The sequence below is a fragment of the Homarus americanus genome, unplaced genomic scaffold (genome assembly GCF_018991925.1).
Source record: "Homarus americanus isolate GMGI-L3 unplaced genomic scaffold, GMGI_Hamer_2.0 scaffold36188, whole genome shotgun sequence".
NCBI classification, from domain to species: domain Eukaryota; kingdom Metazoa; phylum Arthropoda; class Malacostraca; order Decapoda; family Nephropidae; genus Homarus; species Homarus americanus.
In genome coordinates this window covers 4,064,405-4,208,583 of record NW_024718183.1, presented here as the reverse complement: position 1 = coordinate 4,208,583, position 144,179 = coordinate 4,064,405, and the positions used below count along the sequence as shown (strand labels likewise).

At 40.5% G+C, this 144,179-nt stretch overlaps 2 protein-coding genes and 2 non-coding genes across 8 annotated transcripts in view; all 4 read left to right on the top strand.

Annotated features, from left to right (window-relative positions):
• The window catches only part of LOC121859267 (cactin-like), an 18,439-nt gene extending 8,603 nt beyond the window's left edge, over positions 1 to 9,836 (top strand). For all 5 annotated transcript variants that reach the window (XM_042356029.1, XM_042356027.1, XM_042356028.1 and 2 more), the window contains 5 exons: positions 1 to 163; positions 1,287 to 1,551; positions 2,896 to 3,163; positions 5,396 to 5,662; positions 9,120 to 9,836. The exon at positions 1 to 163 is cut by the window's left edge and continues 30 nt beyond it. In XM_042356029.1, coding sequence (XP_042211963.1) covers positions 1 to 163; positions 1,287 to 1,551; positions 2,896 to 3,163; positions 5,396 to 5,662; positions 9,120 to 9,549 — 1,393 coding nt within the window. In that variant the 3' untranslated portion in view covers positions 9,550 to 9,836. The remainder of the gene's footprint in view (positions 164 to 1,286; positions 1,552 to 2,895; positions 3,164 to 5,395; positions 5,663 to 9,119) is intronic.
• Positions 9,837 to 23,186: 13,350 nt separating this feature from the next.
• Trnan-guu lies at positions 23,187 to 23,260 on the top strand. The gene has a single exon. It is a non-coding gene; the product is annotated as a tRNA-Asn (tRNA).
• Positions 23,261 to 26,104: 2,844 nt separating this feature from the next.
• On the top strand, positions 26,105 to 26,178 carry Trnan-guu. Its single transcript has one exon. It is a non-coding gene; the product is annotated as a tRNA-Asn (tRNA).
• A 34,859-nt stretch (positions 26,179 to 61,037) lies between these two features.
• LOC121859266 (carbonic anhydrase 1-like) lies at positions 61,038 to 137,036 on the top strand. The gene is made up of 7 exons (XM_042356024.1): positions 61,038 to 61,157; positions 123,911 to 124,102; positions 128,075 to 128,196; positions 129,058 to 129,153; positions 129,793 to 129,907; positions 131,837 to 131,957; positions 135,392 to 137,036. Exons 1-7 carry the CDS (start codon positions 61,127 to 61,129, stop codon positions 135,528 to 135,530), a joined length of 816 nt encoding a protein of 271 aa, XP_042211958.1. The 5' UTR covers positions 61,038 to 61,126; the 3' UTR covers positions 135,531 to 137,036.
• The last annotated feature ends 7,143 nt before the right edge of the window (positions 137,037 to 144,179 follow it).

Genomic DNA, 144,179 nt, shown 5'->3' with positions numbered 1-144,179 from the left:
ACGAGCTAAGCCCATTGATCTTTTGGCTCAGTACGTGAGCTCAGAGGGTGACGTATCCGCTGTGGACATGCACGAGCCCTACACCCACCTGACGGGACTCACACTGATGGATCTAGAGGACCTACTGGAGGACATTAAAGTATACATGCAGCTGGAAAAAGAAGTGAGTTTATTGTCTGGTTGTGGAGACGTTGATCGTGTCTGAGGGGATGAGTCTGGGGCCAAGCCTTCAAAACTGATCAGTTGTCTAAGTGCAAAAAGTGACCAAATCAAGCCATCATGTATCAATTAATTTTAAAATATAAATTATAAAGTAAATTTATATAATTCAATGGCTTAGTAGTGCTGTTAATGTGTGTGCTGTGTAAGTGTCTTGGTGTGTCACCTCACCTACTGCCTCGTCACCTCACCCTTCACCTCGTTAGCGCAGCTCGGAGTTACATTGATTTATTATTTATTATTTCTCTTTTTTAGTTTTGTATAGTTCAGTATGGTCGGGATATATGGCGAGATAGTGTCGAAGGATGTTTGCCATGTACTAAATCTCAATATTTAATTAGGTACTGTACATGTAATCAATGGGGAAAATAGAGTTAGGTTCTGGAGGCCAATAAAGGTGACTAAACTTGACTTAACGAGTTTATTTTCTTACTAACTAAAGCACCAATGAACACTAGACTCGGGAACACCAGACTTTTTCAATATCAATATCAAGGAACACCAGACTTGGCAGCAGACGCACCATCCCGGGAACACCAGACTCGGCAGCAGACGCCACACTGTCACCCTCATTTGACAATCCCACACCTACATAACCAAACACCAAATATATTAGTTTCAGTATTAGATCTTTTCCATTAAGCTTTCCATTCTCTTCACTTCACTTTTCACGTCACTGGCAACCCATTTATGCTCACCTTAGAAGTCAGAATCTGCAGCAGAGTCGGCTGCTGACTCGTCACTGTATTTAAAAAAAAAATTTTTAAATATGTTTGATAAATTAAATCTTAAATTTAGTTTATAAAAAACATAATTTGTAAGACATTTGAATAGCAAAGAAAGTAATTCAGTGTGTACAAAATGTTTAATAATAGAAAAAGAGATATTTAATATTGGCAACTATTGGTTGCTGCACCAAATACACCCATTTTTTAGCACATTTATGTACTCAAGGACAATGGCCATCAGAAATGATGTGGGCCGTAGGTTGCCTACCACTGATCTATACACAAGACACACATTATATTGGCTCCAGTTGTCATTAACCAGACATATCCTCTCCTCAGGGTTTGAACCAAACATACTGGACTGACCTGACCATCATTGTACAAGATGAGTTACGGCGCCTGCGCCAGCGTGACACGATAGAAGACGCCACAACCCACCGTCAGGGCATTCACGCGGCCGTAGCAGCTGATGTCTCTTCTGTCTTCCAGAATAAATCTCTCTCTGAGCTCAATAAATTGCAATTAAATATTGAGTCCAAATTATCTGGACCTACGACTGGGCTTGACATTGGCTATTGGGAATCCTTACTGTCACAGTTGAAAGGTACGTAACAGACATCTTGCTGTAATGATGAATGCTCTCTAAGGATAAGCTTTCATAATTGTTTTTAGATTTGTTCATAATACATTAAGGTAGATAGTCTTTGCAACCCTGCCTTGCCACCTATTACCACCCTGTTGGTTGGTGGAAAGAAGGGCATCCAATCACAAAACTTTGCTTCAACATGCCTGATGGCAACTGGGTCACCAGAGTTGTGCCCATCCCCTGGTCTCTGCTGCATTATCTGGGCTCATGGTGGTGAGTGGTCAACAACGTAGTTATAGCTCACTGTCTCCGCACGTACACAGCCATGCTCTTCATTTTTCTTATTTTATAGTTTTTTTTTTTTTTTTTCTGAGCCTCACTTTAATACAGTATTTTATTTTATTTTTTCCTCAAACAATCATGGACAAGTGATAAACACGGTATTTGGGAACACTCATGAAACCATTGATTTTCAGAAGAAAAACTTAATAAATATAAAAAATTAGAAAAAATTGTGTAGTGAAAATAGACAGGAAAGATGTTTTGTGAGATAATATACAAACACTGCTTAAGAAAAGAAAATTTTAAAGGAATTTTATCACTGGTCTACATTCGAGCCGGTGCTGATCCATTATCGCACCATAACTGCAAATGAATCAGACCACGTAGCTCCCATTATAATTCAGTAAGTAGTTACAAGAGCTGTTAAAACAAAACCTCTGTATTGTAGTGCTTTACGTACGTATGATACCATATAAATTTCAGCAAAATTAAATAAAAAATATGGGAGTTATTAAAACCTTCGTTATTTGTCGGCCCGATTCACCCCAGGGGACGCTAAATTCGCTATACAGCAAGTCGCTGATTTACGTCATGATGCGTTCCCAAAAAAGCGACATTATCCTGAAAAACATTATTTAGACACTATATACCCTTGGCACATTTTGGTCACCCTTACCTTAATTTTTTCATTGAACTTCATGCAGTGGAGCCTCTCATTAACACAAACCAGAGCAAACTTCTAAGTTAACCCTCCTGGCCATGGACAGAAATCTCACCCCCTCGCAATCTTTCAATGCTAGTTGCATCAGTAACAGAAACAACACGACGGTATTGAGGTATTACTCACTGTCCACTGATTTACCTAGTGTGCAGTTTTCATGTAAGACAACTTTTAGCTGATCCATACAGGACAGTTACCCCAGTTCAATCCTGTTTCTTTCTTTGTTTTGTATTTGTTTTTGTTTATTTACTACTAGTTCTATATATTCTTGCTTGTGTATTTAGGTGAGTCATGAAAGCTTTTGTCTTTATTGTCAAAATATTTTCAACATGTGCCTCATAAGTTATGTGGTGTTGCAGCTCACCAAGCTCGGGCAAGACTCCGCGAGCGTCACCGAGACAACCTTAGAAAGAAGTTGGAGATGCTGAAGGCAGAACAGGGGGTGAAGGAGGAGGAAGAAAGACATGGAGAGAATGTTGAATTAAAAGTGGAGGTAGAAACAGAGTCAAGTGAGGAAAGCACAGACGAATCCAGGCCCGGCAAGGAGGAGGATGAGGATGGAGAGGAGAAACAAGAGGAGGTGGTGGAGGATGACAAGAAAGACAAAAGTGGTGATGAAGTAGAAGAGTAAGTATAGATGAGGCCATAGACCTTACATAGTGGAAGCAAGTTGTGTATGTGATAAGGGGTGGGGAGCTTCACTAACATCAACCTAATAAACAGATTCCTAGTGTTGAAGCATTCTGACAAGACAAATGTTTGATGATTATTTTTTACAAAATTACCACGAATTAATGATGATAAGGGTAACTGGTATTTATTTTCCCTCAAGACGGTTTTGGCCAATGGGATACTGTCATCACCCAAGCTGTTTTGTGTTGTTGCTGCTTTGGATCATTTGGAATTGATAATAATGCCTTTATTGAGGGTCATGGTTGGGGAACTCAACCTGTTCACTTTTAATCCTCTAATACTGTGACCACTTAACCATCATAGACTCTTGCCACACTCTCCCTCACTCACTGTCTTTTGTTAAGAAACAAGTATTCCTGAAACAATGTGCGAGTGAGTTCTCTCTTAACCAGATTTATTAACATGTGGTCACTTTGGCCAGTTGAGAATTTCCCTTATGCAAGAGAAATTGTCATTAAGCCAGTAATGGTAGTCCCTGCTGCCATATGGCATCACAAAAATTGTGACCAAGTCCCAGGTTGTTGATCTGACTTTCTGCCTCATTTACACAATTGCAGGGTCTCAATTGTTTCTCTTACTATTGACAACACAACATACATATATTGTATTATTATTATTTTATTTTTATTTTTGTTTTTTGTATTTTAAATTTTCCTTATCTGAATTATTATTATTATTATTATTATTATTATTATTATTATTACAGTAAGTCCAAAAATCTGGACTGCTTGGGGATTGGGTTGGTCCGGATTTTCGGATTTTCCGGATTCTCAGGCAGTACTTTTAAAATTCAAATTTAAGGAGGAATAAAGAAGAGATGAACAGGTACATTTTGAGAGTTTATTCATTAGCAAATATAGCATGCTTCATTTATCAAAACGAGCAGTTTTAAGGAAAAAGCTGTGAATTCTAGAATTTTATTCTTTGCCTCTTTTATATCATAAATTGTAGACTTTCCAATGTCGTATGTTTCCATTAGAACAGTATTGCTCACACCATGTTCTAGTTCCTTAATTATTTCAAGTTTGTCACTCAATTTCAACGTGTTCTTCTTTCTCTTCACACAACGAAGTTTATCTACTTTAGGAGCCATTATTATGGGTTTGTACAGTACAGTACTCTGTAAATGAAAAGAGTAGGACTCAAAATTACATACGTTGTCACAGTTTGATTGCTCGTTTTAAAGTGGCGACCGCGTGGTCACATGTTGTCGCTGTGCAGCTGTGGCACTCACGCATGCGCACATTCACACAAAAGCCCGCTAAAAAAAAAATCCTAAAAGTCCGGATTCTCGGGTGGTCCGGATTTCTGGCATCCGGATTTTTGGTCTTTTACTACTACTACTACTACTACTACATTTTTGCCCCCCAGGCCCCGATGTGGGTCAGTGCCCTGTGCCTGGGTGGGCTAAACCCCGTAAAAGCAATAAATAAATAAATAAAAATACTCATGCACTTTTCCATAATTATTTAAGCAACTGTCAAAATAAGTAAATGAAAAAAAATTATATATACTGAAATGATAAATAAAAATGAAATGAAGAATATATGAAGATAATTAAAGGAGAAATGTAAAGAAAGAAAGTGGAATGGAAGATATTACCTGTACAATACAGTTAATATTGTGCTGGTCAGTGGAGGCTCCTGTGATGGTTGATGGCAGACATCATCATGTGGGTCTGTAGGCACAGGATGGCACAGTCGTTGCCTGCTTGTTTTGTTTTTTATTTCTCAAAGTTTTCCACTATATTAAGCTTTTCCTTCAGGGTCACCTACTGTTTTGTCTTGCCTTTCTTCATCAAAGGATTGATTGGCACTCTAGGAATGGTTCACTGGTTATTTCATGCACAGGTTATGCCAAAAATTATTTGCCAAAGGTATGAGTATGAGACAAGAGACTAGGGTAGGGGAGAGTGGTCATGGGTTAAAGTGTGAGTAAGCCTCACCAGTCCACCCCAAATACCAGAATCAAAACTTTTCACAAATAACCGGAAATGAAAGAACATCTCAGAAAAAAAATGGATGGCTCTCCCAAATCCAGTTATTGGAGATTTATCATTAAGGGACCTCTGATTTGTGGAGAAATCTTTCTATTCATTTCCCAGTTAAAAATTTCTATTGTGTAAGTTTTCTAATGAACCCTTTTTCTTTTCTTTTTCTCCCACAGAAATGTAACAGAGAGATGGGACTTGGAATGTGAGGGTGATGCAGCTATTGCCACCTCAATATCAGCATATGTAGCAGGGCGATACTCTCCCCGCCTGGTGTCTGGGAATAAGTTAGAGCCTGGCACTGTCATAGTGGATGAAAGAGAAGATGAACAGAGACTAGCGTGGGCCCGGCAGCGAGTTGTTGGAGCAGGTCAGCCGGTAGAGAGTGTCTTATCTGCCGAGGAGAAGGTGATGCAGCGTGAAGCTCAACGGGCCATGGCCAAGTAAGTACTTCACTGATTAACTGTAAATAAGTGTACCTCTGGATATTGTGCTTTGCTGCTGTTTGTGCAGTACTGTATAATAATTTCAGATCTTTGGATTCTTCCTTCTTCAGAAATGAGACAATGAATGCCATTAGTATTTCACTGTAAAACCTCTACTTACACTCTGAACTCTGGCAACAAATATGGACATTTTACGGTTGTGGCAGTAATTTATACTGAACATAAATATGAATATGGAAGAGTAAATGGGAGTGAAATCTCTCTTTGACAGAAAGCAAAGACAATTTAATGTGAAGTGGTTGGGCAATATAGATATCCAGATTCACAGTTGTCTCACTTGTCAAATGTTTAGGATAAATGGAAGTACTTGATCATCCTCTGTTTCTTTTCTCATATACAGGGAGTATATACTTATTGTTTTTCATTAACTCATTTTGAAAAAACAAAATATTATGGCATGTGACTGTCCGTTAGTTTGTGTCTTGTCTGTATGTGTGGGTTCTGTGTTAGAAGAAATAACTTACCTATGACTAAAGACATAATGATGAAATTCAGCACAAATATGTGTCATCTCTAAACAAAGTGCAGAATAACAGAGTCAAGTCTGTTTATTAAAAGGTCAGCTTTTATTATCATTCATTTCATGAACATCCATACACAGAGTTGTAAAGTAACTAAATAAATTTACCTGATTACTGTTCTCAAGTAACATTTTTGGGTATTTACATTAGTGCTCTTACTTAAGTATGGTTTTCTAATACTTTTTCTCCAATACAATTGTAAAACAAAAATTGTTACTCGTTACATGCCCCAAGCAAAGAGTTTCAATGTCTGGCAAACTAATATATTTTTTTTTTAATTAATTAATTAATTATTAACCATAGTAAAAGAGTTGTGTGGGTGGAGGGTATGGTGTGGATTGAGCCATGAAGGGTACAGTGTGAGTGTGGGGAGACACCACGCTGTCTCATACCTAGAGGTCTCGTGAGGTGAGGTGACGTCAGGTAAGGTCAGTTGGCAGTGGCAATGACAGCGGACTTTCCCTTTGATCTTCTTGTTCCGTTAGCACCCTGAACACCCACCTCACCTAGCCTATACCCTCTTATCCTCCGTCCCCCATCGAATCCCCTCTCTTCTCCCCCACCTTTCCTTCAGGGACTTTGTCCTTCCGTTAAACGTCAGTTGCTCTTTGCATACAGGGGATCCCCGGGTTATGAACGAGTCTCGTTCCTGCAGACGGTTTTAAGTTGGAATGTACATAAGTTGGAACACATACCCTATGTGCACTATATCGTAGCCCAAGACCTCTTATACATCTTGAATCACTTAATTTAAGAGAAAAGAAGAAATTGAATGACAAAGTACAATACTGTAAAGGAAACTGGGGCTGGCTTGCATGTAGAGAGATGAGCTTTTGTAGGAGTGACAGAGGCTTTATTGGGATGAAACTGAAGATGGTGATGATAATGTAGATGTTAACAGGATTGGTTCTGGAGAATCTGGTGAGGTAGAAGGAACTGGTTCTGGAGTTGCTGGGAGTTGCTCTGTAGATGCTGCAGAGGTTGATGGAATTGGTTTTGGCTGCCTTTCGACTTTAAAAAAAAAAAACTTTTCAAGGGATGGTTGAACTGAAACTTTCTTTTCGTCATAAATCTCTCTGTAGCATCGTATACATTCAGTAATACCTCTGTGAATCTTGCTGTGTTGGGATCTGGCTGTTCAAATTTAAACAATCCTTCTTCAATAAGCCTGAAACCATCTGCCATGTCTTTTGTAATGAATTTCTTTGGTTCTGGAGTTTCAGATTCCTCAGCATCCTCTGACAAAATTTGCTTCTCCAGTTCAATCAGGTCCTCGGTGCATAATTCTTCAGTGTGAGACTCGAGAAACTGTGTGAAATCATCCTCATGAATATCAAGCTGGAGTTGGTTCCCAAGGTCTACCACTGTCTGTGTCACTTCCCCAACATCATTTTCAAAGCCCTTGAAATCATGGACAAACTGTGGGCAGAGTTTTTTTCCAAACACCATTCATATTGGTTTCTTTTACCTCAGCTCATGAATCTGCAACTTTTTCACAGCATCATAAATATTGTATGACTTTCAAAATTCTTTTAAAGTCTTACCCTCTTTTTGCTCTGTTGCCCTGATAGCTTTAGCAAGTGTCCCTCTCTGGTAATATGCTTTAAATGAAGCAATAACTCTCTGGGCCATCAGATGTAAAACAGGTGTTGTGTTTGGAGGGAAAAACACAACCTTAATGTTTGGATGAACATCATCTAAAAACGCAGGATGACCAGGTGCATTGTCAAGTACCAGTCAAATTTTAAAAGGTATTGACTTTGAAATACAATATCACTCCACTTCAGGCACAAAATGATTTGGATAACAGTCTTCAAAGAGGGGTAATGTCACCCAAACCTTCTTATTAGCTTTCCTGAAACTGGAAATGCCGCCTTGAAAACCCCCTTCAAAGCTCTAGGATTTTCTGACTGGTAGACAAGCAGAGGTTTTAGTTTTTAGTCCCCAGCAGTAAGGTCAGCCTCTCCTTGGCTGCTTTATGACCTGGTATTGTTTTTTCATGTTTTGAAAGGTACATGCATTTGGGCATCCTTTTCCAAAATAAACCAGTCTCATCAATATTAAAAACCTGCTCAGCACAATAGCCCCCTTCAATTATTTTAGCTAAAGCAGCAGGAAATTAACATGCTGCAGCCTCATCTACACTGTTGGCTGCTTCACCTTGTACTTTAATGTTATGTAAGTTTGCCCTTGACTTGAACTGGTTAAACCAGTCCCTCTTACCAACAAAATCTTCCCCATCACTTTCACCACCACATTTAGCCTTCAAGTCAGCTTGCAAGCTTTTTTATTTTTCCTGAATCAAGGCTAGACTAAGAGGCAAATGCCGTTGATTCTGATCTTCCACCCATATCATTATCAATCTTTACATTTCAATTAACAATCCACTTCTTTGTTTTGTTATCACAGTTGACTGCATTGGTGTAGATCCTTTGACATGTTCAAGAATTTTCTCTGTCTTTCAAAATTGTTCTGGCCATTGACTGACTGAAGCCCAACGCTTTACCAATAACTGAGGGTGTTTGGCCTTTTTCATAACGTTTAATTACATCAACTTTCACTTCCATTGTAATTGTTTTCCTTTTCTTGGACGCACTACTATTACTTGCATCAGGTTTTCATATGGGAGCCATGATGAGGGCAGGTAGCGATGTGTCCTCCTAATATTACGTATTTAAATAATTATTAAATATTTTAATTGCCTGTATGTTGGCCTGGCGATTTAATGCAAGGCATATACATACTTAGGTATAAAGCTAGACGTCGCATTCTGGACTTTATCACAAAAACTGGTTTTTAGAAGAAAAAATTATTTTTTGGGCTTAAATGTCCTTTAAATCCGTGGATAGACTCAATTTATTCTTCTTCCTCAGCGATGAAGCGCAGTTCAGTGTAGAAGCCAAGCTGGACACTCAACACTTCCTCTGGTCGGACAAGTATCGGCCTCGCAAACCCCGCTACTTCAACCGCGTCCACACAGGATTTGAATGGAACAAGTATAATCAGACTCACTACGACATGGACAATCCTCCTCCCAAGATAGTCCAGGGGTACAAGTTTAATATCTTCTACCCGGATCTTATTGACAAATCCAAGACGCCGCAGTATGAGCTCATTCCCTGTGATGACAACAAAGATTTTGCCATACTCAAGTTCACAGCAGGACCTCCGTATGAAGCTATCGCGTTTAAGATTGTGAATCGTGAGTGGGAGTATTCTTATAAGAGAGGTTTTAGGTGTCAGTTTCATAATAACATCTTCCAGCTGTGGTTCCACTTTAAGCGGTATCGGTACAGGAGATAAATTATTCCTGCATTATTATGTTTCTTCACATTCAGGTTTTTTAGTACCTGACAAATCTACTAATTTTATGATAATTATTGGAATTATGACTGTTGCTTCTTTCATAGTGAATTGTAACAACTTAATTATCTTGAGGGTGAAGAGAATAATTTTTAATTTAAAAGGGTGAATATACAGTATACAGGTGCTCCTCTAATTAAGAACGTTCAACTTACAAACATCATCACTGAGGGGGGTTACCTGCCAGAACAGGTGTTTAATGTGGATGAGACTGGATTATTTTGAAGAAAATTCCAGATAGAACAAACATTACCTAAGAGGAGAAGAGTGAGCCAGGTTTTAAGTCTGTATTAAAGGGTATAGCTGTACTAAATATCTATAATCTTTTCATTTTTTACAATATGTATGGTATCTTCAAGGGTATAGTTGGACTTACAAACAATTGGACTTACAAACAAGCATTAGGAACGTAACTCGTTCGTAAGTAGAGGAGCACCTGTGCAAGGAATACTTAACTAAAATTTTTTGTTATTGTTCACAATAGACTCAGAACATTATATCATGTTTACAATAACTTGATGACTGTACAAAAAGTTAGTTAAGTGTGTTTGCATAATGGATGCTTTGTGCAGGTTTAGAGTTCAATTTAGTAATGTGTACGGTATAATACATTTTGGCTAAGCAACAACTGCCAGGTAGTATTTACCAATGTACTGTAATAAGATTTTTATAGTTACTTTCATAGATTTTTTATTTTCCTCATGAACAGAGATTGTGCAGGTAATGTTTGTTCTTTCTGTATTTTACATGCTTCAGCTGCCAGGGTTATTGAGCATTGTGTTCATCATCATCATTTTACAGCCCGTGCCACACTTGCTTGGGTTAGCCATTGTTACCTGATGGCAGTTCTCCGTGCTTCATGGTGTCTTGCAGCCTCTTTTGTCAGGTTCTTAACTCTTAGTTTGGCAGTCAAGGAGTGGAACTGTGAAATCTTGGTAATATAAATATTTATGCGTGATCTGCACTTACCTGTATGATGACCTCAGGAATGGAAATCTGAGTCATGCCTTGCTGGATTCCTAGAGAATTTTTTACTACTGTATACAGAAATACCCTGGTTATTGCAAAGGGTGCATTCCTAAAAGTCATTGCAAATATCAGGACAATTTTCCCTAAGAATTAATGTAAATCGTGGGGATGCATTTCCAGCTGGCAACTTCCACCACATATTTTTCGATAAACAGGTAAACTTTTAATTGCGATGGGGTTAGGTTCCTGGAAACCCAATTACAAATCAAGATTTCATAAATCAGGTTCATTATATCATGGGGTTCAATGGGATTGGTTCCTGGCCAGTCTGACACCCATACTTTATGTATCACCAAGATAAAAAAGAATCCTAGAATACTACTAGCACAACAACACAATTAAACAACACTCACCACATCATCATTAAGAAGTCTAGTCGTCATCATCACCTGTCTCCTTTAAGGCTAAGGGGGCTCTTAAGGTGGAGTGGAGACATCAACTGAGTCCCACACAGACTCCGGGGAGTCTGAAGAGTGGAGACTGGTGGTGTAACCTTCGTCCTGCCCTTAAAGATAGTGAGGTTGCAATGAAGGTGTGGTACAGGATTAGTGGGTCATGTTACTGACCTGACCTGATCAGTGTCAGGTGGAGATGGGGTGGGGTGATCTCATGCAATATCAGGGTTGGGTATAAACTTTTATTCACAACATATGCACTAATTGTGTTAGAGAAGTGAGTGAGAGGCAGTAGTGGGTGAGAGAGGACAGACCCCTCAAGAATGTGGTCAGTTGGGGGAGTAAGGGTTGCTCTGTCCCTCCCTCATTACCAGGGCCGGATTTACCTACTTGTGGGCCCCAGGCCAAACTCATCAGTGGACCCCATACTCCGGTCCCTATACTTATTGTACAGGGGCCCTAATGGTTGTGAATATATTATATAATGAAATACTCGGTGTACACTTGAAACAAGGTTATACGCTGACATGCTGCGTGACAAATTAGTTTCAGTGGGCCCCCAGATACCGGTGGGCCCTAGGCCAATGGCCTACTTGGCCTATTGGTAAATCCGGCCCTGCTCATTACCACCTCCTAACCCTAATGAACAGTATCTGTACTAATCATGTTAGAGAGATGAATTTGATACCATAATGATCCTAAATAAATTCTCTACAAGACTCTCTGAATAAAAGATCTTTAGGCAAAATACTTCAAGACGATATAATGATGGGGACTCTTAATTCTTTTATGAAAAACTTACAAGAAATGTTGATACTGGAGTCTATGAAATCAGTTCTACAGTAATTAAGTTCGAAACACCAATTTTTTCTAAAGTAATCCTGAATAATTTATTTAAAAGTTTGGTTGAAAAAATATATTTAAGAAAACTAAAAACCTACATGATACGAGCGTGCGAGGCGCCTCATGAATGGAGCTGTGTGTCTGTCCTAGGCAGAATTTTCCACCTTGGGAAACTATTTCTGGAGAGTCTAAGCACACATCTTACATGGACAGACACAAGAACTGTCTGTACTGTATTTATTTACACAAACAAAATAATGTATATTACTACTGTTGTCTTGAGCCTACAGTAGGAGTATACTGTCTGATCTGCCGAATGTAATACGTAACTGTAATAACTTTACGTGTTTCAACACTTGTGATGGAGGTGTGGTAGGAGATTAGTGGGTCTCATGTTAGTGACCCATTGTATATAAACTCTTCTATCATTTGCAGTGGAGGAGGGTGAAGGGATTGGTGGTCTCATTACTGACCTGATGCAATGTCAAGTCACCCATTGTCGGGTTGGGGATCAGAGCAAAAGCACTTTATAGTTAGAGAGAGAACTTCACAGTCACTAATACAGAGTGCAATGTGAACTTTAGTGATGTCCTCGCACTGTAAGGTAAAAAAACAACACCTATGATGACCAATATACTTTACGCTCCATTTCTTAACCAAGAAGAAATAATGGCTGGACTGTAATTCACCAGATGGCAATTGGCATTTGGGTAGATGACACCTCAGCTGGCAAATGAATGTGAGTGATGTGTTCCATATGCCAGCCTGGCAAGGTGGCGGGAGGACGAATATCATTAACGCGAGTTTGTTTGCATCACATTTAGGGAAGTGGTCCTTATTTATCAGCATCTTTAACGCAAATTATCATAGTTTGGGACATCGTGAATAGAGGTTTACCTGTACATTCTCCATTATCCAAGGCTCTTAGGGACCAGGGTCACATGTAAACTGTAGTACAGTTCCAATAAATGTGAAGAATAAATAAAAATTATACTAATAAGTAAAATAAAAGAAAAAATACCACATTGCCAGTTGGCAATACCTTCTTTACACACAGGAGGCTGGAGCAGCAGAGATCTCTAACATTACTCTCCCCTCTTACAATCTGTGGGTTAACTACCATGCATGTAAGAAATGTTTATTCCCTTTATGTTTTTGACCTTATGAAAATCATTTATTTTTACAGTATTATTATTTTTTTTTTTTGCACATTCTGTATGGATGATTGTGTGTGTGCGTGTAACAGAGTAAAAGAAAATGAAGAAAATTACACATTTACCTAAATACAGTTAACCCTCACTTTACGCGGTCCCGCATTCCGCGTTTCCACGTTTACGCGGTGCCCTGCCGGAACCCAGGATGCTCACATTCCGCGGTGCGTGTACCCCTTTACGCGGAGAGCGGCTGGCGAGCCGCGCCATTTTTGGATCCAAACCTCCCGCCATCCGCCATGTTGTGTAAGCTGCGCGAACATGGTGCGCACAAGGTCACCCAGTCATCAAAACATTACCAGTTCTTCACCCGCCACCCACCACAGCCGGCCCAAGTCAGTGATAGTGATAATTATGGTGAGGATATGGACTTATATGGACTTTGGGGAGTTTGACAAAGAGGCCCTGCAAGCCTCTGTGGTGGATAGTGATACAATTGATACAAGTGACACAGGTGAGGGCCAATAATCTGCCCTCTGCCTCGGAACCAACCGCCCATCCCCGTGTGCCCAGCCATTTTTCTACTAATGTAAGTGTTAAAAAACCTAATATTATTGATATTTCTCTTAATTATTAATTGTGTGTGCATACCATCATAAAGTTAAGATAATATTTTTACTACAACATAGTTGTGTGTCGTCAAAAAGTGGAGTTTGGGCATCGGCCCGGACTCCATTTCAATTAATCCCATATGTTATGTTATTCACTTTACGCGTTTCTCACTTTACGCGGGACCCTCCGGGTTACATTAACCGCGTAAAGTGAGGGTTAACTGTATACGGTTTGAAAAATAACAATAACGCGGCTCACAGCTTGGCCTGGTAGGGGAAGGCTGAGATCCACAACACTGCACCCCTTCCCTCTCTTCCCTTCCTCTCCCATGATCTGTCCACCAACTCTCATGGACGTAAGAAATGTTTATTCTTTTATGATAATTTATTTATTTATTTTTTATTTTTTGCACATTCTGTATAAACGATTGTGTGTGCATGAAACAAAGTAAAAAAAATACAAATAAATAAAATGACGTATATTTACCCAAAAATACAAGTTGAACAGTAACAATAGCACAGATTGGCCTGGTAGGCTGATGTAGCTACAGGGACAATCTAATTTTGCAACATGCCAAGTCCACTCATATGTTCACTTAATACACCTTTGCTCTTCATATTTAATTTCTTATTTAATAGTAACATATTTTTATATATATATACAGGTAGCAGGGGCACACCCAAAAATATGGGTAGGGGGGTTTCCAAATATTTGAGCTGGGTGAGGAGCCAACATGGTAAACAACAGCTCACTAATGCTAGAGAAACAGTTCTAACTAGAGGGGTTCTGGGGCATATTTAATTTGCACAAACATAAAATACATGAATTTATTGAGCTGAATATATAAATAAATACTATGTACATATAACACATTTTTATTATTTTGCATCCTAATGGCTATAATATATAGATAAAGAGATCAAATCTGTTTTAAATATTGTATTTATTGTGCTAAATGTACATATAAATACTGTAGTGTAACACATTTTTATAATTTAGCATCATAATGTTTTTATAAACCGGAGTATAGACTAATATCAAAGAATAATAAAGGTCATATTTTTTAAATATAATTTTACACTGTTCTTCAAGTACCCTGTATTTTTATAATTTCATCTTCCTGGGATATCTATGTGTAAATGTGTCAATTTCTTCGTTTATGTCCACTGTTATATTTCGGTGCCTGTGCAGTAGTATCAGGCCCGTCAGTCTTTCATTCTTCATTGTTGATCCGAATAATGTTTTTATTCTTTTCAGTCCACTAAAAGATCTTTCAGTAGAGCATGTTGTTACTGGCAGGGTGCACAGGATAATGAACAGCGCCCTCACATTGAGGAACATAGAACCTGGTGTCTGAGAGAGGGTGGTGGTCAGTGTAGTTGGAAGGCTGGTGGGGCCCTGTTTTTTGGCTTTTTTCCAACCTGACACATCAGGTGTGTTCCTCACTCTTGATGTTGCAAGGGGATGGCAGGTTCTCCTGGTAGAGGTCAACCAGCTCTTGTAATCTTTTGCTGGTGTTAGGGTTACCAAGATGGGTGGGTTAATGCTGAGTCCCTGGAAGGTGCAAGTGGGTGAATCTCATCTCCAGGTCTGCCAGGAGATGGTCTAGGAGTGGAATGCCCACCGTTCTCCTGTAATAGTCAGCTGGTCCATCAGCTGACTTGTTATCTCAGTGTCGTTGGCATTTGCAGAGTCTGGGCATGGAAGGTGTGACACCTACAGCCTCACACAGCTGTTCTGCTTGACAAAACCATTCAGTGTAGTGATCATGCATTTTGTTTTGGACAGCTTGTAGAACGGCTCTCACACAATTAACTTCACTGTACCCTATGTGTACGGCTCAAGTTTTTCAGTTTGTGTTTTCTCAATTCAGGTTGTGTCCAGGACAGTTGCCTCAAAGGCACATGCATGTCTTATATGCCGTAAAATACGGTACATTTAGGGCTGCCATAATATTCTCACATCAAATTTCAAAAATACATGTTCCACATTTAATCTTGAGTGTTTCAAGAAGGAAGTACAGTAATTCTCTTTACAATATGATCATTATATAATATAATTTGACGTAAGTTAGAGGGCCGGCACTGTTTAGTAGACTCAACTGACACAATAATGACATGCAGTAACCAGCGCCCCATGGATCACCAAATATTACTGGGTATAATTGCGGGTTTGAGAGCCAGGGTGGGGTCGATGCTTCTTTGGTTGACTGTACTTGTGATGAGCAGTGCTGGTAGAGGGCCAAGGGGCTGGTTTCCTTAATGGTAGTTGTTGCCCCCTTGGAGCTGCCAGCCATGTTGCCAGCTCCATCATAGGCCTGACCTCTAAGATTTTTTATGTCAAATCCATACCCTGTGATGCTGGTTGCACTACAGTGGAGGATCCAGCCATTGCTGGGGAAGGCCTTTAGAAGCTGCAGCTGGAAGACCAAGACCTGCAACCAGTGGTCGAGTGGATGAGCCAGACCTCAGTGCGGCCAGCATGGGAAACGATTTCTGGAACAAGTCCGATGACTAAAAACTACTGGCTTTTTGTATATACGTAATGTTACCATCCTTGTTGTTTAATAATACGGGCGATACTCTCTCGAGATCACAACAGGAGACTCGAGCATTCCTGGTCCTTACTAGGAACATCCAGGTGAGCCCAGGTACACCCAGATAAACCCAGGTACATCAAGTTACATCCAGGTACATGCCAAGCAGGTACAACAAGGTATGTGGCCATGGAGAACCCTCATTAACACTCATTCCCTGTCCTGACACCACGCCAGATGGGAGACACAAACAAGGTTCAAAATGCCAGCCTCTCTCTTAAGTCACCTCCTGCATCTCAAATATAGCTAGAGGGCAGTGGCGTTATGTAAGTCACTTCCAAGATTTAATTAGGTACATACACACATACATACACAGGCAGATAGACAATAAAACAAGTTTACATTAAATCAGTTTGTATTCAGATGATGCCGGTATACAAATAATTTACAGTACATACAATTCAGGTATACAAACAATGTAAACATAGACAGTGCATAATACTAACAATGTTAAACAGTAAGTCACATAGATTCTACTCTGTCAGTGGAAACAATGTCCAACAAGAACGATCTCTCTCTCTCTCTCTCTCATGTCAACACACCAGGGCTCTTGGTAGTTGAGAGCTCACATGACACCCAGTAAAGCACCCCAACCAAATTTAATTCATCCACCGCTGCTTACATCACCGTCCTGGTCCTCATCAGTAGGCTAGGCCGGTGTCATCTGTCGCCGGGCAAGACACCGACGGTTATTATGTGTCCGTGCGTTGAGGGTAATTATGTGTTGTTGTTGTTGTGTTTGTAGTTCTCTTTTTGTCTTTCTTTTTGTTGCTAATTTTTTTCCGTTTTCTTTAATTTTTTATTTATATTTTTTTTTCATTTTCACCACCTTCAATACCTGCTATCATCACCACCAACACCTGCTGTCATTACCGCCAATACCTGCTATCATCACCACCAACACCTGCTGTCATCACCACCAATACCTGTTATCATCACCACCAACACCTGCTGTCATCACCTACACCCACCAACACCCACCATCCCCTACCTACACCTACCACACCCACCTACACCCACCAACACCCACCATCCCCTACCTACACCTACCACATCCGCCTACACCCACCAACACCCACCATCCCCCACCTCCACCTACCACATCCACCAACATCCACTTACACTAACCAATTGTTTCTCTTGCCATTAACAACACAACATACATATATTGTTTCTCACTCTTGATCTTTTTTTATTTTTTTATTTCTTTGTTTCTTTATTATTGTTATCATTATTATTATTACATTTTCTCCCCCGAGGCCCTGATGTGGGTCAGTGCCCTGTGCCCGGGTGGGTTAATCCCAGTAAAAAACAAAAAACAAACACCAACAACACCCACCAACCACCACCTACACCCACCTACACCCACCTACACCCATCGAAGAGCATAAGTAATTATCCCTCAATTCAGTCTACTATAACTCGTAAGTCAGCACATCAAGTTGACTTTCGTGACCTGATGAGGAAGGGTTTTCCCCCTAGACCCATGAAAGGAAGGAAAAAAATCCTACACAGAAAAGGTCATTCAAATTCCTATAAAAGGTCATGTGGCGGTGAAGCTGAACAAGGTCACTATCTCCTACTGTCACTTGGGCGTATTGACAGTACCTACCACACCTGTATTTGGCGTTGCTTATTCGATAAATCTTTCTTTCAACTGATTTATCATCTCTCTTTACTTTATCCTCTTCTCTACTTGCTAGTTTCCTTGAGTGGGTGGCCAGGTTGTGCACTGTTGGTAGGTTCTAGGTGCAGTGTGCGGGCCCTTGTATGTATTGTGCTGTACCTGAGTATATACTAGTGTTGGTCTAGACTAGATTTCAAGCACTTCCACATTACATTAATAATCTCCAACATTCCACAAGACCTCCAACACAACAACCCCCATCACTTCCTCCAACACAACAAAAAACCCCACCACTTCCTCCAACAGCGTCCAACACTAACTCCTACACGTCATCAACATTCTCCAACTTACCAGCAAATTCCTCCTTTCCCCCAACACTCTACATCTCCAAAACACCGAAACCCCCACCACACCGCTTCCTCCAACGACCTACGATAGCCTCCAACACTAATTTCCACATGTCACTACACCTTTTCTACTCTGCTCTTCTTTCAATCCTTATATGGCTGACAGGTAATTACTTATTGCAGTATTATTTCTGATGATCTGTTCAGGTTCTTTAATCTCATTTTTTATCAGTTCGCAACGCTCCTTAATAAAGAAAACGGGATTAATGATGGCGTAACTGATATAAATTATGCCTCCATTGACTGACTGGTAACCTCTCCACTGATTGGCTACGTACCCCTCTACTGACTGGTTGGTAACCCCTCCATTGACTGGCTGACCATGTACCCCATCACTGACTGACTGACGACCCCTACACTAACTGCCTACAATCCACTCATTGACTAACCAACCCTCCACTCACTGACCACCCCTCTACCCACTGACCACCCGCCCTTTCATTGAATGACCAAGGCAGTAAGACACTGTCAGAGCCCACAGACCATCACATTAATCGCAGCTAAACACAATGTTGTTCTCTTGATCGTATCTGAGATGCGCTGACAAACTCAACCTCTACGCTGACCCAACCAGGTGTGTAAAGGGAGATGCAGGTGTGTAGTGAGAGGTTCAGGTGTTCAGTGAGAGATTTAGGTGTTTAGTGAGAGGTTCAGGTGTTCAGTGAGAGATTCAGGTGTTTAGTGAGAGGTTCAGGTGTTCAGTGAGAGGTTCAGGTAAATAACGACACTCCATAGGTGTAAACTCTCGTCACAGGTGTATAGCAAAACTCACAGGTGTGCAACCAAACTCACAGAGAACACCCAATGTAGTCACCTTAGGAAGAGGATTCTAACAAGATCTCTTTATATAACATCTGCACACGACCCACCTAGAGAGAGAGAGAGAGAGAGAGAGGGAGGGGAGCATCTGCTTACTCAACAGGGGTATTATACAACACGTACTAGGGGATGCACCTTAGCCCAGCACATGGTTCTTCACTAAGTTTTGTTGTCTTTCTCTTGTTTCTCCTCTTGTTTATCGCTTTCTCTTGTTTTCTCTGTCTCTTGATTCTCTTTCTTGTTCCTTTGTATCTTGTTTCTTTCTCTTGTTTCATTGGATCTTGTTTCTCTTTTTATCTTGTTTCTTTCTCTTGCTTCTCTTCCTCTCGGTCTTCTTTTCACTCTCTTGTTTCACTCTATGCCTTGTTTTCTGTCTCTTGCTTCTCTCTGTCTTTTTTTTCATTCTCCCTCGTTTATTCTCTTTTTCTCTGTCTTGTTTTCTCTCTCTCTTGTTTCTCTCTCTCTCTTTTTCTCTTGTTTCTCTTTGTCTGCGTGTATATGTTTTATTTTTTGTGTGTTTTCTCTCTCTGTCTCTCACTCTCCAACCTTTCCTCACTCTTCCTTCCTCCCTCCCATCTTCCTTCCCATCTCCTCTCCCATCCTTCCTCCTTCATTCCCACTTCTCTCTCCCTACCTCCTTCCTATCCTCCCTCCCTTGCTTCCTCTCTCCCATCTACCCTCCCTCTCTCAGATAAAGTTAACAAGTAATTTTTTTTTTTACAAGAAACACGCGAAAAAAAAACTCTCATTTCAAAAAACTCATCAGTGACGATTTTCATTTACAGAGAACAGAGCGCATTAAAATATGTTATAACTGGAGATTAATATTGGTTTAAAATCAAATAATCTCTAATCACTTTCACCTGGCGAGTCAACAACAGGTGACCTTGTTTTTCTCAGCGTATGACCCCTGTTAGTTGACTGAGGTGGTCATGTGAGGTGAGGCGGGGCGCTAAATTGCTGTACCTTACCTAACGCCCCTACCAACACACCTTCCCTCCCTCTTCTCTCTCAACACACCTTCCCTCCCTCTTCTCTCTCAACACACCTTCCCTCCCTCTTCTCTCTCAACACACCTTCCCTCCCTCTTCTCTCTCAACACACCTTCCCTCCCTCTTCTCTCTCAACACACCTTCCCTCCCTCTCACTACTCAACAGACCTTCCTTCTCCCTCCTCCTCAATTTTGCTTCCTTTCCAACATTCTCCTATGCCTTAACACAGTCTAACATCATCTACCACTTCATAAACATCGCCAAACATCCCGACAACATCACCTAACACTCACGTGACATTATTCTGCATCGTTATTACATCTTTTTCTTCATATTCCTGTACATAAACCAACGTCCCTATTTACTTATGATTTTTATTGTTTATTCTGAAAGTTTGGGATGAATTTTATAACTGGTGAAGGTCGTACAAATGGGAGTGTTTTTGTCTGGAAATTCTGCTCAGCATACGAGAAGAAAAAAAACTCGTCTCTAATAATATACAAAACAAGGAAGAGGTATTGGGTTATTCTTATATATCTACATCTTCATCTTCTTATCTTCTTCCTCCTCTTCTCCTTCTTCACATATATCTCCACCATCGTCGGCCACATTCATAGTCTCGTCACGTAAAGGTTGAGGTCTTGCCAAGAATATAAACGCTATACAAAGCTAACATAAGTACTACCAACGTTAGCCCTGACCGCCATTAGTGGTAGTTGATGCCCCTTTGTCTTAGACGTGTCGTACAAGTCGCACATGTTAAACCGCCTTCCACATCAAGCAATACCGTCACATTTGGAGACATTGCGACACGTGAGACCCACTGAAGAAACTGAGATTCATATCATATTTGACAAGTATTTGGAATTCAGTGTAAAAAATCAACAGGAGGAAACGTGTTGATGTGCAAGGTGGATAGCGTACCACATCCAACCAGACGTTAAGCCTGCATTACCATGTCTAAAAAACAAAGAATAAAGTTGTATACTAAATTAATTTGGCAGTATACTGATAACTGCTGGTGTGATCTTCATAGTTATACAGAAATGACATAGCAAGTGGGTAATATTTGTCTTTGTCGCTATACTGGTGGCATAGAAGTCTTGAATACCAGGTTATGCCGTGATAGACTGTAGTTAGTGTGCTTCACGACCTTAGTTGTTGAAGTAGAGAAAGACATTATAACAACGGGAGCTCGAGTTATGATGATTGTTGAGGCTGTCATCGACGTGTACAATAACACCTTAAGATGATACAACACATCAGCAGCAGTACTACACGTCACAGGTTTACGTTGCTCAACCTGTGCACACTGTACACACTAAACAAAGACAAAATGTTTCACTCGAAGTATAAAACAGCTTATCTGCATGAACAGGTGCCGTCACTTTGCCAAATATGATGATTATCTGAAGAAGACTGGACAACTATTGGGCATATCAAGATGTCGTTTATGATTCACAGCTCTTAAAGTCTCTCGCCCGCTCATCTTAGTTATATGACACCTTACCCGGGTAGAATTTACGAATCCCAGAGCATCAGAAATTTTAGATGAAATTAACTTAGGCCGTTCTGCTGGTCACTTAACATACTTGATATTGCTATCTCTTGTTTACTTACAATCCCCGATTTAATTATTCACGTCTTTGCGCCCTGTTCCACCTGTCATGTGACCTGGCCCTGTAAAGGTCACTTGTGAGATAATGGCAGGTCATATTAGGTCAAGTCAGCAAAAATGGGCCCTGTGCTAAAAGCTGGTCACTTACCTAAAGGTCACAGATGAAGAAACCAAAAGGTCATGTTGAGTTCAGACAGGCATATAAGGTCAACTGGTAGAGGATCGAATAGAAAACGGTGTGTGAATGTTGATGATAAACTGACCCAGTACCCGGGTAACTGAACACAAATATAGTAAACAAGACTGTAAGTTTTGTACACAGAGGAGGTGATGCAAGGCGACCCTTAATACATGACCCCGTGATGGCTTAGTTGGCCTTCACTGTTAACTATGTTTGATCGACTCACTTGTACACCTGCACTGTTTATGTATGTACATTATTTATATATCTGCACTGTCTATGTACATTGTTTACCTGTTCTGTCTTTGTACATTGTTTGTATACCTACACTGTTTATGTACAGTACATGACCTTCCAGGTACTATACAGTGTGGCGTTTCGTCTTGGGAAGGCTGTCCCTCAGCGCATGACGCCCCAAGGGATGTAGCACAGAAAATATAGAAAGTAAGACTGCCTTCAAAATGTAAAGCTGATGGTCGTCCATCTGTGGATGAGCAGACAGAAACCTTCTCGAAGGTTGCACAATAACTAATGGACAATAAAAACGAGCAGAACACCAGATGATGATCTGATTGACAAAATATCTGATTTCCTTAAGAGCAATGCAGCAGACCCATACATTCACTCACATATGATATGAAGTTGAAAGAACATTCCAGTAAAGATGTTATAATAACAACTATTAACCGGAAATGTGGCAGCAATGAGATGCACAGCTGATAACATCTTGTGGGATTCCATGCTAATCATCAGGGGATGAGAGGAGATTATTGAAGCGCCTTCCAAACTAATACCAAGAGTTATGGAGACATCCAATATATCCTATGCAGCTACCACTGAAGTAGAGAGTGAGCAGAAAGCTCTACAATACCTACCTGACAGGTTAAAATTACTACTGCAGGGTATAATCAGTAATAAAGATGGAATGAAGATTGCATCAATTGGGCAGGCCATTATACTCGTACAAGCCAGTAGACAACGAGTTAAACTTGGTCCACTACAGTACAGCTGGCTCTGAGCACACAGCTCCACCACCAACTTTGTCTCACGTTTCCTTATTGACGTCCTTCACAAGCATGTATTATACACTTATTACGATGATGTGAAATGTTTGGAAACATATACAGTATATATATATATATATATATATATATATATATATATATATATATATATATATATATATATATATATATATATATATATATATATATATATATATATATATAAATTGAGATAGCAATCTACTGCAATAGCAGTGCAGAGCAAGGCAAATCAAAATACGCCACCTTTCCTTACTATCGCTGCCTCCGTGGCACAATTGGTTAGCGCGTTCGGCTGTTAACCGAAAGGTTGGTGGTTCGAGCCCACCCGGGGGCGTAGTTTTTGTTTCAAGTTTATCTTACATTAAAAATGTGTATGCAGCGCAGTGAAGACCTAAAACAGTGATGTCCCTGTGTCTCTGAAGCTGAGCTGGCAAAATGGATAACACTAATGAGGTGACGGTGTACGATGTTTGTTGCTGCTGTAATGGCGCTACTCTCACAGTCTTTTAATCCGCCAGCAGACGGGACAGGGTCACAGGCTACAGCCCACAGGAGTTAGTTCATACTTGTGGCCCGGACGCCATGTTACGTGGACCAAACGCCACGCTGTGTGGACATGGCTGTCTTGCCTTGTCACTTTCGCTAATAAACAGACTATGGACGCGGCCTTTAATTATCCCTCGGGTTGGCACCCTAACAAAGAGCTAAATAGAAGCCACTGTGTATGCATTATTACTATTATTGAGCACCCTGTTGAGTAAGGTGCCTGGTTGGGCGCGCTATACGCTCTGAGAAAATATTACACTTAGTTGTGTTGTTTATGCCTGATCTTTCCCGTCTCATAATTATAGTCATTGATAGAAGGCAGGAACACTGACGCCGAAACCTAAAAGGAATTGGTAAATATATATATTATAGAAAATTAGAGGGATAGCTAGATAGATATAGAAATATAAAGAGGTAGATAAAGATAAGTACATGGATAAACAGAGAAAGAGAAATGGTTATGAGTTGACGAGTGTGTGAACTTTACAATATTACCAGCCGGTCAATCTTCTTTATATATAATTCATCTAATGAAATACTATATCATATTATGTATTTACACTGTGACGACGACTCTGTCCCCTCCTCACTCTACCACCATAACCATCACTTGCTCCAACTTGACACCAGGAGAAGAAACTGCTTCACCTAGCTACTCGACCCCAGTGAGCACCGTTCAGAACCACTTTCCCATCTGACTATAAGACCGAGGTATCCCAGCAAGTGTGTCTGCCTGGTAAGCCGAGTCACTTTTCTGCGGCCTACGGTGTTCCTCCTTTCCCGGGGTGTGGACGACGAATTGTATTAAGGACTACTGCTGGTGGTGTTGTGGTGGTTTGATGGTAGTGGACTACGGCGTTGATCCCTGGTTCCTTGTGGTTGGCCATCGCAACCTACTGTAGACTTGCTACCTGAGCTGCCATTTCTATCAGGTTTTTGTGTTGCTGTATATAGTATGTGTATTTAAAGTAAGAATAATTGGGTAATATTCTGGTGTGTTTTATCAAATGCTTAGTTGTTACTTTTTTTATATAATTGCATTTTGTATTTTACTTGTGTTACTTAATGTACCTAATTAACTAACTTAATCAATACTGAAGATAAATGTTATTAAATTGCTTAGTTTAAATGATAATCTTCTTATCTCTTTCTCAACTTAAATACTGTAGGTCTCTCACGATAACAGTGATTCTTGTGTGTGTTCCTTACTTGGTCCATCCACGTATTTCAACCCCTAGATTATTCACTCTATATTTTTACTTGTCAACTTTGCCTTTCATCAACGTTGTGGTAGCAAGGAGGGACATCACAACACGTATTAAAGTACCATTTATATTCTACATAATTAAGATAACGTTACATATATAATACATAGGGACGAAGTAGATATGGAATTATCGTGAAATGCGATTATCGTAACGTAACTTCACAAGCACACATCGTAACTATCTGTAAACTTAATAAAATATAATCTATCTATCCATCTATATTTTTATTAATAATTATCTATCTGTCCTTCTGTTTGCTTTTATCTGTGTAACTGTATATCTCGTTTCGTTAGTCAGTGCTTCCCGGCTAGCTAGGGCGGATTTAGTGTTTAAGATTAATTTATGTGAGGCAACTATGAGATGGAGGGAAGAGTGAAGGGAGATGAGTATGGAAAAGGGAAGAGAGGGGGCAAAGGGGGGGAGAGGAGTTGAGGGAGTGAAGGAAGGTGAGAGAAGGAGAAGGAAGGTTGGAGGAGGGACAGACGCACACACACTTCTCTCCCTCCAGCATAATACATATGATATCAGCGTGTCACTCGTAATGATTAATGGTGCTACCTGACCTGCGTTGTCGGTGTGTGTGATAACCTCCTTGTGTTACTACCTGCTCGATGATAAACACACCTTTCTTTTTGTTTTCTAATTAACTAGGCAGTACACGTCCAAGAATAAGTAGGTCTCCCAACTTGTGCGTTGTTTTTGCTGAACCAGAAATTGTGCCGCGTATACAGAGAATTACAATATCTCAACCACAACCAATACGTATCCAAGCTTACCATATCCTCACTGAGGTTAAATTATTGTTCGATACTTAGCTTAGTTAGTTTTCGTTGTTGTTTAAGTTTTCGGTGTTTCAAATGACAGGACTGGGTTTTCTTTGTAAACCAGGTAAAATTGCCAATAAGAGACTCGGGGTGGGGTCGCTGGACCTTTGGCTGACTTATGTTGCGGTTTACTGTGCTTGTGTTGTGACCAATTTGGTCTCTTGTGTTAAGCTCGTAAATGTTGAGAGTCTTCAGCATACCGGCTCTTACATAAACGAACTAAGATGATCTGCACCCGACCTGAGACAGCGACCGTAATAGGATAGCTAGATAAAAATAGATATACACATACAGTAAAATCGTGTACAGTTTATAGACAGTGTAGTACAAGTACACAAACGATGTATATAAACAGTCAGATGTTTATTATACTCTTCTATTATTTTCTATAAAATGCCCCAAAAATATATCTATATATAATTTATTTGCATGCAAATAAATATCAATTTTCCGAAAATTAATGGATAAATGAATAAATATATATGAACTAATAATACAGAAATACCAATAAATATCGCTTAGTTCTTCACTGTTAAATAAGCCTCCGTGGCACAATTGGTTAGCGCGTTCGGCTGTTAACCGAAAGGTTGGTGGTTCGAGCCCACCCGGGGGCGTAGTTTTATCAAGCATGTTTGTATCAAGAGTGTGCAGTCAAGAAGTATCAGCGGTGTACCAGGGTGTTGTTCATGGGAGTGTGAACAAATGTGGCCGCTGTTGAAACACAACACTGGTGGGTGTACGATGTGTCCTTCATGTAACTTCTGTTGCTTTTGTTCATTATTTATAAACCTGCACTGTACAGTATGTGCTGTCTACATACACTGTATGCCTGCACTGTTTACCTGCACTGACTATGTGCACTGTATACCTGCACTGTATACCTGCACTGTCTATGTGCACTGTATACCTGCACTGTCTATGTGCACTGTATACCTGCACTGTCTATGTGCACTGTATACCTGCACTGTCTATGTGCACTGTATACCTGCACTGTCTATGTGCACTGTGTACCTGCACTATCTAAAAAAAAAATTACGAGGATTAGCCCACCCGGGCACAGGTTACTGACCCACAGCGGGGCCTGGGGGGGGGGGGGCGAATATGTAATAATAATAATAACAATAATAATAATAATTAGTTAATAGTAAATAGAATTTATAATACAAAATAGAAAAATTAAAAATTCAATAATAATAACAATAATAATAATAACAACAATAATAATAATAATAATAATAATAATAATAATAATAATAATAATAATAATAATAATAAATAACCATAAAGAAATACAAAAATTTGCAAAAGATCAATAGTGAGAAACGATATATGTATAACAATATATGTATGTTGTGTTGTCAAAGTAAGAGAAACAATTGAGACCCTGCAATTGTGTGTAAATGAGGCAGAAAGTCAGATCATCAACCTGGGACTTGGTCACAATTTTCGTGATGCCATATGGCAGCAGGGTCTACCATTAGACAATAACTTGTAATAAACCAGTGTATTCACTCCCAGTAAATACTACTTCTTGCACTGTCACTATGTTGAAATGCCCTGTAGTTTGAGCTTTTCCCCATCTAGTTATTATATATCTTATTTGTATCACTTATGTTACTTGTATATTATTTGTAATTCGAAACCCATTCCCCAAATATGTAACTGTATATTTTCAACCTTCTGGCTGCCAAGCTCTTTCAATAAACCGTTAATTATTATTATTATTACATTATGCTTCCAATATCTTCCCAGGCGGTAGTACCTCCCTGTTTGGTAGCTGCCTACTACCTGGTATTATGTATGTACGTACAGTACACGCTGCAACCTTTGTAAACTTGTACGACAGTTTTGCTTCATTAATGAATACCTATCTATTTATCTATCTATCTCTGTTTACCACTGACGTATTTTCTTAGCGTCTTTAATTAATATTAAATACTGTTATACCAAATATAAGATGATCAATTATAAAAAAAAATTACGACGACAACACTGCTACACTATTGAATGTTTAATTTTGAGGCGGGAGGTGGGACAAAGGAGAAGACGACCCGAGTCTAACCTAGCGTAACCACGTTGGGGAGAATGGGCCTTTTAATTGAATTAGGGTCGGCAGACCTTAGACGGTTCTTGCTGTCTGAAATATTAAATGAATCTTCTGCAGCCCATTGTCATGTCAACCTTTGAACATCGACCATATTGCTTGACTCTGGACCCCTTTTGACTCGTATGTTCTTGACTCGTACCATATTTTACTATAAACTTGTGATTACAATAAGAACAACTCTTAAATTCTCACTTTATCGGTTTTCTGTTGTCTTCTTGACGTCCACCAGTGACGTCGCGTTCGACCTTTTAACATCTTACTCCGCCCACCACCAAAATCCTGTACAGGCTTCAGCTTGGTATATTGGGTGTCCTGCTTCTGTTAAATTCTTTTCAATTAAAATATCAAGATCAGCTTATATGGTTTTGGTGCATATTCTAATATGTGTGGTTTTACTATTTAATTGATATTTATTTTCTGAAAAAATGACCATATCTTCCGTGTTAAAAATGAAACACTGATACTTACAGCTATCACATACTTCATTCATCTATGTATTTATGTATTAGCGTGATAAAAATCCTGATAGTTGTAGCACAGAAATACACACGAACAACGAGAAATAGAGTTGTTGAAACACAGAAAATACCTATTAACAAGAATGATAGTTGTTTTTGTACAGAGATACAAGCAAGCAACCACTATCCCTGATCATAGTACACCCACACCTGGTTAGTTACCTGGAAAGAGAAAGAATTTTTTTGTAAAATCCTCTTGGCTTTATGCATTGGTTCAGCGTGGAGAACATACACAGACAGTGCAGCCAAACTATAATATTTTTTCTTTGTGTATGAACAGTTAGATCCGATTATATTCGTTATAGTATATTTGGGTTAGGTTGGGTTAGATTCGAATAAGCTCAGTAAAATGAAAGTTAGCGTCAAGCAAATAATGGCATAAAAATACTGGCAAACAGGCTGTACGTAAACAGCTCAGTCATATAAACAATGGCAAACAAACAGTCGACTTACCCCAAGATAACAAACGAGAGTGTTTAAAATAAAACTATGATATAAACAACCATAAAACATGTACTATATATATATATACACTTGTGCGATCAAAATTTGGTTTACCAGGTAACTGCAGGCGTAAAGAAAACGGGAATAGGTCTCCCCCCACTCCCTTTCACGCGTTGACCTTGTTAATGTTGTGAAAACTAGTTTTGCTGAAATTCTGACGTGATTACATCTGATTGGTCGATTTATTAGACACTTGATTGGGCGATTTATTAGGCACCTGATAGGTCGAATTAGACACCTAATTGGTCGACTTATTAAGACACCTGATTGGTCGAGTTATTAAACAAGAACATAAGAATGGAGGAAACTGCAGCGGGCCTATTGGCCCATACTGGGCAATCCCATTTACACCCAACCCCTATCGCTCATATATCCATCCAACCTATGTTTGAAGCTGTCCAGCGTATTCGAGTTAATGATGATGTTTGGTAATTTGTTCCACTCATCCACTACTCTATTTCCAAACCAAAGTTTTTTTTTTTTTTTTTTGTTACGGGGATTAGCCCACCCGGGCACAGGTCACTGACCCACATCGGGGCCTGGGGGGCGAAAATGTAATAATAATAATAACAATAATAATAATAATAATAATAATAATAATAATAATAATAATAATAATAATAATAATAATAATAATAATAATAATAATAATAATAATAATAACGAAGAATCATAAAGAAATGCAAAAATGAAGAAAAAAAAGTGAGAAACAATATAGTATGATATGTTGTGTTGTTAGTAGTCAGAGACACAATTGAGACCCTGCAATTGTGTGTGAGGCAGGAAGATCAACAACCTGGGACTTGGTCACATATGGCAGCAGGGTCCACCATTAGACAACACAATATGCTTCCAATATCTTCCCAGGCGGTAGTACCTCCCTGTTTGGTAGCTGTACCTATCTTGCGCCTAAATCTAAATTTGCCTAATTTAAAACCATTGCTACGAGTTCGCTCCTGGTTGGATAGTTCCAGTACCTTTGTATGTCACCTTTGTTTAACCCTGACTTCCATTTATACACCTCGATCATATCGCCTCTCACTCTACGTCTCTCGACGGAGTGCAATTTAAGATGCTTTAACTTGTCTCTGTACTCAAGGTTCCTAATGCCCGGTATTAGTACAGCCTTTTTCCACTGAATACTTTCTAGGGAATCTATATCCATTCTGTAGTACGGTGACCAGAACTGAACTACGTTATCCAAGTGAGGTCTCACAAGCGCAAGATATAGTTTTTGGATAACCTCGCTAGTCTTGTTACAAGTGACTGGTCAAATTATTATACATCTCAATGGTTGATCTCTCTCTCTCTCTCTCTCTCTCCTGCACTTGTTGTTCACTCACACTACCGTAAGTCAAGGATAACATTAGCCTGGCTGGTGGTAGGATCTTGTATGCTTTAACTGTAATCAGACATATCTAAGTTGACTCAAAACAATGTTGTTCTCTCTCACATTCAGATTTACTTTATAGAGAGGTTGGTTTCATGAAGTCAGAGAAAATGGGAAAACGGAGGACTCAGGTGTCTTGAATCGATGAGAAAACGGATGCCTCAGATGGGAGAGCGAGACACAAGTGTAGAGAAGGTCATGCAAAAAGTAATAAAACGTAACACTTGGAGCAAACAAGGTGACGAGAGCAATGGCAACACTGAATTGCAATAACTACCTTATATGGAATCACTTCATTTTTATAACTACTTTAAAATTTATAACTTAATTCGATTAATTTCATAGCAACCTGGGTACAAGTTTTGGCTGGGTACAAGTTTTGGCTGGGTACAAGTTTTGGCTGGGTACAAGTTTTGGCTGGGTACAAGTTTTGGCTGGGTACAAGTTTTGGCTGGGTACAAGTTTAGTCTTTTTCCCTCAGTCCATGACCTCAGCTGGAGAACAATCGTCTACCACCAGCAGATATTAGTTAATGTGTTCTTGTGTTTACATTCGGTCAGCTGGTGTGATTTTGTGCTCACATTCGGTCAGCTGGTGTGATTTTGTGTTTACATTCGGTCAGATGGTATGATTATGTTTACATTCGGTCAGCTTGTTTGATTATGTGTTTACATTCGGTTAGCTGATGGGGTCTTTTGTTTACATTCGGTCAGCTGGTGGGATTTTGTGTTTACATTCGGTCAGCTGGTGTGATTTTGTTTACATTCGGTCAGCTGGTGTGATTTTGTGTTTACATTCGGTCAGATGGTATGATTATGTTTACATTCGGTCAGCTTGTTTGATTATGTGTTTACATTCGGTTAGCTGATGGGGTCTTTTGTTTACATTCGGTCAGCTGGTGGGATTTTAAAGCTCAACATTCAATAGCCAGTGATTTTGTGTTTAATATTGCTTCATTGTTTGATTATGTGTTTTACATTCGTTATTGATGGGTTTTTGTTTACATCATCAGGGCTGTGATTTTGTGGGTTACCATTCGGTCAGCTGGTGTGATTTTGTTTACACTGGTCAGCCAGTGATTTGTGGCTATATTCGGTCAGATGGTATGATTATGTTTACATTCGGTCGCTTGTTTGATTATGTGTTACATTCGGTCAGCTGCGTGATTTTCATAAGCTACATTCGGCTTCGGGGTTGTGTGATGAAGCTCACATTCTGTCAACAGGATTTAGGTTACATTCGGTCATTGTGATTTTGTTTACAGTATTCACGGCCAGGTGATTTGTGTTTACATTCGATCAGCTGGTGTGATTTTGTGTTTACATTCGGTCAGCTGGTGTGATTTTGTGTTTACATTCGGTCAGCTGGTGTGATTTTGTTTACATTCGGTCAGCTGGTGTGATTTTGTGTTTACATTCGGTCAGCTGGTGTGATTTTGTTTACATTCGGTCAGCTGGTGTGATTTTATGCTCACATTCGGTCAGCTGATGGGGTCTTTTGTTTACGTTCGGTCAGCTGAGAACACTCCCCCGTCCGGGTAGACTGTTATATTGGTAGGCAATGTTCTGTCGTATTCTGCCGCTGTGTCGCCGGTGAGGAGAGAGAGAGAGAGAGAGAGAGAGAGAGAGAGAGAGAGAGTACCTCAGCTATATACTATACATGTGGTGTCAATCTTAGCCAACAGAGTATAATCCCATCTCTGTGTGTCGTCGATTCTATAGCTTCGCCTACTGTGTAAATTCTAAGCATATGATTAAATCCTAACCTGATGTATATAGAGTTATCTGTTTATTCATTAGTATAAATCCCATAATCCTCTTTGTTATGTATTTACTGTACGCAATTGAGAATCCCGCTTATAGTGTTAATCCTAGATGTGAATATAACATTTAATCCTTATCTATTATCTGTAAATCCTACCTATATATATGTGGTATTAATCCTTGTTGTGTATGTATTATATAAATCCTAACTATGCACATAATTCTTAGCTATATATGTGCGATAAAACTTCGCTATATACATGTGTGCAATATATCCTACCTGTATAGATATATAATATAATCCACATAGCATAAATCCTACCCATATTAATCCTACAGTTTATGCAGTATATATTAATCGCCATTGGGATTACTTCTGGGGGGGGGGGCAACTTATCTGTCCTTGGGTGGTGCTGAGGAAAGTGGCTGATGACGTCACGCAGGGTCAGCCACTGTCGGAGAGAGTAACTCATCTGATAGAGAGGCTGGGGGAGGTAAGTAGTTAGATGGATGAAGTAGATCATAAATGGTATGTGTGTATGTGTGTGTATGTATGTATGTATGTATGTATGTATGTATGTATGTATGTATGTATGTATGTATGTATGTATGTATGTATGTATGTAAATTAGTCAACTCAAACCATCAGGGTAAATAGATCTCTCCCTCTTCTTCTTCTCCTTCTTCTTCTTCCTCCTCCCGTACACCAGAGGAAAAAATCAATACACAATAAGCAGTACAGTAAATGGAGTCAGGATACCTCCAGCACACACTGCATCTAGTGGTGAGCCAACCGACGTTCACTACCACTGTAACCATCGACTGTAACATTGTAGTCGGAGTTAATAATTAATTAAGCCATTGCTCTCTCTCTCTCTCCACTCTCTCTCTCTCTCTTCTCTTCTCTGTGTGCCTGTCTCTCTGTAGGGGTTGAGTTAAACCGATGTTCACAGTTAAGCCACAATCTTCAAAGGGTTAAACCATCTCGTCCTCAATGTCAGCTGAATCATCCTGGACATGAACTTTTTCGCCTGGCGCAGGAGAATGAACATGTCCACCCAGGCAGGCAGAGAGAATGATCGCTTTCTACACACGCACACACACACACACACGCACACACACTCACTCACACACACACTCACACACACACTCACACACACTCACTCACACACGCCCACTCACACTCTGTTGTGTGTCTTTCTTGACCTGTAATTATTTTTCCTCAGAATATAGAAGCAGTTACTTGTGATCTAATCAGATATAGACTATTTACTACCATTACTTTGCCTCCAGCCTCCACACATTTCATATTATTTGACTATCCTACTACAAAGGCATCAAGCGGGCGAACACACCCAAACTACTAAAAATTTCTTGGAAGTAATATTAATAGTGACAATAATAATAATAGTTCGTAATATTAATAATTGTAATAGTAGTGATAAAGAAAACATAATTCAGTATGATCAAAGCGACAATATTATGTTCCTGTTGTGAAGGGTCAGCTGGTTAGTTTCTGCCTCCCTCCAGCGTAATCCATTCATTTGTATACTTCTTACTCTATATCAACACCACCATACTATAGTAACGAGGCACTGGCAAACAGGATATTCTCTTATCTGTATTCTGTTGTTCTCGCCCTTATAATACGTCTCAGAAGTCCTTAATTTGATGCTGTTGTTCTCGTGTAAAATTATAAGCAGCATCAGGGCATAACTATATCGCTGGAGTGGTTCCTTTAGCTGAGTGAGCCTACGGTCTGTTCATCATATATTTTGTTTTGTTTTTTACAGTCAATAATTAAAGTATCTGCATATCAGAGACCCTTTTAAAATTATTTTTATTTAGGACAAATTTAAATAATAAATAATGGTTCTGTAAGGAGGACGGCGCCAACACAACAACCACACCCTAAGTTAACGTGTTGCATGACCCAATTGCAAGGAACAATCCGAGAAGACCGGACAACTCGCCAACTGCACTGGCTAACCATTACCCCTGTCATAAAGAAACTTGTCCATAGTTTCGCCCTGCACGGGGATAGAACCCGGGTCCACTTGCTTGCGAGGCGAGCATGCTGACCATTACACCATTGGTCTCCATTTAAAACAAGTACACTGTGAAAACTTACCTGTAATTTGGCCATATTGCTCTGGCTGTCAAGGTGTTCTTCCATCTCGTCCAGGAGTTAGATTAATATTTAGGACTTCTGAGTCTTGGGCAGCATCAGGGTAGGCTTAGGGAGTTCGCTGGCCTCCATACCGACGTGCACATCTTCTTGCAAGTCAATCCAACCGCTTAGGTATGTGTTTGCCCTCGAGCGCTGGAGACCATCTTCTGGCCAGTCGATCCTGGGGAGGAGGTAATCAACCCAGGACAGTCATAACCAAGGGTGCTGCTGACGGAGGAGTGGCTCTTCGCCCCTCCCCTCCCTCACACCGTTCTCCTCTACCATTACCATCTTCCTAAATATATCATCATACTTTATCACTCAATATAAGAGTGCATAAAACAATAAAATAATGCACATATCAAGTTACGAAATAATGGTGAAGAGGCTGTGTACTGGCAGGGGAGGACTTATGCAAGTTGCTTCCCTGTTCGCCATGAGGGCTAGCCAGCGGCGGTAACTGATATCCATAGGAAGCAAGCAGTGCTTGCACCTTGACACTAACATAATGCTGCCACATTAGACGCATTACACCACCCTGTGCACACATACCTTTGAACGGGAAAAAGAAACAACATGTATAGAAATCTAACTTGTCAAGGATAAAGTTTCCATAACCACAAGTTCACAACTTTTACTGTTGTTCTAACCATCACTTACTGCCGTAATGTGTGACCACTGAATGATGTCGTCACCAGGGGGAGGAGGAGGTCGCTGTTGTGGTTAGTTGTTGGCCTTGTGAGTGAGAGAGAGAGAGACAGACAGACAGACAGACAGACAGACAAAGAGAGAGAAAGAGAGAGAGATGATTAAATATTAAATGTAAGGCGCTGGTGTTGATGGATGATACATTATTCTTCTATATACTGTACCACCTGTGCGAAATTTACAGATGATATTGATGATAATAACAGTTCTGATGCTAATACTGACGACGATAATAATAATTCTAATGGTAGTAATAATTGTAGTAATCACAAGGAATGATTACGATATCGGTAAGAAAAATACATCATAGTGATTTCAATAGCGATGATAATCAAACCCGAAATTTTCACATGAATAAAAACACCAAGTCTTCAATAAACAAATTTTCACATTAAACGAAAACTTGTCTATTATATCGGGGTAACTGTGATAGAATTTCCAAGCGTCAAACTGTATACTGTATTACTCTCTGTGTCTCCAGACTCCCCTGTGTTTATGGTTCCTTTAGCTTATGGATAACTGATAGTTAGCCACTGTCTCCCACCAGACTATCCGAAGCTCCAGAGACAACGTCAGTTCGGAAAAAGCTATCATCCCCCTTCCCCCTCTTTCCAAGTTATCTGATGTATTTTGACTGAATAAAAATTAATACATATGATTGGTAGCAGGACAATTGCCCCCAGTGACCCCCAGGACAACTACCCCAGGATACCTGCCCCCAGGACAACTGTCCCCCACGGGGCAATTACCCTCTTCCCCTGGACAATTGCCCCCATTGCCAGTGATTCTTAGCAACCATCGTACCAGGCATAGAGCTGAAACCTGTTTCGGCTTCGGTTTCTGGAAGCCATGCCTTTTGGGGTTGGCTTTGGAAGCTTCTTGAAGTGTGGAATAGGGAGAGGACACTGATCAACATCACCATGAATCAGATGATTTTGTATCAGTTTTACGAGTTTTATTTTTCTTGTTGGTTTTTAGTGTTAATTGTATGTGTGTGTGTGTGTGTGTGTGTGTGTGTGTGTGTGTGTGTGTGTGTGTGTGTGTGTGTGTGTGTGTGTGTGTGTATTTGTGTATTTTGTGTATATAATTATTTTGACCATAACAAACAAACAAGGAAACAAAGCATTCATTCTTGGTGTCATTTTCTCCTTTGTTCAGTCAGTTTCACGTTTTATGCCAGTTATTGGCAATTTCATCATGATACCTATGAAAAGTACAGTACTGGTTCAACGGCAATTGGGGGCAATTAACGGGGAGGGGAGGGTGGGGTGGGTAGTTGTCCGGAGGAGTTATTTGTCCCAAGGGCTCAGTTGTCCAGGAGACAGTTGTCCTAGAGCCATATGATTGTTCACCAGGATAATACATAAACCCAATGGATTTCTGGGACATTGGGTTATGTGGGGATGACTAAGCATGAGTCAGTGTGGCTCCTCGCGCGCTGCTCAGAGGGGCTGGTGGTGGCCTAGATGGTATCTGTAGCAACTAAAATTTACTTCGTTGTGTATTTCTTGTTTATGTTTATGTCCAGATAGTTGAAAATTTATCCGGACACTGTCAATATTTTCTGAACGCTGCTATACAGTATATTCGGTGCAGAGAAACACAAGGAACTAAACAAAAAGAAAAGGGGAGAGAGAGAGAGAGATCAAAATAATGATAAAATCGAATCGCATTAATTGTTTACGAATTAATCTTAGCTACAAAGGCCATCCTGTGGTAAGTATATAACTCTCTCTCTCTCTCTCTCTCTCTCTCTCTCTCTCTCTCTGTGTATCTATTCTATCTAGTTCTTTATCTTTATTAATCTATCTTACTATCATACTATCTTTCTATCTATCATACTATACCTTACTATCTAACCGTCTGGCTGGTATCAGAGAAGGGCCCCTGTTATACTTGTTTAATACGTCTTATAATGGAGGTTGTATTCCTATTAAGTGGAAGAAAGTAGTAATTATACCAAAGAAGAATGGAGATTTTCGTCCAATATCTTTGATCTCTTGTTTTAGTAAAATGGTGAAAAGGATAATATTAAACATGTTGTATAAAGTGGAAAATAACTTGGCGCCCAATTTACATGGATTTATGAAAGGGAGAAGGACTGCAGACTGTGTTGTAAAGTGTTTGAATAACTCCAAGGCTGCAGGCAGGACTTTTGTAGACATAAAAGGGGCCTTTGATAGGGCAAATAAAGAAGTCATACTTGAGGAACTAATTAATTTAAGGGTTTCTGGGAAGTAACAGAATGGCTAGAGTAAGGTTTGAGGGTTGGTACTCAGAAGAGAGATGGAGTTGGGGACCCCACAGGGAGGGGTACTTAGCCCCACTCATTTTAACATATTGATGAACAAAATCGCTCGCTACGAATTTCCTGGAGACACACAGGTTATAATATATGCTGATGATATACTTGTACAGTGTAAAGGTATGAGAAACATGCAAGAGGATTTAGATGCATCGAGGACACTTTGTTGTGGAATGGGCCTTGTAATTAACAATGAAAAAACTAAATATCAGGGGATTTATTTTTGAATGGATTAAGGCTAGAAAAAGTTGATGTTTACAAATACTTTGGGATGTACATTGGGTATAAGTCCAACAGTAAGGTAAGTGAGATACAATACCTGGAGAATGCATGTAAAGGACGTTTGAGACCTTTAAGAGCTTTGGCATGGAGGGGAAATGGCGCAGGTACTCCTACTTTAAGGATGGTTTATATCTATACTATACGTTCAGTTATTGACTGTGCAGCTCCCATCCGTATGTACAGTAAAACAGTTATTCAGAAGCTTGAAGTGATACAAAACGTGGCCATGAGAATCGTTTTAGGGTGTCAACGGAACACTAGAATTAAAATAATGAGAATGGAGTTAGATTTACCAAGTATAGAACATAGAGTAAAGGAACTTGTTGCAGCCGCTACTCTTAGGACCATTAGGAGAGGGGAAGATAATAGGGTGTCCCGTACAATAATGAGCTGAAATGAAAGAACAGATCTTGTCAATGTGTCCAAGTATGCAAGGCTACTGTGTAATATTATGATGGAGTAAATAAATATTGCATTTCATTACAGACTTATTGAAGGTTTAGACCATGGCAGGAAGGATGTATTACAGTCGATTTTATTTTACAGCTTGAGGAGAAAAAAGACGATTGGCATCCCAGTTACTTAAGAAATTCTTTTTAGAGAAAATAAATAGTTTTACCAGCCAAAACACTGTACCTATATATTGTGATGGATCAGTATTAAGTAACGGTCAAGTGGGAGGCGGTGTTTTTATAAGGGAATATTTTATCAATGAGTGTTATGCAGATGAAACAGTTTGTGAAAGAATTAGTAACAACACCTCATCCACGCTGGATGAACTACACGCAATTTGTGAAGGACTTCAGGTTGCTTTAGAGAAATGTAAAGAAACATATTTTTGTTGATAGTATAGGTACATGGAAGCTTTGCAGAGTAAAAATCCATATAACTTCCATATTGTTATTATCTGTAAACGACTGGTCATAGTAATGCAAGAAATGGAATGCGCTGTGCAGTTTGTATGGCTTCCATCACATGTGGGGGAGTCATTTAAATGAACTGGCTGACAAATTGGCCAAAAAAACTGCAGAAAAGATGTATATAGATATTGTTACCAATGGAAGTATTAGAACGATAAAGAGGGAAATGAAATGAAAAGAGAGGAATGGGAAAAAGCAAGGAGAGAAGTGATTGCCATATGTAGCGAGAGTTTTCATCACTGTATGTTGTACAAAACACCAGTGTAACTTATGAGTTTAACTTACCATCTGTTGACACTGTTATAATGAGACTAAGATTGTGATACAAATATTACTGGAGGGGCGGGTCAACTGTGTCGTCTTAGGGATGCCCATACACCACAACATTATGTATTAGGATGTGAAAAAACCCAACCATACAGGAACAGTGAGATCACTACTTTAAAGAAACTAGTTTGTTGGATGATTAATAATGAAAAGATATAATTAATTCTTGCAATGTATAAAAATTTTGTTCCAAGGATATGACATTTATCTTTGTGCAGGATTATGTTATCTGTTCTCTTAATGTAGTACAGTGTTCATGTCAAAATGAACTGTTATAACATTTAGAACTTCTGTAAACCCCAGAAGTGGATGACAAAGGTGAGGGTGGGAGTAGCACACTACACTCTCCTTTTGATGTAATAGTTTTTTATTCTCATTAAAGTATTTCAATTTCAATCAAACGGATCACATTGATTCGCAACTCTGAATACACACTTTTTTTTCTTCCGCAAGTCAAATACAACCGCACAATAACTTCATGTAATCATAGACACAGGATTACAAGCAGTGGATAATACAGTAGGATACAGCTTAATAATACTGCTTCAGTACAGGTATACACTACACCCTCTCGTACTGTATCGGATGTGATAGAGATGACGTGTACAGGAGGAGGGAGGCGGGGTGAATATATTATGTGTACTTGTAATGATAGGAAATTATCTGTACTCATCTGCCACAAACATTTACATTTAACTTTGTATCCATGCGAGCTTAAACATACACACACACACCGAGATAGGTTAGCATAATCCAGCGCTATCCACTTTAACGTGACGTCATCAAAAACCCGAGCATCCGGCTGTGTGGTATTGGTTGATGAAGGTGTCCAGCCACTCTACCTGCCTCAGTACCTGTTTTATCTCACACACACACACACACACACTGACCTCTACTGAGTGACGACTACCACTTCCGTCTCTAACTAACTCTTTATCGATTTGTTTTCACTATTTAAAATTTGAACCTGAACTTCAACTCCTCAGCACCACAACAAAATATACTCCGTCAACACAACTCCCAATGTCTATTTGTACCTGAAGTGATCTACATTCCAATTACTATGTTTCAATATATTACTGTAAAAGTGAAGTCTCTCCTAGAACGGGTATGACACAGAGGAAAAATTAACCTTACTTCAATTAAATTAAATATGTTTCACTATTCTGCCTCAAAATGTTGATGTCAATACTACGTGAGCACGGTGTTTTAACCTTTATTAACTAACAGGAATAAGAATGAATTACAAAACATTGAATCACAACAGACATAATCACGTCTTTCTTTCACTACAAAGGTTAGACTTGTTTAACCTCTCCAATCTTTCATTTTTACTTGTTACTAATCCACATTTTAGAAAAGTACGACTTTCTCTTATAATAAATGACCTTTTAAGACCTCAGTTCCACAAGATCAAAATACGTTTTAATTATAAGAAACATATATTGGTCTAAAACTAATTAAGAATAGCCTTCAATTCATCACTTATACTCCAGGTTGCCAAATATAAAATCGTCACCTGCTTCTGCATTCAAGACCCACTCGGACCTTCCTGTGTACGAGAGAACCAATTAATTAATAAATGTAAAAAAGTCTCTCTCTCTCTTTCTCTCTCTCTCTCTCTCTCCAATCGTAAAGTTTACAGGTAACGTTTTATGGAAAGCTTTAAGAGGTGATACTTATGCAAAGCTTACAGTGGCATTGCGTTACCTGTCGCCTTTGTCTGTCTGTCTGTTGTTCTCGATGGGATGGCTGACGACTCCTCTGAATCCTTGATGACTGTGGTCGTGGTGTTGGGTGGTCGTGTTGTTAGGTGGTCGTGGCGTTACATGGTCGTGGTGTTGGGTGGTGGTGGCGTTGGGTGGTCGTGTTGTTGGGTGGTCGTGGTGTTGGGTGGTCGTGGTGTTGGTAGTCGTGTTGTTAGGTGGTCGTGGTGTTGGGTGGTCGTGGTGTTGGGTGGTCGTGTTGTTGGGTGGTCGTGGTGTTGGGTGGTCGTGATGTTAGGTGGTCGTGGTGTTACATGGTCGTGGTGTTGGGTGGTGGTGGTATTGGGTGGTGGTGGTGTTAAGTGGTCGTGGTTTTAAGTGGTCGTGGCGGTGGTGTTAGGCGGTGGTGGTGTTAAGTGGTGGTGTTAGGTAACGTGGTGATAGAATACGACAAACCGCATTATTACTCTCATGTTGACGCAATCATTGGTGGGGGCCGGCTGTTGTAACGCCCTGTCTGTGTGTGTGTTGCAAGCATTGCATGTTGGTTGATAACTTGGTTCTCAGAGCCTCGGGGGGATCTCCATTGCATGACCGCACCTCCCCCCCCACACACACGCACACTTATCATCCTATCACTATGTATGTAACTTGCTGACAAAACCCATGGCCCTTAAAGCACTTGCGACCTTGATACAGGAGTCAAGAAAGTAACCATGAACTCCGTGTGCTTCCCTGTTGGGCACTGTAAATGATATGCGCTTCACCTTGCGCAGGATGCTTGGGGTGCCCAATAAACTAGCTCCCTCGTAGGGCAAATCTGAAAATCTGAATCGTTATGTAACAGTAATCCCATACCTCTGGCATAATAATAATAATAATAATAATAATAATAATAATAATAATAATAATAATAATAATAATACCTTCACTTTACCTCACTTTTCTAAGCTTGTATATGCTACTTATCGGCATTTATTTATGAGACAGTGCGGGTTTTCAAAAAGTATTTGTGTAATCACACATCGAAACAGAAGGTACTGTTGATGAAAACAATGCTCAAATAGGATGAACTTTGACCTGACCTCCTGAGAAATTAACCCATTGTGGATGGTAATCTAAGCTACAACTCTTCAAGGTATAGTCTTCAAGAGGTTTAAAAATACACGAAATATCAGCTTGCTTACTTACTACCGTGTTGTGGGGGCTGTCACAAGGTATCGTTTTATGTTAAACTGGCCAATGAGCCAAGATAATTGTGTTTCTAAAGTCTACTTTTTAAACCATTTTAAACCGATTGTGACTTTGAGAGAATGTTTGGATGATGGACAGCGAGACGTGTACAGCGGGAGTAAAGGCGATCGACCCCGGGATTAGAGTAAAGGCGAAGGTTCGTTATCGTTGTGGCACAGCGGTAACCCGTGTATCTCACCACTGTGCAGGTTTCAGTTTCTGGCTCGGGAAAGATATAGGTGTGTGCCACTACCAAACATGGCGGGTTTCTTCCTGCACGAACACTGGACAAATTAATCATTACCTAAAATTATAAAAAGGGGCCCGCAGGTGTATGAGGATGCCTTTTTTGTCAGAAAAGGGGGGAGGGGTCCGGACCCCCTGGATCCCCTTTTGGACAATGCTTATAACAACTACTACTACTAGTACTTGGCTGTCAATCGGAATCGAGTATGACGATCATCGAGCTTTGATACAATGGTATGTGTAACCGCCATCCGGGTGGTTAAAGGATTTAATGAAACTTGTGACGTTGAACTCGAACATTATAATTCGGTCAAACCTGTTGAATACAATTCATTTTAGTATTTCAAATAAATCATACATAGGCAATCACATAAACGTCTATTCCAATATATATTTACATAAGTCATAGCTATGTAATCAGTCTAATCTTAACACTTACAATGAGTACTTAATTTTCCATATTTTTATGTCGTCACAATGATAAACGATGCAACGGACACAGTCTACCTGTGTACACAAAAAGTACCAGTTAAACTTACGTGTTGAAAGTCTCAAGAGAAACCAGGTGAGGTGCTGCCTCTGTGATCTGAATAACTACAGAGGAACCAGGTTAGGTGTTGCCTCTGTGGTCTGAATAGCTACAGTGCCGATACCCTGCTGTCGCCTCCCCAACCCTCTCTGGATGGGAGAAGGCTGAGTCAGGTGATTACAATTATACATAAACAAAACTCCCCTTACACACTCCAACCTCCTCTGGGCCTCTCATCTCCACCATGTCAACACTCTACACACTGTATACGGGCAGGCACACTCAACAAACCTGACATGACTTACAGCCTAACATAAAGTTTGTTTGTGTCATCCTACTCATTATTGCTTGCGGTAACAGTATGAGTTATTAAGGATGTCACCTAAGTTGGTGAGTTCTGAGGTGACTAAAGAGGCCGATACGGGACCGGCAGGGTCGTTCATAGATGTTTCACGTGTGGAGGGCTACATCTAGTGCGGGAGAGGTGGCGGCAGCCTCTCAAGTTAGTCAGTCAGTCAGTCAGATGTAACGTGAAAAACACCAAGAGAACTTTAGGAGTTTTGGAAAGATTCCCAATATCACGAGTCTGTAAAAATGCTTCTTCTTCTTTTAGATTACTGGCCGTCAACAGCGATAGTTTTTACGGCTGTAACTTTGTTGTTGATTGTCTGGTTTGCTGTAGTCTCTTCCTTTTTTCTTCTTCTTGTAGACTTTTTTCCACCCCTTTTCTTCCTCGTTTTCTTGATGTTCCTATTGTTGTTTACGGTCTTCTTCTTCATCTTCTATTTCTTGTTCTGAGTCTTCTTCTGGGTCTTGGTCAGTTCCTACTTGTTCTTTTAGTTCTCGTTTTTGGCGGTTTTCAGGTTCTGAGTGGTCTTTCTTGATGGTTTTCCTCACCTGGAGGAGCGCATCCTTGTACGAGAGGTTCTTGGTGTGCTTCAAAGTCACGATTCTACACTCTTCCCTCCATTTGGGACACTCCCGGTCTGAGGATGAGTGAGGACCACCACAGGCAGCGCATTTCTTGGTTTTGACCTTACAGTCGTCATGCTGATGTCCGGATGACGCACATCTGGAGCACACGTCCTCTGGGGTCTTGCATTTTTTGGCTGGGTGACCGTACCGCTGACACTTGAAGCATCTGGTCGCTCATGGTACGTAAGGTTTCACTGAGACGGTGTCCCAATATCCCATCCAAGTGTAAACTGTCTCTGGAAGTTTGTGGATAAATCTAGTTAGAGCTGAGGTGGATTTTCCGTCGAGTTTCCTCATTTGCCGTTGCCCGATTACTTCTTTGAGACCTGCTGGGTAGTCAGGACATCCACATCGGTGTTTCGGTTGACCAGTGAATGATAGTGCTCTTTCCAGTGCTGAAGGATGCCTTCATCATCTTTAATTAGGGAGTTACCGTCGGATGAGTGGAGGGGGGCTGCGCCACAAGTGATTGGCTCATAAAATGTTTTAGTGGAATTAAAAAAAATTTGCACATCTTGTGCTGATCTGCAAATTTTTGTGCTTCACATGCTTTATTTTTAAACCAGTCGTTCTTTAGATTGCAGTAACCCACTTCAGGCTGCCCGCTTTCTTCTTGCGGAAGGTATCGGCTTTGGTCGAGGGGGAGCTGCCTCCCTGAAGTGATTGGCTCATAAAATGTTTTAGTGGAATTAAAAAAAATTTGCACATCTTGTGCTGATCTGCAAATTTCAGCTTTGGTCCGGGGGGGCTGCGCCACAAGTGATTGGCTCATAAAATGTTTTAGTGGAATTAAAAAAAATTTGCACATCTTGTGCTGATCTGCAAATTTTTGTGCTTCACATGCTTTATTTTTAAACCAGTCGTTCTTTAGATTGCATGGTTCGTGCTGGGCCGCCGCTGAGGGTTGTTCTGTCAGTCAACTAAAGCAGCACGTTTATCAACGATGAGCACATTGATTTCCGGGTTATTTGCAACAAACCAGTCCTGGTGTATTCTTTCGATCTGGCCGAGGGTCTCTGCAGGTTTTTGTTACGACAGTGTCGCAGTGGTCTGAGTCACGCATGCCGCGGGTGATGAAGACATCTCGACGATCTCTTTTTCTGTGGCAATGATGTCAATGAGGTGCCAGTGTTTGGATACATAAATACATACATACATACATACATACATACATACATACATAATCGCTAACACACACACGCACGCCTTAAAGAATAATTGAGGGCGTAAGAGAGTGTGTATCGAGGCGACACGTCACCCTCGGCGGTGAGAACCAAGCAGTTGTGTTTTTTATCTCAGTCCAGGTCACGTGGACATCCTGCCTGCCCTGAGGAGACGAGGTCCATTGTTCGATAGTTCTTATACCTGCTGCGGAGTTTTTTTTTTCTGTGTGTGTGTGGTTTTAATTGTTGGTGAACTCCTGTATTTACTAACGTAGGCTACACACATTACTCCGCATATTTCGCATGTCTTTATTAGATAGTTTATATTACTGGTCCCATTTATGTTTACTATCATCTCCCGTTACACGGAGTTCAGCACTAGTAACTTTGTATTGGTGTCTACATGTAGTGTATATGGTGACCAATCTCCTGTACTGTATAGATCGCCTGAAAAACAAAATGTATTGCATTTACGTGGAATCCAAGTGTGTTCGCTAATTATCGTATTCTACGGTGTGTTCTAATTCTTCTTTTACTCTCTAAAACAATAAGACATGTATTAAAAATAAGTGTGTGTATGTTGTCTGTGAAGAGGGTGAATTCACAGTGACGTTTATAGATGTAATGAATGATAAGACTCGTAGCATAGATCCTTGAGGGTTTACTCTGGCTGTGTGGCGATGTATTGTTGACAACTTGTTTTAAGCAGTTTAATAAGGTGCTTCGAGTCCAATCGTTGTTTTTTTACACACACACACACACACACACACACACACACACACCTGATATCACCTTATCAATCCCAATTAGTCTACCTCGACACTCGACAGGTGAGTGGCCTTACCACCAGATAACACACACACACGAGCGTACATCAGGGTCCCATATCACCAACGCAGTATTAGACAAAGAAATGTTAACAGACGAATAAACTGACAGAGAATCATACGTCCCGCGGTGACAGGCTAACCATGAACGATGGTTAACCCCTTCCTTGAGGATGATAATTTACCTTTTCAGTACGATGATTAACTACATGAGTACGATATCTTAGGACTTTTGTTTCTGGTTAATTTACCGTCTCATCCTGCCATCACACTCTCAGTATCCATTTTAGTGTTTTGTATTAGGAAGTTTCAAATGTTTTTTTTAAATCTCATTATCATTCCAGGATTCATGTCCGTATGTCCGTACTGGTGGTGTAAAACTTGTATATTTGTATGAATTTTGGTATGTTAGCTCAATCAGTTTCATCTCCAAATCTTGTTGAGTTTTTCTTATTCCATGGACACTTACCTGAGCCTAAACTTGCTTATATTGAAAGGTATGGACGTCTTTCTTGTGCAACTAAAGCTCCTTCTGTGGGTATTCCCTCCTCATTATTCCCGTCTTTTTGGTATCAATTCTTAAGTTTTTACTCTTTTGATATCCCGTTTATTGTGTCACACGAGACGCATTACACCACACTGTGCACACACACACACACACACCACACACACACACACACCACACACACACACACACCACACACACACACACACACAAACTACCACGTGAAACCCCTAATCTGTTGATAAACATAAAAACTTGTTTATGAAGCTTCACACTCAAAAGCTCAAATATTCAATGTCCTTACACCTCGGTGTCTGCCAACTTTTGTCCTCGACTGTACATGCTGAATCGATGTGAACTTGTATGACGATTTTACTGAATGCATTTCTCTCATCTATCTATCTATCTATCTATCTATTTGTCTGTCTGTCTGTCTGTCTGTCTGTCTTATGACGTATTCACTCCTAAAATCTAAAGTCTCGTCAACTGGTCAAGAACCTCAACTTGTCAGGTAAGGCTCATGTGTTACCGTCACCTACAAATCTCCTGTTCATTATATTGTGATTATACAAGTGTTACACCCCAGCCCCCCTGGTGAAGCTGGAGTGGGTATTATAGAACGGTTCCTCGTTTGTCTTTGCCTGTCTATATGCCTGTCTATATGCCTGTCTATGTGCCTGTCTGTGTACCTGTCTGTCCTCAGTTTGCCGTCATCGCTCGTGGGTACTTCAGTTTTGTCATTAAACTTTGGCCAACTTATAAAAGACAAACACGACATTATTTTTAACCAGGTATTAAATGGCCGACTGTTTTGTTTAGTTATGACTCACTCTTATGACGACAACAGGTGATCTTTTCATTAACAGTATAAAGAAAATATTAACAGTTACGTCTATTGAATGTTCTTAGATCAAATACAGTGTTTCAGAAAATTGTATACACACGATCTAACATAATTATTTTCCTGGAGGTAGCATGAATATTTGTACTATAAGAGCGAGGTCTCCTATATATGAGGACACTGTTGCTATTATAATATAAACATTCACTTAGTATCCACGAAAATCTGTCTGGCAGTGTATGTACATTTTTTTTTTGAGACGCTAGATATAAATGGTCAACAGCTGATGGGTGGCCAGGTTGATGGGTGGCCAGGTCGATGGGTGGCCAGGTTGATGGGTGGCCAAGTTGATGGGTGGCCAGGTTGATGGGTGGCCAGGTTCATTAAATGTTGTGATGTTTATGTCCTGCCGAGGTTTAGTTTCCTTTCTATAAATTTTTCTTCAATTTTAACTGAAACTTTTGTGTCTTTGTTCTTGTATGAAGATTAGCCTCTACCATCAGCTTATTTCACCTTGATGCTAATACCACCTCAGGGATCAGGTCAGGTCTGGTTAGAGAAGGTTATGTTAGCATTTGGATGTTTTATCGTCAGGTGAAATATGCTGGGGTCCCAATCTTCATGTGTTCCATTTTTCTTGTCAAATCTCCTAAAAAACTGAAGACTTATCAGAAGCAGATGCTGTAATTATAACTGTGGAAATTTCTGAACATCTAAACTGCTCCAGACACTTCAGTAGACAGATCTGAACACGGGTTAAAGTCAACTAATGTTAAAACCGTAAGAAAACAAAGGCCATGGCTAATGTTACATTAGGACTGCGTCACTGAGTCTTAAATGCTACTGATTCACACTCTTTGAACTTATCCACCAACCACCTCGCTATACTGACGAATACTGTTATAAAGACCGTTTTTTTATATAATTTCCTCCCACAGTCTTTCTATAATATCAAAAATTATTGGATGACCTTAAGATTGGGCACCCTATATTTTTCACCTGACGATAAAACACCCTAACCTAATCTAATATCATTTAACCTAACCTAACCTAACCTAACCTAGTCTACTTTATCATTACCTAATATAACTTAACCTTACTTAATCTAGCCTTACTTAAGCTAGTGATTGATAGGCGCCAGGGCGTGTCCACAAGTCACGGCCGGTGGACCTTTGCGCCATACCTTTGGGGCCCACTGTTGCTCCGAGATCCCCTGCTGGCCTAGCCTGGGGCCATGAGGCACCTAGTTACCGTGTGTTGCCACGAGGAGTCTTGATGATTAAGAGGCTGTGTACTGGCAGGGGAAGATTTACCCAAGGCTGCTTCCCTGTTCACCATGAGGGCTAGAGCTGAGAGCAAAAGGAAGCAAACACTGGTTGCACCTTAACACTAACTTGCTGCTACTACACTAGCCTATGACACCACCCTGTGAAAAAAATATTCACACACACACACACACACACACACACACACACATTCACACACACACACACACACACACACACACACACACACACACACACACACACACACACACACACACACACACACACACACACACACACACACACACACACACACACACACACACACACACACACACACACACACACACACACACACACACACACACACACACACACACACACACACACACACACACACACACACACACACCAAATCATATTTATGTTTGCCGAGTTAATTGTGTGTAAGAAAAATCTTGCGCCAAGAGTCTAATGTGTTGTGTTGTCTTCCGCCTTAGACAAATTATATGTAGTTTGTATATAATTTATATAATTTAATCGTATTCAAATAATATCCTAAGTATTTAATCAAGTGATTTACCTACCTATTTTTTCCTTTAATTTCCCGAATATTTCTTATGTTTTTATAGTATTGGATTTAATTTATTGGGATGTTCAACTTTGAGTCAATTAACTGGCTAAAATAATGGACAAATCTCGTATCGGTTCACTTCGTCATGACTCGTACCTAATGCAATAGAGTTATGACATTCACATTACGTCCTTTTGTGTTAATTCCAGGTTACTGCGCAGTTTATATAGGTCATTAGTATGCGCGCGCGCGCGTGTGTGTGTGTGTGTGTGTGTGTGTGTGTGTGTGTGTGTGTGTGTGTGTGTGTGTGTGTGGAAGGATAAATCACGAATCACTAATTCCCAAAATCTCATCAAGTGATTTGTAAATATAATTACTTTCGGGGTGAAGCCGCGAGCATGTCAAGTTTAAAACGTATAGCCAGAAATTATATGTAGAAAGTAGTCATTACCTTTTACATGATACAAAGAGCTACTTGAAGAATGAGAGGTCTGGCAGTGCTGTGTGTGTGTGTGCGCGCGCGTGTGTGTGTGTGTCTGTGTGTGTTTGTTGTGACCAGTCGAGAAGTTGTTAACCTTGTCGATGAGTCAACCAAACATCCGCGGCTCCGTCAGGTCACCACTGTCCGCCCTCACCCTCGAAAAATCCCCTCCCTATCCTCATCCTAGCCCCTCCCTATCCTCATCCTAGCCCCTCCCCAGGTCTTTAAGGCGGCTCAACCCAATAGGATTTAAAGCCTTTAGTTTAAGATTTTTACTCTCTGCTCCAGGATGCTGTGAGGTTGCAATCCTCTGTCATTTTAACTTGAGATTTACAGATTTCTGTCTTGAGGTAAAAAAATATCATGGAGGTTCAGAACTGTGTTTATATATATATATATATATATATATATATATATATATATATATATATATATATATATATATATATATATATATATATATATATATATATATATATATATGTGTGTGTGTGTGTGTGTGTGTGTGTGTGTTCTGGAGATGACATCTACAGTATATAATCTCTAGAAATCAGTTTACGGGGCTTGGAGTTGCATGTAATGGTAAAGAATTTGAGGATTGCGAACACTTTAAACGGCTTCACACACACACACACACACACACACACACACACACACCTGAAGGTCTCTAAATTTAGTAACACAAAACTGTGATAGTTACCATGAGTGTCACGTTTGTAGCAACTGTGTGCAATACATTGAGGGAGGCGGACCATAACATACCAGGGAGAGAAGCGAGAGGTCGGTGACGTTAGCGTCCTCAGTTTTATAATGACTAAATCCGAGTTGGCGGGAGACAAACATGACATAGTTTAGACATCAAACCTGCTATAAACCCTCATATATGGCCTAAATACGCAGGGACTTCGACTGTTAGTTAGATTGAGGAGTCGTACTTTCTTATTAGGCCACGACTGTAATATGTGTTTACTTTCACCGTCTGACAAAATGTAGTGTACCTGTAGGATTACCCTCCCCCATACCGTACCCACGGGAAGACGTGTCCTCCCCCAAAGACAGCATCATGATAGGACCCAGTAGGGGAGTCATCCCCATCAACAGCAGCTCCCATTTAGGGTGTCCTCCCACCGTCAGAACTGTGGTAGGGCCCAATAGGGATCCGGCCCCCCTTCATAGCAGGTAGTTAAGAGACCACCCCTCCACCGCCCTCCTGCCCACTCCACCACCCTCCTGCGTCGCATTCCAACAGGCGGTTGAAAGAATAAGACCCCAAGTCGCACCACTGCGGTGAAGGTAATGCCAGGGAGGCCTTGACACGACCCGCCTCCCACGAGACATTGACGCAGGGGTCCTATGCCTTCACTCACGGAGATGTTTATTGGACTCTACGATTACACAGGAATTTATTGTTTGTTTACGAATGGACATGAATATTCAACTGCTGTCATAAAAGAGCACATCAATCATTTTCTACGATACTGGAGATATTTGTTTTTACCTTTCCCGAGTATGAATGCCATCTCGCTGGACGTGCCTGCATCTAAAGTACTCAGCGCCTCGGGAGTATAACCTCACGGAGGCAACTACGGAGGCAACAACAGGTTTTACGTGTTGCCAGGCTTTATCCAAACTCTCTTGGGATCTTGAAGCCCGAAACTCCGTACTTAGAGTGAGATCCACAGATGCACTATTCTACTTCCTTGTATTTACGTCTTCTTGTAGCATATTGTATTTTCTACCTTGACAGATGTAGCACACCGTTGAGACATTGTTCCATAACTATTTGACAAATTTCATAACCGAATGACAGAACACATATCGAATGACAATCTAAAATAACTGTTCGTTTATGCTAACGGAAGTGATTGACATAAGTTATGAAGTTGACAGGCGTGAACATTAATCGACAGTCTATATATAGTTTGAGAATGTAACAATTGGAGAATGACATACCACCAACAGTTATTTTAGATTGTCATTCGATATGTGTTCTGTCATTCGGTTATGAAATTTGTCAAATAGTTATGTAACAATGTCTCAACGGATATGTGAAAAGGTGTATTTGTGGAAGGCGTCTGTGTAACACCCTTACAAGTATAATTCTCCACAACCTAGTACTTATGGCTTACTGCGCTTGTATACTGATGGACGAAGATTACTTGATTGTTGCGTCCTGTGGGGTGAGGGGGGTGTACGCGGGGAGGACCAGGGAGAGAGGCTGAGGAGTGTGTTTGTTTACATGGTGGTGAGAGAGGATGTGGCCAGTGTGGGAGCGTGGATGACTTGTTGTCGTGGTAATGGATATGTGAGGAGATTACATATAAATATATATTACTGGCAGGGTGTGAAAACAAATATGAATAAACGATATCACAATCAAGAGATTTTTTTCATAAATTTCAATCAGTCGATTCATAGGCCAAGGTCAAATCTGCTTTATCTAGATATTAATTTTGTTTTAAGTAGTCTCATCAGCATTGCCACCACCACCACCACCCCTTGCCCAGTTGAAAAGTGTGTAGTAAGGTAACCAGTTAATGTTACACGAATTATACGGGTTACAGGTCAATGAAAGCCAAGTACCAACCGCCCAAGTGGCTAACGAGCCGATCAGTGGTGAAATATATAAAAGTAAAAGTAAGTGGTTGAGCTTCCTGGTGGTGTGGTGGAGAGAACCTTGTGGTAGAGCAGTCAAGGATCAGGACTAAGAGTTAGGGTCGCCAGGGCGGGGTTGGCACCTGCATGGCATTTCGGAAAAATATTGGAGATATTGTTGTGTCGGGTGCCAGTAAGGAACCCACCCACTGTACCTTGGTGAGGCGAAGTAAGGTTAGATCAAATTAAGTTAGGTTAGATATACGTTAGATTAGGTTAGGTAATGTTAGGTGAAGCTTTAGCAAAATACTATTCAATAGCCCTCGCTTACAGCACATAGATGTTAAATGCTGTGACAACTTACCACTTCCCTCCCGCCCACAAGACGCGGTCCAACACAGGACAGAGAGGATAACGCATCTCTCTCTCTCTCTCTCTCTCTCTCTCTCTCTCTCTCTCTCGCTCTCTCTCTCGGGTACTCATAATTACTGGGTCTCTACAACTTTGTGGTTGTGTCAATTATTTCCTTACCCACACTATATCGCCTATACATATAGACCTACTCGTTTTATCTATCTATCTATCTATCTATCTATCTATCTATCTATCTATCTATCTATCAATGGCGTTTATTTGGCCCAGTTAAGCTAAAGAACGAAAATTATGTTAAAAATGGCTTCAGAATAATGTTGATATTCTAACTGACTTTAACTTAGCAACATTTAGAGAAGAAAATAAACGTACAGAAGCTATAAACCTTTACCCTGGGGAGCCAAATAATTATCAAAACCTGATTAGTCTCTGAATGATTCGTGGTCATGGAAGAGGGAAAAAAAAGACACTGATACGTGAATATAAAAATGTCATAGGAGAAGAGAGAGCCCGAAGGCAATCTAGTATCAACAACGGGAAATTGGCCAATGTATGATGACCCCTGACCTAATTCAGAGTTATTGTTGACTCTCAATGGACCGATAAAGGTGAGATTTAGAAAACGAGAGCAGGAGGAAGTGCAAATGAAGGATAACTCACGAAAACAATATAAAAACAAATATAACGCCTGATGTGAAAACTAGCCGAAGGATTTAGAAACTGCCCAGGGGTAATATACATACTTAGTGACAGTATATGTGACAGGTAGGAGGCAGGAGAAGTTAGTAGTCTATATGTTGTAAGACGCTAATAAAAACCTGATGCGATACTTTGTTGAAGGATTTTGAAATATCCCAGAGAGCCGAGTTAGAACTAGAGGTAGAGTGAAACCTCCAAAAACGAAATCATCTCTCCATATAGACGGGGGTTTCACAGCTAACAGACCCTAGATATAATGGACTTTCTTCTCCATATAGCCCATTAAATAGAGATTTCGCTGTATTTAGAGTTTACCGTATATGGTAAATCTCAGTGATTACCTTCATGCCCTAGTCACGGTACATCAAGGAGGCACACGCTTCAGTAAATTAAGTCCAAGACAAGTTTCACATATTGGGCAAGTTTCATCCACTTGTCAACAACACTTGACCGAACCTCCTGTCATTTTAATGTGGCACTGCATCAATTGACTTTATATCCCACAAACTGTTGAAGGATACCAACCTTAATAAACATGAGAGAAGATAAAAGTATAAATAAAACTACCATAACTTTTATTCTCTATGTAGAACTTTTAAGTAGACTTTATTCTAATAGTTAGTTTTTTCAGTAACTCAGGCTAACTGGTTATCTAGGATTTTTATGTTACTCATACGAGATGGGATGTTTTTTAAATTAACTTATAGTTACACCAACGTTTAGAAATATAATTAACAATTCAATGAGTTATCATTTCCCTGACAACTGTTTTTTATTTTATTATTTGTGTATTTATTTGACTCATTACTGAAGCTTTCTTTATTACCAAACTTTCTTTGCCTGACTCATAACCACAAGCTTTGAAGGGCTTTTTCATGACCCACACCTAGCTAGGCTGTTAGATATACAGAACAAACAATATGTACTGATTCTGTCCCTAGTCTTTTAGGTTTTTACTCTTATCGTACCTATAGGGTTGAGGGTAATATCCTTACTGGGCTTTTAGGCTTTTGAGTAAAGTTGTTCCCATTATGCCTTGGCTTTTAAGCATTTATTTACTTGTACCTATATTTTTGGTACTTTTTACAAGCGTTTAGGTACTTTTCCATACTTTTAGGTATTTTGCAGGCTTTTAGGTATTTTTATAGGCTTTTAGGTATTGTCCCCAGGCTTTGAGTACTTCTACTTAAAAAAAGACTCAGGCTATGGGATCTTTTTTCTTGGGTGGTTAAGTCCCCGTGCAGTTCCAGTGTCATAAAGCTTACTGTCCGTAACTTCAAACACTTTCCAATCCGTAGCTCTATATTTTTTTTTTATTTTTACTGTCAATATCAAGGTCAGGTCTCTTGTCTAACATTCAACTCGTTATTCAGCAGTCAGGAAACTTAGCGGGTCTTCTGCCCTTCTCGTCAATTGTTGCCCCTCTACTGTTAGATATTATTATTATTATTATTATTATTATTATTATTATTATTATGTTGTTGTTGTTGTTTTTGTTGTTATTACTATTATTATGTACTGAGTACCCATATGGAGAGCACAGTTTTAAGTTAAATAAATCAATAGATGACTCCAGTAGGGCAAACTTCACAAATACAGGAGAGAAAGTTTATAATAAAAAAAGATCAGTTAAACTTAATATAAATTTCAATAAAGTCTCTTGTATGTAATGACAAGATCCGGAATTACAATAGAAGTTAACAATACCAAACCTATTGTCTGAATAGGTCAAAAATATAATTAATAGAATAAATAATGAAGTTCGAAATCATTGATCCAAAAAAGATGTATTACACTTAACCTTATGAAGTTCAAGGTGACACATTTAAACAATAATTGGAGCAAGGTGTTCCACGGTTTCACTGCTGCCTGAAGAAAGTACAGCATGTGGAGTACAGGGAGGTGCAGCACTAACTAGGCTCAAGGGTAACTGACGCAGCCTATCAGAGGTTCATCTTAGTGTGAGAGGCCAGAAAAGCGGTGGAAGGCTACAAGGAATGTGTCTGAATGTGTATGTTGTAGAGAAGATATTGAACACCCAGGGAACGACGGGTTCAAACACCGCTGGAAATATCACCCACTGAGAAATTTGGCGCCAGTCACAGCCTTATCAATAATTATGTGTAGTGTGAGTCAGCGGTGATGCTCGCGCCGATGTACTGTACTGTACTGTACTGTACTGTACCTCACCTCATAAGAGACATGAATTGCACTATTGATATTCATGTTATAAAGTACAGTATTATTGTGCTTTAACAACTAGGCTCTTTCAGCGCTTATACATCTGATATTTATCGGATATTGATGCTGTAATAAACTACTACACTTTAACAACTAGATTAGTTATTACATCAAACATCAATAATAAAAATTAAGACACAACTCCTCATGATCTTAATGTTAAAAGACTGGGGTCCTGACGGCGCAAAAAGCATTATATAGTGACTAACAGAGCACAAAACTTACTAATGCTAAACCGTGAAAATATATTACCCTATCTAACGTTATGGCAAATCTGGTCAGGGAAAGAGTGACTGGGATGGATGAATGATATATAAACTGTGATCCCCGGAGAGATACAACCGCTGGGAGGATCGGTTAAAACACCCCGTAAAGTTCAAGTGATGATTCATGCTGGCCAACCGTGACAGACACCAGAGAAGCAACTTGGACGATGATGGGGGAAGGGAGAGTGCGTTATCAAATGAGAGTCAAAGAATTTATGTAATCAGCTTTCCCCAACAGAGCACCACTATGATAAGATTTTGATGTTGTTGTGTAATGGTAAGGTACTATCATCGTATTGCTCTGAATCTCTATTAAACAATCGTGATCACCTGACCTGACCTAATCCACCCAAACCTAACTTGAAGATTAACCACCCCAGCTAACCTAACCTAACATGACCTAAAACACCAGCTAATCTAACTAACCCCCAAGTAACCTAACCTAACCACCCGACTAACATAACCTAACCTACCCTTCCCAGGTAGTAGTAGTGTTTAATTATAAGGTAAAATAAGCTGGGGAGGGGCTAATCTGTCACCCGTCAACAACTTTCCGTCAACTTCCCGTCATGTCATCTCCATCACCTGTCAACTTCCCGTTATCTGTCAACTCCCTGTCACCCGTCAACTTCCCTTCATCCGTCACTTAGCACCGGTTAAGCCTGTTAAGGGATAAAATCAACTTACAGTACATTTACGAATCTCAACTCTGGACTTTAACTTGATCTTCCTCACTCATGTTCCGGTTACCATGACAACTGACGAGAAAACATTACCTTAAAAGGAATTGAAGGTTGAACTGGAGCTCTTAGCACACTTTGGTATAGGTTCGAATCCTCTTAAACCCTCGAACACCTCTCAGTGTAACTTCGAAACCGACTATCTAATCTTTAACCCCTTTAACTTTGTTCGAAACCCTTATACGAACCCAAAAAACCCTAAACACAAGTTCCAAACTCATTATTAACCTCCAAAACCTTGACCTACTTAAAGATATATCACTTGTTCGCCACCCGAGACCTGAATATACCAGTTGACAGCTCAAGAAATAAGTTTTGAATGTCACTTGGTGTGGTTCGTCGTGTGTCAAAGTGCACGAAACATCAATATATGACATAACAGTGCGCGAAACACATTGATAAATTATTAAAAGATTGCAAAAAATTTTAAATATGATCTAACAGAATGAGAAACACTAGATTTTCTTCCTTACTAACTCTCCTTTTAACTAATTTCGTCTTAATCTTCTTGTTTCATTCTTCTTCATCTGTTAAACACATCTTCACTAGTCGTACACAGGCACTTGAACGGCTCGCAGATAAAGGAAGAATCGGATCTATTAAATTCGATAATATTTTTTAGTTTTTTGGGGAGGAGTTTATCGGTCAGTCGTATGGGTCATCGGGTTCTTATCTCAATGCCCGATAAGTCATGTGACTCCTGTTGATATATTGTTTTGTGGAATAAATAGATATTGTGTTTTATTTAAGGAAATGAATCGAAGGGTTTGATTTGTGGACAGATAGATAGATATAGATATTTATTCTGTAAAATCGTTAGGCAAGTTCACACTGATGCAGCCTGTAATGTATACAGTACAGTTATATAATTTACATATACAGAACTGGTATACAAACAATTAAGTAGACAGTACAGGTATACAATATGATAAACAGAATCCAACAAGGCCAGACAGACAGACAGATAAGCATACAAAGATAGAGAGAGAGAGAGAGAGAGAGAGAGAGAGAGAGAGAGAGAGAGAGGTTGTTCAGATATACCGCCTGACGGACCTTCTTACCATCGCTGAGTATTTGCCTAACACTAATGCGCTAACCGGATGTCAAGCGTAACCTTATCTAGAGGACAATGAGGATATGCTCAATCATTTTTAAAATATAAGATTAAAGTGTTGACGCTGATCTGTATGTTGCATAACCAAAACCTCGTTAGGAGTGAATTTATGAGAAAAACTGATCACATATTGAAATTTAGGTTGAGAAAAATGTTGATGAATGATGATTAGCTCATGTTGGCCCCAGTGCCCCTCGTTATCACTGCGTGGTTTCCTAATGATAATTGTCACCAAGTACTTTACAGAAGCTTTCCACCGAGCTGATAAACTCGTTAGATATTGGATAATGACCACGTTCGCTGCCTTGTCGTTGAATTGATATCTCACTTCAATCCTGACCAATGAGAGAGCGTTAACAGAGTGTACCCACCGGGGAGAGTGAACCTGACCTCTGATTGGTCGATATTTTTATGTTTATAACAGCAGTGCCACCAAAAAACACCCGTTTCTATCATTATCGAGGTACAGGTATTTCCTTATCGCATCTGAAACATATTTGTCTCATCAGAGGCTCTTGACTGATAACAGGGAGATGCATCTCCTGGTTTCATTTTTCGTGTTACCGTTTGCCTTGGTGATTACTCTGTTCTTTTATTATATTTTATTTTTTTAAGCTAATATAGGAGCTGTCAGCTGAGATGGAAAGTGTTTTTCTTTTTTTTCTTTTTTACGGGATTAACCCACCAGGGCACAGGTCAATGACCCATACCAGGGCCTGGGGGCGAAAATATAATAATAATAATAATAATAATAATAATAATAATAATAATAATAATAATAATAATAATAATTAATAAAAATTATAACAAATATTAAATAAGAAATATAATCATACTAATTATAATAATGATAATATTATTATTAATAAAGGATCATAAATAAAAAAAATCAATAGTGAGAAACAATATATGTATGTTGTGTTGTCAATAGTAAGAGAAACAATTGAGACCCTGCAATTGTGTGTAAATGAGGCAGAAAGTCAGATCAGCAACCTGAGACTTGGTCACAATTTTTCTGATGCCATATGACAGCAGGGTCTACTACCTACTACCTGGCATTATTATAGACGGGTAAGGATTTTAAGGGGGATCATATTACAGCTTTAAACTTAGTACATACGATATAGATTTTGGAACTTTGGACTGTTAAAAAAGACGTTTATAATGTGCCTATTTTTAAGTACATAGACACGCTATAAGGGTCTTTTGTACACACACACACACACACACACACACACACACACACACACACACACACAGTATAGTGCCATCTTTGAACTCCTGATAATAACCCATTAAGTTAGCAATCACCACAGACCACCCGACTGCCGAGGATTACTTTACTTATATATCTCTGTGTCTGAATGTTTATTTATGTCTGTATTTGTGTCTGTGTCCTGCCTTAATGTAAATATTTCTATGTATATCTGTAGCTCTGTGCTTGTTTCTATGCCTGTGTATGTGTGTATTTGCCTTTCTGTATGTATGTATGTATGTATGTATGTATGTATGTATGTATGTATGTATTAGAAAATATCAGAATACTAGGTCTATTAAAACATATATTTAATTCCGGTGAACGTAGGTCAAAGGTCAAGGTCACATGTAGAGGTCAAAGTTCATGATCAGGTAGAGGAGGATCGTGTTCTGATTGGCTCCTGCTGTTGGTTGTGATTGCGTTTGTTTGTCTGATTGTATATTTGTTTAGGTATTACAAAAAAAAATGTATCAATAACTAATTAGCCAGGTATAAGATGTAACTCCAAAGCTCACGTTTCATATTTATTAAAAGCCAACGAGACAGACGAGGCAGACAGATGAAATGAAAGAAATGAAAGAAATGAAAGAAACCGGATAACGTGAAGATTAGCCCCTCCAACTTACTTTACCTTAAGCTTAACTACCCTAATCTAACACAATTTAACCTAAGCTAACCTAAGCTAACATAACATATCATAGCATAACATGACATGACTTGACACAACCCAAACTAACCTAACCTAACACCCCCCAGGGATAGCGTTAGGGTGTTTGATAACCAGGTGAAATAAGCTCAGGTGTTTTATTTCAACCTGACTTGTGATACTAATATAGCAGGACTCTTTCTCGTCGAGCCCATTCCGGAGTGTAGTCGACGTAGTACTCGGAGTGTACCGTGCTGAGACTGTTCTTGGTACACGCACTTCCATCAAAACATCATTGAGAATTTAAGCATTTTAAGGCGTTCTGAGATTACACCCCTCAAAATAAAAGATTAGGTTAGGTTAGGTTAGGTTAGGTTAGGTTTGGTTAGGTTAGGTTAGGTTAGGTTAGGTTAGGTTTGGTTTGGTTTGGTTTGGTTTTGATCGAATTGCGCATGCCCAGAGTTTTCAAAGATTCGTTCGTCAGATATTAATGGTAAATGAAGTTGCAAGAATTGATTTATATGAACACACTTGAAGACTAATTAATAAAATATCTATAGGAATTAAAGAAAGACATTTAAGGGGTCACCTAAAGAATCTCCACCCTGGTTTATTTCACCTAAATATTAACCACCTTAATTCGAGGGATGAGGTTAGGTTAGGCTAGGTTAGCGTGACTAATTTTTAAGTGAAATTAGCTGTAGTGGAGATTCTTCTGTTCAGATAATGTCATTTAAGTTATAAGAAATATTGAGTGTGACGGATCCTTATTCCACTTAAATGTAGACAAAAACAGATCGGGATACTGATTCAACAATAAAATGTACGGGTTTGTATAACTTATCTATATATATATACTGACAGGATTCCCCGCTCCCTATTCTGGACGCCACAACGTTTTATGAAGCTGTCTACAGTTTCTACAGTGAAGTGAAAGTGGGATCCATAGACGTGATGGACCATTAGGGGAAGTACAAGAGGAGAGCGTGGTTATGTTGCCCCTCTACTGTACCGCCTTTCACTTCCCAGCGGTTAGGTTCGCTACCCATTCAGCAGCTGCAGCAGTTAGGAGTGTCCCAAATCAGCAGCTGCAGCAGTTAGGAGTGTCCCAAATCAGCAGCCTTTTAATTTATTGATTGATTTTTTATTTAGCATTTCAACACTTTCAGCTTATTGGCCTTTCGAGCGGTTCGTGTTTCCAGTGTTAGTACGTTGGTGAGGTATGCCCGTTACCGCTTATCCCCGGGAAGTAAGGTGTGTAACTAACTGTCTTTCCTGGAGCAGGTTTTAAAATTGTAGCATTGTGATAAGTACATTTATGGTCATAAGAGAGAGATTAACAATTGAATTTAGATAAGACAGGAAAACAACAGCATTGCATAACGTATAGGAGCAGTACATTACAGATAACGTCGAATTAAGTGGCTGAGTAGTGTGGTCGGTTTATTTAAAAGAGGTTAACGTTATAATGTTATATTATTAACTTATTACTGTACTTCAACTTCTAAGATCTGTAAGGAAAACACCAAGGGGGTTAGTAATTACACTTGTCTATCAACAACTGAAATTTATGGGTGATTAAACTCTGTATGAGAGAGGCACAAGGAGTACTTCATGTTGTTAGGTTGACACTATTGGGTTGAAGGGAGGGATGATGGATGGGACAGAACAAGTAACTATCGGCTCTGCTATGACGCAACTCGCCTCTCCGGCCGCAGGTGTCACCACAACAACCATGATCCGGTGCAATAACCTCCTACTCGTCACTGGCAGCGCCCACGGTTTGGCAGCGGAGGTCACGTGGCTCTTTAAAACGTTTCTTTGACCTTTTAAAATGTTTCGATCTAATATATTATGTTTTTCCCAGATATTTGATTTATGACTGTAAAATTTTTGCCGTAGATGTTAAGTAAGGAGAATATAATTTATCAAGCAGTAACGAGTACTAACCTTGGTGGCACTTGTTGGTAAGGTTGTACGATCTTTATATTCATGGCTTGCCGACTTCTCTGATGCTCATTAGTTTTCCCCTATTTCTAGAGTATTTTAGTTTATGGCAAAGTATTACACTCTTAATAAATTAATTCAAAGTAGTTATGTAAATATAGAGATGGGTTCTCTTCTAATTATTGAGGAGTAGCATTTAAGTCCAAGATAAACGGTCTGGTGATATCTGGCACTTTCTGCGCACGTAAAAGGCCCTTGAACCGCCCCAGACTAGACAGTTTCTACCTGACCGTGTACGAGCCAGTCCTTCCTTTTTCCGCTCTTCCACACTTTTGTCAATTTGAAATGGTCGGCTGGGGATACGCAAAGGCAAACGGTAAGTATTAATGCTTTCCAGACATCAGTGCTACGTACCACAACCCCCTGTGGTGTGCTTGTATATATTGTCGAACATATAGAGCCAAGTGTCAATCACGCTCACTAACGTGTCAACGAACGTGAGTAAAATGGTATGACCTATGTGTCTTGTTTACATAGACCAAAGATTTGTTGTGGGTCTCCGGCTCCTTAAGGGGAAAGAGTGCGGGTAATCCTCACTCACGTGTTACCTCCGAGCTGTGTGTGGGGAGTGTGTGTGCCTTAAGCTTGTTTTGCTGCTGTCACCCAGGACGCGAGGCTCCGTGCACTTGTTATACGTCGACAAGGTACTGACTCGCCTGAAGATATAGGACACGTAGAGTTTATATACTGTTATATAATGTACACATTCACTGGTTACGTTAATCTTAGTCTTCTTCAGTGTTAGATAAAGGGAAGGAGCGGAGGGCGACAGGACGACACATATTAAAGCTGATAACTTATTTATTGATGTTTTGGATAATATTGTCCTTTATCAGGAGGATTTATGGAGAAAGACCGAATTACAAAAAGATCCTACCTTCTGCCATCTCCGTCTTTCACTACCACATACATATTTTCCTCTGATCCTGTTCTTGCGATGACGTCATGTGCCCGGGCAGGTGATGTTTCTCTAATATATATGTACAGTATATATAAAAGGAAATCGCTGCTTTTTTAAGTAAAATTGTACTATAGGCCTGACAGCTTGTTGAGGGCAGTGAGGGTGCACTAAACCTCTCCGTACATAAGGAGGCAGCAGTGCCCTTCAGTGTGCTCGACCGTCTGGTTATCCTCAACTAGGAGTGCCGTGGGCGCGAACCAGCGATCCTCAGGTCGAGCAGGGAGTGTTGTATCCTCTTGGTCACCGCACCATAAACTACTTCCTAACTTTGTATTATTTCATGAGAAAAAATAAATATAAATTAAGAGTCTGGGCAGAATCGGAGGACATGTGTACTAAATATTTGCACTATTTTTAAAGGGAGTCATAAATATGGTATTTTCTGAAGGTTAACTTTCTTGTCCAACACAAGTCCAAATAATGATTTCACGGTGGCCAAGGTTGAGTTTACTAGCCTCACGTGATCACGTCTAAATTTAATTGGCAGTTTGGAATTAATATACAGCCTTGACACTTGCGAATCTGTTACCGGTCACCACCTGTTCATATAGAAGATTCACATGTCTGGTGCTCTAAATTGATATATATATATATATATATATATATATATATATGTCTGTACAGTTGTTGTTTCTGGTGTACGGTCTGTCCGGTTGTCTGTACACTAACACTGTAGGTTAGGTTGCATGGAAGACAGGGTGTGAATGCGTGTTGTATTTTCAAGCCTCATAGTATTATACTATTTCTGTGCTGTCTAGCGTACTAAACTGTTGCAATTCTGGTGCTGAGCTGCTGTACCTGCTCGAGTACTTCAGTGTTGTATTATTTTAGGGTACTATTCTATATTTGTGCCTTCTAGAGTACTTGTAGCGTAAGACCCGGGTTCGATTCTCATTTGTTGTTGCCGGAGGGTAGTGTATGCCATAGCCTGTGTATGTATAGAATATTCGAGAATATTCGTGGCAACCGATACGAAGCAACGGTAGATAACTCGTAGAAACCTAACCTAATTTAATATAACTTGACCTAATCTTATCTAACCAAACCTGATAACCGATGAGAAGCTAATCACTCCTACTCTAACTTAACCTCATCAAGCCTAAAGTTTTCATTGAACATAACTTGACTAAATCTTATAGAACCTCTCCTATTCTTATCTAACCTAAATTATTCTCAATGAACTTAATTTCATCTTAGCTAACCTCATCTTACCTTAACCAAACATTTTGTAGCTCTTAACCTTTCAGTCGTAGAACATAATTAACCAAAACAGACCTAAACTAGTCTTGGTGTTGTCAACCTAACTTACCGTTATCATGATGTAAACCTAATCTAACCTACTCTGCCATCATTAAGACTAACAGTACACTATAAGTAAATGCCAATCTCAGGCTAGCCTCAAGCATCAACACCGGGATGAGGTGTCTCGGGCCACGTTCCTGTGAGCGTCGAGTCGAGTCATTGCTGAGAACTTGCTCTGAATCACCCGACAAGTTCACTAAGCGTCACTGAAGGCTCTGCTGCACTAACATGACGCAACGACTGACGGTGATGTAGATGGTATTGATACAGCGGGTGGTGATGATGTAGACGATGTAGAGAGGGTAATAAGGCATCAGATGGTAATGAAAATAGCAACAAAAAGCCGTGATAATCAGACCTTATATGTAGCCTAGCAGTCTACCGTCTGAGTATCGTTATTGGTCATCTTGTGGTCATCTTGCCCCCGGATAGACACAAAAGCTTGGAGGGTTGGTAAAAACAGCCTGAGAACGTTTAGAGTGGAAAACTGTGGTTGCCAATCCTCAGGTATGAAGGCGGTACTCTGATTGTGGTCAGTTAGGGTCTTCCTAGTAAACATAGCTCCTCTGTGTTCTACCAGAGGGGCGGCTTTAACCTCCTCAGCTCTGGTATTTTGTACGCCCACCTTGCGTCCAGTTCCTGTAGTGTGTTGCCACATAGGGATTCGCGGTGCAGGTGTAGCAATGTTGTTTCCTGGAGGACTGGGGGATTGTATTTTACGTTCGTTGACTCATTTTTCCCGTTTTCTAAGAACCTTAATGGTCCTGGGGCATTTTGGCCTTTTAATTGTAACCCTTTTACCCATTGCATGAGGATATGAAAATAGTAGAGCTTAGTTATGGTAGTGGACCTGGGGAATTGTGGCCATTTTAACTTGAATTCGGAATTACTACTGGGAGGTGCACCTGTTGTAAGACGTGAACTTGTTGAGCGTCAGTGTGGCGAGGTAATTGTAGGGGAGTTACCTAGCAGAGAAACACAAGAATGGAGGAAACTGCAGCGGGTCTATTGGCCCATACTGGGCAGTCCCATTTACACCCAACCCCTATTGCTCATATATCCATCCAACCAATGTTTGAAGCTATCCAGCGTGTTCGAGTTAATGATAATGTTTGGTAACTTGTTCCACTCGTCCACTACTCCATTTCCAAACCAATGTTTACCTAATTCGCGCCTAAATCTAAATTTGTCTAATTTAAAAACATTGTTACGTGTTCGCTCCTGGTTGGATATTTTGAGTACCTTTGTAATGTCCCCTTTGTTTAGCCCTGACTTCCATTTATACACCTATCAGGTCGCCCCTCACTCTACGTCTCTCGAGGGAGTGCAAATTAAGATGCTTTAACCTGTCTCTGTACTCAAGGTTCCTAATGCCCGGGATTAGTCTTGTCATTCTCCTCAGAATTCTTTCTCAGGAATCTAAATCCACTCTGTAATACGGTGACCAGAATTAACTGCGTAATCCAAGTGAGGTCTCACAAGCGCAAGATATAGTTTTTAGGATGACCTCGCTAGTCTTATAACTAACACTCCTTTGTATGAACCCAAGTACTTTATTAGCCATGTTTCGAGGAAATACACATTGTTTACTTGGCTTAAGATTCCTACTTATCGTTACTCCTAAATCTTTCTCGCACTCGGATTTATCTATAACATCGTTGTCCATCTGGTATCTGGTTTCTCTTTTTACATCTCCTAAACTGAGTACTTTACATTTGTCCACATTGAATTTCATTTACCATTTTTAAGACCATTCAAAATTATTTTTAGATCTTCCTGTAATTTTGCGGAGTCCTCGTCAGATTTAATTACACACCCTATTTTAGTGTCATCAGCAAATTTACTTATGTTGCTGTCTACGCCGATATCTGTCGTTTATGTATATAATAAATAATAATGGTCCAAGTACTGAGCCTCGGGGTACTCCACTAGTGACGTTGCTCCGATCGGATTTGTGCCGTTAAAGCTCACGCGCTGTGTCCTGTCCTGTAACCACGCCCTAATCCATTTTAGAATCTCTCCTCCAATGCCATGAGCCTCCACTTTTCTTATTAGTCTTTCGTGGGGACTCTGTCGAAGGCTTTGCTTAAGTCGAGATATACCACATCATAATTGTGCCCCTCGTCCACTGATTCGAAAACAGCGGAAAAGAATATTAATAGATTAGTTAGACATGAACGCCCGCTTATGAAGCCATGTTGGGAATCATTGATCAACTTGTGCTTCTCCAGGTGATTTCAAATAGGTTTCAAATGATTGATTCCAGTAATTTGCCTACAATTGATGTTAAACTGATTGGACGGTAGTTAGAGGATAGTGATTTATCTTTTATCGGCTTATATTGACTGATATCTGTTTTACCGTAGTTGATGGGTTCTCTTATCTTTTTCAACCTGGCTCATAAATATCAGTATTTGCCTCATAGCAGAGTCGAGCGATATAGCTAATGTTCTTTCTTTAATATCCGTAGAACGCTTTGATTGTCTTAAGGCTCCAGGTGACTTCTTCTGAGTGCTCCTATATACTGTACATACGCCCAAAAATGTTGACCGTCCAGGGAAGCTGTAGACACGTTCGTCACTCGACAGCACAAAACCTGACGAGCCTCTAAACGCACAAGTGAAGGGGGGGCTGCACACTCCGAGAAAGAAGACAGTAGTAAGCGGAGAGTGGTGCAGGATATGTGTAGAAAGTGACCAGACTAAGAGTAAAATTGCCCTTGACATATTTAACTTATATCCGTGACAGGAAATGACTTTAAAATAGCGGATTGGAAACACTTGACATATATTTGTTTCTATATACTCAATTTATATACGTACACATCATACACTATTATCAATATACTCCCTTGTAATTCTGTACGCCAGATTGTCTTGGATGAACGGGGCTATCAATTAGAACCAGATGGGTATTGACAATTATATTGATTATACCACCACAGTCGATTATACTGGAGTGAAAATGGAAATTCGTACATCTGAACATATTGTATTCATTTGATTTTTAAGTTTTCATCACTTTCTTTACATTGTTGGTGGACTTTATCAAGCTTGTGGAAAGGAATAAAGAGAACAAACTCCCCACTAACCTCCCCGCCCAAACTCCCCACTAACCTCCCCGCCCGACCGCCTACACCCCCCGCGACCGTCACCACCATTATCGACAAATTGACCCGACTGAGGTGATCGTGGTACTTATTTGTAGTTTTTTCTTCGTCCGTTTTCTCTGAACTTCACTTATTTCCAAGGGATACTGCTCAGCTCAATTCGCCTCTGTAGGGGTTTTAGTCTCTCATCATCCCCTGTAAGAGAATTTGTGTGAAGGTAAATTAGTCTGTAAAAGAATTGCTCTACACTACAGGATAATTTTGATGTAAATGGTTTAATATAGTTAAAAATTTAATAGCGAATCTTATTTATTTTATGAGTAGAATGTAAGAATATGCCTACCTATACCGTTATTTCTTAATGTCCTCACGAGCAGCATCTATATGTCTTATTAATACTAAATTAAATCTGGTTTTCACTGCACTGGGAAATGACTATCGTTAAACTGTTTAAGATGAACCCTAAATTTTATTATTTCCAAATGGGAAGCGAGTAAACAATATGCTGCCTAGGGCTGGGTTATATGGCCGGGCTCAAAAAAAAAAATGTTTGGTGGACAGAGATTTAGTTGATGAGAGCGGCACGCCATCTTGGGGTTGAACCCAGAATTTTCAACTGCTTTCTCTTGTCGACGTCAGTATATCCTTTCGAGGCTTATAAATTTATGTTAAACTCTTTGTGCTCCTGACTGTTGGACTGTTTGATTCTGAGTGATGGACTGACAGATACTGAGTGGGTGGTAGTGGAGACGTTGTGGTGTTGTCAAGGGGAGGGGGAGATGTTTGCAACGAGGTCAAGAGGTGGACCTGTGTTGGTGGTGAAGGCTCCCGTAAGTAGTTGATGAAAGACCCAAGTAAACTTTGTATCCTGTAATTTGATCATATACTTGTAAATATCCCCCACCTCCTATTTCTCTCCCTCTCTCGTATGTGAGTATATTTTATTTAGCATAAGCTTACGTATGTGTGGAAAAGACTTTGGTAATCTACACTGATGGAGAAGCCGTCAGCTTGGGGACTTTCAACCCCTTCCATTTTCAATACTGTCGGTCCTCTGTGGGAGTCTGTCAAGGGGGGGGGGGCCCTCACCCACCTCCTCTCTCCTGCTGGTGGTCCCGTGTTAGCGAGCCACATATTCAATTATTTTTATTTTATTCTATTCACCACGACTAGCTTGGCGGGTGGTCGGTCAGACTGTTATGCACTGTTGATGGGTACTGGGTATGTAATGGTTCTAGAATGTACTTGAACATGCAAGAGTTGATCTAGTCTGAATTTGTGGTATATTCAGAGCGTGTACAGGCTCTTGGATGTGCCTGAACAATTACAAATATTGGTCTAGCATGGACTTGGAAAAAAGATGATGGACAATGTTAAAATAGACATAGGAACATGTTGAGGTACTACAGTAGAGGTGTGGTCTCGGGTGAAGCTGTATTAGTGTAGTGAGGGTAACAGTACTTATCTTACTGTGGTGGTCAGAGGCAGTAATCTAGTTTGTGGCTTCCATTTGACTGTTTTAATGTGACAGTTTGGGGGGCGTAATATCATAGTTGGATAAAGGTTTCGGCAGCACGTGAGTTTACAAGCGCTCAGAAAGGCCGACCACATGTGTAATGCAAACCCTCGACAAGGTTCTTTTAGAGGCTATATCAGATGTCCGAAGACTGTGTGTGTGTGTGTGTGTGTGTGTTTCGATACTGTTATGGAACACGCACACACTAAGTCATGACTCGGACGACGGTGTGTGAACGTGCTCTTGATGGTAACTGACAAATTGCACTGGAGGCAAAAAACTCATGTTATGTCCTTGGTAAATGCTCGGTGTGTCAGTTATGGCTATTTTTAAAGGTAATTCACTTCAAATTGAAACTATTTACTTTGCTGAAAGTTAGATAGAACTTGTAGAGTAAGACGGGACTGAACACTGGATAAATTATGTCTTGTTAGTGTTATTATATTATTATTTTTTTAGATAGTTATAGATAAGTGGGTTAATGGCTTTACTGGAGAGATAATGAGTTTTAGAGATATACACATCGAGGTAGATCAACAATGTGAGTGAAGTTCATTCCTTCTACACCGTGAAGAAGTTTGTAATTACTAATGAATGATGAAAAGGTGACCAGGGGAAACAAGCCACAGAAAACAAGGTAAAAATATATTTGGCTAGGTTGGGTTAAGTGAATCTTTTTTCTTTTTTTTCCCGTGATATTTTTTCTTAGATCCGGTGAAAGTCAGAGTTCTGATTTATGTGTCTCTTTGTATGTTTGATGGTCTGTGTGTTTATCAAGGAAACACTACCGTCGTTGTAAATAATTTCCTTTGACATAATTTATTTTTTACTAGACATTTTTCGTAGTGTCAGAAAAACTTGGACGTGTTGTGTAACTCTGGAACTGAAAACAAGGTGAATGAAGCGGAGCCGTTTATTCCATTGTTTAACCTTCATTTTTGTCCGCACCATAAACTGTCACAACTGAAAAGGACATAAACTCGACCTTGACGTATTCTCGCCCTGTGACTGTCAGCGATGTGTAATTGCGCTGGGAAGCTGTGGTTAACGCCTCGTGGCAACAATGAATAAATAGTAATGTTAATAAAGAATTGTAATGATCATTATTATAGAAATAATTATTAGTCGAAGTAGTATTAGTTTCTAGAATATTAAATGAATTAGTTTATTATAGAAATTAAAATTAGAAAAATAAGAAACGATTAGACCAAGTAACACGAAGAATTGCTGTTAACTCGTCCATAACTAACCGAACACATCCTCTGAGTTATCTACACAATGAACCTTGCCAGTGAAACGTTCGAACACGGCGAAAAACTTGAATGAACCCCCTTCTAATGCATCCCAGCCTATGAGTTTGACGACTGGTGTAGTTTGAATCTGAAGAGAGCCGGACTATATAATAATGTTGAGGAAAAGCAAGATATTTAGCGTTGTTTATCGAGGTTGAAAGTAGAGGCTAAGCGGGGAATACAGTGTACTTCATCAATTCTTTCAAGCACATTTCAGTCTGATTTATGGAGCTTCGAAATTTAGGTCTGTATTTTTATTATTATTATTGATTGTTTATATTTTAACCTGAAGATAATGTAAAAAATTAAGGATGAATATAAAAGGTTAGTTTTAAGAATATTTTATATAACACGGTCTGCCCATTTTGACCAGCCAGTTTAGTGTGGATCTGAGGGACGAGGGTTAGTACTGGCTGAGGTGCGTCACGAACCAGTCTATCAGTGTTATTTTTAAATTTGTTTTTGCAGTACTACCTCGGTATATATGAAGTGAAAATGACAGGTCCTTAAGATTTTTTAGGACACCACCTTGAACTGTTCTCCTAGTCTCCCAACCAAGATTTTAGACGAACAGACGAGATACACAAGTAGGGAAGTCTCACTATAACACAAACACACGTATAAAGCTTATCTAGAGCTTGACAACATGGTGATAGGCCAGATAGTGGTTGACGTGTTATTCATGTACTGGTGTAGTCTTGTTTTCTATACAGATGATGTTGAGGTTATTGTGTCCGAGTATTGAACTCAGTTTTATAAAGTAACGCAAACTTAAGTGTCTGGTGTTTAATAACTGCTGGTCAGACGTGCACAACAAAGCCAAGATACAAGTTAATGTTTATAATGTGGAATAATATTAGTTTCAATGTACAAGGTTCAAAATGGTGTAGTGCATAGTGTATTTATTTAATGAATTACAACATTGCTCCTGATGAGGAAATAAGATGATGTTTCCCATATATTTCTGTGCTTCAGTTATGGCTTTGAAGTACGTCCAGTACACCAAACAAGATCTACCAGCGGTTTAAGCAGTTCATTGAGATGCTTTAGTTAACAAGTGTTGTCTGTTTGTCCGATTAAACGTTTATATGTTGATCAGTAGTGGAACCCCCTTGTTATGTCACGCACCGCAAGTCTGAATAAACATTTAAATATTGACCAATTACAGAGCTGCCACTTAACGTTCACGCACGATATGCCTGTTGTTGACCAATGACGACGCCGATTTCGGTCGGTTTCATAGTACTGTATCATCACTGTCTTTAATTGGCTGGAAAAAAAAAGCCGGAAAAGGTATAGATTTTTTACACTACAATTTGTTTCCACGAATAACGATATAACGCTCGGGAAGAGGCAGTTCCATATATTTTTTAGATAACCAATGAGGGAGAAAGACTGGTTTAATTGACTTGTGTATTGTTATTTTAGTCATAGACAAAGGCTTCATGACACTTCTGTTCGAAAATGTAAGAAACACAAGTTAGATACTTCAGCGTCAGATAACCATGTAGTTGGGAGACTCGTGCTGACAGTCTCAGGGTCATAAGGCTGCCCCAGTTCCTCAGGGTACTTATCTCACACCTATATCATAACGAATACCTCTTGGGCTCTGTACACTTAGCCCAATTTCCACCTTACCTGACCCGACTGTTGGATGTTTTACGTGCTCGAGGAAATGCATACAGTACTGTATATACTTTTCAAGCACTCCTTAACGCAGTCAATGAATAATCCTTGGTGAACTATAGTGTACTAGTCGTCAGCGTTCTCTCTCTCTCTCTTTCTCTCTCTCTCTTTTCGTATATGCATTAGTGTATACAGTCGCGGACAAAAGTTCGCTCCCTGTGGTGAAACTGAGCCAGTGAATGGATATCAACTGACATACACTGATTGCCGTCTGGTGCAGGTGTAGTATTAAATCTTATGAGGGGTCGAGACTGCTTCAGTTTGGAATGGAGCGAACTTTTGACCCCGACTGAACCTTTATTTTTAGTGATGGAAACAGCGTTAACTGCTCTCCTTTGTGTACAGTCGAACAAAAAATGATATTTAAAAAAAATTATCTTAAACAATATGACAACGGACATAGAATTCCGACAGCCCTCCCGAAACAACAGGAGTCGTAGTGTTCCCTCTGAGCATCATCGACCCCCCACCCCCAGTAAAGAGTCTTTTAGCAACTGTACAGAGAAAATGGTCACCTGTAAAAACCAAATTACATCAATATTGTGACCTAAGTCCCTCTTGGAGCTGCAATGTTTATATTTATTTATCTTTCTTTTTTTTTCTTCTTCTTCTTATCCTTCCCGACTTTTATTTTATTTTGGTACGAATTTCAATGGCAATCAACTTTTATTTATAAAACGAGGGAAAGATAAGTCGCTGCTGACCGAATGATTTTCTAGTTTTCAATTAAGACCATAAACTATGTTCTTAATATAATTAAATCTTTATTGGGAAGGGGTTAGGTGTAGTACAAAGATTGTCAGCGCGGATTGTTTAACTATTTCTGATCAGTCAGCGCGGAGTGTTATTGTTTAACTATTTCCGATCAAAGTTGCTGTCACGACCTACTAAGCTTTAGTTATCACAATATGCAAATGAGATGTTTAATTTGCCTTTTTTGTATTCTCGCTCTCTGTGAGTGGAGACCTACAGTAGGTTTCGCCCGATGGAGGGACAAGAGGGAGAGAATACGACTTCCCTTGGGTCATCCGCATCTCCCTACCAACACACAAACACAATATTTTAGATAAAAATATAATTATAGTCTAACCTGGTTGATGACGATATATCAAGACACAAGTAGAGATTCTAGTGTTATAATATGATATAATATAATATAGGATATCAATATATTTAGAAATTCAAGAAAATATAAATACGCTAAGAATATTTTAAACTAAAAAAAAATACAAAATAAAATATTGCAGATCAGCTGTAACAACGCACTGCAGTTAACAGACGAAATTACAGAGCTTATGTTGATAATGTATTTGATGAAGGCGGTGGTGGTGGCAAGCGGGGAGAGTAGGAGATGGTGAGATCGGGAGGAAGGAAGAGGAGTGATTGAAGGAGAATTTGAGGGATGAAAGACAGGCAGGGAGAGGAGTAAGAGAAACAGGATGAGTTACTTGAGTGGCATATCCGGGGCTTCCCTTGTGGTGTGGTGCGGTCTCCTGCTGATACTCAAACGGGGATCACCAGGGCCTTCAAATTAATGTTCTTTACCTGATAAACGTCTTCAAATATTCTCCGATAAACAAGTGCCAACTAATGTTCTATAAGAGATAAACGTCGGCGAGTGTTTTTAGGTTGATAAACGCCTTCAAATTCAAAACGGATACTGTACGTCACATGCAGGCAGATAATGGCGCGCTGAATGACGTAAACACAAGCCCCTGAATAGTTTTAGTGTTGTTGTTGCCACCGGCCCTGATCCGTCTCGCATGTTTTCTAGAGGTATCATAACCTGTATACTACATAAAAATTAATGTTTATAAATCCAAAGCCGACTTTAAAATCTCCAGAATGGGTTTGGAAGTCTTAGGCAGGGGCTCACTGAGGACTAGTCGACCCCGTACTAACAAAGCTGTTGAAATAAATTTTGCTGAGTTTAAACAACTAATGTCTTAAAACGCGTAGGCTGAATTAGTACATACACGAGGCAACAATAATTAACACAGGCTATGACAAAACTCAGACTCGTTAACAGAAAATAAACGGAAATCCCAAACAACTCCCCTTATACCGCCTGTCCTGTGGGAGTTTTACTCTCAGGGCCGTCTTTATGACCCGGGCATATCCTTGGCATTATCTGCCATTGTATATATATATTTTTTTTTCAATAAGTGTTTTGGGAAGTCATCTTTGTAAACTTGTATATACTGTTTTCTTAACCTTGTGATTATTTCTTTCGTAGTTTTCTGGAAAGTAAGGAATCTAAATTTGAGTTTGTCAAGTTCTGGAGGAAGGTTCTCCGAAAGAACTGTCGAACTTGTACCCCGTACCATATCGCAAGCAAGTTATATTTGACCTTAAGTCGGGTGGCCACTCAGCCCAACTTGTCTCTTGGGAAGTGAAAAAATGTGTAACCACTTGGTCGACAAAAACCAGTTAGGGCATAGGTACGGGAGATTACCCAGCTCTCCCAGTGCGTGCCACATGAAACGAAGCAAAAACAATATTTACTTTCGATAATTTTTCCCAGGTACTAGGAAATTCATTTTGCTTTGAAAGGGGATTACCCAACTTGTCATCCCACACCGGATATCCTAGTACTGTAGTGTAAAGAGAAAGCCGCTGCAGGTAGGTGTGGTGAAGACGGCCTTCCTCCACTACCCAGAGTTCTTCCTCAGGCTAAGGGAATTTCCCTCCACTCTGAACATGCATTTTTTTTTTCGCCAACTGCAGTAATGTTTTATTTTTTTCCCATTTACAGTACCCAAACGGGGTTTTCCTCTAACGTCATGTATATACTATGATATTACCGTATTATCCACCTCTTGAATTTGTGTGATAAAGATGGCTGCTTCTATTTTGAAGGACATCGAAGGACAACCTTTTACGGATTGTCCCCCCGGGACTAACTTGTCATGAATGATTATGCCCGAAGGACACGATTCACTAGTTCAATGTACCCAAAGGACACACCTATGCAAGTAAATATAACGGGTATTTTCATAAGGAATATTTTGTCCTGGAATATTCAATAAGAAATTTTGTCCTTCGGGTAAATCGTGTTTGAAGAATTATAACCTTAAGGCATATACTGTACAGACAAGACATTGTGTCCGTTAGGCAGATAGTCTTAAAACATACCTTATGCTTTGGGTATATTCAATAAAGAAAATTAAAACCTTTGATGCTACTTGGTGTCCTTCACATCCTTAGGCTGTACCGACAAAGATCACCATCCGTTGCGAGCTAATTTAGTTTCATATTTGTCTTAGTTGATAAAGGACTGACCGCCCAAGCAGCTAACGAGCCGATCAGCGGCGCCAAGGACAAAAGTGAAAGTAAAAGAATGAAGAGTAGCCGCTAAGCACTCAATGTTAGCTAGTTTAAGTTAACTTTACAATAAATAATAGACCTTTATTTTTCCATTTCTTAATTTCTAATAGTTGTTGTCTTTAAGCCCTTACTTGTGAGACTAATGTTGAAGTACAAAATTAAAGAAACAGCGTCCGTCAGTTACTTTATTTCATTTGTTAGATTGTTAATTAATATTATTTTTTCAAACTACATTTTTTTCCCTTTCAGTTATTAATTAAATAGTTTAAGGTTTGGTTACATTAGGGTTACAGTAAGATTCAGTTATTCCCATTTATTTCCTCTCCATAGTAGTGTTTCCAAACCTTTTTTAGCGAAATAAATCATCGTTTATAGGTAATGCCATTTTGTTTACTAAATACTACTGACAATATAAACAACAAAGTTATTAAGTATTTATTAAGTAAGCAGTCTGAGTAGTTAACTTGTGGGTCAGTGTGTAACTTGTGAGACACTTTTGGGTCTTGCCGAATCAGTCACTTCTCCTAAAACACGGCGGTTAGTTGATTTCTTGTGTTATCTGATCCACTCCATTATTAAACTTCATCGTAACATTTATTCTGTTAAGTTTGATGATCATAATTGGATTTGTAAGATGACATTGAGGGTAAGATAAAGCAGAACCAAACATTAATGGCAATTAGAATAGTTATCGTTTTACCTCTTAGCCACAAGCTCGCAGGAAGATGGGAAGCCGAGCATGCATTTTCTCTACACGTGGCAGACTAAGATAGGTCGTGTATCCCTGAAATGAAAACGTATTTATTGTCACGAAAAGATAAATACATTTCAGATCATGAAGTTTCTTTATAAATTAATTTATTTAGGGTGTGTGAGTCATCAGTGTCTGCTCTATGTGCTAAGTTAGTCACACTGAGTGGCATACTATCGGTAATCAAGGCCCCACAGGTGTTCGTAACACGTGTGTGGGTCGGGACACACACACACGCACGCACACACACACACACACACGCACACACACGGAAACTGAACGACACACGCCCTTGAACTGTCACATCTATAAATACGAATAAACGTACATTACCAGTTTTAAGTCGTGCCCTTTTATTCGTTCCACTAACTCGTGTAATGTTTATATTTTCAACATTTTCAGATGAATTCACCGTCTCGTATTTCTACGTGGCTGGATACGGTATTAGAGTAAAGTAGTTAAATTAAGTCGTTTTTAGCAAATTCTTAATGTCAAGAGAATAACATATAGAGACCAGAACTGAACCAAGCAGGTTGTCCCAGCGCCTTAACTGGGAACGGTCGCCACTTACCGTATGCACATTGATTCTGCTTTCTGGCGTTTTCACGTCTTGTACCTGATTAAAATGTTCTCTTTACAGTATCTCTTTCTCATTTCATCTCCTTTTAGTATCGATCGTAACCTTTTTCAGCCTCGGCTCATTTTATGCTCAATGGTGCACCCTTGTACACCGCCCTGGGGTCCCTCATTCCGTCTCCTGGCACCTCTCCAGGAGATTGGGGTTAGTCAGTGGTTACTCCATTTCTTGTCCGGGTGATATCCCAGGCACTTTTTTTTGACCCAAGAAACTGAAATTTGTACACATTAATGACCAAGTGATGTATCGTATTTTTTTCTTTTATAGTTTGGTCTCGGTGAAGTAGAATATTGTACACCGCTCCTCTCTCCCATGTTCTGCCTTCAGGTGAAAGTGCGGGTCGTCGTACATTGAACTTAACACTACTTGTTCGTTTTTATTTTGTACTTTCGGAGGATTTGCAATTTTTAAGATTTTTGTTGTTGTGTTTTAAGATTATAAGTAAACTTCACCCATTTTGTGCAAGAAAGGCAAACAATAAGTGCAAGTAAATGACGCGACAGAAATGTGTTGAGTCTTGTGTGTACCTCTTTTCTTTTTGTTTGCTTAGTTTAGCTAACTGTTGGTGTTTTTGTAATATGTGCGTGTTTGTCAGTATCATATCTTAACCGACTTATTTTATATATTTTTGTGGCCATTTATAACCATACATAATGATTTAGTTACCTTCGTTTATTATGGAAAACAAAATATGACGTTACAAAATCCTTTCCTGTTTCATGCTGAGTGAACGTATAGTCCAGTTATCCTCCCTCATGCAGCCCAAGTTTTGCAGGGAAGGACTACCCGGATTTGCATTGTCTGTCCCTATTATTATGTGGCCGCTTTGGATGGTAAAACAGTGCTGGAATGTGCTCCACTTGTTGATTACAGAATGAAGAAAGGTATTTGCGAGTAACATTGACCTCTGTAGATCATTGAAATCCTCAGTCCCTAGTTCTCGGGCGGTTACAGCGGATATGTAACGAAAAATGTTGCTCATGACCAAAGTTCACCTATATTTTACCATGGCGGGGTACTGGGAGTTGCAACCGCTAGCAAAATCCGTATCAGTTGCATTGGTAATGATGGACCCACAGTTATGTTGCCTACAATGCAACATCAACCTCCATTGTGCCTATTGACAGGAGAGACCACAATGGTGGTTGATTTATGTACGCAGTTCATCGTCTTTTAGATCAATTGGCATTTTCGGATGAACAAGTAATTGATGTCGCAGTTGTTAGAATCTACATGGAGAAATGAACTCCAGTTTCTGAGGATAGTTTGATGGAACAATCCCAACCAACGTTCATTGAGTTACAGATTGCACTTGAGATTTTAGATATAACTTTTACTAGATTTGCTGAGCCTAGTCTATGAATGTGAGCATCTTGATGTGGGAACCAACCACCCGCGACATTATCTTCCTAGGATTCAAGGGCGTTAAGTCCACAAGATCAGCTTCATAAATTGTCTTCCCCGAATGTGCTCGAGACACATTCGGGGAAGGTGTGAATGGCTTTGGATGTTCCTTGACAATCAGCCTTGTTGCTATGTTTCCTCACGCTGTTCCAAACCAGGGAAGGTTGTCATGCATGATTTAAATAACGGAAGGAAGGTATCCACGAACACCTGCCTTGACCACACGTGTCACTTACATTGAGAACAATACCAGTTCCTTCTTCTTGATTTCCTGTTTGAAAGTTGACACTGGAGAATATATATAACTTGCTTGTACGCTGAACTGAATATTGATAATTTGTGCTTGACAGCCTTGACTGAAACATAAAAAGGTCGAGATAGTTGTTTGCAATCTCTCAGATGTCCGTTCATATTCAGTAAACTAATAACAGTACTCAGTCTTGGTTACAGTTTTAAGGGAAAAGGGTCACATAATACCTGTAGTTACATACGTAGGGTGTACTTCAAGTTTACAATGATAACTCGTTAATTGATAACTTCATTAATTATACCTGATTTTCTTTAACGAAGTAAATCCGAAATCATAGACTGTGAAGGTTTTATGTTTTGTGTCCAAAGTGAAGACTTTTGTCAAATATCCTCTCTACCATGTGCTTCGTGGCATTTAAATTGGTTCATAAGTCCGTAGGTTCAGGAAGGTCTACGCTTGTTGCATTCTCTTCATGGTGGATGTGAAAGACACTTCCTCATAAAATTTGCACTGATATACAATGGACAATTCACGTTCCATGTAATACCACGACGCTGGTATACAGACGGATACATTTACATATAAACGCAACACTGAATACGAACATAATAGATAATTAATCAGTGAACAAATTGCTTGTATACGAACAGGAGTCACATGTCCAGTTATCAGTGCACTTACAAGCTAAACTGGATATCGTGTTCAGCAACCAACACCACTCTTATGAGCAGATACATTGTGCCCTACTGGTAACAGATACACTGTTTATTGCTGTAAAACATATACATAAACCCACCCACTGCCCGTTAACTCGGCGCCAACCTGAATATTTCATAATCTATAGACGTGTTTGTGAGAGAATCCCGTAAGAGGTCAGGTGGGGGTCGTGACTCGAGGACAGGTTCCTTCACATTTACGTATTAAAGTAGAGTAAGACGATATTGAGGCAGGGCAGCATTCTAGGGTGACCGTATAGGTTGGCGTATGAACCGTTGTCGCTGTTGTAGGATTTGAGGCAGGGAATATCTTATGGCTTCTCTCTCTCTCTCTCTCTCTCTCTCTCTCTCTCTCTCTACTGTTTCGTATCAGATCTTGCCTTTTTATCTGTATGAGTTGCAGATATATATTCTCATTGTACAGCGACACTCTTCCATTTAATATTTATGTCTATTGGTTTAAGTTATGACGTCTCTATTCTTCACTCAGTTGTGCTCGTTATGTTATGTAACCTTTCTCCAGTGTTCTCCCTCCCACTCACTTCCCCTCTCCCATCCACTCCCCCCTCCCACCCACTTCCCTCTCCCATCCACTCCCTCCCCATCCCCTTCCCACCCACTTCTCTTTCTCTTTCATCCTCCTCTCCCATCCACCCAGTCTTTCTCTCCATCCACTTTCCTCTCCCATCCACTTCTCCCCATCCACTCAGTCTCTCTCCCATCCTCCCTTCTCTCTCATCCACTCCTTCTCTCTCATCCACTCCTGTCTCTCCTCTCTCCTCTCTCTCTTATCCACTCCTCTCCCATCCGCTTCCCTCTCTCATCCACTCACCCCCTCAGCCACTCACCCCTCTACCTACCTGTGAATACCATCCCCCTCCTCCCCCCCACCAGAAGGCTTCCCTCCCCCCAACAGGTGGTCAATAAGGTCGGTGTTATTAGACAGGTGACGCTGCTGTAATTAATGGTAGTGGTAAGTGGATGAAACCAGTGGACCAGAAAAGAAGTGGATGGATGTGTGGTGGGTGTGGATGAAAGGGTGAACATGGTAAAAGTAGATGGGTGGATAGTGGTGGTTGAGGACTAGTGGTTGATATGAGGTGTAGGTGGATGGTTGGATTATCTTGGGTAAAAAGGTGGGTGAATGATGGTTGGATAGTGAGTGGATGGGTAACACGTGGGTTTGTTGGGGAAGGGGCTAGGAGGAGGAGGTGAGGGGGGGTGTGTTAGGGTAAGATTAACCACGGTTGTTGTTGTTGTTGTTGTGTATTAGGGATGTGAGGCAAGAGGCTGCTGGGTACAGTTTGTTGATACAGTTTTAATCTCAAGAGTCTGATTTATCCTCTCCCCCTCACCCACCCACCTGCCCACCTCCCTCCCAACACACACCTCTCCCTCTCTCTTATTGACAGGTATCCAAATAATTTATACTTTTACGCGAAATTCTTAACGAGATTTTTTTCTTTAATTGTCTCATTTTTGTGAGTATTTGCTTGTATAACTTTGTGTGATTCATTCCACTGTTCGTAAATTATACTTCAGTATCATGAACCATCCTTGGCCATAAAATTCTCGTAATCTCAAGGATTTTGCAGCACTTCTGAAGTCCTCACCGTTTAAAGTAAGCAGTAATTGCATCTTGGCATCTTATTAAGTTTTGCATTACTATTTATTAAAAGAGTTCCTTGCAAGTTCCCAAATATTGGTAATCTGTTACAGCAAGTTCTAAGACCTTAACAACATGTCAGTTTAGAATCGGTAAGAAATTGTCCCTGACTGATTCTTTAAGGAACTTTTGTCAGCTGAATCTTTAAGGAATGTTTGCCAATTTGAAGTAATTATAAATGCTTATAATTGTCCAACAGCGTTTACTAGCGTGTCGAACTCTCATACACCACTTGGGATTCATTTTCAAGATGGGATATATTTAGTCTCCCAATAATCTTGTGAGAATATGATGGCGATGGCTGGGCGTTTAAGAGTTTTCAGCCTAGTTGGGTTTGATGATGGTGTTGACTTAAATAATCTGGGACCATCACGGAATGCTTTAGGTCTGTCAGAGTTATTATCACCGACTTCTAAAACTTTGGCGAATATAGTTGTCACATTAACATAAGGATAGGTTTTTATTCCCTTTAAATGTCTTGCTTACACAACAATGAGTTAAAACAACCTGAGGCCAAATATTTACACAACCTAAACATCCTACGAACACAAAGCTGCGGTGTATCATAGACCCAACAGGCGCAAACAAGTGGTTTCTTTTATCTCTTATCGGCAGCTGATAACACTCGACGTTGAACCACCCTTGTGTTATGGGTTAAGTGACGTGCCTCTGATGGAGAGTAGCTTTGTCCTGCCTCTGATGTTTACAAAGTATCTTAAAAGAGTGATTTTCATAGGTAGTGGTACGTGTATTTTATTTTGAGAGTGGAAACGAGGGATTTAGTTGTTCTTTGTCAAGGATAGGTTAATATTATCGCAAGTGGATTCTGAATGTGCCAACACCAATTATGGAAATGACATTCATTAGACAAGTACTAATGGGTGAATCATGAGTTTGTAACACTGGGGAAGTAAATTCAAGACTACGAGATGATATGAATCCTGATCCTGTTACCCGTGTCCGATATCACTTTGGTTTGTTGTCGTTGGATGTTGTAGTGACTAGTGGATGGTGTCATGAGGGTGGTTGTTGCTGGTGTGTAATGGCAAATGTAGTGGGAGGGTTTGTAGGTTTATATAAAAATGTTTGGTTATGTTATATATAATAAGGTAACCCCAGGCGAGGTTCATCCTCTTACCGACACAAGGGAGGTGCAGGGGCGTGACGGTGCTCTTGTGAATACTGTATAGCAAACACTTGGTATAGTACCTGGGTGTGGCCAGAATGTTGATCATGGAACCTGGTTCGTCTTTAGGTGTGCAAAAAAGAAGTTCTGCTACGTCTAAAACAAGTCACCTTTACTTGGGGTTTATCTTTGAAAATAATAGCTATGATACGCGAAGCATGAGCACCACAAACAAGTATAAATCCGTATTGGACATCAAATGTAACATGAATGCTTGCAAAAGAAGACACGTGTGCCCGTCACCACAGAGTGAGGCTTTGTGCATGGAAAGTCACCAGTGTTTGTGTGTCGTAATTTTACCCTTACACAAGACCGCGTTCCTAAGGATTCCTGCCTGCTACCTTACTGACCTTGGTGTTGAACATACTCGACTGCACTAGTGTGTTCCGAGGGCTGACTGGTATGAGACTGCTTAGACTTAGAGCGATTTGATAAGTCTATAAATAAGAGGCTGAACTGTTCTTGGTATTACGAGAACGTTTGGCCTTGTAATAACGTTAAGAAAAAAGTGAGGTAAATTTTACATAGTATTTGATAACACTGGACAAGATTAGTGTGTTCTTTACACGATAACAATAGAAAATAGATTTTATAGTATAAATGATTTCCTAGAGCAGATGTAGTTTAATCTTGATTCCACCTTGGCCATTTGTTTAGTGTTTCTCTTCGGACCACATCAGTATGAGTGGAGTTTAAGGCATCGATGTCAGAGTGCTGAATGTAGTAGCTTTTAGCGGAGGATGGATGTTTTAACGAATGGGTCCTCCTCAATAATATCCACACTGAAAAAAAAATGTTTCCTGTAGAAAAGATGAGATATTGAATTGCACTGATCTGAGTGTATTTTAAAACCTTATCGAGTCATCTTGTGCTTATAGTAAGGCTGACGTCCCTTTAGACCAGTTACAGACAATCAGACACGGTACGGTATAATGTACATCATTATCACATGTCTAGATCTCCAGCCAGTAACATTATATTATTGCAGTGTTTAAGTCGCTTTAACCTATTAATAATCCGTGTTCAAGATGTCAGTCGTGAGGAAATATATTTAGACAATCTCCCTGATAATGGGTTTTCCTCACATTTCTTACAAAAACTCATAATACTTTTCTTTATTTTATCACCTCATCTTCTTGTCGTATAAATCCGGAGGTTATGTGATCGTAGACTTTTCCTTCACTTTATTAAACGTGGGGATATGTACCGTTATCATGGACTGCATGGTGGAGCTTACAATTACAGGCTTTGAGGACTTACGCTGGCTTTAGGACGTTATGGCTTGGATCTTTTTGGTCTTCACATTGCCTCGCCCACTTCACTTGCGGTGCCGCCGAGTACACACGATCCTAAATATATTTGATAAATACACCTACTGTATGCCGCAACGTTATCACCAACATGAACCATGCTATATACATTGTTCACAAGAAAAATCTGTTTTCTTCAGAGTGTGCATATAATAACAATAATTACAGGCAATGTCGCTAGAAGTATCCATCATCCGTGGTGTCAGATTGTTTCGCGCAAAACGTGCAGATACTTTTTTGATCTTGTGTACGTCTCAGGCTGGTGGAAAGCACTTATTCATTTTAAGGCCTTATTTTACAACGTTAAAACGCCTGCCCTTTGGTAATTTAAACCCAAATTTTATGAGGTGAATTCTGGCCTCGGAAGTTGATTCCTCTTGGCTTAAAATTGCATTTGGCTTAAAAATTACTTTAGTGATCCCGATCTCGAAATTCGTTTACCATTAAAAAATTAAGGAAGAAAATGACGCATTTCATTGTGAATTTGGGAACCTCGACTCCTACCGTTTTTCTTTTATTAAATTCAGAATTGTCGGTGTCAGTGTAATCAGGCTGAAACGCCCCGATCTCTGACAGCCTTATATTATACATTTTTCAGGTCCTCAAGACTTAAGTTTGGCTTTCTCTGCTCCTTCCACCTCGGAGAAACACTGAACATTATTTCAGGAATATTGGCAGACGTTTCCAATAGTTTACATTGTTTTCTAACGATTGTCAAGGAAATGACGCCACACTATAGAAGCTGGCATTGTCCTACCAAACTGTGTTTTATGATGGACAACATCCGGCCTATATTGAGCATGGATGTCACTAGAAAGAATATTTTGTAACCTTGTTTTATTTATGGAGACACAACTGAAGTTCTGGGTGGTGAAGAACAAAGATCAGGGCCTTGCATGTCTGGGATAACACTATAATCATTTGTTAAACCGGTCCTAAAAAAAGGTTTATACCTCCGCTGCTATCTCAGCTTCGTTAGTTGCGTCAGATAGCAACGCTTCATCCTTGTCACCTTCATCCTGTAAACGCCCTCTAGCTGCAGCTTCCACTCCTGCATTTACCATTTAGGGTTGCCAATCCTCTCTCTCCCTGAGGTGTGAACCCCGAACTCTGAAGTGTGAATTCGAAGCATTAGATAGTGAGTGGGAGGGAGAGAGTATAGGTGTGTACAGTGTCGTGGTAAGTGTCTTTCTGTGGGAGGGGGGGGTGTATATCAACTGGGAGAGGTAACAATGCAGGATAACGCTTCGACAATACCGACTGGTTTCCTCAACTAAGTGTAAGCGTCCAGCACTAGCCTGATGAAAATATTAGTTACAATAGGATGAGGAGGTGATGAATTCATGTTCTAAGTAAGGTGTTCCTTTGCTAAAGGATCCATTTATGAGCAAATTGATTATGGATATGTTTGAATCTATATCTTGTAGAAGCAGCGAAGTCTTATTTCACACCTTGACTAGAAGATGGAACTTCCCCAGCTGAATAAATTCGGATGGCGGTAGCCAGAATAAACTAGATACAAAGACATTGTACTGAAGGGATTAATTAGTAATCAAAACATTCGGGAAGTTGGCAACACACGTTTAATAATTACAATACAAACTTGATGTGGACAAAAATAGCTCAGCGGCAGCTGTTCGGTATAGAATCAGCAAATTACTTAGTTTAGTTGTGCCAAACAGTGAGGTTAAATGGGTAAAAAAAGAATTATTATTATATAATTATTATTATTATCAATTGTACAATATATGATGAAAGCGATAAAGCTTCTGCTTTAAGGTATAGGTAATAAAGCTTCTGTGTTGGGCACTGGAGGCAGCCCTCGTCTTGTTTTATGTGATTTAACCCAACTCAACCTAACCTAACTTAACCCAGTCTAACCTAACCCAACCAAATCTAACACAACACAACCTTACCTAACTTAACCATATCATTTAAATAATATGGTTAAAATCGCATAAAACAGACGATCGTCCAAGTGGGAATCGTCTAGTTGGATGACACTAAGATGGTGGGGAGTCACTCTAAGGTTCCAGCAGCTCTCTCCAGGGCTGCCGTCGTGTCTAATGCACAACCTAGAAACTTTGTTATTTAACACCTTTAAACACCACCAATATTGCTTTGCATCATAACTTGTACATTTAATAATAATTTTAATTATAACAATAGTAGTCTTCTATTTTTACCCTTTAATGTCACTGTTTGGCACAACTGAACTACCGTATGCGGTTTTGTTGAAAACCCGAACGGCTGCCATCTGAACTGTTTTTGTCCACATCAAGTTTGTATTACATTAAATATGTGGTGCCCACTTCCTGATTGTTTTGGTTGCTAATTAATTCCTTCACTAAGATATCTTCTTATCTATTTTATTCTGGCTATCACTATAACGATGTTACTCAGTTGGCGAAGGTCCATCTTGTAGGTAAAGGATTAAACAAAACTTGGCTGCCTCTGCAAAATATACATTCAAACATGAATTCATCCACTTCTCATCCTCTTGTATTTTTAGTATTTTCATCTGGTTGCGCTAGACGTTTACACTCAGCTGAGGAAACCCCGCCGGTATTGCTACAAAGCGTTATTCTGCATCGTAATCTCTCCAACTGGTTTACGTACTGAACACTTTCCCTTCTCACCCCTAGTATCCAGTCTCTCTTCGAATGGGAAGACACTTACCCCGACACAACCCTCCGCTCTCCCTCCCGCTCACTAGTGTATTCACTTCGAATTCACACCTCAGAGTTCAGGGTTCCCACCTAATGGGGAGAGGACTGGCAACGCTAAGTTGTAAACGCGGAAGTGGAGCCAACTGTACTTCTCTATAAGAATTACCAATATAACTAAACATACTTCCTTATGCATAGACACGTCTTATTCAGCAGCTACACTTCCGAGCACCTAATATATAATAACAACTTGGCGTTTAATACTATTCATGTCAGTTGTGGCTTTACCCCCTGGAACTCCGCGGGTCCTTCCTGACAAGACTTGCTTATTTGGCGGCCGAGTTATTATTTGTTTTTACGTCAAATATGGCATGGAAGTTTATACTGTTGGTTAATGGAAGTTTACAGATTGCCTTGTCATTCAGTGATAGGTAAATTATATGTAGATGAGGATGAAGTGTTGTATAACTTGAGGAAGAGTCATGGAAGTACCGCGGTGATGCATTATGCTTGGGGGTATGTGATTGAAAAATGACCTTGGATGACTTTGCCTTTAAGAAAAGTATTAGCATTATGATTAGTCTTAAACCCTCCTAATAAAGCTGGAGTGATAAAACATTAAATTTGTAAATGAAAATGTGACTGGGAACATGAGAGAGGTTATGATAAACTACCCGACACTGTATTATGTTAAAAGATTCTAAACTTATAGTCAACAAAACACTCAAGCCGCGGATACTATTAATTTACATATATTACACAATACATTTGAGGTTGTCTAATGTACTAGTGATTGATTAATTGGTTTTGTACGTCTTAGGGCAGTAGTTGTCTGGTTCCCAAACACCAGTAACCTTGTGGTGGTATGGTTCTCCCCTGTCTACCATTAGGTGTGTGTGTACGCGCGCGCTCTTTTGACAGTCTCCGCGTCCCCCCACCCACCCCCGCGTCGCCTGTCCCCCGTCTTGCACCGTCATGTTCTTTTGTGTTTTGTCCAGGTTTATGACAGGAGTTAATGTATACAAATCCGTGTGTTTGTGTGCAAATTTGGAAGTGTTCGCGTGTGTGTTTGTATGCGTGTTTGAAAATATTCGTGTGTGTATCCGTATACAGTAAAGTGTTTGGGTTTAGAGTTGTGTGTAAGTATTTTTTGTGTCTACATGTGAGTGCACGTTTGTACTTAATCGTGTGCGTGTGTGTGTGTGCGCGTGTGTGTGTGTGCAACATTTTTTATTTGTTCTTTAGCTATGGAACTGTGCTTGTATGTGGTCGGCCTGTTCGTTCATTTTGATAGTTGTTGTGCCTGAGAGGATATGAGTGTATGAGCATGTTGTAATAATCCAGTGGTGGTGGAGGAGCGTGCTTAGTTGATGTCCTTAATACGATCGTGTCTATTATCACTCGGGGCAGGAAGTGGCGCTCTACACGCCACACAGCGACCTATAAAGTCAACACAAATGTCATTCTTTTTTTATATCTGACACCCACATACACTTGGTTATCTCTAGGGATGTCCACTGCTTAAGGAGATTGCTACCATAAAATTAAACCATTTTTGGGGGTGAAGTTCAACAACAATAAAGATTGGGTTTTTTTCTAGAACACTTGCATCAGTTGATGAGAAATTTGGCCCCTAAGACCATAGGTAGAGAAGTAGGGGTGTGTCAATTATATTCTGCTCTGCAAGAAATATTACATGATAGAATTATATATCGGTATTTATTTAAACTAATCTGTAAATAGATAGATAAATAGAGTACTGTAGGTAGATAGAGATTATTTAATTATTTATTATATAATATTTTCATTATTATTCGTAGTAGTACCGGGTTAGTATAGTATGTGTACACCTTTTATTCAGTTGGTTTCAGCTGCGAAAAGTGATAAGCAACAGCTTCCATGATCGTGATTTATAAGTTACTTGTGTGCATTTCCAGTGTCCCTGTGGTTCATCTCAAATCAGTTAAGGTGTCTTGTAGAGCGCTGGTGAATTACAGAAGCGCCAGGCAGTTAATTAGACCCTACAGAGATGAAGTGCCTTGCTTGTTGGCAGAGGAACGGAGATGGTGTTGTGCAACGTCTGGCAACTGAAGCTGGTAGGCGCATAGGAATAATTCATACGAGCCAGTTAAGTCTAGTCGGGTCTAGCTGAAACCGGGAATTGTTGGTACCTTACCCTAAGGTTTTTTTGTGGATTGTAATCCTCGGGGATCATAGACGTCAGATCCAGGTGATGGAACTTTGCCAGCATTGAGCAACTCCGTAATTTGCATAAATCCAAGATGGCCGTCTGCCAAACTGGGTCATAAAGGAAAATGACCATAACTATTGATAGGGTTATGCTAGAAGGATGTTTTTGGTGTCTACAGAGGGGTTTACGGGTATGGCAGACCCATTGAAGGTGTCAGACGCAATATATCCATTTACATCTTGATCATTTGTTTAATGACACCATATAGCTCATTGATTCTGGGGTCGTACAATGATAAGAAAAGTGCTCAATTAATAACCTATATTATAATGTTTTCAATTCAAGGCGCTGTCTAGTAATATCTAAGATTCACCTCCCCCCATCTCTTAAAGAATTAAATAATAAAAACAAAAATAATAACTAGAGCCTCAGCCTAAGCTCAGTAATCATAAGGGTGGGGTCAGTGTCTTCCTCACCACTCGCCCCCACTGTTGCATTCCTCTCCATCCTCTTCGTATATCGTGAGCGGGTTGTGGAAATCATCTGAATTCTGAACCCGTGCAGTGGCAGTAGCTTATATCAGTAGCTTTGGGGGTATTTGTGTGCGTTTAGTGCATAGAGCATTAATCTCTTAAATTGTATTAGTGGCACGTCTAACATGTATAATATTGGGGTAGTAATTCTCTGTTGTCTTGGTAATAACTGAAATAATGACGTTGAAATTTAACATTTTGAAAACATTTCCGACCAAGTGGGGTTTTTTACATTTGCATTTAAATGTTGAAAATAGTGCAGAGATGCGCCAAAACTGTCATAAAAAAAATCGTCTTGTTTTTGTCAGAACTTATCATTAAGGGAAAAAGAGCAATAATGAATAATGTCGTGTACTATAAATTGACCAGGTTGTATGTGAACTGTGTGTAGGTAATTGAGTTAAATATCAACCGAACTGAAAATGCCAAGGAGAAAGAAAACAGCTGTTATGGCTCTTTTTAAATACGTAGAGGATGAAGGTTTTAAGACATTCTGGGTGAAATGTGTATTTTGTACTGTTCTGGGGTTGAAGTCTCGCAATACCTAAACCTCTTGTCAATCCGTCTCAGCCATTGTGTGCAAGTAAATGGCTGTTTTCACCCCTTTGAGGAGAGTAAGACTTGCCACAGTGACTGACAAAATAAAATTCCAGCATACAAAATGATGGAAGAACAAATAAATTATCTTTTTAAGTTAAACTATATAAAAAAGGCCCCTAAAACGAACTTTTATTTTTGCATCAGTAGGCTAGACAAAACTTAGGTAAGCTAGGAAGAGTGAGGTAAAGTTAAACAAGGTTAAAGTTACGTAAGGCTAGTTCATATTAACTTAGGTTAGCTTATGGGCGGTTTGGTATATACAGAAACAAAAACTTTATAGAATTAAACGCTCTGTGACGAGGAGCAACAGAGGATTAGAGCGCCGATAGCTTTTACTATGGTGACCAGTAGACCCTACCTACACCTGTAAGTTTTGGCTCTTCTATATTCTTCATCCACACCAGCGACAAGTTATTGATTCCTGATCGATGTTTACTGAAAAGTTTCAAGAGTAGTTGTCTGGCATAATCGGGTGAGTTATCCGTTGCGTAAATCTTATCAAAGAAGTCGAAGTGATATCATACGAGATACAATTATGGTCAATGTCTGTTCAATAGGGTAGTGACTATAGTGGGTGGTGTTCCGCCTGAAAAAAAAATCGGTATTAGGATTGAGAAGCTAGACTGGCAGATGGAATATTAACATTATTTATAGCTCAAGGAAGAACATGTCCAGAAATAAGATTTAGTTATCATGGTGAAGCATTTTAAGGATCAGTATGGTCTAGGCGTTAGGAGTATTTTGTTACTTTGTTGTGTATGACGCAGAACTGTTATGGAGCCTTCCTCTTTAGTGCGATACTGTGCCTCCTGTTTACATACCGGCGCCCACTGTATGAACGTGGACTTCCCTTCACCGTATTGTTCATGGTTTTAGTACGTCTCTTTACTTGTAAATAGCATCTTACAAAACTTTTACTGTATGTGTTGTTTGTTTTTTTGTTGTATATTTTCGCTTCCAGTGTGTTTTAGAAGAGCTTCTTTGTTCGGGAAGAATAATACCTTCATCTGAGAAGCTTTAGTGTGTGTTTTGTAGTTCTCCCAAGTGTGACCTCTTTGTAGCCTCAAGGTAGAGTATCTGACACCCCAACCCGCCCTTGCACTCTATTACCTCCTCACATAACAGCGGGACTGGTGGGCGAGGGCCTTCCCATGGCAACTCCTCTTAAGGCCTGGGAGGATATATTGGTGTAGATATATCGGGAGGGGGGGATCTTGGCAAGGTTGGAGAATTATAATGGGGGGGTGGAGAGGGTTGTATCCTGGACACTTCGGCCTCTGATAACCTCTGATGTTTTGACTGCAGACATTACTTTCAGATGATAAGATTTAAAAAATTAACTAGTTCATTATGATTGATATTCTACCGCCCAGCTGATCGTCATGGGGTGTACAATTAACTGTCTTGATCCGCGGCAAAAAATTCAGGAGGTCTACAACAAAACACAGACCAAACCTGACTTAACCAAAGCATCGTATTAAATAAACTTTACCAAGGTAATACGTACAGTTACTTGGCCAAACATAAAACAGTCTCACCAAGCTTAAACGTCCATTCTAAACTTAACCTGAATCCAAGCAAATCAAATCCCACTAGAATAAAACGTCTGAGATCCCCCAAAATTAAGCCTTAAACTCTCCAGGACCAGAAGTACGCCCGCTAGCTATGGGGCCCCTGTAGGATCTTAATGGCGAGATAAATGACAGACAGTCCTCCTCCCGAATACCAATGAGCCCTCCTGGAGAGTTCATAGTCACTGGTGTTGAAGGGCAAGGTAGACCAGCTGGAGAGAGGTAGGAAAGACCGTCACTGGAATGGTCAGGATAGGAGGCCAATAAACATGGCCTGTGTTGTTAAAAGTCAACAAGTGGAATGATCAGATTTGAATCATTTGATACCCAAATTGTGACCAACAGTCCCATGACAAAAATAGCATGTGTTCGAATGTAGGAATACTGTTACTTCCTATAAGGAGGGGGGAGTTTTATCATTATTTTCAAGGATAGTTTAAGGTTTAAGATGGTATTGTAGAATCAGAGTACTGTCCTCATATCTGAGGGTTGGCGACCACAGTCCACTTTAAACGTTTTTAAAATTTATATACTGTGTGTATATATATATATATATATATATATATATATATATATATATATATATATATATATATATATATATATATGTGTGTGTGTGTGTGCAAATATAAAAATAAATGTTATGCCCATAAGATTTTGAAGATGTTATTTAGATTTTCTATATTAAATTGTTGAAATTATATTCTCATGTGGATTTCAGACAGAGAAGACAAAATCAATTGAACTAATGTTTATAAAAACAAAGAAATGCGAATATATAAAAAATAACTTGACATCCAAGCTAACTTGTACAAAGCACTTGGCGGGTGACGAAAATATGGGATTTATTGCCTATTGTTTACGTTGTTTATTATTGTATGACCTGACTTAGGTGAGTGTGCTCCAAGACATAGTAGTTACAATAAATAGGTGCTTTATAACATGAATATTTGGGGAGGGTAAACTTATCACCCTCACGTTATTAATTCTCACTAGAGTAACTAAGGGCGGGAGGCTGATGATCATTCTCACCTTTATGTTATCACGGTGTGGTATATATACACATAGATATATAATTATGGTGAGTCATGAACTGGGGGATTCACTTGCAGCATCAGTCAAGAAGCACTAACTAACGAGATGCCTCGCTTATGATTTTTTTTCGGTAGCGCTGAATGTTAGCGGTGATCTTGCGTTAAGAGTCTGTTTACCCGTACACGATATGTCTGCTGCCTTTACAAGTTATGTTTACTGCGTTTACACTCGTTCCTTGGATTCACTTCGCTTCTCTTAATTGTTTTTATACTTGTTTCGTGTCCATTGTGTTCACATCTTTTTACGCGACTTCCCTCTTTAATGAGTTCATATTTTTCGTTTCCCACGTTACTTGTCTTGTTTATTGCATCTAGAAAAACAGATAGACTACAACTTCTACGTTTACATTGCCTTTACCAACTGAGGTCAACAAAATTAAGGAAGGGGGGTAACCATGTAGTGGGAGGAGTCAGGGCCACGGCAGTAATCCTCGAGGCTACTCCGAACTTGAAGAGTCACGAGTTTGCTGGAGGTTTTGCCCCGAGCTGGAGGTTTTGCCCCGAGCATATATATAATGAGCAAGACATGAAATACCAAGGCCAAAAAGTTGTTGGTTAAATTGTTCTGACAAACGCTAAGACAGAGCTTTTTTTTTCTTTTTTTATTGGGCACCCCCCTACATCCTTGTGTAAGGTGAAGCACAGAAGCGTTTACAGCGCCCAACAGGGAAGCACCCCCATTTAGTCCCTGGCAGAGCATTCCAGAGCGAGAAGTTTTTAGTGTGTAAGTTGTAGGGCGCCTTTACAGCGTGTGTGTTTTACCTTGAGGGATACAGGACCCCGGTAAATGTATTAACTGAAGGTCCTTCCCTCCTTCATGGTAGCTTTAGTACATATTACTTACTTTTTCTTTTATATACATTTTTAACTCTTTTACTTTTAAAGGAACTGACCAATTTCTTGTACACATTTTTATAAATCTTGATTAAATTACTGGTTAGTGAATGATTGATCTTGGTTTGAAGTTAACTAAATATTTTTTTACTAAGTAATTTAGTATGTTTGTAGGCTATTACTGAATCTCTTATTTTTTTCCAGGTGAGTTGTGAAGGTGTTGTGGGGGGAGATGGTCACTAACACCTCTGACCCTGCCTAGCGAACCAGGTCACCGGATTTGTAAGTCATAAAAGTTACCTTTGTACAACAGAGATTATTTTACGAAACAAAACTAAACCAAAAACAAACTAAATAGACAAAAAATAAGATAACCTAAAGGAGATCTAAGTTTTGTTTTGGTTAAATAAGGTCGTTTTATGGATTAAATAATGTAGAGTATTAAAATATTTCTGCTTCAGTTTTTCAAAATCTAGTTGAACACTAAGTAAAGGCAACCTAAGCCAGCTTACTGAGGTTATGGTTAGTTTCATTCAGCACAAACCACTACACCAGTATATCCAGTTCATCTGCGTCTTTGATGTTGCCCCACAGCATAACAAGCAGGCTGATGGCTCTGTGCAATATGATTGAAAGCTCTGTAGTCGAGTAAGACATCCTGACCTTTGGGCGACGTCTTTGGATTCTGTAGTGTTCTGTCATGCTCAGGTGTTGGGGAGAGTCGTTAAGGAACCCCTCCCCTCAATCCCCACCCCACCGCCCCCACCACTTTGGCAGAGGTCCAGAAAGATACCACCATGGCCTACCTCCACCCCCCCTCCCCCCCAATCCCATTGTAGCTACATCGATTTTTCCTCCTCTCTCCTTGGTCTGGTCACTCGCCTCATGTATTTCTTAAAATTTTATTCCTCTTTCTCATTTCTTCGTGCTTGGTAGATTTTTTTGTCTCTTGTAATATACAGTAATGTTTTCAAGTGTCGGCAGTCTGTTTATTCTTGCCGCCGTCACCTGATAATTCTCGACGCCTTGAATCGAGTGTGACTCTTACGTCACCCCCCGCCTTTTGTTCCCAGTTCTCAGTTATTCTCTATTATGCAAATACCTCTCGCTTTTATTTTTAGTTTTTTTTTTCATTTCTCGCTTATTGTATTCCACATAATTACATTCCGCCTTTATTTTACTCTTGTATTTCTCGGTGAAGTCTTACCTTGGTAGACAAACACGGTCGTCGTCTGCAAGCCACCACAATCACTGGCTCCCTCACCCTACTCTATAGATCTTGATTTTTTTAGAGTGGCTTTGATCGATTTTGAGTACCTGAAACCCTCCTCTGTCTTAAGTTGTTTTTTGTTTTGTTTTTTTAGGTTTTGTTGAATTGGTAGCCTCGTTAGGTTGTCAAGAGGATAGTTAGGTGGTAGCCTAACTGTAGAGTTCCCCACTTGAGTATACTGTACAGTGAGTCAGTATGGTAGACACTATACTCAACTGCCTTTACTCCCTCATCTGGAAAGTTAGACACCCATTTACAACAGTGCGGGCTAAGGGGTGCCCCACACTCGAACTGGCGACCCTTAGGAGAGTTGAGCGCTGCCTCCACTCGGCCACCGCTCTCGTGTCATTACTTGTAAGTGAACAGAAATGTCATGGAAATGCTAACACATATGTTTTAATGTACGGGGAATACAGATAAATGTTAACCGAGTTTAGAACGACTCTTACGTCTGTCACTTCACTGGTGCACGAAACGCATGGATCTGTACCAAAGGTTTTAATACTAATGTGGAATACATAGAAGAGAACAAAACTATATTATTCAAATTCTTAACAGCATTGGTTAAGATTGTTTTATATTTTCTCCAGGTGACTTGTGATTAAGACGAGTTCAGTACTTATTGAGAGTGAGTTGCCAGTTAGCCATTACCCTGAGGCTAAATTTCCTATACTGAATTTCTCTCGTCATTTGAAATGTAAAAATACACCAAACTTGATGACATCAGATCTGAGGAAAAAAAAACAATAAATAATTTACTCGACACATTTGAAGAGCCACTCAGCCCCAATCAGGGGGACAGTTAACGTACAGACACATTCTCTCAATAAGCTCTACTGTACACTGATTCTCAAAGGTTCATACGATAAATATTCCTCGTAACTGCCCATGTAAGAACGTACCTGATCTGCTTACCTTAACCTCTTCACTACGGGGACGCCACTTATAATTCATTTGGGTAATGCCAGACGATTTTATTCAACAGAGGGAAACCCGTACACGAGTGGTTAGTAGACTATCTCCCTAAGTATCCTCACAAAACTTAGGTCCAAGATAACTTCAAACTTAGACAGAGACTCTACCTTAACTATGTTACGTTCGTTGAGTGGCGTATGTTCCGGGATAAAATGTCTGATCCACCTAGTTCATGCAATGTGGGATACTGTTAGGAGTTCCTTCCATTCACTTTATACTGTACAGCAATATACCAACGTATTACTTCTTGAGCAACCTGTGTGTGTGTGTGTGTGTGTGTGTGTGTGCGCGCGCGCGCGCGCGCGTGTCCTACTACTTAATATCCTCTCATTGGCAATATTCTCCCACCGCCACCTCACACTGCTACCTACCCACTCTACCACCACCCACTCTACCACCACCCACTCACTCTCCCTCTCCCACCACCACCACTCACTCTCCCTCTCCCACCACCACCACTCACTCTCCCTCTCCCACCAGTACCACCACCCACTCACTCTCCCTTTCCCACCACCACCACCCACTCTCCCTCTCCCACCACCACCCACTCGCTCTCCCTCTCCTCCCGGTGCATTGTGGTAGTGAAGGGTCGTGACCAAGGCTGCATACCTTGCAGTAGGCTCACCCTCACACCTCTTGCTACCCCATCGTCACTCACTCACGTACACACACACACACACATACACGCACATTCTCTCTCTCTATCTTACATTCTCCCTCTTTCTCTCACATTCTCTCTATCTTACATTCTCCCTCTTTCTCTCACATTCTCTCACATTAACCCAAACTTACTTCATACCCTCCCACCCTCATAGCTCCCAGCACTCCCACGCCTTCATCTTTCTGGTTATCGTTGTTATTTCCGTTCCTTGATATCTGTTATCAGTGGGGGAGGGGAGGTCTTCCAGGATGTGTAGTGTAGCTGTCAGTCTCTCCCTTTACCTCTGTCTGTCCGTATTTCTCTATCTGTCTGTCTGCCTGTCTGTTATTCCCAGGAGGTGTAGTGTAGCTGTCAGTCTCCCTCTCTCTCTGTACCACTCTATCTGTCTGTCTTTCCCTCTGTCTGTCTGTCTGTCTTTCTGTCTCTGTCTTTCTCTGTGCCAGTTTCTCTTTGTTACCCCATTCATTGCTGACACTCCTCTTCCCCTCTACCATAACTTGGAAGTAATCTCAGAGCTCCTGTAATTATTTTTTTGGTCAATCTTATCGTCTCTATCGACCTTTACTTTCTTCTCCGTCTTTTTCCTTTTCCGGACCACATGCAGATTAGACCCCTCAGTTTATTTCATATGATTAGACACCCAAACGCTACTGAGAAGAGGTAGTTTAGGTTTGGTTAGGTTAGCTTAGCTTTGGGTTAGCTTTCGATTACGTTAGGTTAAGTTAGGTTAGCGTTAGAATATTTAATTAGTAGTTGAAATAAGCTGGGATGTCTAATCTTCGCATGATCTCTTTTTTTCTTTCCTTGATGCTGTTCAAATGAGTCAGTCTCCCCTCCCCTCCTCAGCACCCCTTTAGTTAATCGCCTAATGTTTTAAAACGACGGCCCCACCATATTCACAACAGATCTCTCCTCTGCCATACCGTCTCTACGATACTCTCCTACCCACCTGCCTTTATTGTTGTGACCCAGGAGTGTGGTATGGTAGAGCCAGGTGAAGTGCTGAAGAAGAAAATTGACTTTGGGGTGAAGGTGAAAGATATTGTATGAAGGAGATGAAGAATGGTAAAATGGTGAAAGATATGGTACAAAACATGAGGCCAGGTGGCTACTTATGGTGAAAGGTTCCACCGTGAAATGTACTGAGCTTACCTCCTTGATCAGTGCACCTAGAAACTCTAAGGGTGATTTCACCAGAGTCCGTCGCAGACTTTGTTAGTGATGACTCTGGTGGCAGTGTGACAACCTTTTTGTGTCGTCTCTGCTCACAGTCTTGAGTTCAAAATTTTGAAGGCACCGCGCCCTCCTGGAAGTATTGCTCACTATAGGCACCAACGGGCTGGCCATGGCCCTGGGCCATTTGAACCAGACTCGGTCCAGGGGCTTAACAGTGTCAGTAATGTAAATCTGTGTTGCATTTTACTCGAGTTGAAACTTAATAGAGGCTAGCAGTTCCCTTATAATCAGCATACTGTATTTGTCAACACCTCTTGATCAACAACTACCACAGAAGCCCGAAACAGAATGAAGGCCAAGAAGTAGTAGTATTGGTGTCTGATGTGTGAAGATGGGAGCCTAGTGTGCTGCAGGCTGAAGAAGGGAGGCTGGAGAAGGGAGGATCATCTCGACCTTGACCTTCCAGCGAGTGGTCGAGTTGGCTCACGTGTACTGAATTTAGAATCCACCTAAAATGTCATTAGGTTATATTGAGCACCGTTAATCTTTTTTTCAACATGGTAATTATTATTACAGGGAAGTCGATCATCGCGTGAACGACAAAATGAACCATTAACAAAATTAGTAATTGATTTAAGTTATGTGTCATTACCACTGCTTTGTCATTGCCCAGTGATCACCTTACTTAACAATGTAACGGTGGAGGAAGTCGGTGGTGATCTCAGTCTTGTCAAAAAATAAATAAAAAATAAAATATATACTGTATATATGTGGATGGTGGTATCAAACTTTTAATATACCAATGAAGTAATTAATAGTTTGGCAGTGAACACATCTTCTGGAATCCGACCTTTCAACTCAAAGTCCATCGATAATTATAATCTACTGTCTGTTCAATAGTCCGTGTGCCGTGCAGGTAGACGTCACATCACAGCACATTATTAAGAGGGAAGATAGATTATTCAGCATAGGACGTTATAGTTATGGATCTAGACACTTAACGATAGTGTTGTAATATTGATGGTGTAATAAGGGTGTACAGTATAAGGTCACGTAAAATTATTGACGGTGTTGGCGGGGATTTTAAACAATGACGCAGCACCATTGTATTCTGAGGTTATTGGCGACTAGTGATTTATTACCCAAGATATATTCTACCCTCACTCCCCATTCGTTCATTTTAAAACTAATGACTTTAGCCTTAGTGATTATTAATTACTCTTGTGACTAATCCCAAGAAGACAATTTCTTTTTATCGAAATTATCGGGAGGTCAAAATCAGGAGAGCATTGTTTGCCATATCGGTAAAATTTTAAGTTTAAGAGATCTTTAAAGTTTGGTGTAAAACGTTTCTTAAGTGAGGCTCAGCTAAATTAAATTCATGTTCTTTTTTTGTGTTTATTGGGACTGATGTTGCTTTTAATAATAACACTAGAATTGCATCTCATATTTTTATCCCAAGATGCCTGTGATGAGGTCACATAATAATAGTCATTCAGTTACCTTGTGACCTATTACTTGCGAGTCTTTTACTTTCAAATTAACTTTTTCAATTTCTCGTGTTTTGATCCACGTCACGTAATTTTTTCTTTGGTTCCTGTGGTGTTTGTCGAAGAGAACTTTAAGAATAAGTTTTCGTAGACGTAGGAAGAGGAATTTCCTTGGAACTTTTAAGGATGAGAACCACCATTGGTACTCTTGTTTCTACGAATTTTTTTTATGGATTTTTTTTTTTGGGGGGGGGGAGTTATCATTAATATGGGGAAAGATAATACTCTTCAAACTAAGAATCTTCAGTTACTGGTCAACATCATATTTAAAAAAATCGGAGCCTGTGGTTACTTTTTTCAGTTGGTTATAGTTTAATTTCTTACCATTGAAGACAAATGATAAAAGTAATACAACAAAACGATTTATATCCCATCCTTCAGTTTGTTTTGTTTTTTTAAATAGCTCCTACAAACTCAACCTGATGATACTGGGATATGTTTCTTTGTTTAAAAACTGATGTCTGGCGTCTGACCTTACTTGGAGAACGCGGTCAAACACCTTAGTTGTTGAAGAGCAGTAATACAGTTACCTTCCTTGAGAATAAGGTATGCTTTTATTTCGTGTATTCACTATCCTGCTCGACGTGACGGCTTGAGGGTGACTCTCAAGGTTTCTTCTACTTGTTTCCTCCCTCAGATACAACCAGGACCTGCTACCACTGTTTTTTTCCCTCTGGTGTAATCGGTATACGAAGAAACCAAACAACTTGAACTTGGTCGCCTGACAGCAGGGGATAGGCTCGTCCGCTAGTCGGAGTCCAGTTATTTTATTTTGTTCTTAATCAGTGAATATAAAAGCTTGGGATTTTAAGATTTTATATATACCGTAAAGTAATTAGATATTGGAAAATAAATTACTCAATCATCGTTATTTTGTCCGTTTTTTCTCCCAAAGTAACAAATAACACAAAACAAATGTCGCCAACCGATGAAGCTTCCTCTTCCTGAACACATGAGGGAGACGAGATGTTATCAGGTAATGGGTCCCTCACCAGAGCAGGGCTGAGCCATGCCTAAACCCCTCGCGGCCAAGTCTACCAAAGAGTTAAGATACAGTCATCATCCCACTTTTAGCACGAGGTGAACCAAAATTACCCCTCTAAATCTGAATCAATATTTGCAGACGTAAATTAATGAGGAACGAGTGGCGACCATCCTACAAGGTGATCAAGCAACACCATAGCGGCCAGTGCTGCTGCCGCTGGCGAGTTTTAAAGCTGATTAACTGTTAGGAGAGGTGAATTGTGGCAGAACTCCCCGCGTTTATATCTGCCGTTTACTTAATACATAACACAAATATTCAGCTGGTAAAGCGTGCACTAAAACAATAATAGACGGTAAAATATTAAAATCATCAGAGTACAAGCTGAAGCAATGTTAGTCACCCACAGAAAACTACTGTAGAAAACATGAAAACAAAATAAGGAAAAAATATCCCTGAAAAATGTTTGTAAAGATACTGTAGACGCTAGTAACCGTGCCCACCAGTCACTCCGTCTGGGGATCTTACCTCATACTGAATATTTGTAAAAAAAATATATTTATCTAATAATAATGATGACCTAGAATATATATATTTTTATTATTAAGAACAATCCGTAAAATAAAACCTAATTTAAGTGCTAAAAAATCAGTTAATTTGTTAAATTTACAATATAATCTTTCAATAATTCATATAAAGCAAACAGTCATTATTTTATTTGAATTATCGTTTTATTTATGGTGATGCGAATAAGATTATGATGAAATAATTGAGTGTGTGTGTGCAGGGGGTAGGACAAGAGGGTGGCTATAGTCAGAAGGCGATGAGAAAAGAGAAATGAAGATGACGAAAGAAAGAGGGAGAAGAGAGAAAAAAGATAGGAAAATTACGAAAGAAATTGGTAGGAAAATTACGGAAGAAGGTGGTAGGAAGATGGCGAAAGAGAGAGAGGAAGGGTGATAATTCGTGTTCTCTGGCCGTCTCCTATCGATTTCCTCCTCCCAGGGACGAGTGATGACGTCAGGCGTGTGTGTGTGTGTGTGTGTGGGCGGTCGGGCTGGCGGGCGGGCGGGCTAGAGTTATTGGCTGTAGCTGTGGTCGCGAGTTCAAAATTCATGTTGGACTGAAATTTATGGATATTTTTATCTTTATTTACGGATTTATTCACCTGAAATTGATAGGAAACTGCAGCGAGCCATTGACCCGTACTAGGTTAACCTCGTTTACACCCAACCTATATTTGAAGCTTCCCAGTGTGTTCCAGTTACAGGTATGTTCGGTACCTTGTTCCACTCATCCACTACTCTATTTCCAAACCGTATCTCACGCCTAAATCTAAATTTGTCTAATTTAAAACCATTGCTACGAGTTCGCTCCTGGGTAGATAGTTTCAGTAGCTGTGTTATGTCATCATAGTTTCAGTTTTAAGATGGTTGTCCTCGTGGTTTATTACACGAAAGTAAACATCGTGTACATTATCAGGATTAAAGCTCGAGGTCCTCATACTCCTGCTTGTAGAAGTATGAGGACTCGCTTATCTTAAAGGTTCATAAGTACTACCTTACATCCTGGGAGGGCAGGGTGTCTGACAAATTTGAGGTCAGAGGTCATCAGTGAAGGCCACCCCACGCTAGGACTCATCCACAATTACTGATATTGTTAAGAGTTTCACAAGTAAAAGAGATCATCTCTCTGAAGCTCAAGTTCGTAAGTCATCATTGAACGCTGCCAGGTTTCATTTATGACCTGATCCTTTCCAGTGATCACCTCTGGTCAGCTTAGGGCTAATCTGTACTATAAACTTTTTGCATCAACATCGGACCAAGCTCAAAGGCCATCCATAATTTTCTAAGAGCCATAATTGAAAAAACTAATGGACCCAAGTTAAAATGTGTGTGCGCGTGTGTGCGTGCGCGCGCCGAGAGAAAAGGAAACGGGAAAACACCTTTTCTTTCAGAGTTGCAGTACCGTGCGCTAGGGGGCGGAGGCGGAGTGTAAAAACAGAAGACGCTCTAGAAATTTTGAACCATTTCGATAATCGTCTTGTCAGTTTAAAGTACAGTATAAACTCACATTATCCTCCTCCGCCTTAACTATGTTTGTATCTCTGACACCGTAAACATTCGAGTAAATATTGTGTTTGTGATAAGCTGAGCAGATGAATTGATTGTCTAGAGGTGCAGTAGGAACGCGATCTTAAAGTGTCGGGGAATATGAGATTATGTCAAGATTTTAGTCTTAATGCCAAAGGATGGTATTTGTTTTATAACTTAAGAGAAAAGTATGTCCTTGTGTTTATTATAGAACTCTACTTAAGACATACTTGGGCCTTAGCCATGGTTGCTAGTCTGCCCGCGCCAACCACCCATATTTTAAAGTTACGTGTTGCAGTATAAATGCTATATACCTGTGATAATGATAAATTTTCCCCATTTCTGTTGGTGTCGCTGTTACCCTCGGTGATGTACCTTAATGTTACAACATGGTATCGCTGCGGTGGTCGAGTGTTGTTGACAGTATTCTATAGAGTTCCACTGTCACGCTTAACCTGAGTGTTTGAGCAGCAGCATCATCGTTGTTGACAGGCAGCGGGGTCGTAGGATGGGTGGAGGAGGGGCGGGGTCGTAGGATGGGTGGAGGAGGGGCGGGGTCGTATGATGGGTGGAGGAGGGGCGGGGTCGTAGGATGGGTGGAGGAGGGGCGGGGTCGTAGGATGGGTGGTGGAGGAGGGGTTGCGTCATCTGGTGTGATGGAGGGAGAGAGCAGGAAGGAATGATACAATAAAAGGCACAGGAGAAGAAGAGATGAGATCGTCTTACGTATCCGCCAGATGTTATGTCTAGTTTTTGTGTAGTTATAATCAGACCCGTTTTGTTTAAGTAGAAAGCTGGTCTTGGAACCGTACTTTAGTTCATACTCTTTTCTTTTAAGTTGGTGTGTGTCACAGGCAGTTAGGTAGATCACGGAGACGTATTTAACACCATCACACCTGGTCCTCTTGCCCTCACCAAAGGATTATTCACTTAAAATTAAAGATACAATTGGCTTAATTTTTAGGTCATAGCTCATGTCCAAATCCTCTTGCCAACGGACAATAAATATAATCGTGGCCAGTTAAGCCTCGGTCAGCTGGCAAGTCACGCTGAGTACTGGTTTCCCACACATCGCCTCACACTATACCAGTAAGTTATATGCTTGATACTGTATTGCCTTGAAGCCTGAGTTATGATTTTTGTCCTGGATGGGTGTGTGAACTAAATATTCAATGTGGGTGCACGCATTGTTCACGTTAGCATTGATTGCAAAGTGCAGGGAAAGACACCCACACCCCCACAGACACACACACACACACACACAAACTTGTACCACCCAGTGTGTGGTCCCTGTTTAATAAATGACTCCTGTTTACCTTTTCTTCCCTGATGACCATAGACCATGCAACACACGGTGGTCTTGATGATTACTGTAGATAATTATCAGAAGCTCTGTCAGTGTCGCGTAACAGTTTCGTTGTCTCTATCCACCACTGGAGGTGGATGTTGGGAGCCAAAATTTTCATCTTTGTGGTGTTAACAAAGTCATGACAGCTAAATTAATATATCGTCAACATGTACCGGCACAAAAAACTGTTCCTTGTAAACTATTGTGAAGTAATGACGTTAACTTTAAGTCCTATTTGTTATTCTTGTTCGGTTTATGCGACACCTGAACCTAAGGTAACATGAACGACAAATACACCATCCCTGAGAGTGAGGCAAATATTATGTCAGACCTCAGCTTGAGCTTGTACAACTGGCAACTGCTTGGGTTTGGCTGCAGATGAGAGAAGATGGCTAGTGTATCATGTGTCAGGGTGTCACACATGCCACGGAAGGGGTGCCACTTGGGCTGCTGTGTCAATAGTGTGCTAACGTGGCGTGGTGGGTGCCAAGAGTATATTTACAGCTGGCGGCGGCTCTACCACACGGCCCTCACGGTAAATTCTTTCCTCTCGGGTGACGTCTCTCAGCTCGTTACCCTAGATAGACTCGTCCAGCCTCCTTGCATGGAAGGTTCTCTCCAACTAGTATATTCAGCTCCGGTAAATATAGAAAATTTGGGACTCGCTTGTTGTATATTTCTCTCCGAAGCTCAGTATAAATATTTCGGGTCACCTGATCATCCCGCCTCCCCCAGCTTATTTCACCTAAAGATTAATCATCCTAACAAAATTCGGGGGATGAGGTTAGGTTAGCGTAAGGTGAAAAAAACTGGGGGGAATCTTCAGGTGATCACATATATCATTACCAGTTCATATCTGGACCACAGGTGAGGGAGGTAGACAGGTGTGTGGGTGTTGCCTCTCTCCGTCTAAGCATACAGATATCTTGTCACTTTTAAATCTTAGGGCCGAGTCATAGGTCCTTATTAAAGAAAATCGAAAATGACGAACTTCCATCATAGCACTCGACGACCCCACGTAGCACTCGACGACCTCACGTAGCACTCGACGACCCCACGTAGCACTCGACCACCCCATCATCCTAGCACACGACCCCATCATCCTAGCACACGACCACCTTCAAGCAAAGAAAATCTTGCCTTAAGAGAATGTGACGACCACTGGCGGTGTCTTTTTTTTTTTTTTTTTAGTTTCTGTGAATCTGTTACGAGCTTTGACAATTCAGATCTTGGTGTTTACATATTCTCACAGGTTAGGTGTTAAAAAATTCCTCATAACTGGATGTATAAGAGCCCATCTACCCGGCTGTTATTAAGTTAAAAAGGCATAATATCACTATTTAGTTTGTAAAAATGCCAGCAGGTGGAGTCCGTGTGAACAATTTTCCTAAAGTGCCACTAACGGGGTTGCCAGACGCCTTCAGATTATATTGTCATTCAAAGCAGTTTAATATATATATATATATATATATATATATATATATATATATATATATATATATATATATATATATATATATATATATATATATATATATATATATATATATATATATATATATATATATGTACTGTATATTTTTAAACATGCTAAAAGTTGGTAAAACTTAAAGCTGTGATGTACTGTCATTGAGGTCACGACGTGACGTAGCCCACCAAAAACGTGGGGGAGTTTAATGGGCGGGTGTCGGAGCTGTGTGGTGGACTGGAGACGCTGAACACGCCAGGATAAACTAGGTATAACGATGGATTGGGCAACGAGGCTGCTATATTCTGACGATTGGTTCAGCTTGCCTCAAGATTGAGCCAAGGGCGCTGGACTGAGAACGGGTTTTCCCCGTGTAGGTAAGACCTCATCTCGGGTCAATCACCGACACCGAGCAGCAGTAAGCACGTCATCACACCTGCCGGGTTGTGGTGGCTCCGGGGCTAACACCCGGCGCTCAAGACTTCGCCGTGTAAAGCTTGATGAGAGGCTTTTGTGTTCCTCTAACGTAACGTCGTCAATTCACGCCTTGGGTCAGCCCACTGACTAACGATGATCAAGTTGATCAAGTTGGCCTATGTTGCTGGATGGTGATATGTGATGGTTGAAGTCTCTCTCTCTCTCTCTCTCTCTTTCTCCGTAGAGTCTAGGCCCCAAGCCCTTTAACGTATTCCTACTCGTGTTACTAGGGAGTTGTGTGGCAGGTTGGTCGTGAAGGCGGGATGCTGTTATGTGCGTGAAGTTGTCTCTGGGAAGACAGTGGAGTGTGTCTCCCGTGGACACCACTTTGATAGAAGGAAAGCCCCTCTCTCCAGTCTCTCTCGTGTAAAACCTGAGAGATGCTTCATTGGTGGGCAATATTGACGTGAAATTAACATGTGCTTTATACTACCTTTCTTTGTGTACATGAAATCATTCCCGAATCTCGGCTCCTGTCCCTGCATTATTGACGTCACTTACCGGGTTTTTATTTGATTTTTTTTTAATATGAAAATTTTAAGTGACATGTACTGTGCCCCGGCACGAGGCCCCTCTCTCCACGCCCCAGGAGACCCACAAAGATACATAACGGTAAACAATAAAAGTCTCTTGTGACCAATTTCAGAGATGCAGTTTTCACCTGTCGTATAAAGTATCAAAAAACACGAAGAAATAATTGGTTAGAGTGGTCGAGACATGTATGTGTTGGGGGTTTATTATAGCTCACAAAAGATCACTAGTAGGTGATACTTCTTGGCCAGTACCCAAGGTGGTGGGAGAGAGAGTGTGTGTCGGGGAGGGGGAGCAATCCTGACAACAATAGCGGGGTGCCAGATGGGGGGGGGGAGGGGTAGGTGGTGGGCTAACAAGGTCTATATGGTGTGGGTGTGTTTCAGTGACGTGTTGGTAGGACCACCTCACTCACGCCCATACGCCTTAACCCCTGGTGGGAGTCAAAAGGTTTTCGGAGTCAGAGGGAGACTGTGTTGTTAACGTAGAGATTATATGTACGGTTAATGAGGGTTACTGAGCTAGTAGGAGATTATATGAAAGGCAAAAACAAGAAGTCGATTGTTCGTGTGGGGGTGGGGGGAGAGGTCTCGTGTTGACTGGAAACGGGTTGTGACGACCAAGCCTGCCTTGAATATCTTCCTCCACACCTGTTGTACACATCTGTCCTTCAGAAGACACGTCAAATGGCATAATTCCCTTCCTTCTTAAGTTTGATATTTGTTAATGCAAGATCCTGCAATTTTATTATTTAAGTGTCTGAAGTGAATATTAGTCCACACTAATTTCAGGACCCGAACTAGAATCTTCTAAGATCTTGGGTTTGGTTTGGTTTGGTAAGATTAGAAATTTGATGATTACGTTAGGAATTGGTTATGGTTGGGGTAAGTTAGAACAGGTTAGGCTTGGTGTATGTTATGTTAGATTAGATTTGGTTAGGTTAGGTTCCATGTCCGGGAATTAGTAAATGCAGTGTAAAGAGCCGCTTAGGACTTGTATAGAAGTTAGGCTTGCATTAGACTACACCTGCTGGGCCACAAAGTGAAGGGAGGCGCCAGCGTACGCAAATTTCATAACAAATTCCTTCAAGTTGTCTGAACTTTTACCGCCACAACATGTCCTGTCTCTGAGAGTTTCTGATTATTTGTCTATTTCCAGTCTCTAATAGAACCCCTTCACCTTTTACAGTATGGTAATCAAGTTTTTGTTTAGTTATACCTAAAGCTATGGCTCAATATGTCAGGGTCTTATAGTGAAGCGTCGGGGGGCTCATCAGACTTACATAACATAAGAAAATAAGGAGTCTGCAATCGGCCGGTTGGCCTGTGCATGGCAGCTCCTGTCTAGAGTTACTACCACTCTATCATCGATGAATCTATCCAGCCTCCTTTTGAAACTTTCCAGCGTTCCAGCACTTACTACAAAGTTGCTAAGCTTGTTCCACTCGTCCACCACCCTATTTGTGAACCAGTTCCTTCCTATCTCCCTCTTAAACCTAAACTTATCCAACTAAAATCCGTTGCTAAGGTTCGAACCATTTCTCAGTTTTAAACGCAGCCACAGGTTGATTGCATGTGGCACCAGGAGGTGTAAAGGTCAGTGATATCAAGCGTAGCTCGTAGATAACTATATAGGTTAGGTCATTTACCACGCAGCGCCGAAAGTTAAAACCGAACTGACTGAGGTTGGTGCGACTGTCAATGTGAGAGACTGCATGATTCTCTGCACGGGTTACTCCTGAGATTTAATCACAAATATCTGCAAACAAAACGCGGCTTTAAGAGATGTCAAGAAACACCTCTCCCAGTTATAGAGTAATACCAATCCTGCATGAGCATGTTTTTTTTACTGCCTTACATCTCATTAAAAAGTTACGAAATTAACCAGATGTTCACTTTCTCGAGTGACCTAATTTGTTCATAGACACCAGAGAACACTGAACTCTTTCGCCTCAGCCAGATGTTTTATCCGGTCGTGGCAAGCTCAACTCTCCCTGCAAAAACTCTTCCAAGCATGTTAATGGCATCGCCGGAGAACTACACACTGCAGGTACTTGGCTCACTAACTGTAGAGAGGCAAGATAGTGGTGGTGAGTACAAAGTCGCCCACGAGGGAGTTGATAACCTATTGCTATGTCACGGCACTGTACATGAACTTCATTGAAGTGTGGTATTAGGTACTGAGTCTGGCTGCTTGGAGCCCACTATTGTTCACCATTAATGTTATTACTGTACTTTTTCTGCACTTCGGTAAATATTTTGTAATGAAACGTTGCTCCAAGATCATTGGCAACAAGTTTAGTGAGATTCTTAAACATTATATTAAGAATGAGTCTAAAGTGGCAGGCAGAAATCTTGCCTAACTTGTATCCCTCCGTACCTCAGTCGAGCGCCATGTGCTGGGTGTGAGGAACTCGATAGTAAACACAAGCATGTGCGCCGTGTGTACTCGTTCACAGTTCAGTTACCACCCGCTGTTATGGTGATATCGCTCCAGTAAATTTTGGAAGACTAAACAATTTTGATATCTTCTGTCATCTATATCCAGGTTTTAGATGGACAAGATGATAACCTAAATATTATAATGTGACGAGTGTATGGCGCGCCATGTGCTCAGGGTTAGTGGTAAACACTGGCACATGCTGCCCGGGTCGGTTCCAGGTCCTGCCTTTTACTGCAGGGTGTTTCCAGAGATTTGCTCTCGTTAACTTAACTACGTATTACAATTTTGACAACTTTGGTCCATTTGCAAACTGTTTAGATGGGAATTGAAACTGGTGGCATAATATGTGGGGGAGTGAATGAGTGTGGCGCGCCATGTGCTCAGGGCTGGCTGTAAACACGGGCACATGCTGGCCGGACCGGTCCCACGTCTTGCCGGGGTCACCCACTCCTGCAGGTCTCGTGAACTCCACCTGCCAGGGATGATGCAAACATTTGCTCTTCGTTATCAATAAAATTTTCTTGAAATTTAATTTTGTTTTATACAATCTAGTTTATATCTAGCGAGTAAGAGTGATAAGATTTATGTTTAACGGGATTAAGATATTAAAAGGCCAGTGCACCGGTCTTGTATAGAGGCCTGCACGTGATGGCAAGCTGAAGGTTGCAACTGCACGGGTTTGCCCTCGACTCCCGTGCCTCCCCCGCCCTCTCCCCCTCATGCCTTGTTCCCCGCCTCTGCTACTTTCACCAACTCCTGGGGACAAGTTTTTTGTGAACTTGTGTATTTTACCTTACCCCACTACCGGGCACAACAACAATGCAGTGTTTGAGGGGTCAACATCTGGACGACTAAATTACTTCACAATAGCCACATGTAATGCGGACCTTCAGCCTTAACAAGTTGTTGGACTGAGTTGCAGGTGTTAGTGAGTACCCTGGGGCTCCCTCCACCAACACGGGACGAATATGTTTGTGTTAATAATCTTTAGCACTGCAAGTCACCTTTAAACTGATTAGGTTAAAAAAAATTGCTAGTTTAAAACATTTATGGATGCAACATTTTGGTGTTGACGTTATATTGTTATTACTGTGCTTCAACAACTATAGTCTTTAAAGCATGTAACAAGATTAATAATTACAAGAGTCCATCAACAATTAGAAATTAGAGAGATAACTCTTTATCCACTCTTTACAAGTGGCTGGTGATAAGGTCATCGATTTCTGCTTATTCACGGGTCACCAGGCACCGAGTATGGCTTTGATACTGTACGACTGCTGCGGGGGAGGCATGGAAATATTGGTGATGTCAATAAGACGAGATGCCAGTGAGGATCATTATTGTATATGTTTGTGGTTATGAAAGAAACACGACAGTTGTTTTTGTTTTACTCTTAAGTGTTTTTATGCGCCTTTTCTGTCCTCAGTGGGTTCCGCTGACGGACTTCACTTCTACACACTGGTCAGGAGGGCACACACTGATTTTTTTTTATAATAGAGGTTTAGTCTGTTGCAGTACAGTATTGACAATTATATTTCTTCCCAGATCAAATTTTTTTATTTAATGCAGAGTAAACTGAAATTTCCACTTGGACAACACTGTAAACTTTGGTGTTTATTATAAGGTACTGTAGGTAGAATCATTTGATCAATAGCACTGTAGTTATTAACCTAACACACACACACATAACCGAGTCAAGTAACTTTAGACTAATTCATTACTGCACCATATTAAATTTAATATTTCACAAGATGTTAAAGCGTCATGTGTCTGGTAAATTATGTGAAAAAAAATTATTATCGTCAGGTTTTATGAAATGTAGTGTGCTGTAAATTTAGTTTTAAATTCAAATGATAATTTTCTTCAGTTTTTCATTCGTTTCCAAATGTTTAAATAATAATTATACCTTGATAAATTTACTTCTTGGCTACAGTCAATCTTTTAAGTGGAAGTTTTTGTCAACTACAAAGGCTCAAGTTCTTAATTTGCTTGTCTTGAAATTCCGGTACGTACGTGTACGTGTGTGTGTGTGTGTGTGTGTGTGTGTGTGACAACGATCATGATGTCATTTGAGCAACTTTCCACCGTCAACACACACACACACTTATTAATCTGTATATTTGATTTAAAACATCAGATCACTAAACAATGAGCTGCTAGTATAGACATTCCCAAAGTGTCCGATACCTTAAGAGTCGTTCATTTGTTTGTCAGTCTTCATATTTTTTTCCTGTTGTGTGGCGCGGGAGGTAGGACAGCTGCAGGGCCGGATCGTCTGCTTGCCTTCCCAGGATTTCTAATTTTAGATGACATTGCTCGTCCTTCACAGATACTGACAAGACTATGGCGTCCCAAGAACCATTAGTATACTGTACAGGGATTAGTTTAAATCCCATTGTTTACCATACAACGCAGTGACAGTGTGACGAGGAGCCTCTTCTCTCTCAACCCTCGACTGGATGTTTCCGTCACCCTCTCCCTCCCTCTTTCCACACACCTTCAAACCACCTCCCCTCTCCCCACACATCCTCACCCCCACCCCCTTCTCTTTCCACATACCTTCACCCCACCTCCCCTCTCCCCACGCACCCTCACCCCCACCTCCTCCTCTCATCCTACACACCTTCACCCCACCCCCTTCTCTTCCCACACACCTTCACCCCACCCCCTCTCTTCCCACATACCACCCCACTTCCCCTCTCCCCACCCCCTCTCTTCCCACACACCTTCACCCCACCCCCTCTCTTCCCCACACACCACACCCCTCTTCCCACACACCTTCACACACCTTCACCTCCTCCTCTCTCTCATCCTACACACCTTCACCCACCCCTTTCCACACACCTTCACCCCACCCCCCTCTTCCCACATACCTTCACCCCACTTCCCTCTCCCCACCCCCCCCTCTCTTCCCACACACCTTCACCCCCCCTCTCTTCCCACACCTTCACCCCACCCCTCTCTTCCACACACCTTCACCCCACCCCCTCTCTTCCCACACACCACCCCACCCCCATCTCTTCCCACATACCTTCACCCCATCTCCCCCTTTCCCGTCACACCCTAATCCCCACTTCCCACTCACCTAAACCCGTCCTTTCCTCCTCCACTTCCTCTTGTTTCCCTGTTCCATACTCTCTTCATCTGTCCCTTCCTCCCTGTCCCTTATTCCTCTCCTCTATCCCTTAGTTCTTTCCTCGCAGTTAAAGCCAAATAAAAATACTAAGTATCGATCACTGCTTGAGTATTGGTGAAGGTTGGCAACAATCTTCTCCTTGGCTTGAAGACACTCGGCTAATGACAGCTGGAGACTCACGATCCCTACTCTGGTGTAAACATTGGCGGGGGGAGGGGGGGGGGTCATTCTTCTGCATCCCGGACATATGTAACCCCCTTGAGTATGTTGTCGTAACCCCTTGAGTATGTTGTCGTAGCCCCTTGAGTATGATGTCGTAGCCCCTTGAGTATGATGTCGTAGCCCCTTGAGTATGATGTCGTAGCTCCTTGAGTGTGATGTCGTAACCCCTTCATTATGATGACTTAATCGCTTGAAAACGAGAACTTATTCTTGGAGTATGAAGATAGTTCGCCCAAGAGATTAAGTACTGAAAAGATCAAGTTTTCTTCCTCTAAAGGTAAGTCATCGGACTAAAGGGTTTTAACCGAGCTACAGTATATTATCTAAAAAGGGATAAACATATTAATACGATATTTTATTATGATACACATTTAGGATTCAGGGGGTCGGTCGTGGTTTATTTGTTCACACCCTACCACCACCCCCTCCCCCCACCACCAACCCCTCCCCCCACCACCAACCCTCTCCATCACACTTTCTTCATGTAGTGTTGGTGAGCAATATCAGGTCAGGGTCAACACCTGGTGGTGGTGTTGCTGTGTTGCTCTCAGTTTCCCGCAACACAGTCGACCATGGCCACCTGAAGGATGAAAAGCCTGAGTTGTGTTGCAATTTACGAGTTGAACTTTTATTGTTTCTATAACTTCTTACACACACGTGTGTCTGTGCCGCTAGTATGAAATATCTTTAAATTTACCGGATTACGTCACAGCCCGATGACGCAACGCACGCTGTAGGGCTGGTCCTGACGGGGAGGCACCAAGCGTCCATTGTACACAGTGCTGTCGAAATAAAGTTCGTGATGTTCCTTTTTATACGAAATTTGGACACCGAATGTTGGGTGGTTAGGTCAAGTTATGGACCAACAGTTCACAAGGTTACACAGAGCGCCCACGCGTCCTTCTGTGTCAACTGGCTGCTAACTATGCCATTTAACAAATCTATATAATACAATAATTATATTTATGCAAAAATAATGTAAGTAGACGTTGTTGGAATTTTAAATGGGGATAACTAATATTGCGCCGCCTAACAGGTGGAAATCTGATTTTAAATCGCAGAAGGACACGTGGACTGACAGCCTCAGCGCTCCGTGTAGCCTTGTGAACTGTTGGTCAAGGAGACTAAAACGGGAGGCATGTACGTCAGTGGGTGAAAGTAGGTAACGTAAGATCAGACCGGCCGTGTAGGCGAGACACCTCTGTCTACGCACTGATGTTCCCGCTATCATTGTTTACTCGAACACAGCACCGCAGGTAATTTAGACAGATTCCTCCTGAGATTCCGCTTTAATAATACTATGAATACTTTATTCAGAAACATAAGTACTGTACATTTTGTAATATACTCTTGCCATATTTGAAACTTTGAGGTGACCGCTGAACATCAAATAGTGGCCCTACCTTTTGGCACGACACATTACTGTACTTAAACACAGTACAGGCACAGTATTAACGTTTGTACACGCAAGGGCAAGAGCAGCATAGTCTGTAACGCTGAACTAGCCTCTTAACAAAATTAATTACAAATCAAGTGTTTGCAATGAAGGTCTCCAACAGAATGTAGTGACAAGTGAGGGAAAATTATGGCCAGCAATTTTCAAGATATATATATTTTGTTTTCCACTCGGAAATGACCAACTGAGTCTTAACTGGTTCACGGAGACATAACGACCATAGTGGCGTTGAAATTGCGCTTTAGATTTTACGACAGCTAAAGGATTTCACTCACCAGCATACACGAGGAAGAAATGAACTTATGAACCTTCAGTATTTATGTGTAACAATACTGGCCAGGGAGGGTGAGGTAATCGTTAGCCGAGCGCTGCACAACTGGAGGCTAACATTGTCATGGATTCATGTTTATCTTTTCCCTTGAATTCGGGGTTAGAGAACGACTAAGTTACGATAGAATTTGCATGGTACTTTAATGATAATCTCAGTCCATTTTTTTGTGATGAATCATTTCCATGTTCTCGCATCTACAAGTACAACGAAAAGTTTACGCGGTTGTACTTCGACATGATTGCCACCGCGAACCAAGTTTTTGCACCAAGCGGAAATGCTTTCTGAATTACCGGAGAGGACTAGTTCCATGAGCTTGGACTTTCCACGTCCCTTGTCTGCTGCAGCGCTGGTTCCTTCCTCTCTCTCTCTCTCTCTCTCTCTCTCTCTCTCTCTCTCAGGTTTGCCCGTGTCTAAATTTTTGTTGCTGTGTATATATACACTGTAAAGAGATGCACCCTAGTTATTGATGAGGTTTTTTGTACACTATGTTAGAGCAACTGACAATATAAAATAAGTTGTCATGATCGTACAGTAATTATTATTATTATTATTATTATTATTTTTATTTTGCTCTATTTCCAAAAGTCAACACAAGAAAATAATCTAACCAAACCTTACTTATAACCCGCCCATAGGCACCGTTAGAATGTTTAATCACCGGGAGAAATAAGCAGAAGTGTCTGTCACTTGATTTAGGAAGTCGACGAGTAAACCAGAAATGTTTAGTAGTAGAGATACACGAGGGCAGGAGCAGCCAGCCAGGAAGCGTGTGTCTGGCTTAGGCGGCCCCCCTACATCTGTAAGAGTGTGGGCGTGTGAATGTGTTGTGTGTGTGAGAGAGCGAGAAAGAAGGGGGGGGGGAGCTCTAAAGGAAAGTGGTGAGTGGAAGAGAGGAGAGAGAGCCAGGTCAAGAGGGATAATAGAGTTGGAGGTTGGTCACAAAGAGCCACCGAAAGAGGGCACTGGAAAAGCGTGGAGGAGGGCAAGAATGTCACCCACACCGAATCGAACTTGTCAGAAGTTCGATAATAGAAACACCCACCCACCTATTCTCTCTCACTCGTATCTTGCTATCGTAGTCGACTATAGTGGCTCCTGGTGCATTCATCCCTCACACCAGCCAAGTCTAAGAAGGCAAGAATGAATGAATGAATCAACTCGTGTTTCTCTCTCCTGAATTTGCATTGTTATCTCTGCGTCATGTACAGGCTGCAAAGGGAATGAGCGACAAATGTGTAAATACTATCTGTGGTGAGGAGGGGTGTGGGGGGGGTTGTGGTGGTGTGGGGGGTTGTGGTGGTGTGGGTGATTGATGGGTGGGGGTTTGGTGTGGGTGGTTGTTGAGGGGTGTGGTGTAGGGGGGGTGTGATGTGGTTGTTTGTGGGGTGTGGTGTAGGGGGTGTGATGTGGTTGTTTGTGGGGGTGGTGTAGGGGGGGTGTGATGTGTGGTTGTTTGTGGGGGTGTGGTGTGGGGGGGTGTGATGTGGTTGTTTGTGGGGTGTGGTGTAGGGGTGTGATGTGGTTGTTTGTGGGGGTGTGTGGTGTAGAAGTGTGATGTGGTTGTTTGTGGGGGGTGTGGTGTTGTAGGGGGGTGTGATGTGGTTGTTTGTGACAGGGGAATATGGTGTAGGGGGTGTGATGTGGTTGTTTGTGGGGGTGTGAGGTGTAGGGGGGTGTGATGTGGTTGTTTGTGGGGTGTGTGTTGAGATTAGGTTGGTCAAGTGTCTTGTGTGGTCGTACAGCATCAAGATTTATTTTTTACACAAGCTTATATATATTTTTTGCGAATTTTTCCTCTCCTCTCTCCTCCCTTTTCCACCCACTAACCTACACTCTCCATCTTTCCCCTCTCCTACCTCTTTTCCCTCTCTCCTACCTCCTCTCCATCTTTCCCTCTCTCCCTACCTCTCTCCATCTTTCCCCTCTCTCCCTACACTCTCTCCTCTTTCCCCTCTCTCCTCTCTCATCTTCCCTCTCTCCCTACACTCTCTCCATCTTTCCCTCTCTCCTGCCTCTCTCCTCTTTCCCCTCTCTCTACCTCTCTCCATCTTTCCCCTCTCTCCTACCTCTCTCCATCTTCCCCTCTCTCCTACCTCTCTCCATCTTTCCCCTCTCTCCTACCTCTCTCCATCTTTCCCCTCTCTCCTACCTCTTTCCCCTCTCTCCTACCTCTCTCCATCTTCCCCTCTCTCCTACCTCTCTCCATCTTTCCCCTCTCTCCTACCTCTTTCCCCTCTCTCCTCTACATACATTCTTCGCGCAACTACAGTGTCCGCTCTCCTATGAAGGTCAAAGGAACTCGGGTCCTTGTGTTATTGCAATCCTCTAGTTTTACCACAGGAACCGCGACCATTTGTCAAAACCACCAGCAAATTTACTCGCCTCGACGTGTGTGTGTGTGTGTAATAATAATAATAATAATTAACGGTTTATTGAAAGAGCTTGGCAGCCAGAAGGCTGAAAATATACAGTTACATATTTGGGGAATGGGTTTCGAATTACAAATAATATACAAGTAACATAAGTGACACAAATAAGACATATAATAACTAGATGGGGAAAAGCTCAAACTACAGGGCATTTCAACATAGTGACAGTGCAAGAAGTAGTGTTTACTGGGAGTGAATACACTGGTTTATTACAAGTTATTGATAATTTTTACAATGGTTGGGACTGGGCTGTTCTTATAGCGATCAGTTCGTGCACGTATGGGCTGGATGCGGTTGTGGTAAGTCGAACAGCACCTTTGGACAAGGATCTCAGGTGGTAGTAGGAGCCGGTGTCGAGGATGCAGAAGAAGCTTCTACCAAATTTGCAGATGAGGTCGTGGGTGATGGTCAGTGAGAGTCGAAAGGATCAATGTGTTGGAGCGCTTCTGGATATGGAGTAGGAAGGGAGAGAATAATCTTGCATGCCCTCTTTTGCACTTTTTCTAGGTGTTTACGTTGTGAGGCATTTAGGGAGGAAGACCAGGTGGGGGAGGCATAGGTGAGCTTGGGAAGTATGAATGTTGTGTAAACACTGAGGAGCTCGTGTGCAGGAACTCCGAGGGACTTGAGTCGGCGGAGGAGGTGGAGACGGAAACTGGAGGATTTGACAACTTTGTGTGTGTGTGTGTGTGTGTGTGTGTGTGTGTGTACTATGGCCATTATGATACAGTATGTACCGGTATACCCATTACTATTGTTCCACGGATAATGTAACTGTGTGTGTGTGTGTGTGTGTGTGTGTGTGTACTATGGCCATTATGATACAGTATGTACCGGTATACCCATTACTATTGTTCCACGGATAATGTAACCTAAAATAATGTATACTGTACATTGACCCTATAGACTTGGCATTATCCTTACCTGTGCTTGTATACCTGTATTGTGATTTCTGATGGGAAGAAATTACGAGCTTATTTGCATATCCTGTTTCCTCACCTTTTGACCCAAGTTAGGATGAGAGGAAAGAGAGCGGAGGAACAAGTAGTTAAGGTTGAGTCTAAATAGTACATGATCACGGTAAGTGTCAAGGAGATCAGGAACAGCCATGGAGAGAGAGAGAGAGAAAGAGAAAGAGCGTACAGGAATGCAGGAGTTGAATGGGGACGTGCAGGGAGGGAGTGAGTCCTGTTGCTGGAAGATCCTGTGTGTGTGTTTGATGGATGTGGAGGTTGTTGTTGTGGTGGTGGTGGTGGTTGTTGTTGTGGTGATGGTGGTTGTTGTTGTTGTTGTTGTTGTGGTGGTGGTTTTTGGTCATTAGTCATGTGGTGTTGGCTGTTGGTCATGACGTATTGTGGTGCAGAGGAGTAGTAGGAAGGGGTGGTTTGTCTCAGCGTGTGTTTCATCCCATCTGGGTATAGAGGTACTGGTGTCTGTGTAAGCGGGTCCTGTGTTTGGCCTAGTGGTAAGACCTTGACCTTCAGTGGGGGGGGGGGGATAAAAGACGTGTACACCTTAACCACTTGAATAATAACTCCTCTTACTTGCCAAGCCCCGGGCAAGATTCACCCCGAGTCGTGCCCAGTGATCACCGTCAGCATCTCTCAGTAGCCTAACATTATATTTCTTAACAGTGGATCCTGGTTTTATAGACAATTATTCTTATGCGAGTTTTCTAATCTTTCCTTCTCCTCTCTCACATATCCAGTCTCCCCCCCATCTCCCCAGTCTTTCTGCTCCCGTACAAATAGGTTCGTTCCCTTCACTCATATTCCCCCTCACCCCCCTCTATGGTCGGTACATAAAAACAGATCCTCAAATTTCACGGTCACGCACGTCTGATACACCATCCTGCTCCTGATGTCAACACAGCCGGTTTTTCCTCCCTTCGCTTCCATCCGTTTACCATACTCCATTTCTGGTGATTAGTTACATTAGTGACACAGATGATGAGAGATGTGAGCCGGGCAAGTAGTGTAGGGGCGAGCCGCCTCCACACAACCTCAAGCAAAATGTAGTAATAAATTATTGACGAGTTCGCCTCTGTCCGTGACTGTTCCTACATTGTCACCGCCCCTAATCCCAACTGTTCGTGACTGGTCCTATTGTTTGTCACCGCCCTTGACTGCATCCGCCTGTGATTGATCATGTTGTCACACCTGCCTACATGGGGTGCTACTATCACATCCCACCACCCCACCCAAGATCACATCCTGGCAATCACTGAGCAAGACGGTGAAGGATCAATACCTTGGCACCAGTGTATTACAAAACAAAACTTGGCGCGCGCTCTGGTCCACCAAGGCTGGGATACAATTATTTTGCCACTTGCTTCAGTACGATCAGGAAAAAAAGTGGACAATGACGCCACCTGCGACGTTCTTACAGCTGGTACTGGTGCTGAAAGCCACCTGAGCACTTGCTAGTGTGGTGGCAGGCGGCCGCTAGAAACTACTTATTGCTCTTAAGAGGACTCGTGGATACAAGAGTCATGAGGGACAGAGGATGTAATATTTAAGAAACACATAAAGGGAGTTATAAAAATTTGCAATATACTCGTGGCAGGATGTGTAGTGTGAAATAAATACATAGGTGTGTGTAGTGTTGAAGATACACATAATGGGGGTACAGTACATCATTCCTCTAGCTACACAGGAGTAACACGGGATATCATGGAGGAGGGGATGTGACCAACCAACACACGGCACTATAGTTGACAGGCGCTGGGGGGAATAACAACAACAATACATCTTGCTGGTCATTCTTGTCAAGTAAGGGCAAATTTATTCACCTCCCCCTCGTATGCACACCTGATGGCGTTACCTCGGGGTCTACACCTTCCCACCTGTTATCTTGAGACGGAGTGTGTGTGTTGTCTGCACGTGACGCTGTGTGCACTGTCTTACTTTTGTACGTTTAGTTGTGTGCACATTCACACTTGTCCTCTTGAGATAATGAATGTGTCGGACAAAGGAGTGTTGGTCTTGTGCACTGTAATCGTACATATAGGTTATAAATAATAAATATATTGTTATTTTGTTCTTTTAGACCATTAAATCCAATGATAACTAATAACACTTAACAATCATTATCAGCGAAAGATGTACAAGCATTGGAAAGTGGCATTGTGTGGATGGTGGTGACCACCGTTGTCATTAATGCGCGACTGAGTTGAAGTGTGTCCGTGTTAACACTGTTGACATGCCATGGTCTACACTCACGCCATCGCAAACATCGGTATACTGTTTAACCCTTACAAGGTCGTGCAGGTCTTCAAGCAGGCTTTTGCTTTAAATGTTGTTTTGTTAAGCTTATATTCACTATTCAGGTATGCCTCTGTTAGCTTTTTCATTTTGGGTTTTAATATATATTTTTTCTGTTAAAGTACTGCAATGGTTTTCTTGTTTTTTATATATTTTGAATGTTTCCCTTCAATTTCAATTGTTTATTCCTTGATAGAGGAAGCGGGATCCTAGTGCTGTCACTAGGTACCCTTGTACAATGACACCAGAAGCATCTGGCAAGTGTGACAAGTATATACAGTATAAATATTATAAAGGGGCTTACTAAAGCCTAAGGAAGGAAGGATACTCCTTTAACACATAATCAATATTATTTACAAAATATCTGGCCAGTATGGGGAGGATCATCGTGTCTCCGTCAGGGGGTCGTGGAGTGGTGGTCCAGCAGGCGTCACGGAAGCGTTGTGTGTGGGGACGTCTTGGGAGGTAGTGGATAAGAGTGCTGCTGTCGGGTCTTCTGCATAATGCACAAGAGCGTTGCTCAGGGGATGCGGGGATACCAATCTCCCAAGCAAAGTCATACCCAATGATGATACGATGTTTTCCTTTACTTATTTCATTGTGGTATTCTTGTTTTATTCCTTTCTTTCCTTCTCTTGTTAGGATTATCCGGGCTTCTCTTAACCCTAATTTATCCTCTTTGCAACCAATCGGCCTAAGTCAAGCTTAGCTTAGTGTATTGCTTACATGTATACATTGTTAGCCAGCTGTTTATACATACAAATTACCTTCCAAAACTGGAACAGCATATACAGTAGGTCCGAACACATTGGTCTGAGTCTGAAGTTCCGAACGCATAGGCCGCCGCCTGAGTGTTCGAACGGAGTTTTGTCTGACAGTTGTGACACATGAACTTTTGTGGTATACCATACTCTAAGTATCAATTCATACAAGTGCCATAAATGATAAAAATCTTCGTTTATAGATAGTTTTCAGGCTTTTATAACAAAGTGGTTAAAGTTACGGTACCGGTACATGCTAATCCATGCAAGTGGCTAAGATAAGTTTGATTACGTTATGTATATTATACGTCAGCTCTTTGGTGTTCAAGTATTGTAAGGTTGTCATGTTGTGCCTTTTATCATTTAAAGCTTATCTGTTGATCACAACAACAACAACTTTGCGATTTCGGAACGTTATGACGGTGAGGTTGAAGCACTAAGAACGGATATTTGTTTCCAGCTTAAAGTCGTTGTTCATCTCGCCACCTGGTATACCTGTACGGTTTGCTGTGTATACCATGCCTGAAACTCTATTATTTTCTTAGTGATAAACAGGAGTAATTATTAGTCTGATAAATGTGAAAATAGAAGTCCTTAATATTCACATTATATGAATGAATGGGGTTTATTTAAGAGTTAGTGGATCATAAACGTAGGTATATTGCAGCACAGTAACCTTGAGGAGGCGGGAGGTGCTATTTCCTAGAAAGCTGTGGTGTGTGTCAACAAGGTTACCTACACCCCCCCCCCCCACGTCCTACACAACACCCATTCCTGACGATTTTGGGGTTTTCAACCTCACGCCTTCCAGTGCATACCCACACGACGCGTGCCGTAAAAAATAATTAAACCTACAGTAGTTAGATGTTACCTAATCTTAATTTCGCCTGAATTTACCTAACAACCGAATGTAAGCTACAGTATCAAACTGGACTAAATTAACCTGATCAGACGTAAACAAAACTAACGTAACCCAAACGACACCGCGGTGCTTAACAATAAAATTTTTGGGTATGGTGTCATACAGTGTGTCCAGCTAAGGATATTATTGTCGCTACCTCGCTACAGGCATCACTCAAAGCCTGGTGTTACGGTTATGACTATTCTATTGTCAGGTTTGTGTGTCACAGGAAACTGCCAAGTGATGTGTGTCTTGGTGTATTCTCACGGTAGATCCCCAGTAAGACGAAGATAGATCCAGGCCTTTTCTAGTGTCTGGTGGAAACGATTGGAACCATCATAAGAGAAATAAGCCTGTAAGGCAGTGTGTTGTTATAAGTAAACTGCACGCACTATCCCCAAAGCCTTCATTTGTGGTCTATAGATACAGTAAAATCTTACACAGTTATCGTGAAAACTTTCAGTAATGTCTGCGCGGTGAGATCACACAGCAAAATGAACAACCGGCAGGTCTCATGTTAGTTTTGTTGACGGTGGTTCAAGAATTTTCTTATAGTGCATGGGAGCGTTAGTCTTGGTCCCAAGGCACGACATGTTTCAGAATAAATTAATCACGTACTGCATAGTTAAGTAGTACGATATGTCCTCCGTGCTTGGGACACATGGCATTAAGTGTCGCCTCACATTCAACCAGATTCCATTGATTATTTCACTCCGTGTTAATTGTACTTAGGGAATTAATTTTCAAGAAATATGTCCAGAATGAGGCTTTTTTTTTTATTAGCCACAAAATAAATGAGTGCGCGACTGGAGTAGCTCCTCCTCTGGGTAAAGCAACCTTAAATATGGAAAACCCGTTACTTGATTGATGATTGCCTGGAAATGTTTTATAAGGTTAGAAGCTGAATAATTTATGGGAAAAACGTAGACCAACTGGTTAGCGGAATTCTAGTTTGATGTCAACAAAGTTATGATACTTCAAGTGGGTATAAGTACTTGGTTTGAGACTGAACTTTGATTATAAAGAAAGTGTACGTGTACCGGTAATCTAAAAGTAATTAAAGTTTGGTGAAATACTGTATCTAAGTTTGGTCTCTGGCTACCAGTGTGGATGTGATCAGTGGTCAATGAACGGAAGATAATTAGTTTTTAGTATGACGTAAGTAAAAACAAAAGATCTTGGCGTTGACAAGGCCACATACACTGCTAAGCTGTTGAAGGCTATTTTTAACTGAGGGAGAAAATCATCTTGGTGAATCGACAGTATGAGTCATCCACCATAAAGGTAACAATGCGGCAGACCAGGAGGATATTGCTGCTCTATGGAGGATACTACTCTGGGGAACCTTCACTTGTCATAATAGTGATAACTCTTGGAATGGATTTATAGGTAGTAGGCAGTTACCAAACAGGGATGCACTACCGCCTGGGAAGATATTGGAAGCATAATGTATTGTCTAATGGTAGACCCTGCTGCTATATGGCATCACGAAAATTGTGACCACGTCCCAGGTTGCTGATCTGACTTTCTGCCTCATTTACACACAATTACAGGGTCTCAATTGTTTCTCTTGCCATTAACAACATAACATACATACTGTTTTTCATTTTTTATTTCTTTATGGTTTATTATTATTATTTTTATTATTATTATTATTATTATTATTTTTATTTTTATTATTATTATTATTACTACATTTTCGCCCCCAGGTCCCGTTGTGGGCCAGTGACCTGTGCCCGGGTGGGCTAATCCCCGTAAAAAATAAATAAATAATAATAAAAAAAATATATATTATTTTTATTTTTTTATTAACTTTGAGAATCCGAGGTGTGTACCCGACTGTAAACACAAGAGGTAATTAATCCGAGAAGCCATTAAAACAGTCATGTGGTTAGTTGTTACAGGTTGTCTTGTCATAAGTAAGTTTTCAGTGATCAAATTTAGAAATGTATTCATTGCACATATTTCCATTTGGTTAAAAAATTTTAAAGAAAATGAATCCGGTCTCCTAAAGGAAATAATTAGTATTCCTTATACTGTATATGGAAATGCTGAACCTCGGTGAACTTATATGGCCATGTTATCGAATAAATTTATATCTACTTTCATTCATCGTTATTCTTGTCCTTTCGTTTTTTTTTGTTTTTTTTTTGCATTCATGAATTTTGCTTACACAGTTTATCAATTTGTCTCTTGACGTTACCTCTTCAAAATGTGTCACAGTGGACGAAGGATTTTGACAACCCTACCAAGACAACAAGATTCGCAGTGTTATTTTGAAATTTATCGGACCCATCCGTAAAGATACTTCTCTGATTGTGTGTACATTGAGTATACAGTGGATGTTAAATGCACGAAAATATATTTTGATGAAATTACATGTACGTACGTTCTTAAAATTCGCGTCTCTCTCAATATGATGTCCAGGGTTCGAGCCTCGGCCAGGATACACGGTGTGACCCCAAAGTCTAATTGGACTTTATGTGACCCTATCAATCATCACAGGTTTCCCGGTCTCCGTTTTCTACCTGAACTAACACTGGATAGACCAACCGCCCGAACGGCTAATAAGACGATAAGTGACGAAAAAAGTGTCAAGGTTTCAGGTCACGGCTGAAGATTAGAGCATAAGTATGGCATTGGGCATATCATATTACACTACAGTTCTCTCGTAGCTATGACAGATGAGGTGACCGGGGGAGGATTGCTTCCCATGTACAAACTTACAATGGACATGTTTTAACACTTATTCGGAAGATTGAGTGCATCCTTTGCCAGCCGGGTGTGTGTGGTTTGCTTTATGGATGTAAACCTAACATGGAAAAGGCTATTGTTAATATGAGGCATAAATGAATTTGTTTTTAGTGTGGTTCTTATGTTTCTTATGTTTTCCCAAATCCTCGCATATGCATTTTTTGGTGTTGCTATAGAGTGCGGTCTACATGATATTTGTAAAGTTAGCTTAGGTTAGTTTAGGTTAGATAAGATATCCTTGTAGACCGCACGCAATAGTAGCATCTGTTTTTTTTTTTTTTTGTTAGTGGGTATCAGACCTATTTTTTCGTGTATAAGTAAGGTATCTCGTGTTTTATGATATACAGTAATTTGATTCTGTATTTAGTGATGTGTTGAAAGCTCGTGACATTGTGACTGTACAATATTTGCTGGGCTGATTTTCAAATGTCTAGAGATAGATCGTTTGTTGACATTGTAGACACTGTTATATTGTTCATCATAAAGCTGAAATCACATTATTAGTTGGCGAAGAGGACAAGAACATGCCGAACTTTACAGTATGATGCTCCGTCACCTTGCGTGTACCTTGAACCCCGGTATTATGCTTATTTGTTTTTAATTCCGACGTTAAAATAACCAGTACAGTATAGGGAAAGCAGTGCATCGTCGTACGAAAGTGGCTTGCTGTTCTAGTCCTGGGCAGGGCAGGGCAGGGCAGCCTGAGTTTCGGTATTGACTCCAGGAGATGTTGTGACGTCAGAGCGCTCCTTGGTCCACGCTGGGGAGGGCTGGAGAGGCTAGATTGGGATGTTAAGGGGTTGGAGGCGAGATGTGAGACCGCTTCATCATCCTGAGCCTCTTAACTTTACTAGATTTGTTATAAAATTGAAGTACGTCAATTTGTCTAGTAATAAGAATGTGTGAGCACTTCCAGTGAAAGCGTAGAGAAATGAAAGAGGACGTGGGGGAGATCAGCGCGACAACGGGTAGGCAGGTAGCCAGACCTTGGTGGGAAATACCGACGGTGATGTCTTTCAAGTTTGTTCTTGTTGTATTATGCTGGTAGGCGAAGATACATAGCTTTTAATAATATTTATTGCCAGTAATCGAATCCAGGGAAAAAAGTCAGATAAAAAGGCATGGAAAAAAACTAACCTAACTACTGTACCGTTAAAATTAGTTCTCGTTATTTTTTTCTTGAAAGAATGTAATTATAAAGACGAGAAAGGGTAAAACATATACTTATTTGTTCTTCAGCCGTCGTAAAGACCCGTCTAATTACCAGCAATTAGAACACTCGGTGAGGTGGGGGGTGGGGTTCCAAGATAACTTGTGTTACTATATCTGGACGAAGGCGACAGTCCTGTGTGTTTTAGAGCTTCATCCATTTGTGTATCCATAATAAACACTAAAATCGTGTAGGCTATTATAGTGTCACTAGCAACTACTCTTATATACCTGGGACTCCGCAACAGAAATTTGATATACCCATTGTCTGTCCAGTCGTCTCTCAAAACTACTTGGAATTGTATGAGTCGTTAATCTCGCCTTGTGTTTCTTGTTTCGATGCCTTCATATTTTGACTAAACTTTGTGTAATTATTTGTCAGTATCTAACGTTATCAAATAATTACTTAAGAACTGTGAGTAGTCTCTACAAACTGAGTGTATGAAGTGTAACCAGGCATAACGTTGTTCAATTATCCGGTAGAGATTGACTTGGTAATTAAAGAAGGAATGTTTTGTGTACAGGGCATATACAGTATATATACACAGATATCTCTCTCTCCTGTATATGCCCTGTACACAAAACATTCCTTCTTTAATTACCAAGTCATTCTCTACCGTATATATATATATATATATATATATATATATATATATATATATATATATATATATATATATATATATATATATATATATATATATATATATATATATATATATATATATATATATATAATTTTTTTTGTCAATGTGTACAAGTCATGAGACTTTTTTTCCTGTGGACTTTTATTTCCGTCCACCCTGTACTCACCCCTGAAGATGTGAATTACACGAAAGCGCTTGGGAACTTCGTGTTTTCTTGTTTCATTGTGGTTATCAGCGTATACTTGGATCACACGCACCTACAGTGATTTACGTGCATATATATGTATGTATGTATGTTTTATTTGTCACTTCTGAGTGACATGATAATGTAAATTCGTGACTCATTCTAATAATGTTTTAATGTTTTTGTTATGTTCTGCAGGACCTGCCACCTGGTCTAACTTGTACCCCATCGCTGGTGGTAGGCGCCAGTCGCCCATCGACATCAAGTGCACAGCCTGCAAGTCTGACTCCCACCTTTCCAAGATTCAAGCTGTGTACAGCGGTATTAAGGTGTCCGAGGTCTCCAACACTGGACACTCCTGGAAAGCCCAGGTTTCTGGGGGATCCTCCAGTAAGTATATGCTTACATAATGTTATCGTATGTGGTAACTACTGTAATGATTCCTTTCTTCATCATCTGTGGTGGAATGTGTGTTCTAGTGTAGGTTTTCAATCTCTCTTTTATGCTTTTCATCATCAAAGACATTATAGTACTTGCCTATTGACCATTAAAGTAGTGTTCCTCTCTCTTTAGTGAATATTTTGAATTTAGTGATCACATAACACAGTCAAGGATGAAATATAGCCAATTTATCGACCAGTGAAATTATTGTATACAAAGGAGGGAAATGAATGGGGGTCTTCTAGGCCTGACGGCCCATTAGTGGCAGCGTGGATACTGCACATTTTATACGGCACAATATTAAACCTCAGTTATGCACGAAGGCAGTGTGGCCAACCGTGCAAACTACAGCCTACACTTTCCCAACCTTAGCATGGTATTCATTCACAACCAAGTGGAATGAGGATAAATTGGACCCAAATTCTGAGAGTGGCAATATCGACAATATGCAGTATACCTAGATTTTGCCAAGGCGTACCTCATGAAAGGCTAAGAATTAAACTAGAATGGTACGGGATTCGGGGAAGTTTTCGAGCGTGGATCGGAGATTTTCTGCATGACCGCTAGCGCTGTGTGATGATTAATGGTACGAAATCGTCACGTGTACCTGGGGCAGTTGGGGTACCACAGGGCAGTGTATTATTGTCCGTTGTTGTTTGCTTTTTCCATAAATGACATGCCAGAAGCTATACACTCCTCCACACAAATGTTTGCGAACGATGCCAAGTTATTTAGGGAAATTAAGAGCTAAACAGACTGCGTAGAGCTGCAGAAAGATCTCTGAGCTTCAAGAGTGTTCAAAGAAATGGCTGCTAAGATTGTGGCACAAAACGGTAAGGAGACGTTTATGTCCCAACGGGACGAAGAAACTCCATTAATTGAGACTGAATGCGAATAGGACCTGGGTGTGTATGTTGACAATGAACTGAAGTTCTCGGGCCATTGTGAGAAAGTGAACCAAGCAACTAAATTATTAGGTCCTATAAGAAGAGAGGTGCTTCCCCGCCTGGAGTACTGACACCCCACCTGGTCCCCGAGATATGCTAGGGACTGTCAGTTGACTGAAAATGTCCAACGGAGGGCCACCAGACTGGTACCTGCAATTTGGTACCTCAGCTACCCTGAGAGATTATAGCGCCTGCAATTGCTTAGCTTATGCTACAGACGGGCAAGGGTGTATAAACATCTCAAAGGGAACTACTCAGTCTTTTACTCTCTTCACTACTGATCGGAGCTGACGGACGCCCCCCCCACTGGAGCGGGATCAGATACATTCAGGAACCAGTACTTGCCAACAGTGCGTAAGAGACGTGACCAAGCGGCTAACGAGCCGTTTAGTGGTGAAGAGGATAAAAGTAAGTAAAAAAGTAAACAAGTGACCACTAGGACAGGAGGCGAGTACTTGGTCACCGTATATCTCAACTGAGAGCGATGGAGTGTTTGCTTTGTTTTTCGTTCATTCATCTTTACCTTGGTTCAGTCTGCCCTCTTTATATTTTGTTCACTTTTACTTTCGTGCGAATTTAATCACGATTCAAGGTATACTGCTGGTCAAACAACCCAGAAAACTTAGATTTTGAGCTGCTGTATAGTCGTATTGGACGAGTAAGAAATGAAGTTGATACTTGTACTCTTTACTTTTATCCTCTTCGTCACTGATCGAGCCGATCAGCCACTTGGGCGGTCGGTGACGTCTCTGTTACTCACTGTTGGCAAGTGCTGGGCATGCACCGGCTCCTGAATGTACTTGAACCTGCTCCAGTGTTGGTCAAGTCTGATCTTGAAAGAGCTCACACTCGATGCCGTCACAACACACTGGCAGGTTGTTCCGCGAGTTCACAACTCGCATTCCGAAAAAGTTTGCCCTCACAGTTATCTTGGACTTGTGCCTTAAAGTATTATTCTTTATTATTGTGTTTTCAACACAGTGATACCATTTTACGAGGGTCAGAGTTCACCAAAAATGCATAAGTTTGGTTCTGTACAGTATTTGGTCTAATTTAGCCATTTGTAAATCAAGTAGGATTGGATGGGGAAGATATGTTGAATATGCTGGTGTAAGTTGCCCAGTTTATATATTTTTTTCTGTTACCAAATATTCTAGGACCCCTCTCAATTCATTTCAGTAAGAGAGCCGAATAATGTATGTACAGTACAGTCTCAATCTAACAATCTAAAATTTGCAAGCTATACAGTCTGATGATTATATTCACGTCTTTAATACTCCTCTCATGGCAGTGACAGTGTAGTTCTAACCCACTCCTTCAGCCACGAGTCATATGTCACATAAAGGTGTACACCATCATCTCTTAGGTCACTGTTGTACCAAATTCCTGCATCTCAATTTTCAGAAGGTTGGTTAAAGGTCTCTCCATTAGAGGTCACGACCCTCAAGTTAAGGAAAAACACAGAATTTATGTCTAGAATAAGAGTTAAGAACTAATGGAGTAAGCTATCAGAATATTCTAACAGCAGTAGGTGAGAACCCTTTTAAATCCAGGCTAGACCTGCATTGGCACATATTCAGGCACTGTGCATTAAAGAGCCGGTGCTCCGTACCTACTAATACTGCATAACGAACACTGAATGGCTAGAGAATAATCAAGAACTGCACTGCACAAGTTATTCCCCCAGCTACCTGGATATGTGGAGGCTCCTCTAACTGGCCATCTCAAACGGATACAAAAATACAGTGTAACTAGATGTATTCTTGTAATCCCTACTTTTATCCTCCTCATCACTGATCGGCTCGTTAGCCGCTTGGGCGATCGGTCACGTCTCTGATTACTTTTCCTTTTCTTGCACGGGAAAAAAAAATATTAGAGTCGATGAGAATTTGGATCCTGTCACCACAACTGGAGTTCATTCTCCGTAGAATAATAATAATAATAATGATGATGATGATGATGATGATTAGTTAATTTTACCAATAATAACCGACAAAGCCATGGGATGCTTATTTCCAGTAGGGTCCTTACTTTGAAGGTATGTCAACAGCAAAGGGCCGGTATACACAAAAATGTCTTTTTAATGACAAAATAGTTCTGTTAACTAGCAGTAAAATTTAAGTGTATATACAAAGCTTAACGCAAACTTTTACCGCACAAACAGTTGGTGAGTACCGCTAAGGGTAGCAGGAGTTCATCATATAAAATGGTCTTATGGCTGAATAACCTCAATATTATTATGAAGATTTATTTCAATATTTACATTTATTTACATTTTCATCATTAAAAAAAATAAAAAATATAAGTATGCAGTTTGAAGGAGGATATATTAACCAAGGATAGTGACCGATGGCTTGACCTTACCGTGGTGTTTGTTAACAACCCTCATACACGTGTTATTGAGGAGCGGAATGGAACCCTCAACCCTGTGTCGGCTTCACCTTCAACATCCACGTCATTTTCCACAAGTAATGGAATGTTGTGATCTAATAATAATTTCAAACCAGATTAGTCCAAAATTCGTGCACTTAAAAGGGCTCCCGAGGTCTTTTAACTTAACAGAACTATTAAGGCCCTTGAAAGTTCTGTGTATGTACTATTAATTCTTAACAGGAAAATATCAACCTTAACAACTGTTTGTTCGCGCTTAAAAGTTTTGTGTATACCGGCCCACCCAGTGTTGTTTAACTTCACTGATCAGACAAGAAACTCTTCAACATGATATGGCTGCTGGAATACAGTGATGGCCACCCCATAGCAATGTCTTTTGACGTCAGATCAGTGTGGTGTGTGCTTATCTGTGTCTAACGCTAGCTGGGGATTGTCATCTTAAAAAGAAAACAATGGATACATTATACAGTGCAGCAGAGATTAGTTAATTTCTTTGGGTTTGGTCAAAGTATAATGAATGACCTATCTTCTATAATGTATAGCCAGGAGAAATTTTAAATTCTGTACTAATATTTTTTTCCAGGCCTGAAGGGAGGGCCACTGGGTAGTGACGAGTATGTGCTAGAGCAGTTCCACTGCCACTGGGGCAAGACCAATGATACCGGCTCTGAGCACACTGTGAATGGCAAGAGTTATGCCGCAGAGGTGAGTGTCCTGTTATGCACTTTACACTTATACAGCATTAATCTACATACAGTGGGGTATGCTATAACGAATCTAATTGGTTCTAGAACCTTGTTCGTTATAGCATTCGTTCGTTATAGGATTAATCCGTTCCAGGCCCCCAAATACAACCACTTAACACTGAAAAATATAATATAAAATTGTAAAAATTGTAAAAAAGTGCATAAATATGCATCTAAACCCCTGAAATAAAGAATATCATTAATATTTGTAATAAAAAAACAATAAATTAGAAGAAAAAAAATTTAAATAATGTTCGTTGTAGGAGTTTCGTTCGTTATAGCATACCCCACTGTACATACAATACAGTACTCAAGATGGCGAAGAAATAGAGCCGTCTTGGAACAGCTTGTGATTTTCTCTTGGAGTCAGTGGCACTAGCAAGACAATCTCAGGTCTGGTTTGCTGAGAGAAATATTGGCTACTTTTTTAACATTACATCCAAACTGTCTACACTGTGTTCGCTTCTCGGCAGTTCATGTTTAGGGAAAAAATCAGATGTAAATGTGCTTCAAGACTTTGAGCCTTTACATTTCTCCAACATTACAATATTAAGGGAAATCTTGGTTCCCCATTTAAGAGAACTTCAAGTTGTATAGTTTTCCTTTTTTTTATATTACAGTACAGTATACTGTACTGCATAGTTGAACAGCTTGATCCAGAGCAAGAGTTCTCAAGTTGGTGTCAGGAAAGTTATAAAAAGAGAATACTATGTGAGTTGGGGATCCCAGTACAGTACAACATTTACTACTTGCTCTGTATTGAAGATAGTTTTTGAAAATACATCACTCTGGATTTACTCTATTTTGACATTGCTTGCAGCTGCACTTGGTTCACTGGAACAAGAGCAAGTTCTCCAGTTTTGCTGAGGCTGCCTCAGCTGATGGTGGACTGGCTGTCCTGGGAATGTTTCTGACTGTGAGTTTTTGTATATTGCCAGCTTGTTTTTTTATCATACTATCATTTTATAAGCTTTTCCTATAATTATATAATTAGGGTTCACAGTGTTATGCTGACAAGTAGCAAAGAGGATAATGTAAAGCATAACACGAGTACAGTATGTTAATATTAACACACTTACAATAGTGGAAACATGTTTCTTTTAATTTTATAAATTACAGGTATGCATTTTAAAAAGCAGTAGCACTTCAAGGATTTTTACTTAAGGACACACACACACACACACATATATATATATATATATATATATATATATATATATATATATATATATATATATATATATATATATATATACTGTGGTGTCCCATAGGTTTCCATACAACGTATCACCAACGCCATTACAAGCATAACTCCAGCTGTGCTTGAACGTGTTCTTCAGCAGTGGAGGACACGCATTGAAGTGTGTTTTCAACAGAATGGTAGTCATGTAGAGCATATTGTATAAATAAAAATGGATTTTCATATAAAATTTATTTTTCCTATGTATGGAAATTTATGGGACACCCTGTATGTACCAGTAACTGTACAGTAATCCCATTCATCTGATTGTACAGTACAGTATTTGTTAACTACAGCACTTCAATACACTTTCAGGTTGGTAATGAGCATGTAGAACTGAACAAGGTGTGCAAATTGCTCCCCTTCGTCCAGCACAAGGGTCAGGCCATCACTGTTACTGAACCAATCAATCCAGCAGCATTTATCCCCAGTAAGTGACTGTGTTGTGTAAATGGTAACAAAGCTTGAAAAGACAGAGACATACAAGTACAGTACGGTATACAATACATTGTGGCAAATGACAGAATTCATTTTCAGTCCACCTTCTCTTATGATACACAAAGACTACCTAATTAGTGAGGGAGGTGGATGCTAGCACAGGAAAGCCACAAAGTCTTAGATTTGAGTCCCAAGTGGTTCAAAATCAATCGACTTAAGACTACACTCTACCAACACTGGCATGGTTCAGATACATTCTGGAGCCAGTGGATGCAGAGTAATTGCTAACAGTGCATACCAGAGATGTGACCAATGGACCAAGTGACAGAGGAGAAAGTAAGGCAAAATAATTATGTGATATGTGTGATATTTTATGAACATCCTGTATAAGAAAGAGAAGGGTGTAGTTTGATGTCAAGAATCAGTGAGAACGAGAAAGTAACTAAATGATGTTGCCAGGATTAGATGGGAAAGGAAGTATAAATTGGTGAGGTTGGCAGAATTAAAACAGATATTGAACTTATTGGTGTAGTTGGGAATAAATGAGAAAAAGAGAATGTAATTTAATGGTTTGAGAAGGAATAGAGGAAGAGTAAAGAAGTAGCAAAGAAGAACCCAAGTTATTTCTATGAAAAACAAGTCAGTAGGGGATAAATATATGGCTCCCAGGTTAATGTAAATAAAGTTGGAGTTTAGTGCATTGAGAATTAGGCTGTAAGAAGGTCATTCACCAACATGTGACCAAAACAAAGGAAGAATCACAGTTAGTAAAGGTGAGGTTGTGTTTATGATGTGGAAATGGGAATGGAAAAATATTTGTTGGACTTGTATGTGGGATAAAAAGTGTGCACAGCTGATGCCTACAGCCAGAACACATGTAGAGTCCAGGTACTAACTGGAGGAATAGCCCTGAAGCTGTGGTAACCTCTGTATGTGTGTTTGCATACATGTACTTCAGTGAGGGATGGCACAAGATTTGAGAAGAGGTTTCAACCACCTGTGTACATTTTAGTTTATGCTACAAAAGAACAAAGGCAATATAATGCAAGTTTGTGTACCTTAAAAGACATTACAATATGCAGTCAAGTGTAATTATCACTCAAGAGCTGCAAGTAAAGATAACGGGTAGGACTCAATTTTGTAAATGCTTGTGTGTGTGTGTGTGTGTTTATGGTCAAGGGGGGGTGTGTAGAGTGTGTGTGTGTGTGTAGTGCACAGTGGTAAGGCCAAGTGTCTGAACTTGCATTTATGATGGATATTGGCAGATACTGTATTACAATGTGTAGTGATAATTTATATTTTTTCCGTTTTTAAATACTACACTATTTAAATGTTAGTTTTTGATCAGAATAACAAGTGTAAGGACTAGATGAATCAATAATGTCTTAAGAATTAAAATGTGTGCACCATTTACTTTTTTTACTCATTAAAAACCATTATAACATACCCACTATATTGATACATTGATAAATACAGTACAGAACAGTATAACCATTGCTGTGATATAATAGACTGATTCTTCTATTGCCTCACTCTAACAACCAAATTTATGTTGTTATCACTCAATTGCCAGATTACTCTACAGTACAGTATGTCAATAACTCCCTACAGGTGTACTAAAAAAAAAAAATAGAATAAAAAAGAATGTAATATATATATATATATTTTTAAACATAACATTCTATTATGTATTTTCCAATTCCAGGTAACATATTGTAATTTAAATGATATTGAATGTTTTATAATAATTCTTTGAGGTAAATTTTATTATTTTTCAAGTGTCGACTAGGAATGCCTGAGTCTCACCTGGCTCAGCCACATTAATATTGTTGCTGTTATTCACTTTGTATCTTTTTCTGGCTAGATAAACTGTTTCGGTGTTAATATCATATTTCACTTTAATATATTTTTTTCATTACAGAAAATGGTTCATATTGGACATATGCTGGTTCTCTCACCACTCCACCATGCTACGAATCTGTTACCTGGATTGTTTATGAAAGCCCCATTCAAGTCTCACAGAAGCAAATGGATGCTTTCAGGTTTGTACAGTATGACTTTTTCTCAATCATTTAATGCCAAGCAAAGATGTGTGGGAGTCAACATTGAAGATGATATATTTTGCACTATTTGCCTAGATGGTCTTTCTCGAATAAGGCTATTCAGAAGTGTAGTGCTACCGTAGATCTGTAAGTCTGCTTTGTTCTCCAAGACTACCAGAACATGGACACCTCATTTACCAAGAGAGACTCGAATGTTTATAATTGTCCAATTTACTGTATACAACAGAAGGGTAAGTGGTATTTTATTATAAATTTATAATACAGGTATCCCTTGTTGTGCAACGAGCTTGCTGAGCCCCTGAAGATCCTTTTCTGTAAAAGCCTGGATGAGCAAATGATCCCCAGTGATTGGAAAATGGCTTATGTGAGTCCTATCTTCAAGAAGGACGATTGTCACTCTACGAATAACTATAGACTGGTGAACCTGACCAGCATAGTATGTAAAATACTTAAGAGCATATAAGAGATGCCATGATGGAACATCTACTACGAAACAACCTTGTAAAGGATTGTCAACACGGTTTTATGCCGGGGCGCACCTGCTTTAGACAATTACTCAAGGTACTGGATGTTTGGACCCAAATTCTGGAACAGGGTGGTAACATCGACAATGTATACCTAGATTTTGCCATGGCTTTCAACAGCATACCCCATGAAAGGCTGAAAATTAAACTGGAAGTGTACGGAATTCGGGGAAATGTCGTAGCGTGGATCGGAGACTTTCTCCATGACCGCAAGCAGTGTGTGGTGATTAATGGCACGAAATCTTCATGTGTACCCATCCCAAGCGGGTTACAACAGGGCATTGTATTGGGCTCGCTGTTGTGTGTGTGCTTTATAAATGATATTCCTGATGCTGTACATTCCTCCATACAAATGTTTGCGGATGATGCCAAGTTATTTCGGGAAATTAAGAACCAAGCGGACTGTGAAGAGCTGCAGAAGGATCCCTATGAGCTTCAAGAATGGTCGAAGAAATGGCTGCTAAGATTAAATGTCACGAAGTGTAAGAGGCTGCACCTGGGACATACCAACGGTAAGGAGGCATATCATGTGTCCCAACGGGACGAAAAAACTGCATTAATTGAGACAATTGTGAAAAGGACCTAGGTGTGTTCCTTGACAATGAGCTGAAGTTCTTGGGCCATTGTGAGAAGGTGACTCGGGCAACTAAATTATTAGGTCTTATACAGAGGTCGTTCAGATATCTAGACGGTCCGTCCCTTGTAACGATCTTCAAGAGTGAGGTACTTCCCTGTCTGGAGTATTGTCACCCCTTCTGGTCCCCAAGATATGCTAGGGACTGTCAGTTGATTGAAAATGTCCAAAGGAGGGCCACCAGACTGGTGCCTGCACTTTGGCTCCTCAGCTACCCTGAGAGATTAGAGAGCCTGAAATTGCCTAGTTTATACTACAGACGGGCAAGGGGGGACCTAATTGAGGTGTATAAACATCTCAAAGGGCACTACTCCGTTAAGTGCACTCACCTGGAGCTGGCGGACGCTCACCCCACAAGGGGTCACTGCTCAAGGCTGAAGAAGCCGCAAACCCAGAAAACTGTGAGGGGTAACTTTTGCGGAGTGCGAGTTGTAAACTCTAGGAACCTTGAGTACAGATACAGGTTGAAGCATCTTAATCTGCACTTCCTCGAGAGACGTAGAGAGAGGGGCAATGTGATCGAGGTGTATAAATGAAAGTCAGGGCTAAACAAAGGTACTCAAACCATCCAACCAGGAGCAAACTCATAACAATGGTTTTAAATTAGACAATTTTAGATTTAGGCGCGAGATAGGTTAACATTGATTTGGAAATAGAGTTGTGAATGAGTTACCAATCATCATCATTAACTCAAATATGCTGGATAGCTTCAAACATAGAACATAAGTTAAATGGATATATGAGCAATATGGGTTGGGTGTAAATGGGACTGCCCAGTATGGGCCAATAGGCCTGTTGTAGTTTCCTCCATTCTTATGTTCTTAAGACATTTATAATGTAAACAAGGTTTTTCATAGGAGTTTGTTCTCTCTGGAAATTAACTTCTTCTGGTAAAGATAGGGATGCCTTCTTAAACCCAAGGAATTCTTGGATACTGTACCACCAAAAATATTTATTTTATTAGCGATAAAAATCTTTAATTGCTTACTCATAAATGAGTATCATTCACTTCTACAGCACACGTACAGTAGGTAGCCATGTCCCCTCAGATCCCTTGGCAGTAATCTTCACCTTAAATCTTTGTCAATGCTTATTCAAAGTTCAAGGAGCTTGATGTTCTGCCCCAAGGTAAAAAGACTTTTTAATTATGTTGCATTGTTATAGGCTCATTATTTTCTGTGATCAGTGATTGTTATATCCCTTTGTTATCAATTAAGCTTATGGTCTAGATGTCAACTGTATTAGGTACTGTACTGTCCTTTGCTAAGAAATTTTGAGTCGGATTTAAAGTGAGATACTCCACTTCCGTAGGGTATTTATTACTAAGGGTTTGAAATTTCAATAGAACCATTGTTGGACTTTAAAAAAATAATCTTGACCTTCATTTAAAACTTAAAATTACACGGAAAACTTGATTTAGGTTGATAAGTTTTCTTAGTCACTACTCTAGTTTGTTATGTCCTAAGACAGCCGGGTTTGACTACACAGACAAACTCACATATCTTGTATGAGGAACAATCCCAATGTACTCATACTACAGGTCCCCGTTCCAAGATAATTGAAAGTTAAGAATGACAGATCAATGTGTATGCAGATAGTGGGAGGGTAATAAAAGAAAATGGACCCTCAGTATGGCAGGGAATCCTAGTGTTTTTGGACATGGTCATCCGAAGGGGGTTATAGATACTCATGTATAAGCAATGTAGATTTTGGATAATGCTTATCTTACAACGTAATTTCAGTTTTGAAGCATTTATGTTGAGCATTGTATTCACTATTTAACAATGGAAATCTGGAATTTTTTACTCCATTAAGCTTGGGCCCTTCCCATGACAAACTACTTTTTTGTAGAGGAGTTCTTTAAAGAAATAGACTACAAACTAAAAGGAGAAATGTGACTACTGTATCATAAAGATACGATCATAGAGATATACAGTACTGTATGTTGAAAACATTAATGTACTTTTTAAATAATTTATATAAATTGGTACATTGATAATTATCATATACTGTAGTAATAACTGTTCATGTATCTTTACTGTGTAATGTTGATGTTACAAAATCTTAACAGGGACTTTTACTATGAAGAAAGAGTAATTTTCTTCTTCCAGTATACCCAAAACATAGGAACCCTCCTTGAGGCTTAGGTAGCCCTAGACTCTGAACTAATTTCTTTGCCCCAAGTGGGAATGTTTAAACTACTCTGTAAATGTGAATTTTTTTTTTTACTATACTATTCATATACTCTTTTTCAGGGCTATGAAGTCCTATCACCCATGTGAGGGTTGTCCTCAAGATGAACTAGCAGGTGCACTTGTTGAGAACTACAGACCACCTTGCCCACTCTGTGAGAGAGTTGTCAGGGTCTTCAAGGATTCAGCAGAGGAGGAATAAACCTTGAGCATGAAGTGTAATAACATTTTCAGGGCATTGTAAAATTGTGAAGGATGCAAGATACCTTTTGAAAGTGTTTATCTCATTGCTTTATGGAAACTGACCCTAAAACTATAAAATTCTGTGATTACTTTATGCACATATTAAAATCTAAGAACATGACAATCAATTAAATGAAGATAATGTGAATTATTCCAGTGGCAGTGACAGTCACATGAAGAGTGAAGATACAGATGCCAAGAACCTTGTAGTACAGTACAGTACTGTATTGTGCTTTGCAATGTGCAGTCTTTGCTTTAGTTATTGCATGTCTAGAAAATATGTCAAGGATATTTAGCATGCTCAGATATTCCTGTAAGATCCCTAGTGGTTAACTTCATTAGTTTCTTAGGAATTTGCATGGTTATGTAGTTTAAATGCACTAAAGGTCAGGTAATAGAAAACCGGTGAAAGAATTATATGCTGAAGATGACAATAATAATCAATCTTTTACCTTCAGCAACATTAGATGATTCTTGGGTTGGTGAAGAATTTACCATACCAGTCTGTAGTTGAAAAAAGTTGTTACAATAATTGTCTTCCCTGATTTAATTGTTGGATGCCAAATACTGTTAAATAATTTATATGTTAAAATAATACTACCTAATGATAAAGTTTATAAAACATTTTCTTTCTGGAGATATTCATCACACACAAAGTGTAAACGAAAGATGAATGTAGACATCTGTTATGCATTGCAGATATCATAAATTTGATTTTTTCTCAAATTTCTGTAAAGCTTTTGTTTTGTAAATACATATTATTAGTATTGTTTACTGTAGATGTGTTGCTATTCATTTTATTGCACTATCATTGCAGTGATAAAATAGAAATTATATTGTTCTATAAGCTCGTGGATTTCTAAGAAATTCAGGGAGATGGACGTTGTTAGAAAAAGTTTATAGAGAGGATTTTATATCCTAAAATTTTCCTGCTTTATGGCTTGATTATTTGTAATTATGACCATGTTACTATGCAGGATATTCCAGTTCCTTTTTAAGCAAGTGCAGTGTATTCTTTAGTATTTATGTAGGTTCTTTTGTTGTATATGTTAACTTAAAAGTCATTCCTTGTATTCTATTTAATTATGCACTAAAATATAAATCCTGTATTTTGATTGGAGACGAACATCTTGGTTCTGCAAACACATTTTGATTGTGAAATCTTTAACTTGTTGATTGTAAATTGTTCTTGTTAAAAATGGTGTGGACCTTTAAATTTAATATATATTTTCCTAGTGAAATGTTTTATCAAAATAAGCCTTAATCTAATGAGATAACTGGAAGTAGATCAGTGGAGTTCAGTGATCTTCCTCTCATTACAAAGTGATCTAACTCGAGGGAAGTCTGTTTAATTATTGTACTGTATTAACATTTAAATCATATTCCCAGTTTCAGAAAATGTAAAAAACTTAAGCTCAGAATATTCTTACCTAAAACAAATATATATATATATATATATATATATATATATATATATATATATATATATATATATATATATATATATATATATATATATATATATATATATATATATATATATATATATATATATATTAGTATATACAGTACATACATATATATATTAATAAATAGATCATGCATATTGTTGTTTTATTTAACCATGACAAAGTAGGCATGCATACTTCCAGTTAAGGTATTTCTTTACCTAGGAAACAACCATAGCTGTTTCACCACCCCCTGACCCTAAAATTACGACATCTTTTTTTTATAATAACAAAAGTTCTTTGATCAGCAAAGCACACTTAATTTGTGGCTATTTACTGTATTATTAACAGCCACACTTTATATTATCAAATATTAATCATATTGTTAGCACCCATGAGAAGAACTAGGAGATATTTAAGTTTTGGCAGTTACTGAGTAGTGAAGGTGGAAAGGGGGAGAGAGAGAGAGTGGTGGTGAGTGGAGGTGCCGGGCATATGTTTACAGGAGGAAGATGCTGGAATTTGCCGATCTGTCAGGAACAAGACGCCGCCTAGTGCCTCGGTGGTTCCCTCTGCTGTGAGGGTCAGTAAACGCTTTGGAGCCGTACTGGGAACACCCCTATCTCTCCTTAAGACCCTAACAGGTAAGTTTGTTTATGGAACATTAGTGTATACGTGAGAGCCCACCATTGTGTTATTGTGTCAAGTTCATTGTGTTAAAGAATGTGCTTAATATCCCACTGTAGTTGTATTATTGTGCTAAGTTCATTATGTTAAGGATTGTTATATCAAAATGATGTTTACTTACTTGTAATAAAACAGGTTTTGACCGAATAATGTTCTGAGTGTCCATGTGCTGGGTCTCCTTATCCTGTGATCGCATGATTGCCTTAAGGGCGATTACAGTCAAAACGTGGGTCGACCATCTATGGCAACACTCGACGGGGCCACCACCTACCCGGACAGCACGTGATGCTGGCTCTCTGACATCAGGGTACGCCCACTCCCCTACTCTCCTCTACAGCCGGGAGGCACCTGCGGGAGCACCACTGGAACCCGTGTCACACTTGTAGGCTTCATCTCGGTACCAGACCGACATCGACTGTTTAGACCATGAGTGAATTAGGGAATCAGTGAAGTGAATTAGTGTGACCTCTGTCTAGTTAGTAACAACTCCTGAACTTCGTCGTGTAGTGCTGAAGGTCTCTTGCTTCGTGCCAATGGTTTGTCTGAAGTGTATATGAGTTGGTGAAGTGATGGCTTCGTGAGTCCATGTGTTGCCGATTGTGACCAGACACACCAGAACCACAATGAACCTAAGTGAAAGAAGTCGAGTGGGTGATGGGGCTACTGACTCTTCTAACTATCGCTCACCTGCCAAGGGTGTAGACAATTAAGGTCACCCAGCATAAAAACTGCTCACCCGTCAGTTGTTGTAAACAGTACACTGTGGAGGGTGACAAATCTAACGATGTAAATGACTTGGTCTGTGAAGCCCTGGATGGAAGTGAACATACGCAAGATGGAAAATCGACCACGGCCTTGGCTCTCGCTCCATCTAGGCGGGACGATGAGAGCGGACCTCGGAAGCTGGTGATACGTGAAAAGGAGCAGTCGTACAAAGTAAAGGGACGCCAGACAACTGGGAGCAATCCGAAGACGCAATGACGACCGAAGCATGTGCACGGGCGATCACGCAGACAGAGGCTATCTTGAGGGAGTGGAACACTCGGTCTGAACGCACCTTGAGGGAACTGAATGAGCTGTCGAAGGCACAAACGGAAGTGATCTTGAAGGCGCTCAGAAATGAAGAAACCAAAATAAGGAAAGGGACGATAGGAATTGAAATACGGAATCAATTACCTCTAGCTCTAATGGACACTGAGGCGTGGTTGACTACTGATTCCTCCAGCAGTTCGGTGAGGGCACTGGAAGATGGAAACTTACCACAGTTGACCCCGCTTGATGAGGCAGATGGTGAACAGAGCAGACGACAGGAAGTCCTGTATGACGACAGACACCAGATGCAAGTGGGACTCAACCACGGACTGGCTGAATCCCCTCAACAGGGGGAGCCTGAACATCCCGTTCCATTCTCTCCCAACAAGGTACTTCAGCAAATATGCCTGCTGAGACGTGACGCTCCAGTGAGACCAACTGGTGGTGAGGTGTCGGCGACATCAAGGAACCAGAATTCAACAGAGGGTACAGCAGTGTGGCAAGGACGACCAATTCCTTCCCTAATGTACTCGGGGTTCACACGCCTCTCCTGACATTTACGGGACAAAGCCGAATTGAGTATGGAAATTCATTCGTGTATTCAATAGGTACCGTTTCAACACAGCGACGTCTGAATCGCATAAGTTATCTGCTCTTCTATTGGCCGGCATGAGTGAGGATTTAAAGATGGCTTTGGAGTCCTGTGAACACTTCTGCCCTCAAAAGGGCTACGAAAGGGCGCTAGCGCTTCTTTCGCGGAGATTCGGAGGTGAACGGGGATAAGCAGAAGAAAGAATAACAAGCCTAATGGAGGGTCCAGTCACAAAGGCAGGCGATGGTGAAGGATTATGAAAGCTGGCAGATACATGATTGGCAAGATGGACTCTTGATCGTACATTCAAAACATAGCAGCAAGGTTACCAAAGATCCTACGGAATCGGTGCAAGGACGAACTACATTCGCACAACGAACGTCACGGGTCTTACCCTGGAATACACTGGCTACAAGAGTTTGTACAGAAACATGTGTACAGAGCAAACAACATACTCCTTAAAGGTAGGGACAACAGTGAAGGCTGTAAAAAAGAACAGTCTCCTGTCCCCTGGAGAATAAGTCTTCAAGTAGACGAGTCGTGGGCATGGCAGTTACCACTGATCTAAGAGCTTAAGGGGAAGGCTGTTGAAGAATGCAAGGTTTTACCAGCACTATGCTGAAGAGATGAAGCAATTGCTGTGCAAGGTTTACGCCGAATTGTTTCCCGCATCCCAACTCGGTGCAAACCCAGGAAAAACATGGTACCTCCCACATCACCCTGTGTTGAATCTCAAGAACCCAGACAAAGCACACTTAGTCTTTGATTGTGCCGCTGTGTATGCCAACATGTTGAACAGTCAAGTTCTACAAGGACCATACCTCAATAACAAACTAATAGGTGTCCTGATACGATTTTGCCAGGGAAGGACAGCAATCATGGCAGATATTGAAGCCATGTTCCACCAAATTGGAGTCACGCCTGAACATCGAGACTCCCAGAGGTTTTTGTGGTGGGACAGTGAAGACTTTACTCAAGCTCCACGCTCGTATAGAATGAAGGTTCATCTTTTTTGGGGGTGTGGAGCCGGTCGTGCGCAGTATACGCCTGAGTTAACTGCAGCTGTCGCCAGGGCGGAATGCAACTTCTACGTGGATGACTTACTTCCATCACTCGACTCTTCAAGTGAAGCAACGGAAATGTCACAGCACCTACGACAATTGCTCAAAAGAGGGAGGCTTTCACCTCCCGAAATGGGCAAGTAATTACAAGGAAGTACTGCATTCCATCCCGTCTGAGGAGAGACACGTTAGCATAAAGGAACTCGACTTGAGCCAACAGCTACTACTTGTGGAACAAGCCTTAGGAGTCACATGGGACTTGGAGAGCGATCAGTTTGCTGTCAAAACTCAAGTCCAAAAGAAGCTTGCCACAATAGGAGGACTTCTGAGCGTTGTCAGTTCGGTCTACGACCCTCTTGGCTTCATAGCTCTGCTCGTCATTAAGGCGAAACTGTTGTTTAAGATGAATGCCGACAAAGAAGAGGATAGGATGAACCACTACTGGAGCACAATAACTTGGCATGGAATGCGTGGTTAGAGGAATTGCCGCACCTGGCGACACTCAGCGTTCCTCGGTGTTACAAACCTAGAGACCACAGGTGAACCGTGTCAGTGCAGCTGCATAGCCTTTGCGACGCTTCGCAAGTGGCATACAGCCTGGTATCATACTTGAGACTGACGGGCAATGAAGGAAATATCCAGTGTTCCTTCATATTTGGTAAAGCAAAGTTAGCTCCCCTCAAACAACAAACTATTCCCCAACTAGAGCTGTGTGCAGCTGTCTTAGCCATCAACGCTGACCAGATGATAAGGCAAGAACTGGAGTTGAAAATCGAAGAGTCGGTTTTTTGGACGGACAACATGTTGGTTCTCCAATGCATCACAAACACCAGTCGTCGGTTCCACACCTTTGTGGTGAACCGAGTGGCTGTTAGACAGGAGCTCTCAGAGATAAATCAATGGGGGCATGTAAACACATCACTGAACCCAGCAGGTGATGTAACACGTGGACTCACTGTGGATGAGATGGCCGACGACAGCTGGTGGATACAGGGACCAGACTTATACATAAGAGAGAGGATCACTGGCCAGAGAGGTTAAGACTAACCATGTAGTTGTATTGTTATGTTAAGGATTGTTATATCAAAATGACGTTTATTTACGTGTAATAATTGTTGTTGACAGGTTTTGACCGAAATATATTCTTCGTGTCCACGTGCTGGGTCTCCTTATCCCGTGATTGCATGATTGCCTTCAGGGCGATTACACATCTCATATCATATAGTTAATTTAAGGTCGTGCAGGTTGTGTCGTGTTGCGTCTGTAACAAAGCTTGTTGGCACTCGGGCCTTCCTTATTGAACAGCGGCAATTGGACAGCGATTACGTAAGAGCATCAAGATTATCCTAGTGATGTGAATGTGTAATATAGATGTAGGATTTTCAACGTTATTCGCGATTGTATATATTGAAAAAACACTACTGACTGGAGATACACAACCACAAAATCATTGCCATATGACATGGTTTATTCAGAAAATTTTAAATGAGTAGAGTTCCTGGCTGTGATTGACCATGCAAAGGCCGATCGGAGAATGTAGTATTGTGCCTTTAGCTAAGGCAGTCCATAGTGACAATAAGTACTAGAGAGCATCATAAGAGATGCCATGATGGAATATCTGCTACGAAACAACCTTGTAAAGGAATGCCAACACGGTATTATGCCGGGAAGATCCTGCTTAACACAATTTCTTGAGGTACTAGATGTTTGGACTCAATATGCCAGATGCTGTACATTCCTCCATTCAAATGTTTGTGGATGATGCCAAATTATTTCGGGAAATTAAGAACCAAGCAGATTGTGAAAAGCTGTAGAAGGATCTCTGTGAGCTCCAAGAATGGTCGAAGAAATGGCTGCTGAGATTCAATGTAAATGAGAGCAAGAGGCTGCACCTGGGACATACCAACGGTAAGGAGGCGTATCATATGTCCCAACAGGATGAAGAAACTGCATTAATTGAGACCGAACGTGAAAAGGACCGAAGTGTGTATGTTGACAATGAACTGAAGTTCTGTGAAAAGGTGAATCGAGCAACTAAATTATTAGGTCTTATAAGAAGGTCGTTCAGATATCTAGACGTTCCGTCCCTCGTAACGATCTTCAAGAGTGAGGTGCTTCCCCGTCTGGAGTACTGTCACCCTGTCTGGTAGATACTAGGCTTGCACTGGCTACTGAATATATCGGAACCTGCTCCAGTGTTGGTCAAGTTTGGCCTTGAATGAGCTCGCACTCGGTGCCGTCAATGCTCTCAAGCAGATTTTTCCATGAGTTCACAACCCTCACTCCGAAAAAATTGCCCTCACAGTTTTCTGGACTTGTGGCTTCTTCAACCTTGAGCTGTGACCCCTGTGGAGTGGACCGAGTAGTGCCCCCTGAGATGTTTATCCACTTTGAGGTTGCCCCCTGCCTGTCTGTTGTATAAGCTAGATAGTTGCAGGCGCTCTAATCTCTCTGGGTAACTGAGGTTCCGTAGAGCAGGCACCAGTCTGGTGGCCCTCCTTTGGACATTTTCAATCAATTGACAATGTCTAGCATCACTTGGGGACCAGACGGGGTGACAATACTCCAGACAGGGAAACACCTCACTCTTGAAGATCGTGATGAGTGACGGATCATCCAGGTAAAACAACGTTGACAACCCATCACATTCCACTCAAGCCCAATCTACATATCAGCAAATCGGCTACCCCACAGCCAAAGGGCTGTAGTCAACAAATTGTACAAGAAATGGTGGAACAAAAGGTAATTCAACCTTCATCACCATGGAACTCGCCTATATTCCTAGTTTCCAAGAAAGATGGGGGATGGAGACCAGTCATAGATTTTTGACAGGTCAACCAAGCAACCGTACCAGACAGGTTCCCAATGCCTGTCCTAATTGACTTACTACAGTCTCTAGGAAAAGACAATGCCTTCTTCAGTAACCTAGATTTGCTTAGCGGGTACTGGCAAATTCCCTTACATAAGGAATCCCGTGAGGTAAATGCGTTAAGCACACCAATGGGACATTTTGAATTCTTAAGAATGCTATTTGGTTTGAGGAATGTGCCGCTAACATTCCTAAGAATGGTAAATACAGTGTACCTTGTTTGCTGGAATGATAGGAAACACCGTCTATGCCTATCTAGATGATCTTATAGTAAGCAAAGATTTACAAAGCCATTTAAAGGAACTGCGAGAAGTCTTCACAAAGCTACAAATAGCTGGATTGAAAGTGAAACTTTCCAAATGTGATTTTCTTAAATCCAGAATCCAATTTCTCGGACACGTAGTGGATGGTAACGGTATACACACAGTAGATTGTAAGGTAAAGGCGGTGAAGTTTCATTGTTGAGGATCAGGAGAAACTTGTTTTGTTCTGGTCGGAGGTGAACTCCTTGGGGTGTTTGGAGAGGTAGCCAAACACACAACGCCGGTACAACACTATCGTGACCCAGGCCTTCTTGTTGGAGCACCAGATGACTGGGAGGGGCTCCTTAATAAAACTCTTAAGAACTCTAGGGGCCTTGGAGTGGTATACCAGCATCCGAGTCCGCTTAAGGTCCCCCTCAGCATTGCCTCCAAGCAGCAATATAAGGCAATCCTTGGCCACCTTGAAACCTGGTGCAGTCTTCTCTTTGGCAAGGAAAGTCCTGATGGCATCCTCTTCCAAAATAGGCCCATCTTGTTGAAGTTCAAGACCTACTTGGTTGTCGTATCCTCCTTCCTCCACCTTAACCTTCTGGAGTGCCAGGAAGGCATTAGCACTCATGTTAGCACTGGCTGCCTCACCAGTCAGATAGTGGTTG

Coding starts and splice junctions, on each gene's coding strand:
- LOC121859266 (XM_042356024.1), top strand. CDS start 61,127: ATGGTCGGCTGGGGATACGCAAAGGCAAACG. Junction 61,158..123,910: donor GGGATACGCAAAGGCAAACG/GTAAGTATTAAT, acceptor TATGTTCTGCAG/GACCTGCCACCTGGTCTAAC. Junction 129,908..131,836: donor TCCAGCAGCATTTATCCCCA/GTAAGTGACTGT, acceptor TTTTCATTACAG/AAAATGGTTCATATTGGACA.